This window comes from Coregonus clupeaformis, chromosome 21, assembly GCF_020615455.1.
Source record: "Coregonus clupeaformis isolate EN_2021a chromosome 21, ASM2061545v1, whole genome shotgun sequence".
NCBI lineage: Eukaryota > Metazoa > Chordata > Actinopteri > Salmoniformes > Salmonidae > Coregonus > Coregonus clupeaformis.
In genome coordinates this window covers 37911991-38055253 of record NC_059212.1, presented here as the reverse complement: position 1 = coordinate 38055253, position 143263 = coordinate 37911991, and the positions used below count along the sequence as shown (strand labels likewise).

General features: G+C 43.7%; 7 protein-coding genes across 16 annotated transcripts; 3 read left to right on the top strand and 4 right to left on the bottom strand.

Moving 5' to 3' along the window:
- Nucleotides 1-35249: 35249 nt before the first annotated feature.
- On the top strand, nucleotides 35250-38013 carry LOC121535535 (homeobox protein Dlx2b-like). The gene is made up of 3 exons (XM_041842705.1): nucleotides 35250-35827; nucleotides 37072-37256; nucleotides 37475-38013. Exons 1-3 carry the CDS (start codon nucleotides 35542-35544, stop codon nucleotides 37796-37798), a joined length of 795 nt encoding a protein of 264 aa, XP_041698639.1. The 5' UTR covers nucleotides 35250-35541; the 3' UTR covers nucleotides 37799-38013.
- An 882-nt stretch (nucleotides 38014-38895) lies between these two features.
- LOC121535536 (methionine aminopeptidase 1D, mitochondrial-like) lies at nucleotides 38896-40705 on the bottom strand. Its single transcript, XM_041842706.2, has 5 exons — nucleotides 40520-40705; nucleotides 40276-40439; nucleotides 40054-40161; nucleotides 39468-39525; nucleotides 38896-38976 (listed from the first exon to the last, which is right to left on the bottom strand). The coding sequence occupies exons 1-5, from the start codon at nucleotides 40703-40705 to the stop codon at nucleotides 38896-38898; spliced, it is 597 nt and encodes a 198-aa protein (XP_041698640.1).
- A 16584-nt stretch (nucleotides 40706-57289) lies between these two features.
- On the top strand, nucleotides 57290-71180 carry slc25a12 (solute carrier family 25 member 12). The gene is made up of 18 exons (XM_041842674.2): nucleotides 57290-57363; nucleotides 58166-58219; nucleotides 60875-61020; nucleotides 64416-64531; nucleotides 65060-65199; nucleotides 65279-65425; nucleotides 65601-65739; nucleotides 66466-66559; nucleotides 66708-66792; nucleotides 66890-66974; nucleotides 67673-67831; nucleotides 68572-68624; nucleotides 68758-68838; nucleotides 68991-69131; nucleotides 69235-69373; nucleotides 69481-69639; nucleotides 69719-69809; nucleotides 69897-71180. Exons 1-18 carry the CDS (start codon nucleotides 57352-57354, stop codon nucleotides 70114-70116), a joined length of 2061 nt encoding a protein of 686 aa, XP_041698608.1. The 5' UTR covers nucleotides 57290-57351; the 3' UTR covers nucleotides 70117-71180.
- LOC121535528 (dynein, cytoplasmic 1, intermediate chain 2a) lies at nucleotides 71126-93980 on the bottom strand. 9 transcript variants are annotated; one of them, XM_041842676.2, is made up of 17 exons: nucleotides 93910-93980; nucleotides 79535-79655; nucleotides 79218-79347; nucleotides 78708-78837; nucleotides 77102-77164; nucleotides 76719-76843; nucleotides 76486-76584; nucleotides 76226-76388; nucleotides 75092-75191; nucleotides 74372-74497; nucleotides 73982-74128; nucleotides 73571-73684; nucleotides 73107-73240; nucleotides 72883-73027; nucleotides 72672-72812; nucleotides 72304-72429; nucleotides 71126-72214 (listed from the first exon to the last, which is right to left on the bottom strand). In XM_041842676.2, exons 2-17 carry the CDS (start codon nucleotides 79652-79654, stop codon nucleotides 72101-72103), a joined length of 1977 nt encoding a protein of 658 aa, XP_041698610.2. In that variant the 5' UTR covers nucleotide 79655; nucleotides 93910-93980; the 3' UTR covers nucleotides 71126-72100. The 9 variants fall into 9 exon arrangements, with proteins under 9 accessions (XP_041698610.2, XP_041698611.2, XP_041698609.2 ...); XM_041842677.2 differs by lacking the exon at nucleotides 93910-93980 and adding an exon at nucleotides 84779-84865; XM_041842675.2 differs by lacking the exon at nucleotides 93910-93980 and adding an exon at nucleotides 84674-84772.
- Nucleotides 93981-94235: 255 nt separating this feature from the next.
- LOC121535526 (serine/threonine-protein kinase tousled-like 1-B) lies at nucleotides 94236-117200 on the top strand. Of its 2 annotated transcripts, XM_041842671.2 has the most exons (22): nucleotides 94236-94615; nucleotides 95819-95934; nucleotides 96109-96177; nucleotides 96492-96530; nucleotides 96654-96729; nucleotides 100965-101008; nucleotides 103507-103608; nucleotides 103704-103790; nucleotides 105753-105845; nucleotides 108864-108974; nucleotides 109067-109203; nucleotides 109644-109838; nucleotides 109933-109999; nucleotides 110105-110202; nucleotides 110551-110632; nucleotides 110742-110833; nucleotides 110956-111045; nucleotides 111206-111375; nucleotides 113288-113423; nucleotides 113515-113626; nucleotides 114515-114622; nucleotides 114814-117200. In XM_041842671.2, the coding sequence occupies exons 1-22, from the start codon at nucleotides 94489-94491 to the stop codon at nucleotides 114961-114963; spliced, it is 2301 nt and encodes a 766-aa protein (XP_041698605.1). In that variant the 5' UTR covers nucleotides 94236-94488; the 3' UTR covers nucleotides 114964-117200. The 2 variants fall into 2 exon arrangements, with proteins under 2 accessions (XP_041698605.1, XP_041698607.1); XM_041842673.2 differs by lacking the exon at nucleotides 96492-96530.
- A 480-nt stretch (nucleotides 117201-117680) lies between these two features.
- LOC121535533 lies at nucleotides 117681-129070 on the bottom strand. Its single transcript, XM_041842696.2, has 8 exons — nucleotides 128198-129070; nucleotides 127673-128009; nucleotides 127330-127561; nucleotides 127089-127162; nucleotides 126825-126997; nucleotides 126520-126671; nucleotides 118335-118426; nucleotides 117681-118176 (listed from the first exon to the last, which is right to left on the bottom strand). The coding sequence occupies exons 2-8, from the start codon at nucleotides 127961-127963 to the stop codon at nucleotides 117949-117951; spliced, it is 1242 nt and encodes a 413-aa protein (XP_041698630.1). The 5' UTR covers nucleotides 127964-128009; nucleotides 128198-129070; the 3' UTR covers nucleotides 117681-117948.
- A 93-nt stretch (nucleotides 129071-129163) lies between these two features.
- On the bottom strand, nucleotides 129164-135760 carry LOC121535532 (Golgi reassembly-stacking protein 2). Its single transcript, XM_041842695.2, has 10 exons — nucleotides 135558-135760; nucleotides 134678-134758; nucleotides 134310-134513; nucleotides 134131-134217; nucleotides 133856-133986; nucleotides 133629-133764; nucleotides 132553-132676; nucleotides 130580-130666; nucleotides 130369-130464; nucleotides 129164-130191 (listed from the first exon to the last, which is right to left on the bottom strand). The coding sequence occupies exons 1-10, from the start codon at nucleotides 135618-135620 to the stop codon at nucleotides 129941-129943; spliced, it is 1260 nt and encodes a 419-aa protein (XP_041698629.1). The 5' UTR covers nucleotides 135621-135760; the 3' UTR covers nucleotides 129164-129940.
- Nucleotides 135761-143263: the final 7503 nt, after the last annotated feature.

The window sequence follows — 143263 nt, the reverse complement described above, 5'->3', positions numbered from 1 at the left end:
GCCGGGCAACGTTGCTAGGCGGGAGCTCTCTTCGATTTCCGCACCTGCATCCCATCAGCAATCTGCACACCTGGTCCTGATCATCACCCTTCTTAGGCTCTGTCCTAACATCCATTCCCCTGCCGGATCGTTAGCCATGAACAGTATGTTTATCAGCGGATCAGTCTTAGAGCTTAGAGCATTAGTTTTGTTGTTTTGCACCTTGTTTGCTTGTTGTATGCTTACCTCCGTTTTGTTCTCCCTGCAGTCACTCGTCCGGAACCTTCACCCAACCTCTGCCTGATGGTCGGCGGCTGCCGAGCCATCATTGGACCAACTACTGCACCCTCAACAACTCATCCACGCCGCCCGCTCTGTTCCCTGGATTATTCAGCAGCACTCGTGGATCAGTTAAATAAACACTCACCTTTGACACCACTTACCTTGTCCTGGTCTGCTTCTGGGTTCTGGCTTAGTAAACCGTGACACACTCCTTCGTTGCCTGGGCGGTGTGTTTGGGATCATTGTCATGCTGAAAGACCCAGCCACGTTTCATCTTCAATGCCCTTGCTGATGGAAGGAGGTTTTCACTCAAAATCTCACGATACATGGCCCCATTCATTCTTTCCATTACACGGATCAGTCGTCCTGGTCCCTTTGCAGAAAAACAGCCCCAAAGCATGATGTTTCCACCCCCATGCTTCACAGTAGGTATGGTGTTCTTTGGATGCAACTCAGCATTCTTTGTCCTCCAAACACGACGAGTTGAGTTTTTACCAAAAAGTTCTATTTTGGTGTCATCTGACCATATGACATTCTCCCAATCCTCTTCTGGATCATCCAAATGCACTCTAGCAAACTTCAGACGGGCCTGGACATGTACTGGCTTAAGCAGGGGGACACGTCTGGCACTGCAGGATTTGAGTCCCTGGCGGCGTAGTGTGTTACTGATGGTAGGCTTTGTTACTTTGGTCCCAGCTTTCTGCAAGTCATTCACTAGGTCCCCCCGTGTGGTTCTGGGATTTTTGCTCACCGTTCTTGTGATCATTTTGACCCCACAGGGTGAGATCTTGCGTGGAGCCCCAGATCGAGGGAGATTATCAGTGGTCTTGTATGTTTTCCATTTCCTAATAATTGCTCCCACAGTTGATTTCTTCAAACCAAGCTGCTTACCTATTGCAGATTCAGTCTTCCCAGCCTGGTGCAGGTCTACAATTTGGTTTCTGGTGTCCTTTGACAGCTCTTTGGTCTTGGCCATAGTGGAGTTTGTAGTGTGACTGTTTGAGGTTGTGGACAGGTGTATTTTATACTGATAACAAGTTCAAACAGGTGCCATTAATACAGGTAACGAGTGGAGGACAGAGGAGCCTCTTAAAGAAGAAGTTACTTGTCTGTGAGAGCCAGAAATCTTGCTTGTTTGTAGGTGACCAAATACTTATTTTCCACCATAATTTGCAAATAAATTCATTAAAAATCCTACAATGTGATTTTCTGGATTTTTTTTCCTCAATTTGTCTGTCATAGTTGACGTGTACCTATGATGACAATTACAGGCCTCTCTCATCTTTTTAAGTGGGAGAACTTGCACAATTGGTGGCTGACTAAATACTTTTTTTCCCCACTGTATATGGGAGCAGGTCACACCACACACACACAAGTTAATAGAGTGATTGCTCTGCAATAATGAGGCTGGTCAACCCAACACTCTTGAGTGTTGGGCCGAGAGCTCTGACATACAGAGATAAACAGATGTCTTATATAGTGGACCTAAAAATGCTTAGTCATGGCTGGTTCCACCCCCTTCTCGTGGCTATGTGTATCGGTTCATAGCGCACAAACAAGTGATAACGTTAGTTCCGTTACTCCCCTCCATTCAAGCCAGCCTGTTCACCTCACATCCTTACACAGCTGTGGCCTTGAAAGATAACAGAATAACAGGATGAACTGAGACACTGTGGTCCCTTCTCAGAGGCCGTGTGACAAAGTTACTCAGAAGCAAAGATGATACAAAACAATAACAGGTTGTTCTGTCCCTCAGGTTTTATCTCTATCCCGAGTCGCAAGTTATCTCTGAGTCGCCCCATGTCCTTGACGATACGCACAGACCAGCTGCAGGGAGCAGAGATTGGAACCATCTCTTCTCAGAAGCACAGTATTGCAAGTTATCAAAATCGCTTTACCAAATTTAAGCACAATTGTTAACTATTAATATAAAACAAAAGAGGTAATTTTTACTCTCACATTACTCTCACAGTAGTCATGGCTCTATGTAGTACAGTGCGCCTCCCATAGTCTGTTCTGACAGCTCGGTGCTTTCAACATGTCAATACCTCTCACAAATACAAGTAGTGATGAAGTCAACCTCTGCTCTACTTTGAGCCAGGAGAGATTGACATGCATATTATTAATGTTTGCTCTCTGTGTACATCCAAGGGCCAGCTGTGCTGCCCTGTTCTGAGCCAAAACTAGAGCCTGTTTGATAGTGCCGTTAAGAAGGTAGAGCAGCACTTTATTATGGACAGACTTCTCCCCATCTTAGCTACTGTTGTATCAATATGTTTTGACCATGACAGTTTACAATCCAGGGTTACTCCAAGCAGTTTAGTCACCTCAACTTGCTCAATTTCCACATTATTTATTACAAGATTTAGTTGAGGTTTAGGGTTTAGTGAATGATTTGTCCCAAATACAATGCTTTTAGTTTTTGAAATGTTTAGGACTAACTTCTTTCTTGCCACCCATTCTGAAACTAACTGAAGCTTTTTGTTAAGTGTTGCAGTCATTTCAGTTGCTGTAGTAGCTGACGTGTATAGTGTTGAGTCATCCGCATGTCGTTAGTAAAGATTGAAAAAAGTAACAGCTGCCCTGGGGAACTCCTGATTCTACCTGGATTATGTTGGAGAGGCTTCCATTAAAGATCACCCTCTGTGTTCTGTTAGACAGGTAACTCTTTATCCACAATATAGCAGGGGGTGTAAAGCCATAACACATATGTTTTTCCAACAGCAGACTATGATCGATTATGTCAAAAGCTGCACTGAAGTCTAACAAAACAGCCCCCACAATCTTTTTATCATCAATTTCTCTCAGCCAATCAGTCATTTGTGTAAGTGCTGTGCTTGTTGAATGTCCTTCCCTATAAGTGTGCTGAAAGTCTGTTGTCAATTTGTTTACTGTAAAAAAAAGCATTGTATCTGGTCAAACACAATTTTTTCCAAAACTTTACTAAGGGTTGGTAAAAGGCTGATTGGTCTGCTATAGTAAAGCTAAGGGGGCTTTACTATTCTTAGGTAGTGGAATGACTTTTGCTTCCCTCCAGGCCTGAGGGCACACACTTTCTAGTAGGCTTAAATTGAAGATATGGCAAATAGGAGTGGCAGTATCGTCCACTATTATCCTCAGTAATTTTCCATCCAAGTTGTCAGACCCCGGCGGCTTGTCATTGTTGATAGACAACAATAATTTGTTCACCTCTTCCACACTCACTTTACAATTCTTGTCTCATAATTTGGTCAGATATACTTGGATGTGTAGTGTCAGCGTTTGTTGCTGGCATGTCATGCCTAAGTTTGCTAATCTTGCCAATGAAAAAATCATTAAAGTAGTTGGCAATATCAGTCGGTTTTGTACTGAATGAGCCATCTGATTCAATGAATGATTGAGCTGAGTTTGCCTTTTTTACCAACATTTTATTGAAGGTGCTCCAAAGCTTTTTTACTATCCTTCTTTATGTCATTTATCTTTGTTTCATAGTGTAATTTCTTCTTCTTTTTATTCAGTTTAGTCACATGATTTCTCAATTTGAAGTACGTTTGCCAATCGGTTGTGCAGCCAGACTTATCTGCAATTCCTTTTTCCTCATCCCTCTCAACCATAACATTTTTCAATTTAACAGTTTTTGCAGTCATTTTCTTAATGGGTGCATGCTTATTAGTAACTGGGATAAGCAATTTCATAAATGTGTCAAGTGCAACGTCTGTTTGCTCCTCATTACACACCACGGTCCAACAAATATTTTTTACATCAACAACATAGGAATCACTACACAACTTCTTGTATGACCTCTTATACACTATATTAGGCCAGCCTTCGGAACGTTGGTTTTCCTAGATATGGCTACTATATTGTGATCACTACATCCGATGGATCTGGATACTGCTTCCAAGCACATTTCTACAGCATTAGTAAAGATGTGATCAATACATGTTGATGATTTCATTCCCGTGCTGTTTGCAGGCACTCGTTATATATCTCCCGAGTGGTGCAGTGGTCTAAGGCACTGTATTGCAGTGCTAGCTGTGCCACTAGAGATCCTGGTTCGAATCCAGGCTCTGTCGTAGCCGGCCGCGACCGGGAGACCCATGGGGCGGCGCACAATTGGCCCAGCGTCGTCCAGGATAGGGGAGGGAATGGCCGGCAGGGATGTAGCTCAGTTGGTTGAGCATGGCGTTTGCAACGCCAGGGTTGTGGGTTCAATTCCCACGGGGGGCCAGTAAAAAAAATATATATATATATAAAAAAATAATAATAATAATGTATGCACTCACTAACTGTAAGTCGCTCTGGATAAGAGCGTCTGCTAAATGACTAAAATGTTACAGTTCAAAGCTTTTTCTTGAGTGAGCAGCTTGATAAAAGCCAGTCAATATTTAAATCACCCAAAAAATATACCTCTCTGTCGATATCACATTATCAAGCATTTCACACATGTTATCCAGATACTGACTGTTAGCACTTGGTGGTCTATAGCAGCTTCCCACAAGAATGGGCTTTAGGTGAGGCAGATGAACCTGTAGCCATATTACTTCAACAGTATTTAACATGAGATCCTCTCTAATCTTTACAGGAATGTGGTTCTGAATATTAAACAGCAACACATCCACGACTGGCATTTCTGTATTTTCTGTAAATGTTATAACCTTGTATTGCTACCACTGTATCAAAGGTATTGTCTAAGTGAGTTTCAGAGATGAATATGAATGTTATCTGTTACTAGCAAGTTATTAATTTCATGAACCTTGTTTCTTACAGTTTTTTACAATTGCTTACACACTAAAATTTAACTTTTCCCAACATTAGCAAAACCTTACACTCAAGGAGCAAAACACAAGGCTAGATTTGCACAACTGTAAGCACATTGTCAGCTTCACACTATTTGCAAAACATTACACAAAGTGATTTGCAAAACACTAAACACACTTGTATACATCAGACACAGAAGTATATCATGATGTCACTTCCTTGCAATTCCAAAGCACTGACTGTCAAATTACCACACCTATGAGCCAATCTGTTAAACACAGCCATCAGGTGCACAAACACATGATTGCTAAATTATAGACACACCAATAAGGTTTAAGCACTATAAAAATGCAGCAGGTAGGTTCACCTGCCTTCAGGGTGAGAGGAGGAGTACACAGAGGAGGAGAAGGAGGTAAAGGTAGAGGAAGAGGCAGAGGCCGAGCAAGACCTGAAGCAGGAGGAGAACGTGCACAAAGAAGAAGAGGACCAAACTTATGAAATGACATTCATGCAACACTAGTGGACCATGTTGTGAACCACGGATTGATGCTGAGGGAGGCTGGACTGAGAGTTCAGCCAAATCTTAGCAGATATACAGTGGCATCTGTCATAAGGACTTTTCGGCAGGAAAACAGGTAAAAGAAGATCTGTCTACAGTTACAGTAATCAGCCGCTTATTGTATGCACCATATCAGCACTTGTGATACCCCTTCCTGTGACATTGTACAGTAAGTTACATGTGTTATTCTCTACATAGGATTGAGGGTCAGGAACGACAAGGAGGAAGGGGGCCCATATTCACGCAAGAACAAGAGAGAGAGAGATAATAAACATGGTTTTGGACAATAATGCTATCAGGCTCAGAGAACTACAAGTCAACATTATCGGTGACCATGCCATTTTCAATAATGTCTATCAGGTCTCTCAGTCAACACTGGCACGCATCCTGAAAAGACATCAGGTTCAAATGAAACAACTTTATCGAGTGCCTTTTGAGCGGAATTCAGAGAGGGTCAAACGGCTGCGGCATGAGTATGTGGAGGTTTGTATTGTTCACTTTAGCACTGTGATGTTGCATACTGCACACATTACTTTTTTACATACTAGACCTATCCTGAACTACACAATCTTGTCTTTCACTGTATTTCAGAGAGTTTTGCAGATGGATGCTGAGGAAATCCTGCATGAATTCATATATATTGATGAGGCAGGGTTCAACCTCACAAAAGCAAGAAGGAGAGGCAGAAATATCATTGGCCACAGGGCTATAATCAATGTCCCAGGGCAACGTGGCGGTAACATCACCCTTTGCGCTGCCATTTCACAGCATGGGGTTCTCCTCCGTCATGCCAAAATGGGCCCTTACAACACACCTCACATTCTTGCATTTTTGGACCGATTGCACCACATCGTCACAGCAGGTAATGAAATGCACCAGATGCAATACACTGTCATCTGGGACAATGTGTCATTCCACCACTCTGCTTTGGTCCAGAACTGGTTTCAACACCATCCACAGTTGACAGTACTATACCTTCCACCATACTCTCCGTATCGAATAGTTTTTCTCTGCATGGCAGTGGAAGGTTTACGATCTCCAGCCCCAGGCTCAGGTACCCCTCATTCAGGCCATGGAGGACGCCTGTGACCAAATCGACGCCGCAGCTGTTCAAGGATGGATTCGACATTCAAGATGGTTCTTCCCGCGTTGTCTTGCTAATGAGGATATTGCTTGTGATGTTGATGAAATTATCTGGCAAGATCCAGCTAGGCGAAGAGATAATGTATAGTATGTTTACTGTAGTATTTTCTGTACAATAGTGTCAGTTTTTTGTTGTTGTTGTTATTTACTGTAACTGTAACCTGTACTGGATACAGTATTTTACGTTTGTCTGTTGTTTGCTGAGCTAACAGTGTTATGCACACTACTGTAGTAGCATGAAAACTGGGACATGTTTTGTTGTGATTCTCCATGTTGACTGATTTGGGTATATGGAGAGAAATAAATGATATTTTCCTCAGTCTGCAGCATTGGTCTTGTGTAGTGTTTGTATAGTTGCACTTTCTCTGTGTACTTCATTTACAGTACTCTAATCACTGAGAATTAGACTTGCTAAAAGTGTTTTAGGTTAGCAACAGCAGTGTGTAACTGGTTCAAAAATATTTAAGTCATATGAAATGTGTGTGTTTCGTATGGTAACAAAATATTGTTTTTATGAAGTCGTGTATAGTTTTGACAAAAGTGTTCCATTTAGCAAATGATCTGAAGTGTTGTGCTACTTTGGTGTAGGGTTGTGCTAATTGTGTGTAGTGTTTTGACAAACCGGGCCCTGTTTTCAAAATTGTGCTTAAACAACAACTGTAAACTACATATGTTAATGTGGGCTATTTTGAGCACTTTTCTGGGATGCTTGCTTGTTTCCATTGCTTTACTGGGACGCTTAGCAGAAGTAGATATTATCATGTTATTTATGTTAGTGCAGGGTGAGCTGCACACAGTGGACTTCCTACTAGGGCACACCGCCTCAGTGCTAACAGCATAAATCTGGTTCATAGACACATGATTGCTGCATACAATAGCTGTAGGATCAGCAGAGGCATTCAGGGCAGTTAGAGGGACATAAATTAGGTTACTTACATTGTGTCTACCAATGCCCCTGGAATAATGTACATTTTCTAAAGCATTATGATGACTCAGCGACACAATGGTAGGGATTAACTGAGCTGGACTTGGGTCATTGATACGTCATTGTCTCAACGCAGCCTGGATCCCTGGAACCCAAATTATTTGGGGGATCCCATCCTCCTTATAAAACGTGTTTTGGTTTCCAAAAGGTATCCAAATTGTCAACAAAAGTTACACCCATTGAGCTGCAATAATCATGTAGCCAGTTGTGAAGAGAAAGAATCCTGCTAAAGTGTTCAATGCCACGATTTAGAGAGGGCACAGCGCCAGATATGATGGGTATGTTATTAGTGTCTACCAGAGAGTCAATCAGCTCTTTGAAATCCAGTTTCAACTGTTCAGAGCTGCCCTTCATAATGTCATTAAAACCCACATGGACTACGATATAATCGATGTCCTGGCGTAGTACATTCGGGAGCAGCTTAGTAATGTAATTTACTCGAGCTCCGGGATAGGACATTCTTTTTGCACCAGGAGCAGTCACATTTCATACCATGGACCTTCACAAAATCACGGCTGGCGAGGAGGACAGGGAAATCCGCCCACTCCCACGCTTCACAGGATGGTGCAGGCCTCTGACAGATGGAGAAGCCCCGCTCAATCCAGAGCAGGGATGGAAGGTTGCCGACGTCGACTTCAAAATCGTAGGGGAAGGAGTAGGAGTAGGCACAGCGGCCGCAGACACAGGTACCCCCAGCGACGAAGGTGCAGGAAGATCAGGCTCCAGGGTGGCAAAACTATTCGTTGTTTGTATCCGCTCCAGGCCTCTCGTTGGAAGTGTAGACTGCTTTGTGGGAGGCCGCTGTCTTCAGCTTCCACGGCTCGTGACATGTGACCGTCTTTGATTGCCATGCTCCTCTTGCTGTGCTCCTTCGACTCTGCTATCAGAAGGGGGAGGAGAGGCAGGAGATGGCTTCCCTGGCGAACGAACTCTGGGCAACACCGGCCAGATGGATAATGACAAACGACAAGACGGAGATGCATTCAACATGCGCGAACGCAGTCCAGCTACCGGCGTAGAAAAGCTAAAACATTCCACTCTGCGTTTTCCCCAGTTTCTTACATAGGCTGGCTACCTGCGTGATCAAGGAAGTGATCCAGTTTGTTCCGAAACAAAGCGTAGTAGATACAGCTCCTACAGCGCTGGAACCGTTCATTTACCAGACAAAAAGGGCTCCATTGGGAAACTCATCAGGGACTAACTTCGTTAGCATGATGGCTAACATTAGCAACTCAAGCAGACTTTCACCTGTCAGTTAAGCAGGATTCCAGGACAAGAAATAGCGGCCATAGCTGTTAAAAGCTAACCTTCGGGAGGGGAGGGAGAGAGGGAGAGAGAAAGAGAGAATTAGAGGGAGCATACTTAAATTCACACAGGACACCAGATAAGACAGGAGAATTACACCAGATATAACAGACTGACCCTAGCCCTCCGGCCAGACTATTGCAGCATAGATACTGGAGGCTGAGACAAGGGGGTGTCAGGGGACACTGTGGTCCCATCCGACAATACCCCCGGATAGAGCCAACCAGGCAGGATATAACCCCACCTACTTTGCCAAAGCACAGCCGCCACACCACTAGAGGGATATCAACAGACCACCAATTTACTACCCTGAGACAAGGCTGAGTATAGCCCACGAAGATCTCCTCCACCGCAAGAGCCAGAGGGGGCGACAAACCGGACAGGAAGATCACGTCAGTGACGCACCCCTACTAGGGTCGGCATGGAAGAGCACTAGTAAGCCAGTGACTTAGCCCCCGTAATTGGGTCAGAGGCAGAGAATCCCAGTGGAGAGAGGGGAGCCGGTCAGGCAGAGACAGCAAGGGCGGTTCGTCCCACCAGTGCCTTGCCGTTCACCTTCACACCCCTGGGCCAGACTACACTCAATCATAGGACCTACTGAAGAGATTAGTCTTCAGTAAAGACTTAAAGGTCGAGACAGAGTCTGCGTCTCTCACATTGATAGGCAGAACATTCCATAAAAGTTGAGCCTCCAGCTGTTTTCTTCGAAATTCTAGGGACAATAAGGAGGTAGGTACGTACAGGACCAAATCATAGAGATAGGTAGGAGCAAGTCCATGTAATGCTTTGTAGGTTAGCAGTAAAACCTTGAAATCAGCTCTAGCCTTAACAGAAGGCTAGCACTGGAGTAATATGATCACATTTTTTGGTTCCAGTCAAGATTCTAGCAGCTGTGTTCAGCACTAACTGAAGTTTATTTAGTGCTTTATCTGGGTAACCAGAGAGTAGAGCATTGCAGTAGTCTAATCTAGAAGTGACAAAAGCATGGATTAGCTTTTCTGCTTCACGTTTGGACAAAACGTTTCAGATATTTGCAATGTTACGAAATTGGAAAGAAGCTGTCCTTGAAATATTCTTGATATGTTTGTTAAAAGAGAGATCAGGGTAACACCGAGGTCCTTTACAGTTTCATTTGAGACGACTGTACAACCATCAAGATTAATTGTCAGATCAAACAGCAGATCTCTTTGTTTCTTGGGACCTAGAACTAGCATATCTGTTTTGTCCGAGTTTAAAAGAAAAAAATACATCAATGCAAATGTAATCGAAAAATCTAATCAAACACTTCATTAGAGCCCATGAGCTCATGTTGCACAACATTTCTATAGGTTATGCAATTGTGTGAGAAAACAGAGTTTTGATGGCCTCTATTAAAAATCAGCTTTCTATAGGCTAGGCCTAATATATTTATTTATCAACTTTCCTAATATTAAGCACTGTGATGAGTGTGATACAAGGAGTCAGGCGCAGGAGGGTAAATCACAGAATACAGAGTTTATTCCTTTCCGTTACAGTTGCGCTGGATAGCGACATACAAACATAGGCACAGGGGAAACTCTCTACCCTGGCAATCACGGTACGGAAATACTCCAAACGATATACAAGCATAGGGGAAAATAAATCTACCCCGGCAATGCAATAAGAGAGTAGCTCAACCGAGCTACTATACTCTCACATAGAACAATCACCCACACAGACAAGGGAGCAGAGGGAAGACTTATACACAGACTAATGAGGGGATGAGAACCAGGTGTGTGTGATTAACAAGACAAGACAAGTGGAGTGATGATAATGGGAGCGGCAGTGGTTAGTAAGCCGATGACGACGAACGCCGAAGCCTGCCCGAACAAGGAGGGGAGGCAGCCTCGGTGGAAGTCGTGACAAGCACATTGCTTCGCTTTACAACAGGAGTATAGCCTACCTGGCTGGCATGAAAATTAACCACAGGAAAAGCGTCCTCCATTCGCTATTTAAGTGCATAGATGACATGTCTTTTTTTCCCCATGCCCCTGTTCCGATACAGGTGCATGATAATGGTCCATTCTAAATCAAAACTAATTTCACACATGTATAATTCAGTATATGTAAAGACAACATTAGAATAGTCTGATGGGTGACAATATTAGCCTATCACTTGTGAATGATGTATTATCACTTGTGAATTATGCCCAGCTTGTGCAGTAAGACAAGACACATCGCATGTCTTTTTTTAATGACTTTTTCAAATCATAGTTGCACACCTCATGTAGCTTAGCCCATAGGCCTATATGTTTTGATAAGGTTTGTATCACAACTAAAGTGGCCAAATAAGTTCTTAAAATTAAGCACATTAATCCACTTTATAACCAGTGTAGAGCCTAACTGGCATACATAGGCTGCGCGTTGAGTTTCAAGTTTGGGGAAGATAAGTTTCACCATAAAAATGCACCTTTATAATAAAGCATTACATGCATAATTGCATTTGCCTTCACTTTCGAGAACAGTGTTTTCCCGCTAATTGATTTCGTTTTGTAAAATTTGCTCTTATAGCCTACTGCCATGTGCGCATTGCTGTGCTTATAATGTGAAGAGATAGCCTAATAGTTTATCAACATTTTAAGCTAAACGTTCTGATCTATTGCATCAGCCTCATTGCTTTAAAAATGTTTTTTGATGCGAGTGGTTGTATTAATTTGGGCTCTATCGCATCCCACAACTGTCCCAGAGTATGTTTGGAATATTTATTTATTGCACAGAAGGACAAGTTGACCAATAGAATAGGTACATTTCTGTACTATGGGGGATAGTAGATTGACATAGGCTAGTGTTTTTGCTGTTCGTTAGGCCTACTCATCTTGTTGGTTAACGAAAAGTAGGCTAAATGGGGACAGTTCTAACCTCTTCAATATGCACCTCAGAATTCGATAAGAGGGATGGTGCGTCCCCGATGTGTCTGTCTTCATTGACTTGTAGCCTACTTCTCAGCTGAAATGCCTGTGAGAAGGACCCGATCATGTGACGGGCATTGGCTAATAAGAATTGAGATACACTATCTATACAAAAGTATGTGGACACGCTTTCAAATTTCTGGATTCGGTTATTTCAGCCACACCCGTAGCTGACAGGTGTATAAAATCGAGCACACAGCCATGCAATCGCCATAGACAAACATTGGCAGTAGAATGGCCTTACTGAAGAGCTCAGTGACTTTCAACGTGGCACCGTCAAAGGATGCTACCTTTCCAACAAGTCAGTTCTTCAAATTTCTGCCCTGCTAGAGTTGCCCCGGTCAACTGTAAGTGCTGTTATTGTGAAGTGGAAACGTCTAGGAGCAACTGCTCAGCCGCGAAGTGGTAGGCCACACAAGCTCACAGAACAGGACCGCCGAGTGCTGAAGCACATAGCACGTAAAAATCGTCTGTCCTCGGTTGCAACACTCACTACCGAGTTCAAAGGGCACAACGGCCACTTTGGCCGCAAAAGGCATGGATGTTTTAGGGGGCATTACGGCCACACAAAGGGGATGCCGCCGGGAAATTCAAGGCCTGGTGAGAATATTATCAAGTACTTGTCAAATTGTGAATGAGAGACTGATGAAGTGTGTGCAGCTTGAACAAGAAACAAATCAGAGCTAATGCCTTTCATGCAACTTTTTTCAAATCATCATTAGAGTCCCATCACACAGCCTTAGAATGTATTCAAAATCAAAACATATTGCCCAACGTTTGTATCACAACTAAAGTTGCATAAATAGCTCTAAATTAAGCATATAGGAGGACCAGTTTCTTTGTTAACCACTCAACACAGAATAGCCGCATGTGCGCACTTCCTTTGAAATTGTTTGGAGAAAATATCCTTTCTATTTTATGAAGATATGTTCAATTGTATTCTTCATACTATACAATAATACAAAATACTGCCACAGAATTCTAAGCAAATCTTGTCTGCTAAATGAACTAGTGTAGCCCACAGCCATATGGCATAGCCATATCAGGGCCTAACATATGGACAACTCACGGTATGCTATTCTTAACACGACTCAGGATATGACGCAGATGCAGACACAGGAGACGGAAGGTTCAATATACAGAGTAGTTTATTAAAACCACAGGAGGCAGGCAAAGGGCAGGTCGAGGACAGGCAGAGGTTTGTAACCAGGTCCGAGTCTGATAGGTACAGGACGGCAGGCAGGCTCTGGGTCAGGGCAGGCAGAATAGGTTGGAACCGGGAGAATTAGAAAACAGGGACTAGAGAGAACAGGAGTACGGGAAAAAACATGCTGGTAGGCTTGACGAGAAAAGACGAACTGGCAACAGACAAACAGAAAACACAGGTATAAATGCACAGGGAATAATGGGAAAAATGGGTGACACCTGGAGGGGTGTGGAAACAAGTACAGGACAGGTGAAACAGATCAGGGTGTGACAATTATGTTCTTCATATCATGTTTCTTTAGACCTGTCTAAAATAAATCATGGATTTATTGTGATGGTGTAGGCTATATTACATTGATTTATTAGACTTTTTCAAATGTACAGTGGCTTGCGAAAGTATTCACCCCCCTTGGCATTTTTCCTATTTTGTTGCCTTACAAACTGGAATTAAAATAGATTTTTGGGGGGGTTTGTATCATTTGATTTACACAACATGCCTACCACTTTGAAGATGCAAAATATTTTTTTATTGTGAACCAAACAAGAAATAAGACAAAAAAACAGAACTTGAGCAAGCATAACTATTCACCCCCCCAAAGTCAATACTTTGTAGAGCCACCTTTTGCAGCAATTACAGCTGCAAGTTTCTTGGGGTATGTCTCTATAAGCTTGGCACATCTAGCACTGGGATTTTTGCCCATTCGTCAAGGCAAAACTTCTCCAGCTACTTCAAGTTGGATGGGTTCCGCTGGTGTACAGCAATCTTTAAGTCATACCACAGATTCTCAATTGGATTGAGGTCTGGGCTTTGACTAGGCCATTCCAAGACATTTAAATGTTTCCCCTTAAACCAATTGAGTGTTGCTTTAGCAGTATGCTTAGTGTCATTGTCCTGCTGGAAGGTGAACCTCTGTCCCAGTCTCAAATCTCTGGAAGACTGAAACAGGTTTCCCTCAAGAATTTCCCTGTATTTAGCGCCATCCATCATTCCTTCAATTCTGACCAGTTTCCCAGTCCCTGCCGATTAAAAACATCCCCACAGCAAGATGCTGCCACCACCATGCTTCACTGTGGGGATGGTGTTCACGGGGTGATGAGAGGTGTTGGGTTTGCGCCAGACATAGCGTTTTCCTTGATGGCCAATAAGCTCAATTTTAGTCTCATCTGACCAGATTACCTTCTTCCATATGTTTGGGGAGTCTCCCACATGCCTTTTGGCGAGCACCAAACGTGTTTGCTTATTTTTTTCTTTAAGCAATGGCTTTTTTCTGGCCACACTTCCGTAAAGCCCTGCTCTGTGGAGTGTACGGCTTAAAGTGGTCCTATGGACAGATACTCCAATCTCCGCTGTGGATCTTTGCAGCTCCTTCAGGTTTATGTTTGGTTTCTTTGTTGACACTCTGATTAATGCCCTCCTTGCCTGGTCTGTGAGTTTTGGTGGGCGGCCCTCTCTTGGCAGTTTTCTTGGGGCGCCATATTCTTTCCATTTTTTTTATAATGGATTTAATGGTGCTCCGTGGGATGTTCAAAGTTTCTGATATTTTTTTATAACCCAACCCTGATCTGTACTTCTCCACAACTTTGTCCCTGACCTGTTTGGAGAGCTCCTTTGTCTTCATGTGCCGCTTGCTTGGTGGTGCCCCTTGCTTAGTGGTGTTGCAGACTCTGGGGCCTTTCAGAACAGGTGTATATATACTGAGATTATGTGACAGATCATGTGACACTTAGATTGCACACAGGTGGACCTTATTTAACTAATTATGTTCTGAAGGTAATTGGTTGCACCATATCTTATTTAGGAGCTTCATAGCAAAGGAGGTGAATATATATGCACTCACCACTTTTCCGTTATTTATTTTTTAGAATTCAAGTAATTTTTTTCATTTCACTTCACCAATTTTGACTATTTTGTGTATGTCCATTACCAAATAAAAATCCATTCAAATTACAGGTTGTAATGCAACAAAATAGGAAAAACGCAAAGGGGGATGAATACTTTTGCAAGGCACTGTAGATGTTCCAAAGGTCTACATCAGAGGCTTGTAAGCTATGCGTGGAAGCCAGGTGATGCTAAACATGTGTATGTTAATTAACGGTCAATTTTCATCATTCAGTAATATTTATTCCCACAGTCATTCTTTATGGATCCATCCAGTTGTGGTTAAGAAAATAATGCATATGGTGGGCTATGTGTAGAGATGGGTGAAGTGACATGCCTTGCAAAGTTTAGAACTGCCAGGAGGATAGTAGTAACGGGCGCTGCCTAGCAATCATCAAGAGTTTGTAAGTCGTTCTGGATAAGAGCGTCTGCTAAATGACGAAAATGTAAAATGTAAGAGTTTAGGAGCATAGTGCGTCCCAATGCCGCCTCGGCATTACGGCTACATTTCATACTAAGCCATAGGCAGAACTTTACCTCAATCATGACTATAGGTCGGTTGGCGGAAGTAAAACTAGAGGCTTTGTCGCCGGTAATACCTTTCATATATAAAGAAAAGTATGCAAAAAGTTGGCGGGATGCTAAAGTTGGCGGGAAAACGTGTTGGTTTGAAAGGTGTAGTTTGCATTTCATGCTTTGCAGGAAAATTCTCAGCAACAAAAACGTGAGTCATAATGCAGCTAGTGAGTCATAGTTTAATGTATTACAGTATTTTTATTGATGTATAATTGCACATTTGTATAATGTTAATATTTAGAACCTTCAATGATGGACATTTGTATAGAAAAACCCCCTGTTAGAATGACCCATTAGTTTAGCCTGTGTGACGTCATATCCCTGACATCATTGCTTAGCTCAGTAGGCAAGAAGAAATCTATGGAGCAGTACAGTTTTTGACCTGTTAAATTCATTGTCTTTGTAAACGTTGCATTACTATATAAAAGGTAAAACGGAGAAGCTTTTGAATGTTTTTATTAGTGTCAGACTCACTGCTTTTTACATAGACTACTATGGTTGCATTTTTTGAGAAGGCTGCACCCCTACATTTATATAAGAACCATATATAAGAATATATATTACACTCACGCGGTACTGTCCGCCATGTGAGTGTAAAAACAAAGTTAGTGTTAAAACAAAGTCCAGCACACTAGAGTGACCTATCACTAAGCGCTCACGCTGCTTCTTGTAGCCAGAGCTTAGTGATAGCTCGCTCTAGTGTGCTGAACTTTGTTTTTACACTCACATCGCAGACAGTACCGCTGGAGTCTGGCATCATCTTCATGATTCTTCCCGTCATCCAGGAATTCCGGCGTGCTTGATCGTCAAAGATGAGAACGATGTCTCCTTCCTCAAAGTTCCTGTTTGGTCTGGACCATTTTTGGCACTCCTGCAGGAGAGGTAAGTATTCACGGGTCCATCTTGTCCAGAATAGATCAGCGATGTATTGGACTTGTATCCATCTACGTCGCGCATACTGATCTTCTTTCTTGAATAAACAGATGATTTGGCGTCAAAGCTTCAAGGTCGTTGGGGTCATCCAAGGTCTTGGTGATTGGTTGATCGTTGATGATGTTCGACTTCACACAGGATGGTCTGAAGACCCTCATCATACAGTGTTTGTTGCCTAAGCGCAGAGCCAAGTATTTTCCTCACAGTGCGAATCTGTCTTTCCCAAACACCGCCGTGGTGGGAAGCAGCAGGTGGGTTGAAACTCCACTTGATTCCTTTTTCATCATGATATATTTTATCTTCGTCTGGTTCAGATCTTCGATAGCCTCACGCTGCTCTCTCTCTGCTCCGAACAAAATGTGTCCCATTGTCAGATCGCATGACAGTCCCCTGATCTCTTCTGCAGATGAAGTGACGCAGAGCGTTGATACAATAATCTATGTCTAGAGAGTGAGCAACTTCAATGTGAACTACTCTGATTATCAGACAGGTAAAGATCACACCATATCTTTTCACCAGGTTCCATCCACTCTTGACCTCGAAGGGTCCGAAGTAATCCACTCCGATGTTCGTGAAGGGGGGCTTGTCTGGTAACAAGCGGTTTTCTCGCAGGTCTGCCATTTTCTGCATACTGTGCATTCTGAGAGGATTCTTTTTACAGCAGTGTTAGCTTGCGGAATCCAATACCTCTGCCGTTGCTTCGCGAGCATCTGGTTCCGTCCACAGTGTCCAACTTCTCTGTAGATGTATTGAAGAATGAGAGTGGTAACTCGAAGGTCATTAGACAGAATAGCTGGGTGCTTAGCCTCCTCTGGAATAACAGATCTATTCAGCTGTCCACCTGCTCTCAGTACTCTATATTGTAGAACGGGATCCAACCTGTAGATGTGACTACTTCTCTTCACGTGTTAAATTCATTTTCTTTGTAAACTTTTCATTACTATATGAAAGGTCAAAAGGAGAAGCTTTTTAATGTTTTTATTCGCGTCAGACTCACTTTTTACTCAGTCTACTGTGGCTGCATTTTTTGAGAATGTATCACCTAGAGACTATACCTCAGTTAGCATAGAGTCTAGACACAGACAGTAGAGTATGCGTTAATACAGGGACAGACAAGGTTGGACCATATAGTCATTAGTGATGACCCAGTCCTTTATCCTAGACATCAGACTTAACACACTGACATCAGGCCACAGAATAGCCACAGCATATCATCAATATGTAGTGTGTGCATGCATGCACAGGGGTACCACCACAGAGACCGCAGGCTAAACGACACTCCAGTTAGGTAGATATCCTTCTTGATCAATGAATACATTTCCCATAACTCTGAGGGGCTTTAGTATAGCAGCGATATTGGCATCCCTGAAAGGGTTTTGCCTAGATGGGATACAGCTTTTGTCAAAATTGACTTTTCATAGTAGGTTAGGAGAACTTACACAGCAGGTTAGGAGAATTAACGTAGCAGGTTAAGATAATTAGGTTAAGGTTAGGAAAAGGGTTAGGGTTAGCTAAAATGCAAAAAAAAAAAAAAACTGTTGATGTCAATTTTACAAAAGCTGTATCCCATCTAGACATGACCCCTGAAAGGGAGTGGTGGAATAGAGAGCAATAGTAATGGCGTCTTTTTGTATGTACCAACAGAGGCTAACTCCGCCATGGCTTGTTGGACAAAGCCTATGGGGAAATCAGTGGGGTTTTTGGAGGGTTTTTGGATAAACGCCGAAAGTAAGGTCTCTGGTAAACACAGACTTAGGAGATCCTATATATTTTGTTCTATGTGATAATCTCATCAGCTAACATCACTTTCTGTGAATTTTGAAGCATTTATGTAATCAAACCAAGCGAAAAACTAACGATGAGCTAACATGTAAAAAATAAAACTACACCTCAGGTCGCGTGCCTTTGAGATCTAGCTAACAGGCTTAGCTTACCTCATCAGATGGACCCAAAGTCTCCTCTGGATAACATCGTTCGGGAACCGATAGAACGAGCACCTTCCCACTGAAGAGATATGGTTGCAGCCTGGAGCAAAACAATATACCGTCCTTAAATTTTCGTTCGAGTTGGGAAAGCTAACTCAATTAACCAGCATAGACTAGTTTGCGTAGTTGGCGTAGTGACGTGAAAGATGTTGCTAATGTGGTAGTTCCATTTCTCTGACAGTTAGCAACTCATTAGCAACTAACTTATTTTGAGCACATAAAGGCTTCATAATTCATAAAGGTCATGTTAACTGACTAATATTATCTCATAGAACAAAACGTAAAAGATCTCCTAAGCCTGTGTTAACCTCAGACCATATTTTCAGTGTACAGTGCATTCGGAAAGTATTCAGACCCTTTCACATTTTGTGAAATGTTTTTACTGAAATATTACATTTACATAAGTATTCAGACCCTGTACTCAGTACTTTGTTGAAGCACCTTTGGCAGCGATTACAGCCTCAAGTCTTCTTGGGTATGATGCTACAAGCTTAGTACACCTGTATTTGGGGAGTTTCTCCCATTCTTCTCTGCGGATTCCCTCAAGTTTTGTCAGGTTGGATGGGGAGCGTCGCTGCACAGCTATTTTCAGGTCTCTCCAGAGATGTTTAATCGGGTTCAAGTCCGGGATCTGGCTGGGCCACTCAAGGACATTCAGAGACTTGTCCCGAAGCCACTCCTGCGTTGTCTTGGCTGTGTGCTTTGGGTCGTTGTCCTGTTGGAAGGTGAACCTTCGCCCCAGTATGAGGTCCTGAGGTCCACTCTGGAGCAAGTTTTCATCAAGGACCTCTCTGTCCTTTGCTCCATTCATCTTTCCCTCGATCCTGACTAGTCTCCCAGTCCCTGCAGCTGAAAAACATACCCACAGCATGATGCTGCCACCACCATGCTTCACCGTAGGGATGGTAATGGCCAAGTGATGAGCGGTGCCTGGTTTCCTCTTGGCATTCAGGCCAAAGAGTTCAATCTTGGTTTCATCAGACCAGAGAATCTTGTTTCTCATGGTCTGAGAGTCCTTTATGTGCCTTTTGGCAAACTCCAAGAGGGCTGTCATGTGCATTTTACTGAGGAGTGGCTTCCGTCTGTCCACTCTACCATAAAGGCCTGATTGGTGGAGTGCTGCAGAGATGGTTGTCGTTCTGGAAGGTTCTTCCATATCCATAGAGGAACTCTGGAGCTCTGTCAGAGTGACCATCAGGTTCTTGGTCACCTCCCTGACCAAGGCCCTTCTCCCCAGATTGCGACATACATATACAAGCTCCTCCCGGAACCCTGCTGGGACTGTCAAGAACGCGGCATCAGATTGTAACTTCCTGTTAAACGCGGAACGAGGAAGAGCTTGGATTTGTTGTTTTGAAAAGTTTGTTGTTTTGAAAGTGTATTGGGAAGTTCTTTGTAGCTAGCAAACTCTTTAGTTTGGATCCCGCGACACAGCTGGCATCAGTTGCTGGGATTGCTAGTCTCTGTCCAGTGATCCTCCCGATCAAGGACAGGTCTGAGGAGTTATTTGGCATTGCAGCTAGCCTAGCTGCTAGCTAGCAGCATATCAAGCTAGCGGGATTTTCTTGAGGGCTTGAACGCAGCCCGCGATGCGGTTAGCCATTGTGGCTGGGTCCGCGGATTGTCCCGGGTTTGTGGATGTCTAGATCCCTGCTGTTTGTTCTTTTCAATCTTCCCTGTGACCTGCCTGTCTGGAACTGCGACGAGTAACAGCATAATGTACGTTGCTAGCTACCATGACAAAGACCAAAGCCGGCGGGAGTACCGTTGTCGAGGACAGTGGTGTCTCTCTATCACACGTGAAGGATCTTTTAAACGAACGAAAATAGTTCTACAAGCAGTTGTTACAACAACAAGAAAATAGCTTCAAGTGCTTTGTCCAAATACTGGTGGATTCGACTAATAAAAGAATGGACGACCTGAACAGAGAGGTCCAGGACCTAAAGAACAGTTTGCAGTTCTCCCAGGGTCAACTCGATTAGTTGAAATAGGAGGACGGCAAGATTACAGCAATCTGTAAGTCATTGAGAGAGGACATCAGTTCTGTCTGTGAATCCATGATAACAATGACGGATAAATCTCGAGGGACAATCAAGGCGTAACAACATGGTTGTGGACGGAATTACAGAATCCCCACATGAGACCTGGACGGAGTCTGAGGACAAAGTGAGGGAAATTATCTCTGAGAAATTGAAGATGGACCACAGGAAGATTGAGGTGGAACGTGCCCACAGGACTGGAAAACCCACCACCGACCCAGGTGACAGGCCCAGGCCGATAGTGGTCAAGTTCCTGAGGTTCAAGGACAAGGTAGCTGTATCCTGAAGCTGTGCGCCAGAAGAGGAAAGAACTTATCCCAGCCATGAAAGCTGCCAGAGTGCATGGGGACATTGCTTAAATCTGATATGACAGGCTCATTGTCCACCCTCCCTCCCAGAAGCCTGGAAGGGATGAGAGAGCCAAGCCTATTGGTTCGTAGCTTCAACCCCGCAGCATACACACACACACACACACACACACCAATTGATTAATGGACTGCTGAATGTACAGTTGAAGTCGGAAATTTACATACACTTAGGTTGGAGTCATTCAAACTCATTTTTCAACCACTCCACAAATTTCTTGTAAACAAACTATATTTTTGGCAAGTCAGTTAGGACATCTACTTTGTGCATGACACAAGTAAGTTTTCCAACAATTGTTTACAGACAGATTATTTCACTTATAATTCACCGTATCACAATACCAGTGGGTCAGAAGTTTACATACACTAAGTTGACGTTGCCTTTAAACAGCTTGAAAAATTCCAGAAAATGATGTCATGGCTTTAGAAGCTTCTGATAGGCTAATTGACATCATTTGAGTCAATTGGAGGTGTACCTGTGGATGTATTTCAAGGCCTACCTTCAAACTCAGTGCCTCTTTGCTTGACATCATGGGAAAATCAAAATAAATCAGCCAAGACCTCACAAAAAAAATTGTAGACCTCCACAAGTCTGGTTCATCCTTGGGAGCAATTTCCAAACGCATGAAGGTACCACGTTCATCTGTACGAACAATAGTACGCAAGTATAAACACCATGGGACCACACAGCCGTCATACCGCTCAGGAAGGAGACCTGTCTCCTAGAGATTGATGTGTATTTTTAATAGACTATGAGATAAACTGGGTTAATCACGAACATAGAGTTAGAATTATTTGTTACTGGGCCAGGAATTTAATTGGGTCATTTCACTGTGTGTGGGGGTAGAGAGGGAAGCTGACCCAGGGTCAAATTGCTTGCTCTTACTTAGATCCATGGCTGTCTACTCATATCAGAGACTGAAACTGGCTTGGGCCTTTTGTTTCTATCCTCAAACACAGTGAAAAGAGCCGGGGTTGAACAGAGTTGAAACTAAACATGAGTGTTTTTGCAAGATAAGGCTTGATGGATTGTAGTACTATGTGATTCTGAACTTAATGAAAGTCGAATTTAGCCGCCCTCAGAGACAAAGGAAGTGGGCGGAGTGATAAAGAGCGGGAAACTGAAGAGGGAGGGGTTTGAAACTAGGGTGGGGGAAGGAGACTATATAGGTAGGAGGGAGGGAGAGAGAGGGCGAATCTGCAGATTGGCCTGGCTTTGTTGACATTATAATTAAGTCATTATTGATCCCACATACACTCTGGAAGGACTGATTTGTAATAAAGTATAGTGGTTATTTTCCACAACAAGATGAACGTACTTTGGTGCGAAAAGTGCAAATCAATCCCAGAACAACAGCAAAGGACCTTGTGAAGATGCTGGAGGAAACAGGTACAAAAGTATCTATATCCACAGTAAAACGAGTCCTATATCGACATAACCTGAAAGGCCGCTCAGCAAGGAAGAAGCTAAGGCTCCAAAACCGCCATAAAAAAGCCAGACTACGGTTTGCAAATGCACATGGGGACAAAGATCGTACTTTTTGGAGAAATGTCCTCTGGTCTGATGAAACAAAAATATAACTGTTTGGCCATAATGACCATCGTTATGTTTGGACGAAAAAGGGGGACGCTTGCAAGCCGAAGAACACCATCCCAACCGTGAAGCACGGGGGTGGCAGCATCATGCTGTGCGGGTGCTTTTCTGCAGGAGGGACTGGTGCACTTCACAAAATAGATGGCATCATGAGGAAGGAACATTTTGTGGATATATTGAAGCAACATCTCAAGACATCAGTCAGGAAGTTAAAGCTTCCAAATGGACAATGACCCCAAGCATACTTCCAAAGTTGTGGCAAAATGGCTTAAGGACAACAAAGTCACGGTATTGGAGTGGCCATCACAAAGCCCTGACCTCAATCCTAGCATGTGCGAGCAAGGAGGCCTACAAACCTGACTCAGTTAAACCAGCTCTGTCAGGAGGAATGGGCCAAAATTCACCCAACTTATTGAGGGAAGCTTGTGGAAACTACCCGAAACATTTGACCCAAGTTAATCAATTTAAAGGCAATGCTACCAAATACTAATTGAGTGTATGTAAACTTCTGACACACTGGAAATGTGATGAAATAAATAAAAGCTGAAATAAATAATTCTCTCTACTATTATTCTGACATTTCACATTCTTAAATTAAAGTGGTGATCCTAACTGACCTAAGATAGTGCTTTTTTACTAGGATTGAATGTCAGGAATTGCGAAAAACTGAGTTTAAATGTATTTGGCTAAGGTGTATGTAAACTTCCGACTTCAACTGTATATTTTTTTTATCTTGCTTTGTTTGCTCTTTCCAGTATTATGTCTATCTCTGATAAGCTACCCAGGAAAGGGCTGAAAAAAGCCCATATTAATATATGTAGCCTTAGAAATAAGGTTCATGAAATCAATAACTTGCTAACATCAGATAACATTCATATATTAGCCATTTCTGAGACTCACTTAGATAATTCATTTGATGATACAGCAGTAGCAATACAAAAATATAACACCTATAGAAGAGACAGAAATGCTTATGGGGGAGGTGTTGCTGTATATTTCAGAGCCATGTCCCTGTAATGCTTAGAGAAGGTCTTATGTCAAGTGTTATTGAAGTGTTGTGGTTGCAGGTTCACTTGCCATATCTAAAGCCTTTTCTTTTGGGGTGTTGCTATTGGCCACCAAGTGTGAACAGTCAGTATCTAAATAATATGTGTGAAATGCTTGATAGTGTATTTGATGTAAACAGAGAGGTCTACTTCTTATGGACCTGAATATTGACTGGTTTTCATCAAGCTGTCCACTCAAGAGGAAGCTCTTACTGTAACCAGTGCCTGTAATCTGGTTCAGGTTATTAATCAACCTACCAGGGTGTTTACAAACACTACAGGAACAAGATCATCCACATGTATCAATAACATTTTTACTAATACTTCGTTCTAAAGATGTATCCGTACCCATTGGATGCAGTGATCACAATATAGTGGCTATATCCAGGAAAGCCAAAGTTCCAAAAGCTGGGCCTACAACTGTGTATAAGAGATCATATAAAATATTTTGCTGTGACTCATATGTGGATGATGTGATTAATAAGGAGCATCCAGATGCTGCACTTGATGAATTTATGAAATTGCTTCTTCCATTTATTGGTAAACATGCACCATTTTGGAAACTGACTGTTAGAACTGTTAAGGCTCCATGGGTTGATGAGGAATTGAAAAACTGTATGGTTGAAAGAGATGGGGCAAAAGGAGTGGCTAATAAGTTTGGCTGCACATCTGACTGGTTGAATTACTGCAAATTGAGAAAAGAATACGAAACTGTATTATGAAGCCAAGATCAATGATATAAAGAATGATGGAAAAAACAACTTTGGAGTACTTTAAATGAAATTATGGGTAGAAAGACAAATTCAACTCCATCTTTCATCGAATCAGATGGCTTATTCATCACAAAACCATTTGATGTTGCCAATTATTTTAATGATTGCTTCATTGGCAAAGTGGGCAAACGTAGGCAGGAAATGCCAACAACGAACAGTGAGCCATCGTACTCATACATAAAAAACAAATAATTAAAGAAAAGCATTGCAAGTTTGAATTTAGAAAAGTTAGTGTGGGAGAGGTGGAAAAATTATTGTTATCAATCAATAATGACAAACCTCCTGGCATTGACAACTTAGATGGAAAGCTACTGAGGATGGTAGCTGACTCTATAGCCACTCCTGTCTGTCATATCTTTAATCTGAGCCTAGAGGAAAGTCTTTGTCCTCAGGCCTGGAGGGAAGCTAAAGTAATTCCGCTACCCAAGAATGGTAAAGCGGCCTTTACTGGTTCTAACAGTAGACCTATAAGCTTGCTGCCAGCTCTTAGCAAACTGTTGGAAAAAATTGTGTTTGACCAAATACAATGCTATTTCTCTGTAAACAAATTAACAATAGACTTTCAACATGCTTATAGGGAAGGGCACTCAACATGTACTACACTGACACAAATGACTGATGATTGGTTGAAAGAAATTGATAATAAGAAGATTGTGGGAGCTGTACTGTTAGATTTCAGTGCAGCCTTTGATATTATTGACCATAACCTGTTTTTGAAAAAATGTATGTGTTAAGGCTTTTCAACCTCTGCTATATCGTGGATTCAGAGCTATTTATCTAATAGAACTCAACAAAAAATGTTTTATGGAAGCTTCTCTAATGTCAAACATGTAAAGTGTGGTGTACCACAGGGCAGCTCTCTAGGCCCTTTATTATTTTCTATTTTGACCAATGACCTGCCACTGGCATTAAACAAAGCATGTGTGTCCATGTATGCTGATGATTCAGCCATATACACATCAGCTACCAAAGCTAATGAAGTCACCGAAACCCTTAACAAAGAGTTGCAGTCTGTTTTGGAATGGGTGGCCACTAATAAACTGGTCCTGAACATCTCTAAAACTAAGAGCATTGTATTTGGTGCAAATCATTCCCTAAGTTATAGACCTCAGCTGAATCTGGTAATGAATGGTGTGGCTGTTGAACAAGTTGAGGAGACTACATTACTTGGTGTTACCTTAGATTGTAAACTATCATGGTCAAAACATATAGATTCAATGGTTGTAAAGATGGGGAGAGGTCCGTAATAAAGAGATGCTCTGCTTTTTTGACACCACACTCCAAAAAAGTTCTGCAGGCTCTAGTTTTGTCTAATCTTGATTATTGTTCAGTGCTGCAAGGAAATACCTAGTTAAGCTGCAACTGGCCCAAAACAGAGTGGCACGTCTTGCTCTTCATTGTAATCAGAGGGCTGATATAAATACTATGCATGCCAGTCTCTCTTGGCTAAGAGTTGAGGAGAGACTGACTGCATCACTTCTTATTTTTATAAGAAACATGAATGTGTTAAAAATCCCAAATTGTTTGCATAGTCAACTTACACACAGCTCTGACACACACACTTACCCCACCAGACATCCAACCAGGGGTCTTTTCACAGTCCCCAAATCCTGAACAAATTCAAGAAAGCGTACAGTATTATATAGTGCCATTATTGCATGGAACTCCATTCCATATCATATTGCTCAAATAAACAGCAAACCTGGTTTCAAAAAACAGATAGAGCAACACCTCACGGCACAACGTCTCTCCCCTATTTGACCTAGATAGTTTGTGCTGTGTACCGACCTGATACCGACGAACCTGCTGTTTCTACTTGTAGAATCGCAATGCTCGTCAGTGGCCGATAACTTGACTTTGAGCCAATCAGAGAGCACAAGCCTTCACGTGGAGGAGGCGACAGAAGTGACAAGAAAAAGGAAAAAAGAGGGCACTTTTCCCGGTGTGATCCGCCGCCTTTTCATCACAATTGTTCTAACTAAAACAATAAAGCTGCATAATACATATTTTTTTCTAGAGCAAGTCTTTCCATTTTTTACATCTTACTAAGGAGTTTTGCTTGAAGAAGGATTTTTTTTGTTAGGTCAAGTTTGATCATGTGCACCTGCTCCTTAAGCTAACGTTAGGTTGCTAACTGAGCCATGCAGTCACACACACTTCATATGAAACGAATGGGGTGGTAAGTGCAGCACAATGCACACAACACTAAATGCTTTACCAAGCTAGCTATCTAGCATTTTTTATTGATTCTCCATTTTCCCATACTGCCAGTGCAAGTTCACTTGCTAGCTAACGTTAGCTAAATGATAAACATCGCCATTTAGCACAACAGCTAGCTAGCTACTCCACTGACTCTGGACAGCTTACAGGCAGCCTCTTCATTCAAAAAAGAATCCATTGTGATTTAATTATAATGTTGCTAACTACGCTAGTTATCTAGTTGTGGCCATCTGGTTAGTATCAACAATGGCTTACTTCCAATTTTAGCTAGCAAGCAACAACATTAGTGCAGCTTGCTAGTTAGCTTACGTTAGCTACAGCAGGCACAAGCCAAACAAGCTACTTCCACCTTGTGGCCTGGAGTATTTAAACATAGCAAATCGGAGGTAGAACTGTTCTATGTGAACAACAAAAAGTTAACTGCCGACACTCTGGGCAGAGGTGCTAAGTAACTATCGGCAGTAAGATTTCTCGGTGTGTCTCAGTAAGAGTCTTTCATTCAGAGTAAGATCCTTTAATTCACAGTAAGTCAACCAAACTAAGGAAGCATTCAGAGATGACAGTTACTGTGCTTTAGGTCTCAAGGGCAGTCTCGTCACAGCAAAACAAGACTATGCTCGCTGCAAACTAGCCCCAAATACATCAGTGAAATCTAACCCCCCTGCCTGAGGGCTGAAATGTGACATGGTGTGTGTGTGTGTATGTGTGTGTGTGTGTGTTGGGGGAATGTCCAGGTGTGCTTCTGCTGATCACTCCATCTAAGAACAGAGAGAACATGCAACAGGTAATCTGAATGAGGGAGAGCAGGCAATATTAATTCCTCTACTGACAGATTCAGGTCATTGGTAGCTAGTGGCTACAGATGTTGGATCTTAATTTGATCACCCTGTCGCAGGAGTTGTAGTGTATTTGAGGTTTAAAAAGGCTTCTGAAGTTTGTAAAGTTTAAAAAGGCTTCTAAAACTTAATGTCATTTCAAAAAAATGTTTTCATATTTCCAGTTGCTGCAGGATTATTTTCCTGCTGTAGCAAACTGGCTCAAATTAAGATCCTACATATGTATGAGGGTGTGTGTGCATGTGTGTGCATGCATGATATGTGTTTCCTCATCCACATACTTGCTATATCCCCCCCTTACCCTAACCCTTCTTAAATCTATCACTATGACTTGTTTTGCCAGGCGTAAATCTTCTCTCAATCTCTAACCACACCCTGTAATAAACCTAGTCTCTTCTCTTCAGGGTTGCAAAAATCTGGGAACTTTCCCCAAATTCCCTGGTTTTCCAGAAAACCTGGTTGGAAGATTCCCAGAATCAGGAGGGAATAAGCAGGAAATCCTCCAACCAGGATATCTGGAAAACCTGGGAATTTCAGGAAAGTTACCGGATTTGTATTACTCTAACAGTAACTTACTTTCACTGAGTTTGTTTAGTTTACCAATGACAATGCTCTCACTTCAAATGATCCAATGACAAAGCATGTGGTCTGTACACACCCCTTAGAGACAGGCTCTTTGCAGGCTAAATGTTATGGGCAGCAACAGAAAACCTGATTCTTCTGGTCTCCTCTTCGTGTGGGTGTTCTGACAGAGGGATGAGTGAGTGTGTGTCTGGTGACTGTCAGATGCTTCCACCTGCCTCTACCTGCCCACAGGTTCTGTACTCTCACAATATAGTCAAATCAGGATGGTCATTATGGTATGTTCTGGCTGGAATGGAGAGATTATCCCATCTGCAGACACACCCTACCTACAGCCTGTCTACAGCGCTCTCGCTCTCTCACTCACACACACACACACACACACACACACACACACACACACACACACACACCACAGACAGGTTCACATGTTTTAAATCTGTACCTGCCCACACAAGTCCCTCGGAAGGTCCATTCACCACGACAACCAAGGATTCCATGGGTCACTATGGAGACCAAGGGAAGTCCCAGGTAGGTGTGATATCACAGGATGACTAACACACACTTCTGTCATGCACCATATGCACAACTGTACTGTGAATGTCTGATATATTTATTCATTATTTAATATTTGATTAATGGATAATTATCTTTCATTAGCGGTTTGAGATCATAGAGACGGACGGACGGGCAGACAGACAGACAGACAGACAGACAGACAGACAGACAGACAGACAGACAGACAGACAGACACCCCCTCTAGTTGGGCATGCTAATCCTCAGTGGACGGTCACTCATAATGTTCATATCATTGTGTCGAGGCACAGATCTGGGGAAGGGTACCAAAACATTTCTGCAGCATTGAAGGTCCCCAAGAACACAGTGGCCTCCATCATTCTTAAACGGAAGAAGTTTGGAACCACCAAGACTCTTCCTAGAGCTGGCCGCCCGGCCAAACTGAGCAATCGGAGAAGGGTCTTGGTCAGGGAGGTGACCAAGAACCCGATGGTCACTCTGACAGAGCTCCAGAGTTCCTCTGTGGAGATGGGAGAACCTTCCAGAAAGACAACCATTTCTGCAGCACTCCACCAATCAGGCCTTTATGGTAGAGTGGCCAGATGGAAACCACTCCTCAGTAAAGGGCACAAGACAGCCCGCTTGGAGTTTGCCAAAAGGCAAGACTGTCATGGAAATTCTTACACGTCGTGGAAATTACCACTAGGGACACTCTAAGTCAATCTTAAATGAATCGTTGTTTATTGTTAGCGCGCTGGAGAGGTTCCAACCAACTCAACTATGTACACATGTCGACCAGGAGCTCTGCTTGGGCAGTCCCAGCAGTTGTCTTATATACGGCTATACACAGACAAGTTATATTTGCATGATTTAGCATAATTAATGAATCATTACCATTTTGTTTCATTCATGTGACCGACCAATACCGGTTCTTAACATGTGACAGACCAATACCTCACGTGGCTTCTTCTCTCTAAGCTGAGACCTTGAAACTGAGATACAGTGCTATGAAAAAGTATTTGCCCCCTTTCTAATTTTCTCTACTTTTGCTTATTTGTGATACGGAATGTTATCAGATCTTCAACCAAAACCTAATATTAGATAAAGGGAACATAAGTGAACAAATAACACAACAATTACATATTTATTTCATTTATTTCATAAACAAAGTTATGCAACACCCAATTTCCCTGTGTGAAAAAGTAATTGCCCCCTTACACTCAATACCTGGTTGTGCCACCTTTAGCTGCAATGACTCCAACCAAATGCTTCCTGTAGTTGTTGATCAGTCTCACGTCGCTGTGGAGGAATCTTGGCCCACTCTTCCATGAAGAACTGCTTTAACTCAGTGACGTGTGGGTTTTCAAGCATGAACTGCTCGTTTCAAGTCCTGCCACAACATCTCAATTGGGATTAGGTCTGGACTTTGACTAGGCCATTCCAAAACTTCCAATTTGTTGCTTTTTAGCAATTTTCATGTAGACTTGATTGTGTTTTTGGATCATTGTCTTGTTGCATGACCCAGCTGCGCTTCAGCTTCAGCTCACAGACGGATGGTCTGACATTCTCCTGTAGAATTCTCTGATACAGAGCAGAATTCATGGTTCCCTCTACTAAGGCAAGTTGTCCAGGTCCTGAGGCAGCAAAGCATCCCTAAACCATCACACCACCACCACCATGCTTGAGCTTTGGTATGATGTTCTTACTGTGGAATGCAGAGTTTGGCTTTCGCCAGGCATTACTGGAACCATGTCGTCCAAAAAGTTATATTTTGAATCATCTGTCCATAGAACGTTTTTCCAAGAGTCTTGATGATCATCCAGGTGCTTTTTGGCAAACCTGAGTCAACTTTTTGGACGAGATGGGTCCCATTATGCCTTATCCCTTCCAGTACCCCAGGGCGCACTGGAAGGGAGTGAGCCCCGTGGAGGAGTGAACAAGGGAGTTCTGGACATATTCTGCCCAGGGTAGAAACCTCACCCACTCACCCTGCCGGTCCTGACAGTGGCAACGAAGAAACCTCCCCAGCTCCTGGTTCATGCACTCCACCTGCCCATTCGACTGAGGCCTATACCCGGAAGTGAGGCTGGCCGTCCACACTCGGGAGGTGAATTGGGGGCCACGGTCCGAGACGATGTGCTCCGGAAGTCCATAATGCTCTGGCTCCGGGACTTTGTATGTTGAGCCAGGGTGTGTTCGTTTCGTTGTGTTCTGTTTGGTTGGGTTGTTCTATGTGGTTGTATTTCTTTGTTTGGATGAGTGACTCCCAATCAGAGGTAACGAGTGTCAGCTGTTTGGCTCGTTGTCTCTGATTGGGAGCCATATTTATAATGTCTGTTTTCACCTTGTGTTTGTGGGTTTTTGTTCCTTGTCAGTCATTGTCTGAGGACGTTACGTATCGTTTATTGTTTTGTATTCGTGTTTGCACTTTACTATTAAAGTATGTTCGCTCAACACGCTGCGCCTTGGTCCTCTCTAACCAACGATCGTGACAGTCTGGTTTTCTCCAGAACTAGCGCTTTGCATTCAGGCCAAAGAGCTGCATTTTTGTCTCATCAGACCACATAATATTTTACCTTATGCTATGAGTCTTTCACGTGCATTTTTGCAAACGCATGATGTGCTTTATTGTGCATTTTTCTCAGGAGTGGCTTCCGTCTGGCCACTCTCCCATAAAGACCAGATTGGTGAAGTGCTGGTAGAGACCTTCTGGCAGGTTCTCCCATCTCAGCCAAGCAACTCTGTAGTTCTGTCAGAGTGGTCATTGGGTTCTTGGTCACCTCCCTGAACAAGGTCCTTCTTGCCCGGTTGCTCAGTTTGGTCGGACAGCCAGCTCTAGGCAGAGTCTGGGTAGTTCCATATTTTTTTCATTTCCCAATGATGGAGTCCACTGTGCTCTTGTAAACTTTCAACACTCTAGAAATTGTGTTATACCTTTCCCCAGATATATGCCTCAACACAATTATATCTTAGCGATCTAAGGACCGTTCCTTGGACTTCATGGTATAGTTTCTGCGCTAACATGCACTGCCAACTGTGGGACCTTATATAGACGATGTGTTTCTTTCTAAATCATGTCCAATCAAGTTGTAGTGACATCTCAAGGATGATCAAAGGAAATTGGATGCACCTGAGTTCAATTTGGAGTCTCATAGCAAATGGGGTGTGAATACTTATGTAAATAAGTATACATTTGCAAAAAATTCTAAAAACATATTTTCACTTTGTCATTATGGGGTATTGTGTGTAGATGGGTGAGAGAAAAAACATATTTAATCCATTTTTAATTCAGGCTGCAACACAACACAATGTGGAATAAGTCAAGAGGTATGAATACTTTCTGAAGGCACTGTAAAACCACACCCTGTTTCTTATCCAAACAAGATACAACACATTTCTGAGGAAACCAATTGCTCCAACCTGGTCTCAGTGATAGACATAACATAGTAAATGTAAATCTGGGATACTCCAATTAGTATAATATGTTACGATTTACAATTCATATATATGTTATGAATTGCAATTCATACAATATGTTAACATTTTGCAAAACGTATGATATGTTACAAATTCCAATTTGTTGTGGCTAACATTAGCTAGGTGGCTAACGCTAACATTAACTAGGTGGCTAACGTTAGCTAGGCTAGGGGTTAAGGTTAGGGTTAGGAGTTAGGTTAAAGGTTTAAGGTTAGGGTTAGGGGAAGGGTTAGCTAACATGCTAAGTATTGCAAAGTAGCTTAAAACAAGTAAGTAATTGCAAAGTTACTAATTAGCTAAAATGCTAAAGTTGTCAGTGATGGGATTTGAACATGCAATCGTTGTGTTGCTAGACATTTGCGTTATACGCCTAGCCATCCACCCCGTTTTACCACCCTACTTTTCAAACACACCAAGAAAGTCGTGAAGAGGGCACGACAATGCCTTTTCCCCTCAGGAGACTGAAAAGATTTGGCATGGGTCCCCCTAAAAAAGTTATACAGCTGCACCATCGAGAGCACCCTGACAGGTTGAATCACCGCCTGGTAAGGCAACTGTTCGGCATCAAACCATAATGCGATACAGAGGGTAGTGCGTACGGCCATCCAGGACCTATATACTAGGTGGTGTCAGAGGAAGGCCCTAAAAATTGTCAAAGACTCCAGTCACCCAAGTCATAGACTGTTCTCTCTGCTACCACACGGCAAGCGGTACCGGAGTGCCAAGTCTAGGTCCAAAAGGCTCCTTAACGGCTTCTACCCCCAAGCCATAAGACTGCTGAACAATTAATAAAATGGCCACCCAGACTATTTGCATTGACACTCCCCTCCTTTGTTTTTACACTGCTGCTACTCGCTGTTTATTATCTATGCATAGTCACTTTACCCCTACCTACATGTACAAATTACCTCGACTAACCTGTATATAGCCTCATTATTATTATTTTTTGTATTTTTTGTAACTTTCGTTTATTTAGTAAATATTTTCTTAACTCTATTTTCTTAAAACTGCATTGTTGGTTAAGGGCGTTTCACTGTAAGGTCTACACCTGTTGTATTCGGCGCATGTGACAAATAAAATGAACTATACCAAACATAACATATCATACTAATTTGAGTTCCCCGATTTACGTTTACTATGTTACATCTAGTCTATGTGACCAGGTTGATTTCACAGAAAAGATAACAAATATGAAAATGATGTCTTGTTGTGGTTCAGGAAGTTTGTTTTAAACTGTTTCAACGAGCATTGCAAAATCAGACACAGTTGGACTAAAGTTTCTGTTGAGACAGGCAATGATGAAACATCAGCAACATCTGATATGTATTAACAGTATCTACTCAATCATACACTTTACTACTTATTTGTGCATCCTGTCTTTTCAGCAGAAGGGAATTCTGCTTCTCCTTAGCAAGGTGCCACTTAGATAAATCTGATCATCTGATCTATAAATCACCTAATTTACAGTTAACTGAGCATGACCAGATCAATCAATCAAATGTATTTATATCAGCAGTTGTTGCAAGGTGCTTATACAGAAACCGAGCCTAAAACCCCAGAGAGCAAGCAATGCAGATGTAGAAGCACGGATCCCTACGATATTGCGATTAGTGATTCTGCACAGCGAGGACAAACGAGCAGTATATCTACTTTATTTGATCCTTTCATTCCCACAGGAAGAACACACCCTCATGACTGGCACTAGGTACAAACACACCCAGAGGGCAAGGAGTTCCTCTCAAATATTTAAGCCTGGTTGCAATAGCCTCAAACTGGAGTTATTTTACACAACACTGTACTATAGGGATACTGTAAATATACTGTATGGATTTTCTATACCAGGTCAAAGCAAAACTTTCACATCACACCAAGTTAGCTCTCCTTTGATCAAATATTGAATAGGTAATTCATTATCAAATACATAATTATCAAATACATACAGAAGGATGAAGAATGCACCCACTGCCTCTCAACTATTACAGGAATTTGCCCTGCAATAGATTATTGGTGTTTCTTGGTAACTAACTGTAAACCTTGATTTGAAACGTCATTTTATGATTGATGATTTTATTCGGATCCCCATTAGCTGTTGAAGAAGCAGCAGCTACTCTTCCTGGGGTCCACACAAAATATGAAACATGACATAATACAGAACACTAATAGACAAGAAATTGAAACTAAGAACACTAGGACTAAAGAATAATACGACTAAAGTCTCTTAGGTTTCATAGTAAGACATTCCCATTGAGGCATCAGTTTGGCTTACATTACTTTGCTTTGACAATATAATAGCAATACATGTTATGTTTGTGTTTATCTTCCTCCTAAACAACACACTGTAGCGACAGCCAGAGCTGGGTTTGAACCAGCGACCCTGCAGAAATATAGCTAGCACACTACCACAGGTGCCATAAAGCTCCTGACGTGTTGGTAAAGGTCCTTGGCTTATATGCATACAGGGATACTGTTAATACTAACGCTACAGGCTGTACATAAATAGCAGTGCAAGGCCATCTAGTGGCCATGTGGTTATCAAGTACAGTAAAACTCCCCCCATGACTCAACACTAATGTGAAGTAAATGAAATGGAGGGGTCCATATTGATAGTCTTGAACTGGACAGGTGATGATACATTCATGGTGGGCTTTCACCTAGCCTGTGTTTTCAGATTAAGGCAGATGAAGGAGAGGAAGCAACTTCAGACTATTGAGACGAAGCCTATGCCCCACTTGCAGCTGCTGCTGTGGTCTGAAGATCATGATTTATATTTACAGTGGAGTCCGTGGTAAGCCTTAATGCGTGGTGGGCACACATAGACAGCGTAAATATACCCTCAGTCATCTCAGTCAGCTGTAATGGTTGTTTTGCTCACCTGGGTGGGTGAGCACTGGCGCCGTCGGTAATTATGAAGTGTGTAGGGTGGAGTAGACTGTCAGACTCTGTCTGCCGGGTTGTAGCAACATCACATAAAGACCGTCAGATGGCGCCATCACCTCTCGCTGATCCGAAGGAGAGTGCGAGCAGAGAGCGCACTGAGGGCGCAACAAATATCCAAAGCTTCCAACATTCTTTGCAAGTGAAAAAGTTATTATTGCCCAAAAAATAAAAATAAACAACTACAAAATATATAAAACCTTTGTCATAATAATACACTGTATAAAAAAGGGTACTGAATCATGATAACATGAAATGGTATTAAGGTGCACAAGGTGTCACACAGTCAAGGTTTTTTTCTTTGGGTTCTTGCCCACCCATCAGTCTCCTGGTTCACGTCACACCAGACCGTCTCATCCAGAGGAGCAGACACCTGAAGCTTCAGACATTCTATGTCTTGGATACGAGAAGATGACACCACTCAACCATATCTAGGCTATGGAGTAGAAACAGATGAGCGGTTTATTTATTGGCAACTATCATAATAACAGTGGGCTATTTGATCATAATTTACCACGTAGAGGAAATCATTGGAGACTTGGACAGTGGATAATTACCTTGGAGAACAACTTTTAGAATACAATGGAATATAAAGTTATTTGCAGTTCTGTATAGAGTTATGGCGCTATAACTGGAGTTTTACAGACTGCTGACACAGCTATGCAATCATCTCAGACTACCTCGATTCACTACGCCATGCACGAATCACAGGAATCTCAAATCTTACCTTTTTCAAGGGCTACAGGAGGCAACTTCTTCCCTAACCAACCAACCGGACACTGCACGGATCCGCCGCACGGCCAGCTCAAGTTTGACTCTCATTCTTTTCTGGAATATAATGGGAATAACGGTCTCTACAGTCCCGGGATGTATGAGTTTGGGTTCCCCACCTCTTACGGTTGTTACGGATCTTATATGGGCTCTTCACCTCTCCCCACGGACACAGGTGGGTTGCATTATCACAGTATTTCACTATTTGTTGATTCGAGTGTGGCTGTGCCCTTTAATGCCATGATTTGTCTGCTCCTAAATGTGGACCGAGGTAAAAGTAGTTTCATATTGGATATTTGGTGGATATTCGGTTTAATCGCATCAATAGCTATTGAACGGCTTTAAAAAAAATTACAAGTGGATTTTTCTCCTTCCTCCCGATTCAGAATATATAATTTTCAGTCATGGCACGCTTTGTGTAATAGCTATTGAAGATTGAAATCCCCCTCCAAAAAAATCGAACTAAAGGAAAAGCTGTGGATTTTTGTCCATCCTCCCTGATTCAGAATACACTGAGTGTACAAAATATTAGGAACACCTGCTCTTTCCATGACTGACCAGGTGAATCCAGGTGAAAGCTATGATCCCTTATCGATGTAATCTGTTAAATCCACTTCACAGTGTAGATGAAGGGGAAGAGACAGGTTAAAAATGATTTTTAAGCATTGAGATAATGGAGACATGGATTGTGTATGTGTGCCCTTCAGAGGGTGAATAGGCAAGACAAAATATTTAAGTGCCTTTGAATGGGTATGGTAGTAGATGCTTTGTGTAAGAGCTATTGAAGATTGAAAGCCCCCCCCCCCCCACAAAATATTTTAGGACTAGCCCATACTGCCCCTTTTTTATTGTATTTTCTTTTTATTAACCCATTAACTCTTCAGAGGACACATCTTTTTTTGTTTTTTACAGCTTTTCTGCTACATATACGTACATTTTACGTATACATTTTACATACATGGTACTTTTATATAAAGCAATCACATCACAACAATATATTACCAAACATAAGCTCTATTAATCCAAGATGAAAACCTTTCCTACGAGTATTATTCTATTATTTATTGACTGACCATGGCTTTCCAAATCCCCAACACTGCTATTTGTAAGGTTAATTTTAAGTGAATGTTGGAATTTCTTTTACCATTCCTGAACCTGTGACCAGAAACAAGCTACATAGGGGAAATACCAGAATAAATGATCTAGTGATTCTGTCTCCTCGCAGCAAAATCTACAGAGCTGAGATTGTTGTATGCCACACATACTTTCCCTTTTAGTAGCCTATCATTTGGCAATTTCTGTGCTTTTCAGAAACATTGTGTTGGTTCTTTATGCCAGGTTTTCTTTTAATCATAGTACAGGCTACATTGTGTTAATCAATGATAGTCCTACTATTAATGGTCATACACATTTTCTCAGAGAAAGAGGAGAAGGAGCCAGAAGTCCGAATGGTAAAGGGAAAACAAAAGAAAGTCCGGAAGCCCAGAACCATCTACTCCAGCCTGCAGCTGTGCGCGCTCCAGTGCAGGTTCCGAATGAGGCAGTATCTGGCGCTACCTGAGCGCGCGGCGCTGGCCGCTTCACTAGGTCTCACGCAGACACAGGTGCGCTATGTTCATTTTCTGACCATGATTGACTTTAATGATAATCATTTATGATTTAAAATAGTATTATTTTCATTATATGCTAAATGTATTTCATATGTACAGTAAGTACATAAGTGCACTACGCTTTCTGCCAAAAGGTCTGGAGGTAGCAGTGTGCTTGTATGATAAGAATTTCAAACACCACCTATACTTCCGCATGTCTACTCCTCTCCCAGGTGAAGATTTGGTTCCAGAACCGTCGCTCAAAGTTGAAGAAGCTGTGTAGAAACGGGCAGATGCCACCGGAACAGCAGGAGATCCCGTGTGACTCCCCTAGGTCCAGCAGCTCTCCTCAGGCCACAACGGTGCACTGGGCCCCCCATGGGATTACCGAGACAGGAGGCTCAAGCAATGAGCAAGACTGTATCCCTCCAATCGCCCCATCCTTTTACAGTAACTACTCTTGGTACTCAGCAACAGACTCTGTGGCACTCTCCCAGCTGAGTCCAGTACTACATCAGCAACCTAATCCTACAGTTGATGTGGGGTCAATTGATTGATATACAGGATAATGAAAACCTGCTAAAGGGAAAAGCTATTTGTGTGGACTCTGCTTTCACCTGGCAGGAATATGAGCAATTTGGGCTTTTTATTTAGCAGATAAACTGTTTATGACCAGTTTATTTCAACGAATTCCTGTATGTTTGAGAATAACGTTGCTATCGAATATTGTGTAATAAATGTGCCATATTGTACATATGAAAATAATGTGGCCTAAGGAACTTAAAAGGCATCGTTTCAATATAATTAGTTGAAATACCTAGAGCACGGTATCTGATTGAACTAGAGGAAGAACAAAATAAAGTACTAACAATGTAGAGCTGGAGGTTGATGTCATTAGAGACTATTAGTAGAGCAGAATACATCATGCATGCAGCCAAACAACGTAGCATCAATAACATCACGTCATGACATAATCAGCCCAGTAGACGCACGATACTCTGCAAACCTTGCAGTCCTAACAACGTTAACACAAGATAATCTTATGATGCCGTCAGTCATAGAGAAGAATGTGCTCCTCTGATTGGAATTAATTTGATTTCCTGAAACATTAAGTCCAAATGTGTTTAGCAACATTGCAATGACCACATAGTTTCCAAATATTTTGTCAGACAAAAAAGTGAAAGGTAATATATGATATTTTGTAGAACTTCAAAATTAACGACATGCTTTAATGATTCAAAGACAGACACTGTTTTTAATTAAAAGTGAACTAAAGCTTTATTTAAATAATATCACATTTTCTACACACCAGACATACAAAATAATGCACTAGTGCAGTCTCATTTTAGTTATATCAATGCCCAGTTTCCTAGTCTCTCTGTGGTGCTAAACCCTGGGTCCGTTTGGTGTTTTACCTCTTCACAGATGTGGATGTGACTGGGATGTGAACAGCTAATCTGAAAACAGGGATTAGACTCCTATTGGTGATGGCTCGTCCTCCTCGGGTAGTTTGGTGAGAATATCCACACCGTCAGAGGTGATGATTACCGTGTGATCTGAACACACACACACACACACACAGGTTATGCCGGGGGCATCAGTGACACTTTGGGCTATAACCCTTTATGTCAGTCGTATGTAGGCTGTAAGTGGCCTACCTCTTGTCGTCTGCAGACACTGCTGTCCACTTGTCCTTCAGGATTCTGAACTCTGATGATCCTTCCATCAATATGGGCTCTGCATACACAGATTTAACTTTAAAGGGATACTTTGGGATTTTGGCACAATGACTGGAAGTCTATGGGTATCTGCTAGCATGCTAGTAGATACCCATAGACTTCCAGTCATTGCGCTAACACTAGTTAGCATTGGCTCGATAAACTACCTCTAGCTTCCTTCATACTGGACACAGAGACATAACAATGGTATCCACAAGTTCATCTGACTCTGGGGAAGTAGATAATGGGCATCATTGCCAAAATCCCGAATTATCCCTTTAACACACATGCAGCTAGATACACACACTCCTATTCATCAAATGATGCAAAATGCATCATAATGGCTGTATTTCTGTATTTTGAAAGTTATATATCTTGGAAACTTGACTGCTGACATGCAAAACATTTTGGGACTATATCAACATTGGACTAATGAAACAAATACCAAAAGATAGTTTTTGGGTTGAGTTTTCCTATAACATACACTGATAGACATAGGAAATGTAACTGACCTATCTATAGTGAAAGTCATCCCTTCGTCCATGGTCATATCATTGTCATTTGTCCTCCCGAGTGGCGCAGTGGTCTAAGGCACTGCATCGCAGTGCTAGCTGTGCCACTAGAGATCCTGGCCGCGACTGGGAGACCCATGGGGCGGCGCACAATTGGCCCAGCGTCGTCCAGGGTAGGGGAGGGAATGGCCGGCAGGGATGTAGCTCAGTTGGTAGAGCATGGCGTTTGCAACGCCAGGGTTGTGGGTTCGATTCCAGTATAAAAATAAAAAATGTATGCACTGAATAAGAGTGTCTGCTAAATGACTAAAATGTAAATGTCATTAGCTGTCAGATAAATGAGAAAGTTATATTTAGGTCCAATATACTGTAGGTAGGGTTGCAAAATTCCTGGAACTTTCAATACATTCCCTAGTTTTACAGAAATCCTGGTTGGAGGATTCCGGATTTCCTACCTATTCCTTCAACTGAGATTTCAGGAAAACCAGGAATGTATTGAAAGTTCCTGTAATTTTGCAACCCTAACTCTAGGTAATGGTGAATGAGTGGACCATATAAAACTGTAGGATTGCTGTGAGATACCAACTCTTACCATGGTGCCAGATCTCAGGATGGCAATGGAAGTAGTAGCCTATGCCATGTCCAATGAAGTAGGGACACACATGGAAACCATTGGAGTGGGCTATATCACTGTAGGAGGAAGAGAGGGACAGTAGCTTATACAAAACAACAGAGGTATCGTGTGTGTGTGTGTGTGTGTGTGTGTGTGTGTGTGTGTGTGTGTGTGTGTGTGTGTGTGTGTACCTGATAGTGTTACCTATAACACACAGTGGAGCCCCAGGTTTACAGGCAGCAATGGCCTCATCTCTACACTTCATGGCTGTCTTCACTAGCTTTCGCCCCACCTCATCCACACAGCCAATCAGGAATGTCTCTGAGGTGTCACCATGGTAACCCTCCAGATAGACCTGAAGAAGGGGTTAGGGGGGTAAGGAATGTGGAACAGTGGATTGTGCCGTGTGTGTGTGTGAAGGGGGGTAAAACTCACAGTCACATCAACGTTGATAATGTCTCCATCTTGCAGTTGCCGGGTGTCAGGTATTCCATGGCAGACCACATTATTGACAGAGGTGCAGACTGATTTGGGGAACCCCCCGTATCTCAGGGGGGAGGGGTATGCGTTGTGACGAATCGTCTCCTGGTGGACGATGAAATCTATCTCATCTGTCATCATGCCAATCTGGGAGTCAGAGGTGAAAGCTATGACGCTATTACAGTTTTTCTCAATTGCTAAAACACTAAAACCCATTGGCTGAACAAAGTTCTCAGTTGCCTGGACTAATTTAGCTAATTATGCAGTCTGTTGTCAATACCTTAAACCATTTCACATGGTAAAACACAATTTGCAGATCTCACTTAAGACTTTTCAGCAAAACTATAAACACATTCTCAAAACACATTCTGCACTCTAATGTACATGTCATCCATACTGGTAAACACAAGTGGCAACAATCAAATACAAATAGAGAACACATGTCATTGATTGAACACAACCACTCAACATTTATTTAACCTGTTTCAAATGATGTGACACAACCAATATAAGCCAGTTCAGAGAGCAAACAGGTTGTTGAAGGTGGGAAGGAGAAAGTCTGAGAATGGATAGAAGAAACAATGTGAGAGGACGAGGACGAGTGTGTATGCGAGGTGGGCGACGAGGAGGAAGAGGAGGAGGAGGGCAAGAAAGACGAAGAGGAGGACGAAGAGGAAGAGGAAGACAAAGAGTGGAAATATCTGATGAAATTCGAGCAACAGTCATAGACCATGTTCTTGTCCATGGACTGACAATGAGGGAAGCAGGACTTAGAGTGCAACTCAATTTGAGCCGATTTTCTGTGTCCCACCATAGTAAGGACATTCAGAGAAGAGAACAGGTACAGTATACTACTGTATTTTTGTAATTGCAAATTTACTGTACTACACTATATGCAGCTGTTTCAATAGACATTTGTAAAAAGTTAATCACTGTATGTATTGTACTGCATGAAGAATTGCAAGGCTGCCACATGCAGGTGGAAGGACAGTTATATTCACTCGGGAGCAAGAGGCCATTATAGTTGGCATGGTCCTTCAAGATAATGCAATACGACTCAGAGAAATCCAGGAACGAGTGATATAAGACAACACACACTTCCAGGGAATCGACAGTGTGAGCATTTCCACAATTGACCGTGTCCTCCATCGTAACAGGATGCGAATGAAACAAGTATACAGAGTACCCTTTGAGCGCAACTCACCAAGGGTGAAAGAACTGCGAGCTCAGTATGTGCAAGTAAGTGTACATTCAGAAACATTTACTGTAATCCAGATTGTCTATAGTACTAACACATACTATGTGAATGACATTACTCTTCAGTACATACAATGTATGTGAATCAGAAGTGCATACAGTAGGCCTAATTGTACTCTACAGGATAGCACTGTCTCTGTACGACTTACAAAATCTTACATACAGTATATTGTATTTCTACACAGACAATATTTGACTTGGAATCCTTGGACAGACCCCATGAGTTAATCTTTGTCGATGAAGCAGGCTTCAATCTAACAAAGAGGAGAAGGAGAGGCCGAAACATGGTTGGACAGCGGGCCATTGTTGAAGTCCCTGGTAAACGAGGTGGCAACGTCACAATCTGTGCTGCTATCAGCAACCATGGTGTTCTACATCTCCATGTTACACTCGGGCCATATAACACCCGGCACCTTCTAAGATTTATTGCCAATCTAAGAGATATTTTATTTGAGCAGCAGGTTCAAGAGCAGCAGGGTCAAGAGCTAAATGAGAATCCCATTCCCACCTATGTGATAGTGTGGGACAATGTCAGTTTCCACCGAGCTGCTCAGGTAAGGGAATGGTTTTACATCAATGGGCAGTTTATGAACTTGTACCTCCCTCCATACTCGCCTTTCCTGAATCCGATTGAGGAGTTTTTCTCCTCTTGGAGATGGAAAGTGTATGATAGACAACCCTACACCAGAGTAAATCTGCTGCAAGCCATGGATTTAGCCTGTGGTGATATAGGTGAGGAATCATGTCAGGGCTGGATACGGCACACAAGAGGCTTCTTCCCCCGTTGCCTCAGGAGGGACAATATTGCTTGTGATGTCGACGAAGTGCTCTGGCCTGACCCAGCCTAAAGACAAGAAGAAGCACATTGATCACATGTTTACTCCTTTGATTTTTGTCCCTTTTAGTATTGTATACTGTAGTACAGTGCATTGTAGGCTGTATACTGTACAATGGACAAATTGTATGGCCCTGAACATTGTGCTTTCCATTTGTTAACAGTACTGACTGCTCAATAGATTTTGACTGGTTGCAGGTTCATATCAACAAAGAACAAGAATTATAGTATCACAGAGACAAAGGACAAGTTTGTGAGATGCAGGGTACAGTACTATAAAAATAGGGGTACAAGAGGAGGAAGAACAACAAACAAAATTGCAAAGAGCAAAGCAGAGTAGTAATTTCTGATCAATTTTGAGCTACTATGATAGAACATGTTTTCGTTCATCAAAAGACAATGACGGAAAAATATTAAATTTGTTTTGAGATTTAAAATGTACTTCTCCCTGAGAACTGTATGTTTTGAACAATGTGTTTTCTATTTTTCGGTGTATTGTTTACTCACTGCTTGAGAGTGTACAGTGCTATGAAAAAGTATTTGCCCCCTTTCTAATTTTCTCTACTTTTGCATATTTGTGATACTGAATGTTATCAGATCTTCAACCAAAACCTAATATTAGATAAAGGGAACATAAGTGAAAAAATAACACAACAATTACATATTTTATTTCATTTATTCATAAACAAATTTATGTAACACCCAATTCCCCTGTGTGAAAAAGTAATTGCCCCCTTACACTCAATAACTGGTTGTGCCACCTTTAGCTGCAATGACTCCAACCAAATGCTTCCTGTGGTTGTTGATCAGTCTCTCACATCGCTGTGGAGGAATTTTGGGCCATTCTTCCATGCAGAACTGCTTTAACTCAGTGACGTGTGGGTTTTCAAGTCCTGCCACAACATCTCAATTGGGATTAGGTCTGGATTTTGACTAGGCCATTCTAAAACTTCCAATTTGTTGCTTTTTAGCAATTTTCATGTAGACTTGATTGTGTGTTTTGGATCATTGTCTTGCTGCATGACCCAGCTGCGCTTCAGCTTCAGCTGACAGACGGATGGTCTGACATTCTCCTGTAGAATTCTCTGATACAGAGCAGAATTCATGGTTCCCTCTACTAAGGCAAGTCGTCCAGGTCCTGAGGCAGCAAAGCATCCCCAAACCATCACACCACCACCACCATGCTTGAGCTTTGGTATGATGTTCTTACTGTGGAATGCAGAGTTTGGTTTTCGCCAGGCATTACTGGAACCATGTCGTCCAAAAAGTTATACTTTTGAATCATCTGTCCATAGAACATTCTTCCAAGAGTCTTGATTATCATCCAGGTGCTTTTTGGCAAACTTGAGTCCACTTTTTGGACGAGATGGGTCCCATTATGCCTGGCGAAAACCAAACACTGCATTCCACAGTAAGAACATCATACCAAAGGTCAAGCATGGTGGTGGTGGTGTTTATTTTTTGTCCTAAATTAACCAGTTAAGGATCGGACCCTTTATTTTAAATTTTCGCCTAAAATGACATACCCAAATCTAACTGCTTGTAGCTCAGGACCTGAAGCAAGGATATGCATATTCTTGATATCATTTGAAAGGAAACACTTTGAATTTGTGGAAATGTGAAATTCATGTAGGGGAATATAACACATTATATCTGGTAAAAGATAATAAAATCAAATAAACATCTGTTAAAAAAAATAAAACATTATATCTTTGAAATGCAGGAGAAAGGCCAGACAGTGATGGCCTCCCGAGTGGCGCAGTGGTCTAAGGCTACTAGAGATCCTGGTTCGAATCCAGGCTCTGTCGTAGCCGGCCGCAACCGGGAGACCCATGGGGTGGCGCACAATTGGCCCAGCGTCGTCCAGGGTAGGGGAGGGAATGGCCGGCAGGGATGTAGCTCAGTTGGTAGAGCATGGCGTTTGCAACGCCAGGGTTGTGGGTTCGATGGGGGGCCAGTATAATATTTTTTTTTAATGTATGCACTCACTAACTGTAAGTTGCTCTGGATAAGAGCGTCTGCTAAATGACTAAAATGTAAATATTGAGTACATACTGTACCTACCTTGGGCACTGAGTAGGCTGGTCTGATGACAGCCGGTCTGACTACACTGTGAGAGCTCTTCCACTTCCTCCAGAAGAACTGCCGGTGCTGCTGGGATTGGACACCCCAGGGTGAGCCACAACCCCACAGACCACACGAGGAAACCCCCCAACCCTGGAAAGAGACAGACACACATTCAGATAATCAGACTACAAAGGAAACAAAATACCTAAATTGCCCAATATGAAAATTGCTAAACAGTATATCACTTTTTATCTTTAAACCCACTCACACTCACAAAGTACACACACACATACATACACACACATAAACAAACACAGACACAGTGCTCTCCTCTAGTACATGATATCCTAATAGCACTGCTTGTGGGTCCCTGTGGAGTATTCCAGTGGTACACACGCACCAATTACAGAGCGAAGATAATGTTATAAGCCAATTAGGCGTAATGTAGTCAAAATAGAACTATGACACACCAGACATCTACAGTATATGGCTCTGGACTACAGACAGTCATTCCATTATAGACTCTCCAAGAGAGTTTCTAATAGAAAGTCATATCATTAAATATTAGCTCATCCACTCATGGTCTGCAGGCAGCTTAACTAATGGAACAGTCACGTGAAAATCAGGTGAATTTGACACTGATTGATTTGACTCAATATGAGGCCTGTATTAATCAACTCAATGCAAATTGAGACAGCATTTGCAAATGTCAGCCTTTCCCAGAAACTGATCTAAGGATAGTACATCTGGTTTCCACCCTAATGGCAAAGGTTAGGATAGGGGGAGAGTACTGATCCTAGATATTTCGTCAAGGGCCACTTCTACAAGGTACAGACAGGACAGGCGCCCCATGTTTGTTTACATCTGCCAAAGGCTGAACCCACCTGACAGGCCGTCAAGCCTGTCAATCCCATAGGTCTAAAGTCTATCCAAACGAGACATGTAGCTTTATTTCAAAACACAACTGTCAGTATAGATTACAGCTGTCAACCTCACGTTATGGAACATGCATCCTCTGATCAGTGTAATAGTGCTTCTCAGAGGTTGTCATCTTTTTATTTTAAGTTCTATGATCAAATGTATTTATAAATGTATTTATCATTTTTTCAGTCCATCTCCCTGTCTAATGTATTGATCAATCAAATATTGAATGTCATACGTGAGAAATACAATCTATTCCAGAGGCTCATCAGCTTTTTATAAAGTGCAAAAGCACGTTCCTTCGCTTACGGCCACACCAGCCTGAATACGCTTGATCTTGTCCGATGTCAGAAGCTGAAAAATGTATGCACTCAGCTTAACTGTAAGTCGCTCTGGATAAGAGCGTCTGCTAAATGACTAAAATGTAAATGAAAACATGGTCGGGCCAGGTAAATACTTGAATTGGAGACCGCCTGGGAACACCAGGTGCTGTAAGATTTTTGTCCAGTAGGGTGTACTGGTCTCATGTATTATAAAGGAGCAACCAATGAGCCTTTCATTCATAACAGTAATAATAATATGATGATGTTGGTCAGTCTTGCTGATGTCAAAACCAAAAATGGTTGGCAATTTAGGTTATAATTACCGTTGAGCATACCAATGTAGGGTTCAAACAGCAGGATCAACACCTCAGTATCAGGTCACCATGTGAGTGAACAGGTTGGTGACCACCGATAGTAGGCCTACGTGTTACATATTGCTTTATCCTCTTTAGTGAGATAGCAAAAGTCACCAACAAGCATTTTATTTTTAATTGTTGTTTGTTGGGATTATATAGCCTACAGATAAATCACTTTTTGCCCCAGCATTTGACAGATAAAAATGAAAACTGTTCAGTAAACAATCATGTTCACCCTCATCATTCAGAGCAATCCGATACATTAAACTGCCTCAAAAACATTTAACCCCAAAGGGCTTTCAACCACTATTATCCTACTACTACAAGGATCTTGACCATTATAGGCCTACAGAGGACAGCAGTCAGCACAAACATTAGTTACAGTTTGTAACACATAGACAAAACCAACTAAAAGTGTACAATGAGAATGTAGGTCAATTTATCAAAGACAACAACCCTGTTCTTATCACTGACAGACACCTCAACAAGGTCAGAAAGTTTCACTTACTTCCCCAGGCTTAGGAACTAATGGGAGAAACTTGGGTTTCTGAGGCTAGTCATTAAACTGCATGCTGTGTAGCAGAAAAACATACTTTGTAAAGTGATCAACCAAAGAAAAAGCATCTCAGCTGTGCTCTTTTTGGATGTGTGTGTGTGTTTGACTATTTGACCTTCCAAACATTGCCTGAAGACCATTATCAACAATACTCTGCATGTTTGTCAGCAGGTAACCTGCATAGCCTCCTATTCTAGAGTTTCTGCCAAGACGTCTAGAACTTTATGGCGAGAGAGAGAGAGAGAGAGAGAGAGAGAGAGAGAGAGAGAGAGAGAGAGGGGAAAGGGTCATAGCTACATATGAGGACACCGAGGTCCGAACCTCTGTAAAAAAAAAAAAACTTACTGTTGTGAGTTAGAATAGTAGAGTACACAAGGTGCAATTTCGAAACTTGGTTGTGCATCAGCAGCTTTCCTCTTATTATATGTCACTCACTGACAGTCACTCAGTTAGCCCATGTCAGTAGTTAGTCTAGCCAGCTATCTAAACTTATAGTAATCATGTTCGAATTACCGACCGGGCACGCATGGCATGTGGGAGGGCCCTGACCTCTAGTGGGCCGCCATTGATTTTGTTAGTCACTCTCACTCAGATATCATATTAACATGGTACATGTCATGGCAAAAGGTGCAGAATTGCAGGTGTGGTATCGCGTCGATGCTGGTACCTAATTGCTGTCAAACAAAGAGTCCGCTCATACTGAACTTTGATCATAAGGTTTATTCATATCACAAGATTTCAGCATGAGCTTACTCTTTGTTTGACAGCAATAGGTACCAGCATCGATGCGATACCACAAATGGGGGCTCGTCTGGGATCGGTCTGCATCGTTCTTTGTTCCATTTATGAGCCACGAGGTGACTACCGCTCAAGCCGGCTAAGGTGAGATTTCTCACAAATTTTTGGGCGTTGGCTGTTTCGTTGGCTTATGAGAGGGCATGGGAAGGGTGTACCGTGTAAAATTACTAGGGTGTGTGCTGATGTGTTTTTGTTGCTGTCGACAAAGGGTTTGTAATAATTATTCTAAATTTGGGTTACATTGGTGAACGGCGCAAAAGGGGAAGGAATAGGCTTCAATAGGAAGTCTAGAGCAATCTATGGTAGTGAATGAGGCAGATATTAAAGGCAGATATGGAATTTTAGAGCAATCGATGGTAGTAAAAAGGCAGATATACAAGGCAGATATTAAAGGCAGATATACGTATACAATTAGGGCATTGCAATCTTGTAAAGACCCCAGGGGGGCCATCCAGGATGGGCCGAAAAACCTTCTGTGCGTTAGATGTCTATTAGGTGGGTTCTAAGGGGTTCTGGGGACTCGGGTTGATGGAATTTATTTGATTGTGGTTACTGCTCATCTTTTATCCGACGGGATATCTGCTTGGGGGAACCTCTCGTTAGATATCCATTGAACTCACGGCATCATAAACGGTAGAGAATAAGAAGAAAAGGGCAATGCAGGTTACATTGTTATGTGTTGCAAGCCACAGGTTAGATACATGCTAATGCTAAATGCTAATGCTAAATGCTGATATGTTGCATGCTACATGCTAACAGGTGACCTTAGAGGGCCATTGTGATGGAATAAAGCCTCTTAAATTATGTGTGTGTGTGTAGAATTTAGGTTCTATGCTGTGTGAGCTCTGTTAAATGTTGTTTAACTATGAGGAAGAGAATGGAGTTACAGCAGGACTGTTAACTGTCTATTTGGGTTGGGGAGAGAGCTAAGAATCTCCCTTACACGGTGAAATCGTATGGTTAAATGTAATGCGCATGCGTGTGATTTTACTAAACTACAACACGTTTGATTTTACTACACTAGGTTACGACACGGGGGATTTTACGGCACTAGATTATGACACGTTTGATTTTACGGCACTACACTACAACACGAGGGATTTTACTAAAACTACAACAAGGGGGATTTCGGGTAAATGGGTCATACTTCTGTTACACTGCAGGGGGAGACAGAGACACAGACGAGGGAACAAAGAGGAGAGATTTTAACACGAATGGAATCTTCTAGTTGTTACATCGGCTGTTGGTTAAAGATGAAACTGTTTTTGTGACCTATTGAATTGATAAATGAGAGAGAGATGTTGACGGATTAAAAATAAAAATAATAAAATAAATAAATAAAATAAAAATGTTATTGAGCTATTTGAATGTGATTCCTGAGTTGATTCTTAGAGCGAATGTGACTGGAGGAATATTGAATGCTGGAAATAACTCAGGGAATGTATAAACTTTAAATTCTTGTCTGTTTCTATGCTCTTTTGTCATATGAGAGGAACGATAGGACGAGAGGAGAGAGAGAGAGAGAAAGAGAGGAGGGGCTGGCGTGTACGTGAGTGACAAGGATCGAGTCAAAAAGGTTTTGGTACTGTTCTGTTTACAAAATCTTCCCCTACAGGATATTTGATGTTATGACAATTTCACAGAGGCTTGGCAAATACTGATTCATAAAAAAATTGCATTTTGGAGTTTCTGTGCATCACTTGGGTTGATTGGAGTTGTGTTGGGAATTGAGTACTGACATTATTCTGTAAAATTAAGATAATTGGGTGCTTATAAAGCAAGGGGGTTTATCCACTAATTGATAAATTGGTAAAATAGGAATAATAGGAATATAGAAATAAAAAAATTGTTTTAATTATTCATAATTTTTTAATTGATTTTTTTTAATTGATTTTTTTTATTTTAATTAAATGTTTTTTTTTTATATTATTTTTTTATAGAATTTTTTAATATTCATATTTTTGTTGATTGATAAAAAAAAAAAAAAGTTTTTTTGTTTAGGTTATATTAATAATTAAAGGGGGGATGCCATAGGCTATATAGTCTAAAATAAAATAATTCACAATAAAGGAATATAAAAGAGTTGGTACAATGGGAAAAAGATATCAGGACTATGAAGGTAATTACACCTGCTGGTATAGTACAAAATAGTAATCCTTTAACTAAAGTATTGCAAGGTTATCTGGCAAATGAAACAAAAGTTGGCCTGACATTGAACAAACCATAGCTAGTAGAGGGAATCTTAACCCTGACGTCATCAACATAATGAAAGTGCTTCTGTCAATTCATAAAGCAGATCAAAAGAAGGGAAAAAAGTGAACAACGTAAAGAAAAGAGACAGAGAACTGGGTGTTCTTAAGTTGCCCTTCATTCTCAAGCAAAAACTGATAAAAGATTCCAGCGATAAGATAAACAAAGGTATAGAGAAAATGCTAAAGGAAGAGAAGGCAACAGAAAAACTAATGGCAGAAGTTAGTACACCTTTCTCACATACGGATTCAGCAAAAAGACCCCCACCTTATGAGAAGGAAGTAGAGCTTAGGGATGTTTATCCTCAGCTTCCAGTGATCATCCAGGAGGGTGATTATTGCATCAGAGATGAAGATGAACGAATAATAGAGAGAGGACAAGCAGAAACGACCAGAAAGATGAATCCAAAACTCCAGAAGTAAGGAAAACCGAGATGTCTGGAAACTAAGAGAAGAATGAGGTTCGGGAAGATGAAGATAAAGATGAAGATACAGAAGAGAAGAAAAACTGCTGAGAAAAGAATCCCAAGAATTGGAGGAGAAGAATACATTGAGGCCAAGGAAAAAGGCCAATAGTAAGAAGATGATGGAAGATGATATTTCGAGGACAGAACTTAGAATATAACCTTTTGAAGAATACTGATATGTCAACAACAAGAAAGAACAGGACCAAGAAACTCTCAGAAAACTCAATCAAATACAACTGGTGGAGGAGAAGAAGGAGAAGGAACAAGCTTTGGTTATGAAGAATCAGAGTGAACCAAATCAACAATCACTGCTACAGTTTCAACTGAACAAGGTCAAATGCAATTGTACCAGCCACCAAGGCCGGTACCAGTTGTTATCCATATCCACAGCCAGTTTCTGGACAGACACAGAATTGGAGAGGAAGAGGACGAGAAGGCTTAGAAAGAGGAGAAAGATTTCAGCCACACTTCCAGCAACTTTCAGAAGAGTGTTATAATTGTGGACAGATTGGTTACTTTACCTGTGATTGCAATGCGTCAGGAGGAAACAACAGAGGAAATTTCTGAGGAAGATAAAGGAGCAAGTGAAGATCACCTGTTCTCCAGGTGAACCCTTAAAGGAGCAAGGATTCTAGATTGCCTAGAAGATCCGAAGGGGGGTGTCAGCTGGTAGCACCAATTAGGAAGAAAAATATCTAACAATTGAAGTGAAAATAAAAAGGACTATGAGAAGTGATGGTGAATAGTGGAAAAGCTTTTATCTGTGTTGAGCCTAAAGAGGTTAAACATCTCACTATGTAAAATTAACTAATTAGGATAGGGATTTGAGGTAGTAAAACAGCTAATTACTCTTAAGGAACCAATTGAGCTCTGCTATAAAAATCAAAGAGAAATTAAAATAGACATACTAATATTAGAACATATACCTATTGCATTGTTGGGAAGAGAGGCATTGTGTAAATTGAACTGTACAATAAGATGTACACTAGACAGCTGTCTGGTAGAAGATTTTAAAAAAGTAGGGTTTTTGGGAATCATATTTGCTTAGGAAAATAATATCATAGGAAGGATGATAATCTATTAGACTGCCTATTAGACAATCTGTCTGGAAAATAAAGTTAAAAGGGGTGACTGTTATTCTTGGTTACATTCCTACACCAAGGGATTTCAGACTAGGCTAAAAGATGTTTAGTCGTTTGCCAAGTCTGTGTGTAAAGAAGTCAGAAGCAGGTGGGGACTTCCCGATCACATATTCTAAAAATTTGGTGGTAAAGGATTTTGTGAATAAATCAGTGGAAATGGTTTAAAGGTTAGGAGAAAAGATTAGATTAAAAAGTTAAGAAAAACTAGGAGAGTAAGCTAAGTTTCAATGTTAGTTAGTAGTAAGAGAGAGAGAACAGTGGTGAAGGACATTTGAGAGTTTAGTGGGAAGATAGATATGGTAGGAGTTTAGATCTGTTAGGAGCAGATGCATTGAGAAAGTATGCGTTGCTGAATGATAAGAGAAGATTGAGGGTGATTGAGTATCTATACTTACAATTCCCAGCAGGAAGATCAAGGTAATTGTGGGTGTATTTTTTTATAATCAAAAGTTTGAAAGTGAGGGATTAGAGGTAGGACTGAGAGTTTAAAAAAAAGTGACACTAGTGGTGATAGAGGGAAATACAAGTAAGGAGTTAAAAGTCTTAGGGAAAATAGATGAAGTAACAACAATGACATTAACACTTCAGTATATTAAAACAACAGTGAGAAGCAATTTAACTCTTTCAACATTGATAGTTATTAAAGCCATAAATATATCGCATTTGATTATAAGGGAACCAATAGCTCCAGCACCAATTTTAGGGGGAAAAAGACTGTTATTAGGGTTAGGATGGGAACGTTCCTCCCACATGGAGAGATAATTATGGAGAAGAAGTATTGTTATCAGGACCAGAAGTAGAAGCTGTTGCACCTAGTCAAAGGAAGTATAGTTTGTACAACGATATGAAGTGGAAGAGGGTTATGAGTGATTGTTCATTTAGTTTGCGTAATGTTACAGAGAAAGATCAGGGAGAATATATGTGTACTTATCTAGTGCAAGCATTAAAATTTGTTCCGGTTAAGAATTATTGGTTAAAAGGCTATGTAATTCGTAAAGTGACGCTTATAATGGAAGATTTGAAATCTGTTGAAGCTTCCACAGTCACCGAAGGAGTTCAGGAGAAGTATATTACAGTAGTCACTCCAACAGTAAATAATACACAGAGGATATCGGTAGCTTTCCCACTAGAAGTAGTTAAGGGTGTTAATACATCAACTAAATCAACTACTTTAATGGTAACTTTGAAAGGGATTAATGGTACGACGGCAGTAACAAATGTAGGAAGTATGACACAGACACAAACAACGACTTTTCTGAAATGATACGGATGGAGAGTGCTGTCAATGGTAGTAAGGATAGGGTTAAAATAGGAGAGCAGATAGTGGTAGAGAACAATATAGATTCATCTGAAATAGTGAAGGATACTATCATGGAGGTACAGGATGAGTTCTTTGATTTTAATGACAGACAAGGAGAGGTATCTGATCAGTACCGCTCGTTAGGGAAGAGAGAAACTGAATGGAAGGCGTATGGGTTTGATTCTTCTGTTGTGAAAATTAAAGATGGATGGGCAGGTAGGAATCTTTGGTTCCAGCAGCTAGCTCATTCTGTAAGATCAGTGAGGAATCTTGAGGGTCCATGTCTGTTGAGAATTCCAGAACAGATAAAATAATGTCATTGTCAAAACATTTGTTTAAGCCTAGGTTTAAGTGTTCTTGGTTAAATGAATTACCCTATGTGAATTTGTTAGATGGGAAGGAAAATCAGGTAACAGCGAACCCTGAAGCATTGGAGGTGAAACCAGTGAGGGCTAAAAGTTGTTTTTGTGCTAATGAAACATATGATGTAAGGGGTATGTTCATGGGAATATCAGATTGTGATGATTATATGATGACTTTGGGTAAGCATGAACATAAGGTTAGAGATGAGAAATATAATGTAACTTTTTATGTACCAGTTAGTAAGAAGAGCAGGACTTTGATGGTTAAAAGATTAGCTTTTGCCTGACAATGTGACTATTGGGAATTTTAGAGATATTTGGAAGGTTTGTGGTGATAAAGCGTATATATTCTTACCCTATGGATGGACAGGATGTTGTTACATGTCAACGTTGAAGCTTCCATATGATGTTTTTACCATTAAAAGAGGGGTAGCACCGGACACAGATAAATCTGAATCTAGTTTTGGAAATAGGGTGAAAAGAGACATGTCGACATTTCATAGTCTTGAAGCCTATCATTGGAGGATAAGTCTAAGAGAGAAGGGGGGACTTTTTCCATGGTATGGTGTAACATTTTTGGCAGATCATATTGATAATATTACCTATACTTTGATCCAGATAGTTATAAATGCGTTGAAGAATATAAGGGATGCGTTTGGTAGATCTGAAGGAGCTGGATGGTCAGCGAAGACTTGGTTGCAAGATCAGTTAGGCCCAGTAGGAGCAGTGATGGTTCAGATTTAATAGCAGTTTTGATAGCACTGTGTGTGATGTTTGTAATTTGTTACTGACCTTTGAGAAAGCTATGATATTGAGATAGGTTGGAGTTGTGATGCCTGGAGACAACACTCAGATGCCGTTGTTGACTGTTCCTGATCTGGATGAAGATGGACAAGTGGGACTGGATTGATGGATAAATATCCTTTTTGATTATTTGATCATTTTTTCAAATGTTTTCGATATTAGTGTGATTTTAGTATGATGTTATGAATCAAAGGGGGGAAATAGGATAATGTGATTCATACATCATTTATATATAATTTTTATATTCTTAGTTGATATTGATGTTTAATTTGAAAGTGTTGTTTTGCAAAAGATACTGTTTGGTCTTTTCTTTTCTTCCAGAAGCATTTGGGGGAATATGTAGAGATTGAAATACTCAAACAAGGACAATATGAAGGGACAATATGAAAGGAGAATGACTGGAGGAGATGGAACAGGGAAGGTGTGGAAATGTTCCCATTCCATCATCAACGATGCATTGGAAGAGGAGACTACGGGGGAGATGAAGTGTAGTGAACTACATTCCAGTGTCTGCAATGAAATATAGACATATTTGCATGTGTAATACATAATATGTGTCATATTCTTAGGTATTACTTTTTGTAGAATGATATTTGATGTTATTGGATACATGTGGGAATCTTAGATGTTTTTGTTTATTTCGTGAATGCTTAGGGACAGGGAGTCTAGGCAGGGATAGAGGTCCACTATAGGGTCCGATGGGTCGACCAGCCTGAGAGTGGACATTTTTTGGATAGTATTTTGTTTGCAGGGGCTTACATGTGTATTTAATTGCATCATAGTTTCAAATGCATTGATAAAGATTTATGAATTCATCGGGAGTACCTAGGTGGTTGCCTGGGGCAGAGGGACCGTGAGAGAATTTTACTGTCTTGATTGATGGATGGATATTTGGAACGAAGGTTGCCAGACAGTTTTTCGCTCTCACACTCCATAAAGATTTGTTCATATTTCATAGTAATGTATTCACACTTCATAAACATTTATTCATATTTCATGGAAAGGTATTTACACTCTAGAGAATAATGTTTTTTGGTTTAATGTTAAAGATACTCAATAAGATAAATTGTTACTTGTCATAATCCTATTCTGTTTGTTTTCGAGACTTTTAGTTCGTCTCGAAGGGGGATATGTAGTGTATTAAGATTATGACTTTCTTAATGGGTTTAAGTGGAACCTTTGAGGATGTTTATTTTAGTATCAAGAGGGAATGTTTTAGTGTAACGCCACATACAACAGACAGGAAGTGTGTGTTGTAGACAGGGGATTGGACAGTAGAGGGAGCCACCCACATCTTGGGAAGATTATATATACTGGGTAAAAAGCGAAGAAGAGGTTAGAGCGGCCATTGCAATTCGGGGGATGCCGTTCTCCGGGTGATCTTGACACCTGTAAGCTCATGCTGAAATCTTGTGATATGAATAAACCTTATGATCAAAGTTCAGTATGAGCGGACTCTTTGTTTGACAGCAATAGGTACCAGCATCGACGCGATACCACACAGGAATTGCAGGAAATTCGCTTTAAAACTACCCCACAAAAAATGTCTGCTAACAGATCACTAAACTCAGACCCTAGCTATGGCCCTGAGAGAGAGAGTGAGAGAGACAGAGAGAGAGACCTCCAGGACCTCTATGCCAGGCAGTGTCAGAGGAAGGCCCTAAAAGTTGTCAAAGACTTCAGCCACCCTAGTCTTAGACTGTTCTCTCTGCTACCGCACAGCAAGCGGTACCGGAGCGCCAAGTCTAGGTCCAAGAGGCTTCTAAACAGCTTCTACCCCCAAGCCATAAGACTCCTGAACATCTAATCAAATGGCTACCCCCCTCTTTTACGCTGCTGCTACTCTCTGTTTATTATCTATGCATAGTCACTTTAATAACTCTACCAGTATAATATATATTACCTCAATTACCTCGACTAACCGGTGCCCCCGCACATTGACTCGGTACCGGTACCCCCTGTATATAGCCTCGCAATTGTTATTTTTACTGCTGCTCTTTAATTATTTGTTACTTTTATTTAGTATTATTTTATATTGTATTTTTTTGTGATTTGTTTTGGTATTCTTTCTTAAAACTGCATTGTTGGTAAGGGCTTGTAAGTAAGCATTTCACTGTAAGGTCTACACCTGTTGTATTCGGCGCATGTGACAAACAAAATTCGATTTGATTTGATTGATTTGAGAGAGCGAGAGAGAGTGAGACAGAGAGAGAGAGAGAGGAAAACAGCAGAGAGCAGCTAGATAATCCCAGTTAGCTATTCTCCTCTTTCCTCCTTACACATGAGCCAGTTCCTAATGACTAAACCTCATTAAAGACCTCTGTACTTAACTGGATAACAGCAGAGTTAAGGCACACATACTCTGTGTTCTGGCCTGGGCTTGGCACAAGGGTGTCAGTTTTAAACTGATTTCAGATCAGCGGAAAGGGGGGAAGTTTACACACATTGCTTATAGGTTTGGTTTCCGATTTTTATTTCAACCTGGGGAACAATGGGATGGAAAAACTTGCCATTTGAATTTAGGCCCTATAGATAAACTAGTCAACAGAACCTTTAGTTGAAATGGCTTTCAGAAGGTAGACCTAACATAGCATTACAACATGTGTATTGTTGGATTAGGCTACTGCTTCACGTTTTTTTCCCCGGTCTACCAGGTTGAGTGAGTTTCAGTCTCGAGAGAGCCTACAGGTCATTACATTATTGAATGATGTATAGCATATTGGTCTATGCAACATAGGAAGTAGTTTGGGGGTGGGGTGCTGCGATTTTTTTTCTTCAAGGGGGGATCCGCTAATGCAGGACTATTAAAGGCCCAGTGCACTACTTTTGTGATTTTTATTTTATTTCAAATACACCTCTACTTCCCACGGTTATGCTATGCAATATTTGTTCTCCCCACAAATAGGCTACTGTATTTGTGTGGCCAGGTTAATTATTCGATTGGTCTGAATAGTTAGCAGTCTGTTTTCACTTTTCACTCAGGCTCAGATTTAAACACTGTGCAATAGAAACGTGTCCTTACATCACCCATCGAATGCTCGAACCACGACCGCTACAGCTGAGGAGACACCTCCCTACTTTTAGAACATAAAGTCAAAGGGACACGGGCTAGACTAGACTAGTGGGGTTGATGCAATCGTCTCAGATTAGACCGGAGCTTGTTGTTGTTTTTATCGCACTGCTTTGCTTTATCTTGGCCAGGTCGCAGTTGTAAATGAGAACTTGTTCTCAACTGGCTTACCTGGTTAAATAAAGGTGAAATAAAAAAATAAAAATAAAAATGTAATTTCTTTGGTATTCTTCAGTGAAAGCGCCTGCGCCAGCTAGCTGTACGTGACGTCAAAACCAACATGGCGGTCAAGGTGACTTCGGCATCGCTTGCTTTACGTTTCAGAAATCGCTTTTAATGTTGTCTGCATGTTTTATCTGTTTTGTTGTATTGGGGTTATGACTATATCGTTTAAGGGATCATTTGAGTCTGTATTTGGCGGGTGTAGGGCATTCATTGCTCCTAGCGTCACTGCGCTAACGCCCGGTCTCTGGCCTTGAATGAACATCCACAAACCAGAGTTAGCGATAAGGCTAGCACTAGCTACTACATCTGATTAACATTGCGATACTAGCTATCTACTAACTCGCAAGATTGTGCAATAATGACAACCGCATCACTCAACTACCATCATGTGTGTCTAAATTCACTATTATCAGCTCTGCTCTTTGCTGTTTTAAACCTAACGAGTCATTTGAAGAAGGGTTTGTGTCTTCATTTTTTTAGTAACGTTACTGTAGCTAACTAGCCAGTAGCTAGCTAGTTAGCAGTAGCAGTGTTTCCTGGTCAACTCGCCTGCAGTAACAGTTTGTGTGATACTTTGCATTAGCATTTGTTTTGACAAGCATTGTCTGTCTCGTAGGATAGCATTCTTTCAAGTCCTCTGTTTGCTTTTTGAATCTTTTCATGTCATTTCCAATTGCAAGGAGACACTCACTCAAAGCATTCCAGCTGATTTATCCCAGTGTCAGCTAGCTACGATTGATTACAAAACCAAACAGCCTTACTAGTTAACATTTTACATTATGTACATGTCAATAGTCGCTGTGTTTTCGTTTTTGCTGCAGAATGACTCATTACCTTACATGTTTTATCTTAATCATATTGCTTGGCAGGTGCAATCCACCAAACGGGCAGACCCGAGCGAGCTGAAGGTTATCTTTCAGAAGGTAAGAACAACTCTTTGTCCTTCAACTTTAGCCTGCCACAAATTATCACTGTGCACATGCAGTTTATATGCAAAGTGACTCACAATCACAGCTTAGAATCAGCTACCCTCCCTAAATCATAACCACCTCCATCAGGAAGATGATGTAAAACTGACTATAGTTCAGTTCCTCTGGGAAACATCTAGGGTCACTTTCCCCCCAGGGTGAACTGTAGAATCCGAGGCTAGAGGTCAGAAGTCACGATTTAACTTGAGGGTACCTTGTGGGGAGCTGTATCACTATGCTCTTTAAAGACTAACACACACGTTATGTAGTTTGGACCTTGAGCTGTTCTTGTCTGTTAATGTTCTGTATTATTTCATGTTTTGTGTGGACCCTAGGAAGAGTAGCTGCAGCTTTCGCAACAGCTAAAAGGAATCCTAATAAAATACCAAACTACTCAAAAACACACACAGTAATGGTGAAAGGTGTATCTCAATAGTGTTTCCTCTTCATCCGTTTTCCTCTTCATCTGTTCTACATGGAGGACAGGAGAAGAGGTTATAGACCAGAATGCACCCTATGCATTAAAGCACTGAGAAGGGCAGGTACAGGCATGGCATGAGGGCCTGGCTGGTAGGAAACATAAGTGGCAGTTACCCTTGACACAAGAAGTCCCTCTGACATAGCTTGAGTCATGTGACATTTGCCTGTGTTAGGTGTTTGAATGTGGCAGGCAGTGAGTGAGGGAGTAAGCAAGCATTGGCTGAATTCCAAAGCTGAATGCCTGGGGTGGGGGGGGGTCACACAGTATATGTAAAATGTGTATGTCATGTTAGAGGTCATATATCAGTGAAAACATTGTACAGCATTTAGTATTCAGTATTTCTAAGAACCCACTGAAGCTGTGAGGTCCACATTGAACATAAATAAGGGCTCTTCTACTGTGTATTCGCAGTTGCACACTGTTGTGCTTGAGTGACATCCTTCATCGCTCTGGACAAAACAGCAGCCAGTGCCTTGTATTGGTTAAAAGAGCTGCTGAAAACATAACATAAAGCCTAAGATGGCTTAGCTCACAAAGCATTGGAAAGCTGGGGCGGCAGGTAGTCTGAGCCGACTAGGTGAAAAATCGGTCAATGTGCCCTTGAGCTAGGCACTTAACTCTAATTGCTCCTGTAAGTCGCTCTGGATAAGATGGTAAAGAGATGTTACACAATACTTTCTGCAAAGTTCTTATTCCTCTAAGAAATGGGAATCTGAATCCTTGTAAATAGACTAGTTCACCATGAGCTGTCAGTAGGACATGTCAAGTCATACGCGGGAAGTAGGGGTGCTGAGTGTGTGGCAGCAACCCCTGAACAATAATAATTATGATGATGAATAAATACAATATTTAAAAAAAGAAGGGGGTTTTCCCACGTAAGTGGTGCATTGGGCATTTAGTGGTATTAGCGGACCGATAGACGTCTGTAGCGTGGGCAAAAGAAAATCATCTGCATCTCCGCTTTGGCAAAAAGGTAGTTGTGTAATAAAGAACAGTATGTTGCAGGATTCATTAGTTGGAATTGTAAGAGTTGTTGCCCTGTCCCTTTCTCTGCGATTCTGTCATTCTAATGGCATCCAGAAAGAACAAAACCCTGTCCTCAAACATTTACATCAAAAGGTGCAAAGTTATGGGCAAAGACACCCAACATCCACATCAAATTAAATGTTTTTCTTGATCAAATAACATGAAAAACATCCACTTCTTGTGCAGTATTAATTTACCATCCTTACAAACCACTTAATGTAAATGTATATTACTGTATTGTACATAGGCTGCTCATATAGGTTTGTACCTGTAGACTTTCCATCACCATGAAGGATAAACAATGCACAATACAGTAATTGAGTACAGTGAGACATCAAGTGGTTTGTGATGATGTGGCTCAGTTGGTAGAGCATGGCGCTTGCAATGCTAGGGTTATGGGTTCGATTCCAATGGGGGACCAGTACGAAAATGTATGTGCACTCTCAACTGTTAGTTGCACTGGATAAGAGCGTCTACTAATATGTAAAAGGAACGAATAGACCATTTCAGTTTTCACAGAGATAAGTTGCATTTGCAAAGTATTTCAAGAATCTGGAAAACATATCAAGCAAGTATTTTTTTATTCCACAAGTATTATCAGATTAACGTTTTTGTTCCTGATAATTATCAGACTCAAGTCACAAATGCTGGTAAATACTCACATAAATTTAGTTTAAATTATTTTCACAAAAGTAGTGCACTGGGCCTTTACTAGTCCTGTATTAGCAGACCGATAGACGGACCGAAATAGACGTCTAAAGTTTTTCTTTTGCATCTTTTTTTTTACATTTTAGTCATTTAGCAGACGCTCTTATCCAGAGCGACTTACAGGAGCAATTAGGGTTAAGTGCCTTGCTTAAGGGCACATCGACAGATTTTTCACCTAGTCGGCTCGGGGATTAGAACCAGCGACCTTTCGGTTACTGGCACAACGCTCTTACCCACTACGCTACCTGCATCTCCTACACCTTAGCAGGAAACTCAATGACTCGATGTCGGTTTCTGTCGTAACCGTCCTGATAATGGTCAGGGTTACGATTGTTATACCAGTACAGGGAAGGGACCCAATGTGACGTTATTTGTTTCTGTCGTAACCCCTCCAGCATGCCAGTGTGGTGGATGCGGATGGTGAGAAGTTGATGACCCCGGGGGACTTTGTGCAGAAGTACCTTGGCCTGCAAACACAGATCCACCACAACCCCAAAACTGTCCAGCTCATCGCAGGTGTAGCTGATACCACCAAGGACGGGTAAGGAGCTGTCTACATTCACCCTCTCTCTGTCCTCCCCCTCTTTCTCTTTGTCTATCTGTGTTTCGCACCCTCTCTTCACCAAAGATGGGTGAAGAGCTGCCTCCCTTCTCTCTCTCTTTCTGTGGACATGAGGAACAGTTGCTCAAGCTTCCTGCCTTTCTCTCTCTCTCTCTCTCTCTCTCTCTCTCTCTCTCTCTCTCTCTCTCTCTCTCTCTCTCTCTCAGGGCTTTATTGGCATGGGAAACGTATGTTAACATTGCCAAAGCAAGTGAAGTAGATAGTAAACAAAAGTGAAATAAACAATAAAAAGTGAACAGTAAACACTGTGAACAAATTACACTCAGAAGTTCCAAAAGAATAAAGACATTTCAAATGTCATATTATGTATATATACAGTGTTGTAACAATGTGCAAAAAAATAGATAAAGTACGAATGGGAAAATAAATAAACATAAAAATGGGTTGTATTTACAATGGGGTTTGTTCTTCACTGGTTGCCCTTTTCTTGTGGCAACAGCTCACAAATCTTGCAGCTGTGATTGCACACTGGTATTTCACCCAGTAGATAAGGGAGTTTATCAAAATTGGGTTTGTTTTGGAATTCTTTGTGGATCTGTGTAATCTGAGGGAAATATGTGTCTCTAATATGGTCATACATTTGGCAGGAGGTTAGAAAGTGCAGCTCAGTTTCCACCTCATTTTGTGGGTAGTGTGTCTTCTCTTGAGAGCCAGCTCTGCCTACGGCTGCCTTTCTCAATAGCAAGGCTATGCTCACTGAGTCTGTGCATAGTCAAAGCTCTCTTTAAGTTTGGGTCAGTCACAGTGGTCAGGTATTCTACCACTGTGAACTCTCTGTTTAGGGCCAAATAGCACTCTGTTTTTTTGTTAATTCTTTCCAATGTGTCAAGTAATTATTTTTGTGTTCTCATGATTTGGTTGGGTCTAAATGTGTTGTTGTCCTGGGGCTCTGTGGGGTCTGTTTGTGTTTGTGAACAGAGCCCCGGGATCAGCTTGCTTAGGGGACTCTTCTCCAGTGTCTTCCAATTTTCCCAGAAGTGGTTAGATTCTATGGATTTTTCACTTGCATTGAGCAGATTCTGACATGCTGTTCCTTCTTTTTCCGTAGTGTATTTCTGTATTGTTCTAGTGATTCACCATAGTGAATGTAGGCTCAGGTTTTCTGGGTCTCTATGTTTTTGGTTGGATAGGTTTCTAAAAAAAAATCTTAGGTTTTTGCATTCTTCATCAAACCATTTGCCATTGTTACATTTCTTAGGTTGTCTGCTTGACAGTTTTAGATTTGATAGGGAAGCTGAGAAGTCAAATATACTGTTTGGTTTTCTACTGCCAAGTTTACATCTTCACTATTACAGTGAAACGTTTTGTCCAGGAAGTTGTCTAAAAGGGATTGCATTTGTTGTTGCCTAATTGTTTTTTGGTAGGTTTCTACACTACTTTCCTTCCATCTATAGCATTTCTTAACATTATGCATTTTCCTTTTGGCTTTGATGCCTCATGATTTGAGTATTGCTCAGTTCAAGTAGACAGTGATTTTGCTGTGATCTGATAGGGGTGTCAGTGGGCTGACTGAACTCTCTGAGAGACTCTGGGTTGAGGTCAGTGATAAAGCAATCTACAGTACTACTGCCAAGGGATGAGCTGTAGGTGTACCTACCGTAAGAGTCCACTCGAAGCCTACCATTAACTATGTACAGACCAGTGGAGGCGGCTGAGGGTAGGACGGCTCAAAATAATGGTTTGATGTATTTGATACAATTCCATCTATTCCGCACCAGCCATTACCATGAGCCCGTCCTCCCCAATTAAGGTGCCACCAACCTCCTGTGGTACAGACCCAACATGCGGCAGAGCTGCAGGAGTTGTGACCCTTGTTTTTGTTTTGTTTTTTTGTCATAGTTGTGTCTAGGGTGGCATATGGGGGAGGGAATGCTGTCACCTCCAGGTAGGTGTTTGTCCCCCTGTGTGCTGAGAGTGTCAGGTTCTTGTCCAGTTCTTTTTTAGGTCGCCACAGACTAGTACATGTCCCTGGGCCTGGAAATGGTTGATCTCTCTGTCTCTCCACTCCTAACATCAACAATGTGAGATTGTTTTCATTGAGCAGAAGGCTCCTGCAACAGGGAATGATAGAGTGATCTGACACACACAGACAAGAATGGTGCTGCTCATCACAGTTAATTAGGATGTTATTGGGTCTGTAAGAACAGTAGCTTCCGTAATGGACCCTCATAGATAAGATTACACACACTAGAGGTGGGATGATAAACTGAATTATGGACACCAACCACTTGTCATGGACATTTAGCTTATCACGGTAGTAGGGCCCTACTAGAGAAATGTGAAGATTGAAATGAAAAAAGATGCAAATATAGGTAATTGTTAATGTGACAATTGATAGCTACAACATTCAAAATAGTGGTCGTTTTAAGGGTATTATAAAAATACAATAAATAACTGTGGTGTGCACATTGTTATAAACTTATCGTTCCGTTTTATTGTGATAATTCTGTCCATTTATTATGATATGGATTTTGGTCCAAATCTCCCAGCTCTAACACAGACACACACACAAGCAGTTACCATGTAGCCTAACGGCAGGTAGCCTAGTGGTTAGGGTTGGGCCAGTAACCGAAAGGTCGCAGGTTTGAATACCCAAGCCAACCAGGTGAAAGATCTGTCGACGTGCCCTTGAGCAAGTCACTTAACCCTAATTTGCTCCAGGGGGCGCTGTACTACTATGGCTGACCCTGTAAAACAACACATTTCACTGCACCTATCCGGTGTATGTCACAATACAACATCTATCTAGTGGACTATATGCACTCCTATGAGAGTTAGACGTAGGAGTTAATGATTCATGTGATTCTGAAAACATTTACTCCTTCAAGGTCAAATGTCTCAAAGAAACAATGAAAAATATCAACAAATAAAATAGAAGTCTCACTCATTGTTTGGCTACAAGGGTCAACTAGTCTTAACCTCAGTCAGTCAGGTAACGGATAAAATTATCAATAAAAGTGTTGTCTTGCAGGGTGCAGAACCACACATCTGTGTCATTCAGAGCTGTTTAAAAGTAATGACCTCTGACAAGCAGCGAATCCCCAATGAACCTTCTACTTTTAATTCAGTTTACAGAAATGAATTCAAATTCATTACAATTGGTTTACAGTATTTTAAATGCATGGGGTAATTTTAAGAAATACGGCATGGCCTAATCTCGCCCTAGATCATTGTTGACATTTTTATGATGTTTCAGTGAAAGCTGAGCCTTTCTCCTTCGGATTGGATGTTGTGTAACTGAAGCTTTGTCCTTCATGGCATCATCGTGTGTGTAATGTCACCCCTCTTTCTCTCTCTCCACAAAACACACCCAGGCTGATCTCGTTCCAGGAGTTCTTAGCGTTTGAGTCGGTGCTGTGTGTTCCGGATGCACTCTTCATCGTAGCCTTCCAGCTGTTTGACAAGACAGGCACTGGAGATATCTCTTTTGGTACGTTACTGTCTGTGTGTGTGTGGGGGGGGGGGTTTGGGGATTTGTACCTGCTTTTGTCAACTGTTCCCATCGTTTCAGCCCAGAAAATGTTGTAATCATTTCATTGTTAATAGGATTACGACTTAGCACGCTATTACGATCTCTCTAATACACTGACACTCTCACACACACTTTTTTAGTGCTTGAGAGGATGTGGGTGTGTGTGAGCGCGCGCTTGGCATGCCTAATAAAAGGGAACCAATTATGGTTTGTTAGTATACTCAATCAGCCTAAAGGTTACTGTAATTCAAATCTGATGAATGTGGGCTATTAATGGTCTGGCATAGAATTAGAATGAGTAGAACAGATTTGTCCCTGTGTTCACAGAAAGAAACAGAATTCTGAGATGATGTGAAGACATTTTAAAATGGTACACCCAAGATGGCCGCCGTTCCTCCCATCACATAACATTGCATTGAATGGCAATCTCCATTCTACTCATTCCAATTCTATGGTTCTCTCTCACGTTATCCTACCCTTTAACAGAGAATGTGCGGGACATCTTCAGCCAGACCACAGTGCACCACCACATCCCCTTTAATTGGGACTGTGAGTTCATCCGCCTGCACTTTGGACACGACCGCAAGAAACGCCTTAGCTACCTTGAGTTCACCCAGTTCCTACAGGTATTCACTCACTCTCCACTCACGCACTTATTCACTCACTCACACCACACAGTCAATCACACTCGTTCTCTGTCTACAGGAGTTGCAGTTGGAGCATGCCCGCCAGGCCTTTGCTCAGAAGGACAAGAACAAGAGTGGCACCATCTCTGCCATGGACTTCAGTGACATCATGGCCACCATCCGACACCACGTGCTCACACCGTTCGTGGAGGAAAACCTGGTTTCGGTAAGTGTGTGTGTACTGTGTATACGAGTGTGTGTGGGATAACAGAGAGAGAGTCGGTGTGTAAGAGAAGATGGAGAGAACTGGGGAGTAAAAGAAAGCGAGGGAGGGAGAGTACCCTGTTGATCACGGGGCGGCACGCCTGTTCTAACCCTCCTCTGTGTGATTGTCCTCCCAGGCTGCGGGGGGCAGCACCTCTCACATGGTCAGCTTCTCCTACTTCAACGCCTTTAACTCTCTCCTCAACAACATGGAGCTGATCCGCAAGATCTACAGCACACTGTCCGGGACCCGCAAGGACACACTGGTCACTAAAGGTAACACACTGGCCACTAAAGGTAACACACTGGCCACTAAAGGTAACACACTGGCCACTAAAGGTAACACACTGGCCACTAAAGGTAACACACTGGCCACTAAAGGTAACACACTGGCCACTAAAGGTAACACGCATGTTCCACATACACGCACTCATGTATACACACATCCATCCATACCCCTCGTATACCCTTCCACACACACGTACACTGTACTGACACACACCAGGGTTCTCCCCAAAGAATGGAAGAGAGGCACTGCGCCACCTTTGGACTGGCTGCTCCACTATGTAATAAAAAACTAAAAGTAAGTAAATGTTGTATTATTATTTGTTGCTTTATTTGTTCTCATATAAGGCCATTTGTTGCTCTAGATTACAGGAAATGGCAGTTACAGGTGTTAGAAAACACATAAGAGTCCAAAGGGGGGCACTAACACCCTCCGGATCTCCTCCCTGGTCGTACTCAGCAGCACCACCTGGGGAGAACCCTGCACACACACTTGTCAGAAGTGCTCAAGACATGTTAGAGTGAGCGGAGTAGTGGGATCACACCTTCCAGTCATCTGTTAGCTGCCAGCAGAGGAACTGTCATGTTGAAGAGGGACTTGGCGAGCTCTCTCAATCTATGTAGTACGTCTGTGTTATGCAGTCTATTAACCTTTTTCTCTCTCTAACACCCTCTCTCTTCCTCTCTTCCTCCCTGTCTCTCGATCTCCCTCTCTAGAGGAGTTTATCTTTGCTGCTAACAAGTTTGGCCAGATCTCTCCCATGGAGATCGACATCCTGTACCAGCTATCAGGCCTGCACTCCCACTCTGGGTAAACACACACACATGCATGAATATCGCTCTTCAGCCTTGTACTGTATGCATAATATATGCATGTGTCCCTTACACAATCATACCTGTTCAGAGTGCTGGGGCAAACCTATTGAATATTGTGTGGTAATGGTGCTGTGTTGTCTCAGACGTCTGAACTTTTCGGACATTGAGAGGATAGCCCCACTGGAGGAGGGAGCGCTACCCTATCACCTGGCTGAGATACAGAAACAGGTAAGAGACCTGTGTGTGCAAGTGAATGACTGTGTGTGTGACTGTGTGTGTGCGCGCGCAAGTAAATGAGCATGCATGTGTGACTGTCTCTCTGTAGCAGAGCCAGGGTGATGGTTCCAGGTCAGTGTTGCTGCAGGCTGCAGAGTCGGCCTACCGGTTCAGCTTGGGCTCTATTGCTGGAGGTAAGGGACTGGGGGGGGTTGATGAGATAAGGGACTGGGGGGGTTGATGAGATAAGGGACTGGGGGGTTGATGAGATAAGGGACTGGGGGGTTGATGAGATAAGGGACTGGGGGGTTGATGAGATAAGGGACTGGGGGGTTGATGAGATAAGGGACTGGGGGTTGATGAGATAAGGGACTGGGGGGTTGATGAGATGGGGGACTGGGGGGTTGATGAGATGGGGGACTGGGGGTTGATGAGGTAAGGGACTGGGGGTTGATGAGATGGGGGGACTGGGGGGTTGATGAGGTAAGGGACTGGGGGGTTGATGAGATAAGGGACTGGGGGGTTGATGAGATAAGGGACTGGGGGGGTTGATGAGATAAGGGACTGGGGGGGTTGATGAGATAAGGGACTGGGGGGTTGATGAGATAAGGGACTGGGGGGGTTGATGAGATAAGGGACTGGGGGGTTGATGAGATGGGGGACTGGGGGGTTGATGAGATGGGGGACTGGGGGGTTGATGAGATGGGGGACTGGGGGGGGGTTGATGAGATGGGGGACTGGGGGGGGGTTGATGAGATGGGGTAGGGGACTGGGGGTGGGGTGGTAAGGGACTGGGGGGTTAAGGTTAGGTTTTGGGGTTTGGGAAAATAGGATTTTGAATAGGAGTCAATTGCCCCCACAAGGTTAGTAAAACAAGACTGTGTGTGTGTAGCTACGGGAGCCACGGCGGTGTATCCTATAGACCTGGTGAAGACCAGGATGCAGAACCAGAGGAGTACAGGCTCGTTCGTAGGAGAACTTATGTACAAGAACAGCTTTGACTGTGCCAAGAAGGTGCTGCGCTACGAAGGCTTCTTCGGCTTCTACAGAGGTACGGACAGACACTTCTTGGCTGCTCTCCTGATCACTCTTCCTCTCTTAGCTGCTGTTTTCCTTTCTCTCGCCTCCTCTCTTAGCTGCTGTTTTCCTTTCTCTCGCCTCCTCTCTTAGCTGCTGTTTTCCTTTCTCTCGCCTCCTCTCTTAGCTGCTGTTTTCCTTTCTCTCGCCTCCTCTCTTAGCTGCTGTTTTCCTTTCTCTCGCCTCCTCTCTTAGCTGCTGTTTTCCTTTCTCTCGCCTCCTCTCTTAGCTGCTGTTTTCCTTTCTCTCGCCTCCTCTCTTAGCTGCTGTTTTCCTTTCTCTCGCCTCCTCTCTTAGCTGCTGTTTTCCTTTCTCTCGCCTCCTCTCTTAGCTGCTGTTTTCCTTTCTCTCGCCTCCTCTCTTAGCTGCTGTTTTCCTTTCTCTCGCCTCCTCTCTTTTCTCCTGGTCCACATATTTTTTTTATTACCTGCTCTTCTTTTACCTTTATGGGCTACTCTCCTCCTCCGCTCTCTCTTCTGTTAATGGACAAAGGACTGCAAGGCTGCCATCTAGTGTTGGCTCACCCACACTGCCACACTAAATCTGCATCCGTCCATTCACCCACTTCCTTTGTCCTTTTTAATTCTCACCTTTCCTTCATTCTCATCCCTGCACTCTTTTCTCCTCCCTTCTCTCCTTCTACACTGAGAAACTAGTCATCATGAGATGTGGTTCATGTCATATGTGGACTCAATCTCCCATGCTGCTCTCCAGGTCTTCTTCCCCAGCTCATAGGCGTGGCTCCAGAGAAGGCCATCAAACTCACAGTGAGTCAAACTCTTCCCCTTCCAGTCCACTCAGCCAATCACTATGGAGATGCAACTTAAGATAACACTTCATTCCCTCTGTAGTATCTTTCTGCTGATTCGCTCTCTCTCTGTCCCCCCTCTCTCCCTGTAGGTGAATGACTTTGTGAGAGACAAGTTCACCGGTAAAGGTGACACCATTCCCTTTGCTGCTGAGGTGCTGGCTGGAGCCTGTGTGAGTATGACTGGCCCTGTTCCATCTCACTCAAACTACCCAGCCCATTCTATTCCACCTAATCCTACCTAAATGGGAGGGTGTGGTAGCAACCCTCTCTTCCTCGTCCATCTCTTGCTAACTTATTTCCCCTTATGTCTCTCTCTCTGCAGGCAGGGGGTTCCCAGGTGGTCTTTACTAACCCGCTGGAGATAGTCAAGATCAGACTGCAGGTGGCAGGAGAGATCACCACAGGGCCCAGAATCAGCGCCCTCAGTGTCATTCGAGACCTCGGCTTGTTTGGCCTCTACAAGGTGTGTGTGTTTGACCATTACGTCTGGTGGCATTGTTCTTGTAATTTGGGAAACAGGCCTTTTTGATTGAAAATAATGTCACTTACTCTTTGTGTGTGTGTAGGGTGCTAAAGCATGTTTCTTGAGAGACATCCCTTTCTCAGCCATCTTCTTCCCGGTGTACGCCCACACCAAGGCTCAGTTCGCCGACGAGCAGGGAAGACTGGGCGCGTTACAGCTGTTAGCTGCTGGAGCCATCGGAGGTACACACACTACACAGACCTACCCAGAGTTGCAATTCAATTCCATTTTATTTGACTGTCAAACAGTCCTAGCCTCCGGTGATACCCTTTCTTACTCCATTTCCCAGGTATCCCTGCTGCCTCTCTGGTGACGCCTGCTGATGTCATCAAGACACGCCTGCAGGTAGCAGCGAGGGCGGGACAGACCACCTACACTGGAGTCACGGACTGCTTCAGGAAAATCATGCAGGAGGAGGGATTCAGAGCACTGTGGAAGGGAGCTGGAGGTGTGTGTGTGTGTGTGTATGTGTCTGTGCGTGCATGCAGAAATGGGAATTTGCTTACTTTCTCTCTTTCTCTCCCCAGCTCGTATGTGTCGATCCTCTCCTCAGTTTGGGGTGACTCTGGTGACCTATGAGCTTCTACAGAGGTGGTTAAATGTGGATTTCGGAGGACAGTAAGTACACACACTCTCCCCACTGTTATAACGCAAGTTAGCATTTTTAGGTAAGATACAATGTCTCACATTTCTTTCTCTCTCCAGTCGTCCATCAGGGTCTGAGCCCACTCCTAAGTCTCGTATCTCGGAGCTTCCTCCGGTCAGCGCTGACCACGTGGGCGGCTACCGTCTGGCTACGGCCACCTTCGCTGGTGTGGAGAACAAGTTTGGCCTCCACCTGCCCAAGTTCAAGTCCTCTGGAGTGGTCTCCATACACCATGACACCTCTTCTGCTCCCCCCCAAGAGGAGGCTACTGCCCCCTAAAGACTGCCCCTCTAGCTACCGGCCACCACTCCACTAGGGCTATACACTTAGACACACACACACACACACACACACACACACACACACACACACACACACACACACACTCCTAGGGGCCATGCACAAAAATACATACTAATACACACACACTCAGTTCGAAGGGCCATGTAACCAGAAATGCACACACACTCCCAGGGTCCATGTAACCAGACGTACACACAGGACGTACACACATACACACTGCCCCCCACCCCTCCCCTCCCAGGGACTACTTCAGTGCTCTCTCTCCCTGGTCCTGGAGAGCTGACTGTAGGTCAGTAGTTAAAGCTCAGTCAGTAACCTGAACACTGTACTGTACTGTGTTGTTTCTCCAGTGGCTGCATGCTCCTCTTCTCTTCTCTCCATCCCTCTTCATCTGAAACGTGTAGTTGAAAAGGAGCCTCGTCTCTCTCTGTCCCTCCCTCTACTCCTCTGCTCTCTTCCATTTCTCTCCCCATTCCCCTTTCTCTCTCCCCCATTCCCCTTTCTCTCTCCCCCATTCCCCTTTCTCTCTGCTGGCTCCTCTTCTCATTAATAACTGATTTTGATTTTCAAATTTTTCTTTGATGCACAGTGTGTGTAAGGCTACTATGATTGGACAGTGTGTAGGGGATATTTGATTGGACAGCGTGTGTAAGGCTTTACTCTGATTGGGCCTTGCACAAGAAGTTACTGTACATATTGTAGATCTGCTGTACAGAGACGTGACACTGCTGGAAAGAAAAAGTGTTACTGTAATGTTGGACAACAATCTTATGGTAATCTTAGAGCAACACCATGATGAGAGAAATGTTTTGGTGACAAGTGTTGCAGTAATGTTAGAAAGCAACATGACGGTAATGTTATGTTAGAATGACGTTGGGACTCCGTCTCTTGAATCACTCTTACTGATTGATGTACAGACAATTTCAACATGTGTTTGAGGAGAATCATGAGCAAAGGATTAGACCATAACTTAAATCCATTTCAATTCATTCTGTGTATTTTATTGAAATAAATAAATCATATGTATGGTTTTAAATTTAGAGGTTAGTGTTTATTTCAAGGGGAATAAACAGCAAAAAAGGACAAGCAAAACCTTTGGTGTAATACTAGACTTGGTCACTTCATGTTATACTGATTAAATGTTTCTATTAAATCAAATTCATTAGATAAGGAGCATATCTATACAGAGTTTGACAAACTCCTTCCAACAGAGAATTGTGTAATGGACAATGTTCCAACAACAAAAGTCTAGTTGAAATGCTAATTAGAATTTGGTGCTAACATGGAGGATAGTTGGCCAAACTCTGTATGCATCTATGGCTCTGCTTAGGTCCATATCTTCATATGAGGAAATACTTCATTAACATCCTTTCAGGAAGGAGAGAGAAACTGGGTTTCTATTAAGAGACCTACAGGTACAGTAAATTTTTTAACTCTGGTTTATTCAAAAACCACTAACATATTCAGTCAAGGCAAGTAAAGTTAATTTAAAAAGCACTTTTTGTCTTGTAGTGGTATGAGCTTAGGTGTAGCGCTAATGTTAAGGGATATACTAGTAAAGCTATCCACAGACATGTTTAAATATGTAATATGTTGAAAATATGTGCAAGAGCATGGATAAATACAATTGAAGCTAAAATGTGAGGGCATTGCTGCCGTAGTCTATAAAGGTTGGAATGGGCATAGCATGGGTCATCCTATTCCTGTTCCTGTTCTTCACCATTAAACACACATCAGCCTTTAGGGAATAAACAGACGTCTCAAACGTATAAATACAAAGTAGTAAAAAGGTACAAAGTTTTGCATATTTAGAAAAGCACTGAGTTGGAAGAGCTGTGGACAGAACACTCAACGTTCTGGATCGTTCTAGAACCTGAAAGGATAAACACCACACCTCATCCTGTTCCATTTGGAGGGAGGGAGGATTTGGAAGCGAGAGCAGGAGTGGTTACCATGGCGATCAGGCGACTAGGCGCTGCGCGGCCAGCTCGTCCCCTTCATCTCGGTTCTCGTTGATCTCCACGAGCGTGTGCACCAAACGGGTCCACTCATCTGCCTTGGGCACACAGATTTGCTGTGGAACACACACACGGGTTAAACAAATTCAGGTATGACACTGCAGCAGTATAAGGGTTTTACTTGATGAAGGAATAGATCTCTCACCTCTCCTACGTCATAGACCAGCACCTGTCCGTCTGAGTCTCCTGTAGCGATCTCTCTCCCTGAGTGAGCCCAACGCACACGGTTCAGAGCAGGAGACCCATCCACACACACACTCGCACTGGGCACCTAGGACACACACACACACACACTGTTTGTTGCATTGTTCATATGTATGTCTGTTGTTTGTACTGTGTGTGTGGGAGGAGCTATAGGAGGACGGGCTCATTCTAATGGCTGGAATGGTACATTTGGAACAGTCAGAAGTGGTTTCCATACGTTTGATACTGTTCCATTAATTCCATTCCAGCCATTACAATGAGCCCGTCCTATAGCTCCTACCACCAGCCGCCTCTGGTGTGTGTGTGTACCTCTGTGTCGTTGTTGAGGTTCCACAGGTCCAGGCGTCCAGATCCGTCCACACAGGCGAAGAGGGCGGGGTGTGTGGGAGACCACATGACATCATACACATAGTCACAGCTGTCCTCAAACGAATACAGAGGACGGGTACTCTACAGAGAGAGAGAAGGTACTGTTAAGTTAAAGAAAGAGGTAGGGTTAATGTGTGTGTGTGTGTGTTACCTTGGTGGTCCACAGCTTGACGGTCCAGTCGAAGGAGGCAGAGATGAAGAGATGGGAGAAATCCACGGGACCCCCGGCACTGTGACAGCTCAGCCCAGTGACTGGACCATGGTGCCCCTCAAACACATCACTGATGCCTGCCTTACTGTAACACACAGGATGTGCACAAAGCAATCGTTACTTCCCATCGCAAAATTAAATCACACACACACACACTCACGTACCTCCCGTGGCGGCAGGCGGTGTACACCGATCCATCTTCACTGCCGACCACAAAGTTGTTGACGTCACCCAGAGGAAAAGCCATGGAGGTCACTGCTACTGCCTTCGACTGCTTAAACACCAGCTCCAGACTGTCCTGTAACACATACAGCATTAAGACTGCCAAAACACTAGCTCTGCGATGTCCTGTAACACACACAGCATTAAGACTGCCAAAACACTAGCTCTGCGATGTCCTGTAACACACACAGCATTAAGACTGCCAAAACACTAGCTCTGCGATGTCCTGTAACACATACAGCATTAAGACTGCCAAAACACTAGCTCTGCGATGTCCTGTAACACACACAGCATTAAGACTGCCAAAACACTAGCTCTGCGATGTCCTGTAACACATACAGCATTAAGACTGCCAAAACACTAGCTCTGCGATGTCCTGTAACACATACACACGCTGCAGTAGTACCTGTGGTTGAGACAGCATGTCCAGGCTCCAGGAGCACATCTTTCCGTCAGTCGAGATGCTGATGAGGTTGTGAGCATTCTGGGTCCCCACCACGTTCACACAGTACACTGGGTGCTGAACATCACCGGACACAGACACAGTTCAGTCTCTATGGGCGGCAGGTAGCCTAGCGGTTGGGCCAGTAACCAAAAGGTTGCTGGTTCGAATCCCCGAGCCGCCTAGATGAAAAATCTACCGATGGGCCCTTGAGCAAGGCACTTAACCCTAATTGCTCCTTTAATTCTCTCTGGATAAGAGCGTCTGCTAAATGACAAATCTAAAATGTATGTGGCTAATATTAGGTTGTACCTGTATAATAAAATGTAAACAATTTCACAATTTGAAAGCTATTGAGCACTCTGTGTGTGTTACCGTGTGAGCGGATGCAGAAAGGGGAGTTCTCTGTACAGGTGTTCTCTTGTTGCTCCTGTTGTCCCATAGGACGATCTGGCCTGAGTAAGTCCCGCCCACAACCAGGTTAGGATGGAACCTGGCGAATGCTGCTGACATCACTGCAGACTGGAGGAGAGGCAGAAGAAAATGATTTTCGCAGAGCAGTGTGGATGTGTGTGTGTGTGTATCACAGGAGGTTGGTGGCACCTTTATTGGGGAGGACGGGCTTGTGGTAATGGCTGGAGCGGAATAACTGGAATGGTATCAATGCCATTCCATTCACTCCGTTCCAGCCATTATTATGAGCCGTCCTCCCCTCAGCAGCCTCCACTGGTGTGTATGCATGCTTGCGTTCATGAGTGTGCGTACCTGGCAGTGGAAGGTGTATTCGGGTGTTGTCTTCTTGTATTTCATGTTCCAGACCAGAGCCACTCCGTCAGGCTCATGAGGAGCATCCTCGTTGTTGTTGTAGGAGGCCACCAGCAGCTCAGGGTACTGAATCGAACAGGAGTCAAACACAAGAGATTAATATGAATCCAACAGTTACATACAGTATATACACTGAATCTACAAAACATTAGGAACACCTTCCTTTTGCCCTCGGAACAGCCTGAATTCGTCGGGGCATGGTCTCTACAAGGTGTCCAAAGTGTTCCACAGGGATGCTGGCCCATGTTGACTCCAATGCTTCCCAAAGTTGTGTGAAGTTGGCTGGATGTCCTTTGGGTGGTGGACCATTCTTGATACACACGGGAAACTGTTGAGCGTGAAAAACCCAGCAGCGTTGCAGTTCTTGACACACTAAAACAGGTGTGCCTGGCTCCTACTACCATACCCCATTTAAAGGCACTTATTTTGTCTTGCCCATTCACCCTCTGAATGGCACACATACACAATCCATGTCTCAAGGCTTGAAAATCCTTCTTTAACCTGTCTCCTCCTCTTCATCTACACTGATTGAAGTGGATTTAACAAGTGACATCAATAAGGGATCATAGCTTTCACCTGGATTCACCTGGTCAGTCTGTCATAGAAAGAGCAGGTTTTGTACACTCAGTGTATATTTAGAATCATTACACACTCTCTTACCTGAGGAGACCAGTCCAGACAGGTGACCACTCTGTTCTTGGACCAACGTTCGTCAGAGAACACCCTGTTCAGAGACATCTTTGCCCCCGCCTGCATCTCACTGGAAACAGAGAGCGAGAGAGAGAGAGGAGGAGGGGGTAGAGAGAGGAGGATGGGGAGAGTGGAGGAGGGGGTAGAGAGAGGAGGAGGGGGAGGGCAGTGGAGAAGAGGGAGAGAGAGGAGGAGGAGAGTGGAGGAGAGAGTGGAGGAGAGAGAGGAGGAGGAGGGGGAGAGTGGAGGAGAGGGAGAGAGAGGAGGAGGGGGAGAGTGGAGGAGAGGGAGAGAGAGGAGGAGGGGGAGAGTGGAGGAGAGAGAGGAGGAGGAGGGAGAGAGAGGAGGGAGGAGAGAGAGGAGGAGAGTAGAGGAGGAGGAGGGGGAGAGTAGAGGAGGAGGAGGGGGAGAGGGAGGAGGGGGAGAGAGGAGGCGGTGAGGGGGAGGAGAAGGTGAGGGGGAGGAGGAGGGGGGTGAGAGAGGAGGAGGGGGTGGGGGGTGAGAGAGGAGGAGGGGGTGAGAGAGGAGGAGGGGGTGGGTGAGAGAGGAGGAGGAGAGAGAGAGGAGGTGGAGAGAGGAGGGGGAGAGAGGAGGAGGAGGAGGTGGAGAGAGGGGGAGAGAGGAGGAGGAGGAGGGGGAGAGAGGAGGAGGAGGGGGAGAGAGGAGGAGGAGGGGGAGAGAGGAGAGGGAGAGTGAGGAGGAGGAGGGGGAGAGTGAGGAGGAGGAGGGGGAGAGTGGAGGAGGAGGGGGAGAGTGGAGGAGAGGGGGGAGGGGGAGAGTGGAGGAGAGGGGGAGAGTGGAGGAGGAGGGGGAGAGTGGAGGAGGAGGAGGAGAGGAGGAGGGGGAGAGTGGAGGAGGAGGAGGGGGAGAGTGGAGGAGGAGAGGAGGAGGGGGAGAGAGGAAGAGGGGGAGAGAGGGTGCAATAAAAACATACGCTCTCTATAGCTGTGAGTGTGTGTGTTTATTATTGATATTGATTATTGTACTACAATGTTGAGGGAGCTAACACACAAGCATTTTGCGGCACCTTTTATACCTGCTGTAAACTGTGTATGTGACAAATAATAATAATAATCATAATCGTAATTTTTTTTGGTGTCTCACCCCTCCTTGTCTTCCAGGTCTCGGCCGCTGTAGTCAAAGCAGACGTCCACTCGTTCAGACAGAGCCCGCTCCACGATCCTGCTCCCTCGATCGAAGAACGTCATGAACTCCTCTGAGTGGAGAAGGTGCATCTTCTCCTCTTCAGTCAGTTCCTTGGGAGGGACTACACACACACACCCATGAATATCAGCAGTGGTGTAGGCAGGGCTAGCCAACTTACAGGTCACAGGTTAGAGGTTGGAGGGTATAGTCAGTCTCACCTTCTTCCTGCTTCTCCTCCTGATCAGCTTTCTCCTCCTGGGACTCCTCTGCTGGCTTGGGCTCGGCCATCTCCTCCTCCTCCTCCTCCTCCTCCTCTGCTTCACACACACACACACACACACACACACACACACACACACACACACACACACACACACAGGTTCAATATCATGCTCACAACATACTTAAAAGTCTGTAAATTGCTGGTGACGCATTAAAACTCAAGGACTACCTGGTTTGTCCTGGGTGTGTGTTTGTGTATAGGTGGGGGTCTGTGTCTCCTTGGAGTAGGACACAGACTCTTTGGGTGGGAAATCCACCTGGGTCACCTTTGCCATGCCAAGCCTCAAACCTCGCCTGGTGACACATACATAGTCAGAGACACATACAAACCTAAAAAACACAGCCACAACATTATACAGACTCTCTCTCTCTCACGCACGCACACACAAGGTCAGAGACTCTTCCACATCCAAACACACCATTAGAAAGACAAACACTCTACATGTACACATGTCCACCAAGGAAAGGACCAGGAGGAACAGAAGAGAGGAGCAGTACTCCAGCCCAAGTAGGGGTATGTGTCTTAGAGAGTAAGAGAGAGCAGAGCAGTACCCCAGTAGTTCAGAGTCAGAGTGCAGCTGCAGAGTAGAGGGGTCAGGATCCCAGTGTAACGTCCTGATACAGCCACAACACACCACCAGGGGGCAGCAGTTAGTCAGAAAGAGAGAAAGAGAGAGAGAGATAAGGAGAGCGAGAAGGAGAGAGAGAGGAGTCAGAGCGGAGTGAAGAGAGGGGAGGGAGAATGATGGAGAGATATGGAGCGAGAGAAACAAAGACAAAACAACAGGGAGGGAGAGAGAGAGAGATGGAGAGAGAGAGAGCGATAGAGAGAAGGGTGGAGCGGGAAGTGAAAGAGAGAAAGCATGCAGGTCAGAATTTACACACGTGTTGTTAATAAATACTGAGCATGCAAGTACACTGAACAAAAATATAAACGCAACGTGCAACAATTTCAAAGATTTTCCTGAGTTACAGTTCATATAAGGAAATCAGTTAATTGAAATAAATAAATTAGGCCGTAATCGATGGATTTCACGTGACTGGGAATGCAGAAATACATCTGTTGGTCAGAGATACCTTTCAAAAAAAAGTTGGTGGTGTGGATCAGAAAACCAGTCAGTATCTGGTGTGACCACCATTTGCCTCATGCAGCGCGACACGTCTCCTTCGCATTGAGTTGATCAGGCTGTTGATTGTGGCCTGTGGAATGTTGTCCCACTCCTCTTCAATGGCTGTGCGAAGTTGCTGGATATTGGCGGAAACTGGAACACGCTGTAGTATGCGTCGAACCAGAGCATCCCAAACATGCTCAATGGGTGACATGCCACCATGGGGTACTCTGTTCACAACAGTGACATCAGCAAACCGCTCGCCCACACGACGCCATACACGCTGTCTGCCATCTGCCCGGTACAGTTGAAACCGGGATTCACCCGTGAAGAGCACACTTCTCCAACATGCCAGTAGCCATCGAAGGTGAGCATTTGCCCACTGAAGTCGGTTACGACGCCAAACTGCAGTCAGATCAAGACCCTGGTGAGGACGACGAGCACGCAGATGAGCTTCCCTGAGACGGTTTCTGACCGTTTGAGCAGAAATTCTTTGTTTGTGCAAATCCACAGTTTCAACAGCTGTGCGGGTGGCTGGTCTCAGACGATCCCGCAGGTGAAGAAGCCGGACATGGAGGTCCTGGGCTGGCGTGGTTACACGTGGTCTGCGGTTGTGAGGCCTGTTGGACATACTGCCAAATTCTCTAAAACGACGTTGAAGGCGGCTTATGGTATTGAAATGAACATTCAATTATCTGGCAACAGCTCTGGTGGACATTCTTGCAGTCAACATGCCAACTGCACGCTCCCTCAAAACTTGAGACTGTGGCATTGTGTTGTGTGACAAAACTGCACCTGTGTAATGATCATGCTGTTTAATCAGCTTCTTGATATGCCACACCTGTCAGGTGGATGGATTATCTTGGCAAAAGATAAATGTTCACTAACTAAGGGATGTAAACAAATTTGTGAAACGAAATAAGCTTTTTGTGTGTATGGAAAATGTTGGGGATCTTTTATTTCAGCCAGCTCATGAAACATGGGACCAACACTTCACATGTTGCGTTTCTATTGTTGTTCAGTGTAGTTAATCATATAGACACACGTACCTGGTGTTTCCATCTCCTGAGTCCTGGCTTCCTGTCTCGCTGCACATTGACTTGGCTGAGGGAGACATGGGGGCGGGGACTAGATAGTGGAACAAACACGTATCCTCTGTTATTACCCTCAGAGGCTGGGCTGTTGAGGGTGAGTGAGTGAGTGAGTGAGTGAGTGAGTGAGTGAGTGAGTGAGTGAGTGAGTGAGTGAGTGAGTGGTCAGTTGGTTAGTCGGAAAATAAAAAAGGGGGAAGATACAAAAAAGCAAAAGAAATAAAGGGAGAAGAGAGAGAAAAAGTAGGGTTAAGTGGCATGCTGAGGCTTCATGCAGAAAGGCTTGTTCAAAACCAGAAGAGAAAACAACAGTTAGAAAAGTTGTGAATAATTCTTTAACGATTCAACAAAACCAAGACAGGACAAAGAAATTAAATTGGTGTAACACTCAAATGTTAATCACAGACGGTGAACATTAAATTAGAATATAAAATGTGTGTTTGTGCGTGCGTGTGTGCGTGTCCTTACCATTGGGTATATCAGGGTTAATCCCCATGCTCTGCAGTAGAGCTTCAGCCTCTCTCCTCTTCTTCTCCAGGTCAGACGAGTCTGGTGCACAGGCTCCACCCCCCTCCCCTCCCCGCTTAGAGTCAGACCCCTACAGGGGGAGAGAGGGTAAGGGTAGCATGAGGGGATTTGTTGAATGGGAGGGACAGGGAGACAGTAATGTAATAAATACTGCATATGTAGGCTATAACATGATACTGTAATACTCCTATACTAAACGCCCCCACTCCTCTGCATCAAGCCATGTTCTACATATTTCTTCTCTTCTCTCTACTCACATCCTTCTTCTTGTTCTTCTCCTCCTCTTTTCTCTTCTTCTCCTCTCTGATTTGGGCCAGGCGTTGCTTCTTCCTCTCCAGCTCCGCCTTCAGCTCACTCTTATCCTGTTTATCTGCCATGCTACGAGAGGGAGCGAGAGAGAACAAGTCCAAATGAGTTTGTTCTAACTGCTAGTGTGTGTGTGTATGTGTGTGAGAGAGAGAGATGGTAGCTACTGGGGGTATCATACTGGAACCATGTGAACACAAGGGGATAACTATTCATGACAATGTGTCCTTTATCTGTATGTGACATGGAAAATAATAAATAAAGTACTTATCTATGCTATGCCTATGTTTAGCTGGGATTGTATTAGCTCTGGAAAGCTCTAGGTGTCATTCTGCCTTCTCCCTACAGTTCTCAGCCATTAGCTTCGTCCATGAATGCCTCATGTCAACTAAATCAAATAAAATTGTATGTCACATGCGTCGAATACAACAGGTGTAGACTTTACAGTGAAATGCTTACTTACAAGCCCTTAACCAACAATGCAGTTAAGAAAAATAAGTGTTAAGTAAATAATTAAAGAGCAGCAGTAAAATAAAATAACAGTAGCGAGGCTATATACATTTACATGTACATTTTAGTAATTTAGCAGACGCTCTTATCCAGAGCGACTTACAGTTAGTGAGTGCATACATTTTATTTTAATTTGTTTTCAACAGGGGGAACTGGTACAGAGTCAATGTGCGGGGGCACAGGTTAGTCGAGGTAATTGAGGTAATATGTACATGTAGGTAGAGTTAAAGTGACTATGCATAGATAATAAACAGAGAGTAGCAGCAGCGTAAAAGAGGGGGTGGGGGAACAATGCACATTTTACGGCCTTCCTCTGATACCACCTAGTATAGAGGTCCTGGATGGCAGGAAGCTTGGCCCTAGTGATGTACTGGGCCGTACGCACAACCCTCTGTGTTTTAACATTTAGAAACTTGAATAATCATCACTTGAAATACGGCTTTCTAAACATATGGTCTTTATCTTTCATCAGCGAGAAAGAATCCTTAAAATAAAAAAGGTAGACTTACTGTAGCAGTTACAGATCCATACAGCTATTGGTGACTCGATCCGTCGAAACTACACTTCCCGAGTTATGCTTACACAGATGTTCGCAGAAAGATAGCTAATGAGCACAGGTGGTCGCCTCTTGTCTTTCGTCTGTTTTTGGTAAACAACAAGCGCTGTAACATGGAGATATGGCCGTGTGGGAACACTAAGCATAACCCTATCAAGGTGTGTATCAATTTAACCTTTTTGTAAAAAAAGTATTATTATTATTTCTCACTGATATGAAAGGTCCTTATGCTTCCAAAACCGTATCGCAAGCAATGCATGTTAATGTTCAGACCCAGGGCCGCCTCCAGGCATAAGCGACATAAGCGGTCGCTTAGGGCCTCATGCTGCTAGGGGGGACCCAACCCTAACTGTATTTTCTTAATTTTTTTATTTATGTACAGTTGAAGTCGGAAGTTTACACACCCCTTAGCCAAATATATTTAAACTCAGTTTTTCACTATTCCTGACATTTAATCCTAGTAAAGATTCCCTGTCTTAGGTCAGTTAGGATCACCACTTTATTTTAAGAATGTGAAATGTCAGAATAATAGTAGAGAGAATTATTTATTTCAGATTTTATTTCTTTCATCACATTCCCAGTGGGTCAGAAGTTTACATACACTCAATTAGAATTTGGTAGCATTGCCTTTAAATTGTTTAACTTGGGTCAAATGTTCCGGGTAGCCTTCCACAAGCTTCCCACAATAAGTTGGTGAATTTTGGTCCATTCCTCCTGACAGAGCTGGTGTAACTGAGTCAGGTTTGTAGGCCTCCTTGCTCGCACATGCTTTTTCAGTTCTGCCCACACATTTTCTATAGGATTGAGGTCAAGGCTTTGTGATGGCCACTCCAATACCTTGACTTTGTTGTCCTTAAGCCATTTTGCCACAACTTTGGAAGTATGCTTGGGGTCATTGTCCATTTGGAAGAACCATTTGCGACTAAGCTTTAACATCCTAACTGATGTCTTGAGATGTTGCTTCAATATATCCACATAATTTTCCTTCCTCATGATGCCATCTATTTTGTGAAGTGCACCAGTCCCTCCTGCAGCAAAGCACCCCTACAGCATGATGCTGCCACCCCTGTGCTTCACGGTTGGGATGGTGTTCTTTGGCTTGCAAGCTCCTCCTTTTTCCTCCAAACATAACGATGGTCATTATGGCCAAACAGTTCTATTTTTGTTTCATCAGACCAGAGGACATTTCTCTGTCCCCATGTGCAGTTGCAAACCGTAGTCTGGCTTTTTTATGGCGGTTTTGGAGCAGTGGCTTCTTCCTTGCTGAGCGGCCTTTCAGGTTATGTCGATATAGGACTCATTTTACTATGGATATAGATACTTTTGTACCTGTTTCCTCCAGCATCTTCACAAGGTCCTTTGCTGTTGTTCTGGGATTGATTTGCACTTTTCGCACCAAAGTATGTTAATCTCTAGGAGACAGAACCCGTCTCCTTCCTGAGTGGTATGACGGCTGCGTGGTATCATGGTGTTTATACTTGCGTACTATTGTTTGTACATATGAACGTGGTACCTTCAGGCATTTGGAAATTGCTCCCAAGGATGAACCAGACTTGTGGAGGTTTACAATTTGTTTTCTGAGGTCTTGGCTGATTTATTTTGATTTTCCCATGATGTCAAGCAAAGAGGCACTGAGTTTGAAGGTAGGCCTTGAAATACATCCACAGGTACACCTCCAATTGACTCAAATGATGTCAATTAGCCTATCAGAAGCTTCTAAAGCCATGACATCATTTTCTGGAATTTTCCAAGCTGTTTAAAGGCACAGTCAACTTAGTGTATGTAAACTTCTGACCCACAGGAATTGTGATACAGTGAATTATAAGTGAAATAATCTGTCTGTAAACAATTGTTGGAAAGATTACTTGTGTCATGCACAAAACTATTGTTTGTTAACAAGAAATTTGTGGAGTTGTTGAAAAACGAGTTTTAATGACTCCAACCTAAGTGCATGTAAACTTCCGACTTCAACTGTAGATACTCAGTCGGGGTCTCAATTTACTGTTGAGAGTTAAAATAGTTGAATACACAAGGTGGAAGTTCGAAATTTGGTTGTGCATCAGCAATTTTTATCTTGTTATGTCAGTCACTGACAGTCACTCAATTAGCCAGATCTGCTAACAATTTATAGATTGGTAAATTAGTCTAGCCAGCTATCTAAACTTGTAGTTATCATGGCCGAATACTGATCGGTCATGCAGGGCACGTGCCCAAGGGGCCCCAATTTATTTTGTTAGTCACTCTCACTCAGATATCATTAACATGGCATAAGTCATGGCAAAATGGGTAGAATTGCAGGAAATTAGCTGTAAAACTGGGGAAAAAATGATATCTGCCCCATGGCAAGATGAGTAGAATTTAATGAAATGTGTTTAAAATGTTATTTCCGCCCTATGGCAGAATGTGTAGAATTGCAGAAAACTTTACAAAAACTGCAACATTTTAATAATTTTTGGGGGAACTCAGTCAGGGGTCCCAATTTATTTTTGAGAGTTAGAATAGTAGAATACACAAGGTGCAAGTTCGAAATTTGGTTGCACATCAGCAATTTTTATATTGTTATGTCAGTCACTGACAGTCACTCAATTAGCCATGTCAGATAAAACATTTTGATTGGTAAATTAACCAAATCTCGCTTTGGGCCCCTGTTCAGACCAAGCGTTGGGGATCTCAACAAAACTCCCCCTGTACAGAAGACACCTTCGTCCAATGACTCTTACGTGTAATGTAATAGAACTGAGAGTCCCGATCAAAAAGGTCTATGTTATTATATTTTGATCAAAACCAATTCGGATCAGATCTTATCATGGGCGGGACGAGATAGAAAACTTAGGCCTACTTTTTGTCCGTTGATTCATGCAGGAGATAAAATCATGAGATTACAACATTAACCAAAAGGTTTGTTATTAACACCAAATTAATTTGATGGTTGATTGGAAAGGTCAAACGGGTTGATTGGCAGTGGTGTAAAGTACTTAAGTAAAAATACTTTACAGTTCTACTTAAGTAGTTTTTTGGGGTATCTGTACTTTACTTTACTATTTATATTTTTCGACTACTTTTACTTTTACTTCACTACATTCCTAAAGAAAATATTGTACTTTTTACTCCATACATTTTCCCAGACAACCAAAACGACTCGTTACATTTTGAATGCTTAGCAGGACAGGAAAACTGTCAAATTCAAGCACTTATCAAGAGAAAACGTGGTCATCCCTTCTGGCCTGGCAGACTCACTAAACACAAATGCATCTTTTGTAAATAATGTTGGAGTGTGCCCCTGGCTATCCATATATTTTAAAAACAAGAAAATGGTGCCGTCTGCTTTGCTTAATATAAGGAATTTTAAATTATTTATACTTTTATTTTAGCAATTACATTTACTTTTGATACTTAAGTATATTTAAAACCAAATACTTTTAGACTTTTACACAAGTAGTATTTTACTGGCGGACTTTCACTTTTACTTGAGTGACTTTCTATTAAGGTATCTATACTTTTACTCAAGTATGACAATTGGGTACTCTTTCCACTGATTGGTCACATCCCAGTTTCATCTGATTCTGTGATGGACGCTCGCCCGCTGGCCAACAGTCAACGTCATCTGCGTCCTGGCAGTCAACGTCATCTGTGTCCTGCTCGATCTTCTTTTTAGAGACTATGTGCTTCTTTTTAGAGACTATGTGCTCGATGCCAAACTAGCCAGCAAACGGAGCACACGTTGACTGGAGAGAGAAAGCCGCAACCCTTCATTTAAACTCGCTTCATTGTACAATGGTAATCTAATTATCCACATGGTAGATTTAGTTTTGACAATAATCTCCTAGCTATTCTTGCAAGGCAAGGGCGTTAGCTAGCTAGCTAGCCAGCCGGCGATAAGCCTGACAGTGACAGCCAAAGTGCCAACAATACAAGTAGCTAGCTATCCTGTTAAGTACACGGTGACCGACTCAGACATGATCAAATCGCGTATCACGGTTTTAAACTACTAAAACATGAAAGTAGCTAGTATAATTACACTTACTTGATATAATGCTTTAAATGAACTCCAATTCGTATGGAGTTACAGTACTAGGTCGGTGATGGAACTGACAGCTCTACAAACAATGATCAGTGGATGATGTCATACCGAGTAAGGAATACCCCTCCTGGTTAAGGTTGGAATTCGGGGTGGATAATCTGATCCTAGGTCTGTGAATACGAGCAACTTCCAGACAGATTTTTCTACATGGATGGGACCTGAGGAAGGACAAAATTGTTAACGTGCATTTGAATCGCCTTCCTTCATGTCCTTGCGAGCATGTGGCTTTAGATGGCGCCATGGTTCATTCAAAGATATCAGCTTGACCATGGCTCAATCTCTTGCACTCATCAAGGAGTTGGGCTAGAGAGTCATCCCCTGTAAACCCTTGCTCTCATCAACATTAAAGTCTGGGCTAGACATGATACTCCAAGGTAGATCAGGTTTCAGGCATCTGTACTTTGGGGTCATTATGCCCCCTTTCTGATGTAACATGTCTTTAAGTTTGTAAACCTGTGTCTATAACACATGACTAATAGCTATGTGAAATAAGAAATTAGTGGATTCACATAAGACCTCAACTGTTGTTCAGTTCATTGCTTTGTGCATCTACTAGAAAGGATAAACTATTATATCAACAGAACTATTGAGCAAGTAGATTTGTTTAGGGTTAAGTGTAATGGGTTGGGGTAAAAGTTAATGGATGAAATTATGTTGGTTTGAATGCATTGTACTTTGATCTTCCTCTTTAGCATGGCCAGATACTGATGACCCCACGTTCCTTATCCACTGGCTCACTGTAACTGCTTTTCAAAATGTCTGCCACCTTTCACTCTCTGCCTTTCTTATAGACCGGCAGACATTTGATGCTCTTGGAATGCCCTGGCTCTGGCTCTCATTACATGGCAGTATGCAGTAGTCTATTCTCTCTCTCTCCCTCGCTCTCCATTAATGAACTCAATTTCTATAGGGAATGGGTTATTTAAGCAATAAGGCCCAAGGGGGTGTGGTATATGGCCAATATACCACGGCTAGGGGCTGTTCTAAAGCACGACGCAACGAGGAGTGCCTGTAGATATGTAGTGGTGTAATAATGTTATATGATGTACTGTTTTATATTTTGTTTTATGTGTGATTTAAATGCCTTAATGTATTTGGACCCCAGGAAGAGTAGCAGCTGCTTTGGCAGCAGCTAATGGGGATCCCTATTAAATACAAATATACCACAAATCCCTGAGGTGACTTATTGCTATTATAAACTGACTAAAAATAAATGTAATAAGTCAAATGTAATAAGTCACCTCTGGGGTTTGTGGTATATGGCCAATATAACACGGCAAAGGGCTGTATCCAGGCACTCCGCGTTGCGTCATGTATAAGAACAGCCCTTAGCAGTGGTATATTGGCCATATACCACAAACCCTTGAGGTGAGTTATTGCTATTATAAACTGGTTACCAACATAATTAGTAGAGTAAAAATAAATGTTTTGTCATACCCGTGGTATACGGGCTGATATACCACTGCTGTCAGCCAATCAGCATTTAGGGCTTGAACCACCCAGTTTATAATCCTGTTTATACAACATTAACTGTAATTTTCTTTCGGGCTCTTTGTGTGTGGATGGGAAGAGAAAAAGAGTGTGTGCATTTCTGTTCACTCTACTGTACTTATTCCATCTTCCTCTTCCTCTATAACAATGCCTGTAAAGGGCTATCGCTCTGTAACAATGCCTGTAAAGGGCTATCGCTCTGTAACAATGCCTGTAAAGGGCTATCGCTCTGTAACAATGCCTGTAAAGGGCTATCGCTCTGTAACAATGCCTGTAAAGGGCTATCGCTCTGTAAGAATGCCTGTAAAGGGCTATCGCTCTGTAAGAATGCCTGTAAAGGGCTATTGCTCTGTAACAATGCCTGTAAAGGGCTATCGCTCTGTAACAATGCCTGTAAAGGCTATCGCTCTGTAACAATGCCTGTAAAGGGCTATCGCTCTGTAACAATGCCTGTAAAGGGCTATCGCTCTGTAACAATGCCTGTAAAGGCTATCGCTCTGTAACAATGCCTGTAAAGGGCTATCGCTCTGTAACAATGCCTGTAAAGGGCTATCGCTCTGTAACAATGCCTGTAAAGGCTATCGCTCTGTAACAATGCCTGTAAAGGGCTATCGCTCTGTAACAATGCCTGTAAAGGGCTATCGCTCTGTAACAATGCCTGTAAAGGCTATCGCTCTGTAACAATGCCTGTAAAGGGCAATCGCTCTGTAACAATGCCTGTAAAGGCTATCGCTCTGTAACAATGCCTGTAAAGGCTATCGCTCTGTAACAATGCCTGTAAAGGGCTATCTGTCACGAGTTACAAAGCCAGAACCCAGAAGCAGACCAGGACAAGGTAAGTTGAAACGAAGGTGAGTGTTTATTTACAAATTCAAGAGTGATGCTGAATAATCCAGGGAACAGAGCGGGCGGCGTTGATTAGTTGTTGGGGGGCAGTGGTTGATCCAATCAATGGCTCGGCAGCCGCCGACCACCAGGCAGAGGTTGGATGAAGGTTCCGGACGAGTGACTGCAGATGGAACAAAACGGAGGTAAGTAAACAACAAACCAACAAGGTGCAAAACAACAAAACTAACGCTAGAAGCTCTAAGACTGATACTCTGGTAAACCTACTGTTCATGGCTAACGATCCGGCAGGGAATGGATGTTAGGCCAGAGCCTAAGAAGGGTGATGATCAGGACCAGGTGTGCAGATTGCTGATGGGATGCAGGTGCGGAAATCAAGAGAGCTCCCCGGAGCGTTCCAGAACCCTCGGGAAACTGGAGATCACGAACAGAAAAACTAGTCCACAGACAGGACCCGACTCAGACTGCCGGGATCGTTACAGTACCCCCCCTCCGACGAAACGCCACCGGGCGGACTCCCGGAGCGCCAGGATGGAGGCGGTGAAGTCACGGATGAGGTCAGCATCTAGGATCTGTCGCCGCGGAATCCAACTCCTCTCTTCCGGACCATGCCCCTCCCAGTCCACGAGATACTGGAAACCCCGCCCCGCCGTCTGGAATCCATAATGCGTCGCACCGTGTAGGGCAGGACCACCTCCGATCATCCGAGGAGGAGGAGGAGGAGGCGGAGGAGGCAACAGAGGACTGAGGAAAACAGGCTTGAGGCAGGAGACATGAAAGGTGGGATGGACTCTGAGCGTCCTCGGGAGTTTGAGTCGAACTGCCACCGGATTGATCACCTTCTCCACCACAAACGGACCAATGAACTTCGGCAACAACTTCCCTAGACTCAGTCCGTAAAGGAAGATCCCGTGTGGCCAACCAGACCCTATCTCCGATGGTATAGGTGGGAGCGGGGATCCGGCGACGATTCGCCTGGAGCTGATACCGGTCCGAAACTCTAAGGAGTGCCTTTCTGGCCCGATGCCAGGTCCGGTGGCAACGGCGAATATGGGCCTGAACAGAAGGCACTGAGAGCTCCTTCTCCTGAGAAGGGAACAAGGGAGGTTGGTAGCCATACAGGCACTGGAAGGGAGACATCCCAGTGGCAGATGTAGGGAGAGTATTGTGGGCATACTCAACCCAAGGCAACTGAGAGACCCAGGAGGTGGGGTTGGAAGAGGCCAGGCAGCGTAGCGTGGATTCCATCTTCTGGTTGGCTCTCTCCGCCTGACCATTAGATTGGGGGGTGAAAACCAGATGTGAGACTGACTGTAGCTCCAATGGCCAAACAGAAGGACTTCCAGACAGCAGAGGTAAACTGAGGGCCACGGTCGGAAACGATATCACTGGGCAACCCGTGGACCCTGAAAACCTCCCTAACCAGGATCTCGGACGTCTCCGAGGCAGAGGAAGCTTGGCAATTGGCACAAAGTGGGCGAACTTGCTGAATCTGTCCACGATAGTCAGAACGACCGTGTTTCCCTCAGAAGCGGGCAACCCAGTGACAAAGTCCAGGGCCAGATGCGACCATGGTCGCCGGGGAATAGGAAGGGGGTGAAGTAGTCCAGAGCTGGGCCGATTGGTACCCTTATTCTGCGCACACACTGGACAGGCAGCAACATAACCCCGAGTATCCTCGGCCATGGCAGGCCACCAAAAACGTCTGCGAAGAAACGCCATCGTCCGAGCCACGCCAGGGTGACAAGCCATCTTGCTGGCGTGGGACCATTTGAGGACCGCAGGACGAACCGACTCAGGCACAAACAACCGACCGGGTGGACCGTTACCGGGACCGGGCTGCGTCCGAAGAGCCGCCATCACCTCCTCCTCAATCTTCCACCTAACAGCTCCCACGACGCAGTTCCGGGGGAGAATAGTCTCGGTCTTGGACCCACCCTCCTCCGTCTTGGAGAACATCCGAGACAAGGCGTCCGCCTTGCCGTTCTTAGATCCAGGTCGGAACGTCAGGGAAAAAATTGAATCGTCCGAAAAACAACGACCACCTGGCCTGACGGGGAGTTGAGACGTCTAGCCGATTGCACGTAAGCAAGATTCTTGTGGTCAGTCCAGACAATAAACGGTTGCTCCGCCCCCTCCAACCAGTGGCGCCACTCCTCCAAGGCAAGTTTCACCGCGAGAAGCTCCCGGTTACCCACATCGTAATTCCTCTCCGCAGGCGAAAGGCGACAGAGTAGTAGGCGCAGGGATGGAGTTTACTGTCCGTGGAGCATCGCTGCGACAGGATGGCGCCAACTCCCACATCAGACGCGTCCACTTCAACGACGAACTGACGGGCCGTGTCCGGTTGAGAGAGAATCGGTGCGTTGGTGAATCGCCTCTTCAAATCCAGAAACGCTCGATCCGCCTCCGGGATTCCACTTGAAGCTCCTGATACTGGAAGTCAAGGCAGTTAACGGAGCGGCCACACGGCTGTAATCCCGGATGAATCTGCGGTAGAAATTCGCAAACCCCAAAAATCTCTGGAGCTGCAATCTCGTACCGGGCTGGGCCCATTCCAGAACCGCTCTAACCTTCTCCTGGTCCATCCTAATCTCTCCCCTGGAGATGATGTACCCGAGAAAGGATGTCGTGTGGGCGTGAAACTCGCACTTCTCGGCCTTCACGAACAGGCGATTCTCCAACAATCGCTGCAGAACCTGCCGGACATGCTGGACGTGGTCGGAAGGTTCCTTCGAGAAGATCAGAATGTCATCCAGGTAAACAAACACAAAGAGACCGATCATATCTCTCAGGACGTCGTTCACCATACTCTGGAATACCGCTGGAGCATTGGTCAGTCCAAACGGCATCACCTGATACTCGAAGTGACCCATCGGTGTATTGAAACCCGTCAACCACTCGTCTCCCTCTCTGATCCGGACCATGTGATACGCGTTGCGTAGGTCTAGCTTGGTGAACACCGTAGCACCCTGTAAGGAGTCGAAGGCAGAACTCATCAAGGGCAGGGGATACTTGTTCTTGACCGTGATGTCATTCAACCCCCGATAATCAATACACGGTCGAAGAGAGCCATCCTTCTTACCCACAAAGAAGAATCCTGCCCCCAGGGGTGATGACGAGGGACGAACGAGACCAGCAGCTAGGGACTCCTTGATGTAGGTCTCCAAAGCCTCACGTTCAGGGCGGAGATACTGTATAACCTTCCCTTGGGGTAGACAGCTCCAGGGAACAGGTTGATGGCACAATCATATGGTCGGTGGGGAGGGAGTGACAGAGCCTTCTGCTTACTGAACACTTCCCCCAAATCGTGATATGTCTCGGGAACCAGGGACAAATCTGGGGGTTTAGCCTCAATCACCTGACTGGGAACCGAATGGGGACAGGCAGTCTTGAGACAGTTAGCATGACAATCAAGGCTCCAACTCGTTACCTTGCCCGTCACCCAATCGAACGTGGGATTGTGTTCCTTCAGCCAGGGGTATCCAAGGACCAGAGGAACATGGGAAGACGGCAGAATGAAGAATGAAATCATCTCCGAATGATTCCCCCGACAACAGCATCTTAACCGGTTCAGTCCTCATCGTGATACGTGCCAGACTACTGCCGTTCAGAGTGGTCGCTTCAATGGCTTCCGGCAATTGCTCCTTGGAAAGCCCCAGCTGTTCCACCAACTCGGCATCAAGAAAGCTTCCATCGGCACCTGAATCGATAAAGCGTTAATCGCTAAGCTCTGATTCCTGTTCACAAGGGTAGCCGGGAAACGGGGTCTGACAGAGGTACTGAGAGGTTGAAACTGGCTCGCTAAAAGTCCTCCCAACTTTAGCGAGCCGGGCAGTTTGACGACCGCCGGGAACAAGTGGAGATGTAATGTCCCGAGCTACCACAGTAGAGGCAGCAGTTGGTCTTACGTCTATGTTGACGCTCCTCCTTGGTTAACCCGTGCCGCCCCCACTTGCATGGGTTCAGAATCGGGAGAGAGGACCTCTCCACTAATCCTTTGTGGTGGAGAATGATCGACGTGTTCTGGTCCACCACCCGACCCGACTGGGAACTGAGAAGCTGATCGACTGGACGGACCCCATTGCTTCTCCCTCCTTCGCTCTCGGACTCGATTATCCACCCGAATAGACAAGGCTACCAAGCTGTCCAGGTCACTAGGCTCCGGATAGGAGATCAGCTCATCCTTGAGCTGCTCCGACAGACCCTGGTAAAAGGCCGCTTGCAGAGACTCCTCATTCCACCCACTCTCCACAGCCAACGTCTTGAACTCGATCACGAAGTCGGCCACGCTGCGAGTTCCTTGGTGGAGCGAAAACAGGCGCCTAGCTGCGTCCCTCCCTCGGACAGAATGGTCGAAGAGCTTCCTCATCTCGGCCGTGAACCCCTGGTATGAAGCCATGCAGGGGTCTTGTCGTTCCCAAACGGCTGAAGCCCACTCCAGCGCTCGACCACGCAGCAACTCAATCACAAAGGCTATCCTAGCCTTGTCTGTGGCATAAGAGTAGGGCTGTAGATCGAACACTAACCCACACTGCATAAGGAAAGAACGGCATCTTCCCAGCTCCCCTCATATTTATCCGGCGTCGGAACCTTGGGCTCACGGAAGGACACCGCTTCAGACGCGGCAGGCGAGATGGGTGAAACCGGGAGTGGATCCTCCACCGGAAACTTGCGCTGGTTCTGGACCTCCGTCAGACCGGTAGAAAGGTTCCGAACTGCCAACGCGATCTCCTGTAGCTCCGTGCTATGATGGCCCAACATCTTCTCCTGATGGGTAATGGCATGGCGAACAGAGTCCAGGTCCGCTGGGTTCATTACTGGCCGGATCGTTCTGTCACGAGTTACAAAGCCAGAACCCAGAAGCAGACCAGGACAAGGTAAGTTGAAACGAAGGTGAGTGTTTATTTACAAATTCAAGAGTGATGCTGAATAATCCAGGGAACAGAGCGGGCGGCGTTGATTAGTTGTTGGGGGGCAGTGGTTGATCCAATCATGGCTCGGCAGCCGCCGACCACCAGGCAGAGGTTGGATGAAGGTTCCGGACGAGTGACTGCAGATGGAACAAAACGGAGGTAAGTAAACAACAAACCAACAAGGTGCAAAACAACAAAACTAACGCTAGAAGCTCTAAGACTGATACTCTGGTAAACCTACTGTTCATGGCTAACGATCCGGCAGGGAATGGATGTTAGGCCAGAGCCTAAGAAGGGTGATGATCAGGACCAGGTGTGCAGATTGCTGATGGGATGCAGGTGCGGAAATCAAGAGAGCTCCCCGGAGCGTTCCAGAACCCTCGGGAAACTGGAGATCACGAACAGAAAAACTAGTCCACAGACAGGACCCGACTCAGACTGCCGGGATCGTTACACTATCGCTCTGTAACAATGCCTGTAAAGGGCTATCGCTCTGTAACAATGCCTGTAAAGGGCTATCACTCTGTTACCGTTACCATGGAAACTCAGCTCATGACTTATAAATCAGGTTACCACATGAGCAGGTGCATATCGTGTGTGTGTGTATATGTGTACCTCACTCGCTTTCTTAACCAAATATAACCTATTTCCTGATGTAACTTAACTTACCTGGAACACACACACACTCGCCACCAAATATATCAAACCTTCCAACAAACAAGCTCTCGTTCAGAGAAAAATAAACATTAAATATGAAATATCCACACATTGTTTCATTCAAGCCTGCTGATATAATGTATTAATTGGCATAAAACAGTGAGTTTAGTGATTGTAAATAATCTCATGCTTATCCTCTACCCCCAGACCTACTGTAGGCGCTCACATACTCACACCACCACAAGAGTCAAATCAAATCACATTGTATTCGTCACATGCTTCGTAAACAACAGGTGTAGATTAACAGTGAAATGCTCACGGGCCCTTCCCAACAATGCAGAGAGAAAGAAAATAGAGAAATAATAGAAAAGTAATAATAAAAGTAATAATAAATACACAATAGTGAGTGTGTGTATTATGATCATCTTAAACACTCTATAACTTTGTGCTGTCAGAATCATATCGACTAATCTGTTGTTATTACAGAGAGAGCTCGTCAGCGGACAGAGAGAGCTCGTCAGCGGAACCCACTGTGAGTCTGTTGTTATTTTATTTTATTTAACCTTTATTTTATCAGGGAGTCATACTAAGACCAAGGTGTCTTTTACAGATGAGCCCTGAATTACAGAAAATACACACATGAACATTGTTCAGTCTGCCATTGACCTGCCTTCGCCTGGTTGGCTCCATTGGGGTGTAAAGGGTTAAGTCACCGAATGACCAACACAAACACATCCAAAGAAAGTGTGTGTGTGTGTGTGTGTGTGTGTGTGTGTGTGTGTGTGTGTGTGTGTGTGTGTGAATTCCACAGTGACGTCACAAAAGCTTCACCACAACAACATAACATACAGACCTAGCTGGCTGATGCATTGCACCAGATTTGGAACAAAGCATTTTCTCCATCTGTAGATCATAACATTGTCCTCCTGCATCAAGCATGTTCACTTATTTTTTATAAGATTCCTTTTATTATAGGCCAATACAACAATACGCATGTTTTCAACTTGCCAGTGTGTAGTGGAATTCAACCATGCACACATAGCACGAACACACACTAAGTGAACAGCCTTTCCAAACAAATCCTGACATCTGAAAATGGCTGTAGCCAGATGCATTTTTCAATGGATATGTAGGCCTATACCTAAAGGCATTAATATATTTATATGAATAAAAGTATAAAGAAAATAAATTGTAGTCATATGTAATTTTTCGATCTACCATTTAATTCAATATTTTGTTCATGCGAGGAGATGAACTTGTGTGACTTACGGCCATTTTTGGGGTGTCGCTTCATTGTTTTCGTATCATCTCATCCACAGCACTAGCGAGGTGCGCGCCAATCACAGATATAGGCTTAGTAGATCTTTTGACCCATGCATTTTTGTGTGGTACATTTCTGGTAGCTGATCTGTAAATTGGTACATCATCCAACATGGCTGAACAATATAACTTGTAATTTAAATACACGTTATTCACATGTGGCACAGAGTTTTGAGATGATAATGATTGACCATGCATTCTTCGAACGGTCTAACTGGATATCGGTTCTACTGATTATATTTCTATGGCGCTAACCTCGCGATAGCCTATTCTAGGATTGGAGCGCTGTTCGCGAACTGATGCTGACAGCGGCTCGATCGATGCAAAGGTTACATTTTATCCTAGCATGCTACTTCAAGACGCATATGTACTGCAGAGCTTACTGAAATATATCTGTTTACAACAAATGTGCAAAATTAGATTTATTGCCGTAGCTATGTAGCAGGTGCCTGTTTGTGGATGCACTTTTGGGATTTCGGATTTGCACGGACGCCCGTGTGTCTGCTCTCTCACTTGTAAAGTGGCTTCATGAGTGTCCAAAGTAACAGTGGAAGTGGTGGTGGAAGTTTGGAGGCGACGCCATCTTGGTCGCAGCTATCCTCGTCCCCAACGATTTCTCAACAACACATAACGGCGACCACCAAGACCAAGGAAGGTAAATTCAGCAACGATGTCATTCGTCGAAGTCTGTTCGATGGGAAATGGGTACTGTTTCCAGTTATATCGCCCCAATTCGACGGAAATATGGATGTCAATGGATGCCGCGAATTGATGGTCGAACCTTGTCAGCTATAGTCAGTACAGTAGCTAGCCAACGTTAGCTACTACCTCGCTAGATAGGTGTCAGCACTCAGCTACAGAAGAACAATAGCGATGGAATATTCAGACAGGAGCAGACAGATTGAGTGGAAAACAAGTAGGAACAGTCTAGACTGCTGGACAGACCGATGACCAAGCCCAAGGAGTTGTTGTTTATGTAGTTAGCTAGCGATGTTGCCGAGACCTCTTATAAACAGCTGTGGGTAGCTAACGTTAGTTGTCTTTAGCCTTCTGTCGAACAGCAATGCTACTGCAGGTCTATGCGAATCCATTGAGTTATGATGCATTCAAATGCCTTGTCCTTTGCCAAACAAAGAAGTTTAGGCCTATATTCTGATCACTTCAACATCAGAACAAGAATAGAATGTTGCTGCTGCTGTCATGCAACAGAGCTAAAGCCTGTGACTGATGCCATCGGAACGGAAGTTTGTCACAGTCTACTTTAGTAAATTAGTGTATCACATTTGTTACTGTTGCAAACTATTCCAATTGGGATTGTAATAACAATGTAACTATGGCTTTCTGTGGGGTCAAGATGAGGCCTGGATGTGGTATTCCTGTTGACATATTGAATGCTTGTCAGTTGTCAATGCTTTATAACTGCTGTCTGGTTTCACTTTACTTGCACCTCTGTCATAAGGCGGGGTGGGTGGGTGTGTGTGTCAGACATTCCATGTTGTGTGTGTTGGTGATTCATGAAGGCAAAGTTAACTCTTTGAGTTAAAGTTCAGGCCCATAGCTCAGCTGTTGAATTGGAGCCTCTGTGCTTGTCTAGTCCAGTACCCAATACTGACTGCTAGGTTGTATTGGTCATACAGTGTAACATACTGTTGACACCTGATACATACATGCTGTAGCTTGGTGCTGTCCATAATGTGGTCACTAAATGCAGATAGACTAAGTTGATGTGGGACTGGTGAAGTGCACTGCGTTCAAACCGTTTGCACTTATTAGAAGTGGATGGTAGTGTGAGATAGTCGGATGCAGTATGCTGTATCCTTACATAGCCATATGTAGCCTCATTCTATGTTGTGTTTAGGCCCCATGGAGGAGCTGCACAGCCTGGACCCTCGCAGGCAGGAGCTTCTGGAGGCCAGGTTCATGGGTGCGGTCAGCGGCAACACAGTAGGAAGCAGCGCTAGCGGGGGGGCCAAGGTGACAGACACATACGTTATTACGCAATTACTATCGCAGACATAAATACTATAACACACACATGCAAGCTTTTACTTATACCAGACACACCAAAACGTTTTTTAAAAGGCAAGCACATGAAAATCACACATTACACACACTAAACATTTATGTCTGACTTGTCTGTATGTCCAGGGTCTGGCCAACGAGTGCTCCAACCACAGCTATGGCAGTCTGGGCTCTTCCAGCGATAAAGAGTCAGAGGTGAGACACACACACACACACACTATGCAGAGACGATGTCAGTGAGGGACAGGGCTGGCCTAGTTTCAGTGATTAGATGTCACACCATATCACCGACACACAGGTGGCTTACGCGCTGTTTAAAGAAAAGACGCCATTTTGTTTGAGTGGAGACAAGGAAGGCAGGCATTTTGTCTATGTAGCCATTCTAATTTCTGGAACCATGGACAGTTAATCAGGAGACGGAATGATATCTTTGTTTGTCCTTGCATGACCCACCTCAATCTCTCTCTTTCCTCCCTCGCCCTCTTTCTAATGTATCTTTCTCTCGCTAGAACTCTGATATGAAGAGAGGGAGTTCTCCTGCATATTCTGTACGTACTCTTCCTTCCTATTGTCCTGCCCCCCCCACACCCCACACACACAAATTCATACACTCTCTTCCTAAGGGGACACGCGAGTGTCAGAAAAGTGATTTACTATTTGTTTATTCTCAGACCCCTGAGAAGAAGCACTCTGAGTCGCCCAGAGGAAGGAAGAGGAAAGCTGACATCCAATCGGAAAACAGCCAGGGTATGACACATACATACAGTGCCTTCAGAAAGTACAGTGGGGAAAAAAAGTATTTAGTCAGCCACCAATTGTGCAAGTTCTCCCACTTAAAAAGGTGAGAGAGGCCTGTAATTTTCATCATAGGTACACGTCAACTATGACAGACAAAATTAGAAAAAAAAATCAGAAAATCACATTGTAGGATTTTTAATGAATTTATTTGCAAATTATGGTGGAAAATAAGTATTTGGTCAATAACAAAAGTTTCTCAATACTTTGTTATATACCCTTTGTTGGCAATGACACAGGTCAAACGTTTTCTGTAAGTCTTCACAAGGTTTTTCACACACTGTTGCTGGTATTTTGGCCCATTCCTCCATGCAGATCTCCTCTAGAGCAGTGATGTTTTGGGGGCTGTCGCTGGGCAACACGGACTTTCAACTCCCTCCAAAGATTTTCTATGGGGTTGAGATCTGGAGACTGGCTAGGCCACTCCAGGACCTTGAAATGCTTTTTTACGAAGCCACTCCTTCGTTGCCCGGGCGGTGTGTTTGGGATCATTGTCATGCTGAAAGACCCAGCCACGTTTCATCTTCAATGCCCTTGCTGATGGAAGGAGGTTTTCACTCAAAATCTCACGATACATGGCCCCATTCATTCTTTCCTTTACACGGATCAGTCGTCCTGGTCCCTTTGCAGAAAAACTGCCCCAAAGCATGATGTTTCCACCCCCATGCTTCACAGTAGGTATGGTGTTCTTTGGATGCAACTCAGCATTCTTTGTCCTCCAAACACGACGAGTTGAGTTTTTACCAAAAAGTTATATTTTGGTTTCATCTGACCATATGACATTCTCCCAATCCTCTTCTGGATCATCCAAATGCACTCTAGCAAACTTCAGACGGGCCTGGACATATACTGGCTTAAGCAGGGGGGACACGTCTGGCACTGCAGGATTTGAGTCCCTGGCGGCTTAGTGTGTTACTGATGGTAGGCTTTGTTACTTTGGTCCCAGCTCTCTGCAGGTCATTCACTAGGTCCCCCCGTGTGGTTCTGGGATTTTTGCTCACCGTTCTTGTGATCATTTTGACCCCACGGGGTGAGATCTTGCGTGGAGCCCCAGATCGAGGGAGATTATCAGTGGTCTTGTATGTCTTCCATTTCCTAATAATTGCTCCCACAGTTGATTTCTTCAAACCAAGCTGCTTACCTATTGCAGATTCAGTCTTCCCAGCCTGGTGCAGGTCTACAATTTTGTTTCTGGTGTCCTTTGACAGCTCTTTGGTCTTGGCCATAGTGGAGTTTGGAGTGTGACTGTTTGAGGTTGTGGACAGGTGTCTTTTATACTGATAACAAGTTCAAACAGATGCCATTAATACAGGTAACGAGTGGAGGACAGAGGAGCCTCTTAAAGAAGAAGTTACAGGTCTGTGAGAGCCAGAAATCTTGCTTGTTTTTAGGTGACCAAATACTTATTTTCCACCATAATTTGCAAATAAATTCATTAAAAATCCTACAATGTGATTTTCAGGAATTTTTTCTCAATTTGTCTGTCATAGTTGACGTGTACCTATGATGAACATTACAGGCCTCTCTCATCTTTTTAAGTGGGAGAACTTGCACAATTGGTGGCTGACGAAATACTTTCCCCCCCCACTGTATTCACACCGCTTGCAATAAGGCATTAAAACTGCAAGAAACAAACTTTATGTCCTGAATACAAAGCGTTATGTTTAAGGCAAATACAACACATCACTGAGTAGCACTCTTCATATTTTTCAAGCATGTTGGTGGCTGCATCATGTTATGGGTATGCTTGTCATCGGCAAGGACTAAGGAACGGAATAGAGCTAAGCACAGGCAAAATCCTAGAGGAAAACCTGGTTCAGTCTGCTTTCCAACAGACACTGGGAGACAAATTCACCTTTCAGCAGGACAATAACCTAAAACACAAGACAACGTTGAATGTTCCTGAGTGGCCTAGTTACAGTTTACAGTTTTGACTAAATTTGCTTTAAAATCTATGGCAAGACTTGAAAATGGCTGTCTAGCAATGATCAACAACCAACTTGACAGAGCTTGAAGACTGTTAAAAAGAATAATGTGCAAATATTGTACAATCCAGGTGTGCAAAGCTCTTAGAGACTTACCCAGACAGACTCACAGCTGTAATCACTGCCAAAGATGATTCTAACATGTATTGACTCAGGGGTGTGAATACTTAAGTAAATAAGGTATTTCTGAATTTCATTTTCAATACATTTGCTAAAGTTTCTAAACATGTTTTCACTTTGTCATTATGGGGTATTGTGTCTAGATGGGTGAGGACAAAAATCTATTTTGTCCATTTTGAATTCAGGCTGTAACACAACACAATCTGAAATAAGTCAAGGGGTATGAATACCTTCTGAAGGCACTGTACCTGTTTTCTATGATTGTGTTTTGTATTTCTGTCTTGTATTTGATGGGTGTATCTTTGTAATTACAGGGCTCATTTGTAAAAGTGACCTTGGTCTCAACCTGACTAAATGTTTCAATGAAATAAGACATTATAAACAGGGGAGAAATTCTGGTCAGGACGTGAAAGGGTTTTGGATTCTCCTTGGTACTTGATATGTTCGTTTCAAAGTCACTCACTCGCAAGCTCCCTGTCCGTAGTCGGGCCCTTCCACTAGACAATGTTTATTCTGAATGTCACGTGGTATCACCCAGTTAAACAAGGTATATTCTGAATGTCACATGGTATCACACAGTTAAACAAGATATATTGAATGTCACATGGTATCACTCAGTTAAACAAGGTATATTCTGAATGTCACATGGTATCACTGTTAAACAAGGTATATTGAATGTCACATGGTATCACTCAGTTAAACAAGGTACACTATATATACAAAAGTATGTGGACACCCCTTCAAATTAATGGATTCGGCTATTTCAGCCACACCTGTTGCTGACAGGTGTATACAATTGAGCACACAGCCATGCAATCTCCATAGACAAACATTGGCAGTAGAATGGCCTTACTGAAGAGCTCAGTGACTTTCAACGTGGCACCGTCATAGGATGCCACCTTTCCAACAAGTCAGTTCGTCAAATTTCTGCCCTGCTAGAGCTGCCCCGGTCAACTGTAAGTGCTGTTATTGTGAAGTGGAAACGTCTAGGAGCAACAATGGTTCAGCCGCAAAGTGGTAGGCCACACAAGCTCACAGAACAGGACCGCCGAGTGCTGAAGCGCATAGCGCGTAAAAATTGTCTGTCCTCGGTTGCAACACTCACTACCGAGTTCCAAACTGCCTCTGGAAGCAACGTCAGCACAATAACTGTTCGTCGGGGGCTTCATGAAATGGGTTTCCATGGCCGAGCAGCTGCACACACACACAAGCCTAAGATTACCATGCGCAATGCGAAGCGTCGGCTGGAGTGGTGTAAAGCTCGCCGCCATTGGACTCTGGAGCAGTGGAAACGCGTTCTCTGGAGTGATGAATCACGCTTCCCCATCTGGCAGTCTGACAGAAGAATCTGGGTTTGGCGAATGCTACATGCCCCAATGCATAGTGCCAACTGTAAAGTTTGGTGGAGGATTAATAATGGTCTGGGGCTGTTTTCCATGGTTCGGGCTAGGCCCCTTAGTTCCAGTGAAGGGAAATCTTAACGCTACAGCATACAATGACATTGACAATTGTGTGCTTCTAACTTTGTGGCAACAGTTTGGGGAAGGCTCTTTCCTGTTTCAGCATGACAATACCCCAATGCACAAAGCGAGGTCCATACAGAAATGGTTTGTTGAGATCGGTGTGGAATAACTTTACTGTCCTGCACAGAGCCCTGAACTCAACCCCATCGAACACCTTTGGGATGAATTGGAACACCGACTGCGACCCAGGCCTAATCGTCCAACATCAGTGCCCGACCTCACTAATGCTCTTGTGGCTGAATGGAAGCAAGTCCCTGCAGCAATGTTCGAACATCTAGTGGAAAATGTTCCCAGAAGAGTGGAGGCTGTTATAGCAGCAAAGGGGGGACCATCTCCATATTAATGCCCATGATTTTGGAATGAGATGTTCGACGAGCAGGTGTCCACATAGTGTATATTCTGAATGTCACGTGGTATCACTCTCCGTTAAACAAGGTGACACAGTGCCATTGTTACATTCTTGTGTAAGGTCCCTGAGCTGTGCTAACCTCTGTGTCTGCTAGGCTGTGTCATGCGTTTCTAACCCACGGTATCTGCTCTGTGCTCTCCTCTACCACAGGGAAGACTTCCACACGGGGGCCCAAGATCAGTGACTACTTTGATGTGAGTGTCGTATTATGTAGTTGTTCTGTGTAAGTTAAACTAAATGTAAGTCCTCCATGGGTCAAGCTGGTTGGACTTGACTCGCAAGATGTCTAGTGAGATGTAGCCTATGCGGAGTCGCCAGAAAACGGTAACATCCAGGTTTCAGGGATACAGTATTTTCAATCTAACTTCCATTTCCTCTGAAAAACGGAAGTAGGGACTCTGCTCAGGCATCTTTCTACGCCTGCTATGTTAGGTTAAGTGAGATGTTAAGGTGATTGGGTCGTGGTGTGATGAGTGATTAAGCAGATTGTGATTGGTTGATATTGTGAATTTCCCATCTTGGGGCGCACTGCTATACGCTATGAAAGTCCCGCCTACTTCCTGGATCATGTCCCTTGCTGTTTTTGAATGGTATTCAAAAGTATGTCCTCAAATGTATGAAAAAGCAGTCATTTATGTATAATGATATTCATATTAGTGGATTAATTTACTTCTACCCAATGCCTTTAAGGTTTTCAATTATGAAAAAGAAAACGCAATGGAAAACTTTCATGAAAGCCATTAGGTAGGACTAAATTAATCCACAAATATAATTGTACATGGATCTTAAATGACCGCATTTTCATGAATTTGATGATGTACTCTTGAATCCCATTCAAAAACAGTATGGGAAATGATCCAGGAAGTAGTCGGGTCTTTCATAGTGTATTGCTGGGCTATATTTACAGTACCAGTCAAAAGTTTGGACACACCTACTCATTCCAGGGTTTTTCTTTATTTTTACTATTTTCTACATTGTAGAAATATAGTGAAGACATCAAAACTATGAATAACACATATGGAATCATGTAGTAACCAAAAAAGTGAGATTCTTCAAATAGCCACCCTTTGCCTTGATGACAGCTTTGCACACTCTTGGCATTCTCTCAACCAGCTTGATGAGGTTGTCACCTGGAATGCATTTCAATTAAAAGGTGTGCCTTCTTAAAAGTTAATTTGTGGAATTTCTTTCCTTAATGCGTTTGAGCCAATCAGTTGTGTTGTGACAAGGTAGGGGGGGTTATACAGAAGAGAGCCCTATTTGGTAAAAGACCAAGTCCATATTATGGCAAGAAAAGCTCAAATAAGCAAAGAGAAATGACAGTCCATTTGTACATTTTTGTCATTTAGCAGACACTCTTATCCAGAGCGACTTACAGGAGCAATTAGGGTTAAGTGCCTTGCTCAAGGGCACATCGACAGATTTTTCACCTAGTCGGCTCGGGGATTAGAACCAGCGACCTTTCGGTTTCTGGCACAACGCTCTTAACCACTAAGCTACCTGCCGCCCCATGTCTTATTACTTTAAGACATGACGGTCAGTCAATACAGAACATTTAAAGAACTTTGAAAGTTTCTTCAAGTGCTGTCGCAAAAACCATCAAGCGCAATAATGAAACTGGCTCTCATAAGGACCGCCACAGGAATGGAAGACCCAGAGTTACCTCTGCTGCAGAGGATAAGTTCATTAGAGTTACCAGCCTCAGAAATTGCAGCCCAAATAAATGCTTCACAGAGTTCAAGTAACAGACATATCTCAACATCAACTGTTCAGATGGGACTGTGTGAATCAGGCCTTCATGGTCGAATTGCTGCAAAGAAACCACTACTAAAGGACACTAATAAGATGAAACTTGCTTGGGCCAAGAAACACAAGCTATGGACATTAGACCGGTGGAAATGTGTCCTTTGATCTGGAGTCCAAATTGGAGATTTTTGGTTCCAACCGCTGTGGCTTTGTGAGACGCAGTGTGGGTGAACGGATTATCTCCACATGTGTATTTCCCACCGTAAAGCATGGAGGAGGTGGTGTTATGGTGTGGGGGTGCTTTGCTGGTGACACTTTCTGTGATTTATTTAGAATTCAAGGCACACTTAACCAGCATGGCTACCACAGTATTCTGCAGCGATACGCCATCCCAACTGGTTTGGGCTTAGTGGGACTATCATTTGTTTTTCAACAGGACAAAGACCCAAAACACACCTCCAGGCTGTGTAAGGGCTATTTGACCAAGAAGGAGAGTGATGGAGTGCTGCATCAGATGACCTGGCCTCCACAATCACCCGACCTCAACCCAATTGAGATGGTTTGGGATGAGTCGGACCGGAGAGTGAAGGAAAAGCAGCCAACAAGTTCTCAGCATATGTGGGAACTCCTTCAAGACTGTTGGAAAAGCATTCCAGGTGAAGATGGTTGAGAGAATGCCAAGAGTGTGCAAAGCTGTCATCAAGGCAAAGGGTGGCTATTTTAAGAATCTCAAATATAAAATATATTTTGATTTGTTTAACACGTTTTTGGTTACTACATAATTAATGTGTTATTTCATAGTTTTGATTTCTTCACTATTATTCTACAATGTAGAAATAGTACAAATAAAGAAAAACCCTTGAATGAGTAGGTGTGTCCAAACTTTTGACTGGTACTGTATGTGATGTCACTTCCTGTTCCTCACCCTGCTGTTTCCTGTGTGTAGTTCCAGGGGGGGAGTGGCTCCAGTCCGGTGAGGGCGCTACCCCAGGTCCTCCGCTCACCACAGAACTCCCACCACGGCGCTCACTCTGCATCAGGCTCTAACGTACGTATACACACAGAAGTGGTAGGACCTTTTTGGGCTTTGGTTTTTTATCACATTGTTTATAACAGTGTTGTATGTGTATTGTCTCTCTGTAGATCAGACAGAACAGCTCCTCTCCCACCAGTCTGTGTTTCGGAGATCACCTTATGAACCACAAAGCCTCCTCCAGCAAGTGTGTTCAGGTAAGACTTGCACACAAAACAAACAAAATAGAATTATTGTAGAATTGACTGTGTCCATAAAATGTATATAGTATGTATAAGCTGGAAGTAGAGGCCTAAGCATTGTTGTTCACTAGTTTACTCCAATTAGGGAAGTGGTGGTGGGGTTGGAAAGTAATAAAGGGAAATATATTTTTTTAAAGGATATGTATGTGTGTGTGTGTGTGTGTGTGTGTGTGTGTGTGTGTATATATATACAGTGGGGAGAACAAGTATTTGATACACTGCCGATTTTGCAGGTTTTCCTACTTACAAAGCATGTAGAGGTCTGTAATTTTTATCATAGGTACACTTCAACTGTGAGAGACGGAATCTAAAAATCAAAAATCCAGAAAATAACATTGTATGATTTTTAAGTAATTAATTTGCATTTTATTGCATGACATAAGTATTTGATCACCTACCAACCAGTAAGAATTCCGACTCTCACAGACCTGTTAGTTTTTCTTTAAGAAGCCCTCCTGTTCTCCACTCATTACCTGTATTAACTGCACCTGTTTGAACTCGTTACCTGTATAAAAGACACCTGTCCACACACTCAATCAAACAGACTCCAACCTCTCCACAATGGCCAAGACCAGAGAGCTGTGTAAGGACATCAGGGATAAAATTGTAGACCTGCACAAGGCTGGGATGGGCTACAGGACAATAGGCAAGCAGCTTGGTGAGAAGGCAACAACTGTTGGCGCAATTATTAGAAAATTGAAGAAGTTCAAGATGACGGTCAATCATCCTCGGTCTGAGGCTCCATGCAAGATCTCACCTTGTGGGGCTTCAATGATCATGAGGAAGGTGAGGGATCAGCCCAGAACTACACGGCAGGACCTGGTCAATGACCTGAAGAGAGCTGGGACCACAGTCTCAAAGAAAACCATTAGTAACACACTACGCCGTCATGGATTAAAATCCTGCAGCGCACGCAAGGTCCCCCTGCTCAAGCCAGCGCATGTCCAGGCCCGTCTGAAGTTTGCCAATGACCATCTGGATGATCCAGAGGAGGAATGGGAGAAGGTCATGTGGTCTGATGAGACCAAAATAGAGCTTTTTGGTCTAAACTCCACTCACCGTGTTTGGAGGAAGAAGAAGGTACAAAAGGTGGAAAAAAGGTGGAAGTGGAAACATCATTCTTTGGGGATGCTTTTCTGCAAAGGGGACAGGACGACTGCACCGTATTGAGGGGAGGATGGATGGGGCCATGTATCGCGAGATCTTGGCCAACAACCTCCTTCCCTCAGTAAGAGCATTGAAGATTGGTTGTGGCTGGGTCTTCCAGCATGACAACGACCCGAAACACACAGCCAGGGCAACTAAGGAGTGGCTCCGTAAGAAGCATCTCAAGGTCCTGGAGTGGCCTAGCCAGTCTCCAGACCTGAACCCAATAGAAAATCTTTGGAGGGAGCTGAAAGTCCGTATTTCCCAGCGACAGCCCCGAAACCTGAAGGATCTGGAGAAGGTCTGTATGGAGGAGTGGGCCAAAATCCCTGCTGCAGTGTGTGCAAACCTGGTCAAGACCTACAGGAAACGTATGATCTCTGTAATTGCAAACAAAGGTTTCTGTACCAAATATTAAGTTCTGCTTTTCTGATGTATCAAATACTTATGTCATGCAATAAAATGCAAATTAATTACTTAAAAATCATACAATGTGATTTGTAAGTAGGAAAACCTGCAAAATCGGCAGTGTATCAAATATTTGTTTTCCCCACTGTATATGCAAGAAAAAAACATGGTTGATTGGAAGTGATGCAGACAATTACATTGATGGAAGTTCCAATCTATCTGCAATATTAAAGCTGATCTACCCCCCAAAAAAAAGACTTGCACTCTCTCTTTCCTCACTCTTATCGCATCTCCTTCTCTTACGCACCTCACACCTGTCACACACTTCTTTCTCACCTACTCCTCTCACCTTTCTCTCCCCAGACGGAGTTGACAGGTCTGAAGCTGGCTGCTCTGGAGAGCAACAAGAGTCTGGACCTGGAGAAGAAAGAGGGACGCATTGATGACCTGCTTAGGGTGAGTTTACGTGTTAGTTAGGGTACTACAGGTGATAGGTAGAGGTTGTGCTAGTTAGGGTACCACAGATGATAGGTAGAGGTTCTACTAGTTAGGGTACTACAGGTAATGCTTGTGCTAAGGGTACTATAGGTAGAGGTAGTACTAGTTAGGGTACTAGGGTACTATAGGTAGAGGTTGTTCTAGTTAGGGTACTATAGGTAGAGGTTGTACTAGTTATGATACTATAGCTAGAGGTTGTGCTAGTTAGGGTACTAGGGTACTATAGGTAGAGGTTGTACTAGTTAGGGTACTATAGGTAGAGGTTGTGCTAGATAGGGTACTATAGGTAGAGGTTGTACTAGTTAGGGTACTATAGGTAGAGGTTGTGCTAGATAGGGTACTAGGGTACTATAGGTAGAGGTTGTACTAGGGTACTATAAGTAGAGTTTGTACTAGTTAGGGTACTATAGGTAGAGGTTGTACTAGTTAGGGTACTAGGGTTCTATAGGTAGAGCTTGTACTAGTTAGGGTACTATAGGTAATGGTTGTACTAGTTAGGGTACTAGGGTACTTTAGATAGAGCTTGTACTAATTAGGGTACTAGGGTACTATAGGTAGAAGTTGTACTAGTTAGGGTACTATAGGTAGAGCTTGTACTAGTTAGGGTACTAGGGTACTATAGGTAGAGGTTGTACTAGTTAGGGTACTATAGGTATATTTTGTACTAGTTAGGGTGCTATAGGTAGAGCTTGTACTAGTTAGGTTACTAGGGTACTATAGGTAGAGCTTGTACTAGTTAGGGTACTATAGGTAGAGCTTGTACTAGTTAGGGTACTATAGGTAGAGGTTGTACTAGTTAGGGTACTATAGGTAGATTTTGTACTAGTTAGGTTACTAGGGTACTATAGGTAGAGCTTGTACTAGTTAGGGTACTATAGGTAGAGGTTGTGCTAGTTAGGGTACTAATAAGTAGAGCTTGTACTAGTTAGGGTACTAGGGTACTTTAGGTAGAGCTTGTACTAGTTAGGGTACTATGGTACTATAGGTAGATGTTGTGCTAGTTAGGTTACTATGGTACTATAGGTAGAGGTTGTGCTAGTTAGGGTACTATAGGTAGATGTTGTACTAGTTAGGGTACTATAGGTAGAGGTTGTGCTAGTTAGGGTACTATAGGTAGAGTTTGTACTAGTTAGGGTACTAGGGTACTATAGGTTGAGCTTGTACTAGTTAGGTTACTAGGGTACTATAGGTAGAGGTTGTTCTAGTTAGGGTACTATAGGTAGAGGTTGTACTAGTTATGATACTATAGGTAGAGGTTGTGCTAGTTAGGGTACTAGGGTACTATAGGTAGAGGTTGTACTAGTTAGGGTACTATAGGTATATTTTGTACTAGTTAGGGTGCTATAGGTAGAGCTTGTACTAGTTAGGTTACTAGGGTACTATAGGTAGAGCTTGTACTAGTTAGGGTACTATAGGTAGAGCTTGTACTAGTTAGGGTACTATAGGTAGAGGTTGTACTAGTTAGGGTACTATAGGTAGATTTTGTACTAGTTAGGTTACTAGGGTACTATAGGTAGAGCTTGTACTAGTTAGGGTACTATAGGTAGAGGTTGTGCTAGTTAGGGTACTAGGGTACTATAAGTAGAGCTTGTACTAGTTAGGGTACTAGGGTACTTTAGGTAGAGCTTGTACTAGTTAGGGTACTATGGTACTATAGGTAGATGTTGTGCTAGTTAGGTTACTATGGTACTATAGGTAGAGGTTGTGCTAGTTAGGGTACTATAGGTAGATGTTGTACTAGTTAGGGTACTATAGGTAGAGGTTGTGCTAGTTAGGGTACTATAGGTAGAGTTTGTACTAGTTAGGGTACTAGGGTACTATAGGTTGAGCTTGTACTAGTTAGGTTACTAGGGTACTATAGGTAGAGGTTGTTCTAGTTAGGGTACTATAGGTAGAGGTTGTACTAGTTATGATACTATAGGTAGAGGTTGTGCTAGTTAGGGTACTAGGGTACTATAGGTAGAGGTTGTACTAGTTAGGGTACTATAGGTAGAGGTTGTGCTAGTTAGGGTACTATAGGTAGAGTTTGTACTAGGGTACTTTAGGTAGAGCTTGTACTAGTTAGGTTACTAAGGTATTATAGGTAGAGGTTGTGCTGGTTAGGGTACTATAGGTAGAGGTTTTACTAGTTAGGGTACTATAGGTAGAGGTTGTGCTAGTTAGGGTACTAGGGTACTATAGGTAGAGCGTGTACTAGTTAGGGTACTAGGTTACTATAGGTAATAGTTGTACTAGTTAGGGTACTATAGGTAGAGTTTGTACTAGTTAGGGTACTACAGGTGATAGGTAGGTTGTGCTAGTTAGGGTACTACAGGTGATAGGTAGAGGTTGTGCTAGTTAGGGTACTGCAGGTGATAGGTAGAGGTTGTGCTAGTTAGGGTACTACAGGTGATAGGTAGAGGTTGTGCTAGTTAGGGTACTACAGGTGATAGGTAGAGGTTGTGCTAGTTAGGGTACTACAGGTGATAGGTAGAGGTTGTGCTAGTTAGGGTACTACAGGTGATAGGTAGAGGTTGTGCTAGTTAGGGTACTACAGGTGATAGGTAGAGGTTGTACTAGTTAGGGTACTACAGGTGATAGGTAGAGGTTGTGCTAGTTAGGGTACTACAGGTGATAGGTAGAGGTTGTGCTAGTTAGGGTACTACAGGTGATAGGTAGAGGTTGTACTAGTTAGGGTACTACAGGTGATAGGTAGGTTGTGCTAGTTAGGGTACTACAGGTGATAGGTAGAGGTTGTGCTAGTTAGGGTACTGCAGGTGATAGGTAGAGGTTGTGCTAGTTAGGGTACTACAGGTGATAGGTAGAGGTTGTGCTAGTTAGGGTACTACAGGTGATAGGTAGAGGTTGTGCTAGTTAGGGCACTACAGGTAGAGGTTGTGATAGTTAGGGTAGTAGGGTACTACAGGTGTTATGTGGAGGTTGTGTATTGTTGTGCATTGATTGTATTATGCATTGATACATTTGTTTTCCCTCCAGGCTAACTGTGACCTGAGGAGACAGATTGATGAACAGCAGAAACTACTGGAGAAATACAAGGAGAGGCTGAACAAATGCATCACCATGAGCAAGAAATTACTGATAGAGAAGGTATTGTTTGTGTGTGTGTGTGTGGATGTCTGTTACTGACACAAGCCATGTGCGGTTGTGTCAGTAACTGGCGTCAATTTGTGTGTATGTAGAGCACCCAGGAGAAGCAGTCGTGCAGAGAGAAGAGCATGCAGGACCGTCTGAGACTGGGACACTTCACCACCGTACGACATGGAGCCTCCTACACGGAACAGTGGACCGACGGATACGCATTCCAGAACCTTGTCAAGTGAGAACACACACACTTCACAAACTGACATATAGTATACTGTATGTACATGGGTCTGCTCTCAAGAGCATAATGAAACTATAACATGTCTTATGACCTGCTATGTGTGATATGATGTTCTTATGACCTGTTATGTGTGATATGATGTTCTTATGACCTGTTATGTGTGATATGATGTTCTTTTATGTGTGATATGATGTTCTTATGACCTGTTATGTGTGATATGATGTTCTTATGACCTGTTATGTGTGATATGACTTTCTTATTTTACATTTTACATTTTAGTCATTTAGCAGACGCTCTTATCCAGGGCGACTTACAGTTAGTGAGTGCATATGTGTTATTTTGTTTTAGTTTTTTTCATGACATGTTATGTGTAATATTACTTTCTTATGACCTGCTATAATGCTTTATAACCCCCCCACTCTCTCTGTGTGTAGGCAGCAGGAGGGTATCAACCAGCAAAGAGAGGAGATCGAGCGTCAGAGGAAGCTGCTAGCCAAAAGGAAGCCCCCCAACCCCTCCTCCTCCCCCTCACTCTCCTTAGCAACCACCTCCGAACCCAAACAACGCAAAGCCAAGGTTGTCAACGGCAACGACCCCGACCCCTTCCTCAAACCCTCCCTGCCTCAGATGTGAGTACACATACTGAGGGACACACACACTTGTGCATACACACACTGTTGCGCTGTTGGTGCAGTGACATTTATCAACCTTTGTTTTTTTTAGGTTGACTCTGGCTGAGTATCATGAGCAGGAGGAGATCTTCAAGCTTCGCCTGGGACACCTGAAGAAGGTCGGTGTCACTATGAACACAAACAAGTTTGTAAAAAGCACTATTGTCCGAATCCCAAAAGGAATAGGATTGACTGTCTGAGTGATGTGGTTGACTGTCTCTCAGGAGGAGGCAGAGATCCAGGCAGAGCTGGAGAGGTTAGAGAGGGTGAGGAACCTCCACATCAGAGAGCTGAAGAGGATCAACAACGAGGACAGCTCATCGTAAGTACAGGACAGGAAGACACAATCACATAGGAAGTCCTGACCCCTGACCTCAGCACTGTCTCCCGGTTCAAAACCCATCCCTAGTGCCTACAATCCATAGGCCAGTAGCTGTAGTATGGATGGATGACTGCCCAGTTCATACTTTCTAGGTATTCAGAAGATAATAATATACAGTATGCCAGACACGTTTATCCAAAGTAACTTAGTCATGTGTCCATTCATTTTATATATGGGTGGCCCAAGCCCCGACCCTTGGCGTCCACCGACTGAGCCACAGCTCTTGTAAGTGTAATGTGGGTAAACTATCCCTTTATGCTGTTCAGTCTGTATCTGTCTGTCTGTCAGGTTTAAAGACCACCCCACTCTGAATGAGAGGTACCTGCTGCTGCATCTGCTGGGCAGAGGAGGCTTCAGTGAAGTCTATAAGGTACGGATTGACTACTGGTATGTGCTTGTGAATGATTATTAAGAGATTGTAGATCCATACTGTACCTGTGCTTGTGAGTGTTTGTCTGATGTGTGTTCTGTGTCTTCAGGCCTTTGACCTGTTTGAGCAGCGCTACGCAGCTGTTAAAATCCACCAACTCAACAAGAACTGGAGAGAGGAGAAGAAGGAGAACTACCACAAGTATGCCCCGTCTGCTCTGACCAGGCAGTGTTATGAGACGCAGAATTTATAACCCAGATCATCCAAGTTGTGAACGTTGTTTGACCAGACTTGCTCACACACAATATTGTTTCCTGTCCCAGGCATGCCTGTAGAGAGTACCGGATACACAAACAGCTGGACCATCCCAGAATAGTCAAACTCTACGACTACTTCTCCCTGGATACAGACACGTAAGTGACGTTTTACCCCAAACCTAATACAGTTCTTTCACATCATTGCCGATGAAGGAGAGGAAGCCATTTTAGACCGTTGAGATGCCTCTTAGGTTATAGTTAATGGAGTCCATTGTCTTCTCTGTTTCTCTCTGTCTCTCTTTCTCTCTGCCTTTAGGTTCTGTACGGTTCTAGAGTTCTGTGAGGGGAACGACTTAGACTTCTATCTGAAACAGAACAAGCTGATGTCAGAGAAGGAGGCGCGGTCTATCGTCATGCAGATAGTCAACGCCCTACGATACCTCAACGAGATCAAACCCCCCATCATACACTATGACCTCAAACCAGGTACACACACACACACGCCCACTACGACCTCAAACCAGGTACACACACACACACACCCACTACGACCTCAAACCAGGTACACACACACACACACACCACGACCTCAAACCAGGTACACACACACACACCCACTACGACCTCAAACCAGGTACACACACACACACCCACTACGACCTCAAACCAGGTACACACACACAACGGAGCAAATGGAATTGCATCAAACACATGGAAACCATGTTTGATGTATTTGATACCATTCCACATATTTCGCTCCAGTCATTACCACAAGCCTGCCCTCCCCAATTAAGGTGCCACCAACCTCCTGTGACACACACACACACACACAACAACCTCAAACTAGGTACACACATGTACACACTACAACCTCAAACCAGGTACACACACGTACACACACTGACTCATGTTTGTATAGGTGACATACAGTGGGGAAAAAAAGTATTTAGTCAGCCACCAATTGTGCACGTTCTCCCACTTAAAAAGATGAGAGAGGCCTGTAATTTTCATCATAGGTACACGTCAACTATGACAGACAAAATGAGAAAAGAAAATCCAGAAAATCACATTGTAGGATTTTTAATGAATTTATTTGCAAATTATGGTGGAAAATAAGTATTTGGTCAATAACAAAAGTTTCTCAATACTTTGTTATATACCCTTTGTTGGCAATGACACAGGTCAAACGTTTTCTGTAAGTCTTCACAAGGTTTTCACACACTGTTGCTGGTATTTTGGCCCATTCCTCCATGCAGATCTCCTCTAGAGCAGTGATGTTTTGGGGCTGTCGCTGGGCAACACGGACTTTCAACTCCCTCCAAAGATTTTCTATGGGGTTGAGATCTGGAGACTGGCTAGGCCACTCTAGGACCTTGAAATGCTTCTTACGAAGCCACTCCTTCGTTGCCCGGGCGGTGTGTTTGGGATCATTGTCATGCTGAAAGACCCAGCTACGTTTCATCTTCAATGCCTTTGCTGGTTTTTACTCAAAATCTCACGATACATGGCCCCATTCATTCTTTCCTTTACACGGATCAGTCGTCCTGGTCCCTTTGCAGAAAAACTGCCCCAAAGCATGATGTTTCCACCCCCATGCTTCACAGTAGGTATGGTGTTCTTTGGATGCAACTCAGCATTCTTTGTCCTCCAAACACGACGAGTTGAGTTTTTACCAAAAAGTTCTATTTTGGTTTCATCTGACCATATGACATTCTCCCAATCCTCTTCTGGATCATCCAAATGCACTCAAGCAAACTTCAGACGGGCCTGGACATGTACTGGCTTAAGCAGGGGGACACGTCTGGCACTGCAGGATTTTAGTCCCTGATTATCAGTGGTCTTGTATGTCTTCCATTTCCTAATAATTGCTCCCACAGTTGATTTCTTCAAACCAAGCTGCTTACCTATTGCAGATTCAGTCTTCCCAGCCTGGTGCAGGTCTACAATTTTGTTTCTGGTGTCCTTTGACAGCTCTTTGGTCTTGGCCATAGTGGAGTTTGGAGTGTGACTGTTTGAGGTTGTGGACAGGTGTCTTTTATACTGATAACAAGTTCAAACAGGTGCCATTAATACAGGTAACGAGTGGAGGACAGAGGAGCCTCTTAAAGAAGAAGTTACAGGTCTGTGAGAGCCAGAAATCTTGCTTGTTTGTAGGTGACCAAATACTTATTTTCCACCATAATTTGCAAATAAATTCATTAAAAAATCCTACAATGTGATTTTCTGGAAAAAAAATTCTCATTTTGTCTGTCATAGTTGGCGTGTACCTATGATTAAAATTACAGGCCTCTCCCATCTTTTTAAGTGGGAGAACTTGCACAATTGGTGGCTGACTAAATACTTTTTTTCCCCACTGTACACACATACTCAACTCACACTGCCTCTTGTGTCTGTGCAGGTAATATATTGCTGGTGGATGGGACTGCATGTGGAGAGATAAAGATCACAGACTTTGGGCTGTCTAAGATCATGGATGATGACAACTATGGAGTGGACGGCATGGACCTCACCTCACAGGGAGCTGGCACATACTGGTGAGACACAGACACACACACACGACACAGAATAGTTATATTAGGTGTTTTCTTGGGTATATTACTTTCTTCATGTTTTCCTCTTGTCCAGGTATCTTCCCCCAGAGTGTTTTGTGGTGGGCAAGGAGCCTCCTAAAATCTCTAACAAGGTGGACGTCTGGTCGGTCGGGGTTATCTTTTTCCAGTGCCTCTATGGACGGAAGGTAAGCACTCACACTCTTTAGGGCACCTCTGAAGTGTACTCATTTTATTTTTCTAAGTTATCAGTTATCAGGGCCTAAAATTAACACCTGCCAAATGCGTGTAGATTTTGGCATTGGCGGGTAAGATGTCTGTTTCACCAGCCACGTTGGCGGGTGGTCAGGGCTCCACAGTGTGAGCATTTCACTAGCATTTGGGAATAAAAATAGTCAAGTATGATCACATTTACAGTAAAATAAATGCTGCAGTAGCTGTTTTCAAAATATTTCTGCCGTTTTGTTTCATTGCTGGTAATTTAATCTCACAAAGTCAAAGAACTAGGAATCCTATAAAGCCTATCCCACCTCGCGCTGCAACACTGCCTGGCTGGGGGCTGTGAGCACGTGAAGATCTGAGTGAAAGATTCATTTTTAGAAGCACTGCACACAGGCATAAAAGTCTGTCTAATTTACTTGAAACTAAAGTCTACTGAAGTGATACTTTCTATGGCTATTTCCATTGTGTTGTTCACAAGCTAGGTTGTTTTTCTGTGTTTGAGTTTCAACTGCTAGGGAGAGAAGGCAACCCTTCTACTAGTCACACTCAATCTCACAGCCACAAACATGACTGAGTCACGCTACCACAGAAACCTCCTGCCCTGAAACATCTGTGATATTTTGGTTAAAAGACTCAGGTCACAAAAAATGAAATGAAATGAAACAATATACCACATTACTTCTTATTAGTAATACATTTGTTTTAGAAACATTACAAAGCATGCTCATCTGTAAAAAAAAGTATTAATAATAATAATAATATGCCACAGTGGTTGGTGGACCAAAAAGTGAATTTTAGGCCCTGTCAATGATACCTCAGTTTTGTCTTAACTCTGTGTGTGTGTGTTCCTGCAGCCGTTTGGCCATAACCAGTCTCAGCAGGACATCCTTCAGGAGAACACCATCCTCAAAGCCACCGAGGTCCAGTTCCCTGCCAAGCCCCAGGCCAGCACAGAGGCCAAGGTGACTCACAAACACTCACACACAGGCTAGCAGGCCAAGGTGACTCTGAATTGTACACTTGTCAGGACATGTCTGAATGTGACTAGTACAGACAAAGCATGAGAAGCTGATTCATATTCTATAGATTAACTAACATCTCTCGCTCCATCTTCCTCTCTCTCTTATTCTTTCTCTACCTCTCCCTGTGTCAGGCGTTTATCCGGCGCTGTCTGGCCTACCGTAAGGAGGCTCGTTTCGACGTTCACCAGCTGGGCACTGACACGTACCTCCTCCCTCACATGAGACGCACCAACTCCTCAGGCTCCCTTCAGCCCGCCTCCTCCTCAATCTCCTCCTACTGACTGGCTGATGGACATGACTGACAGGCCCACCGGCCAATCCTGGAGCAGAACTGAGCCTAATATGGGAAATGGAGTGGCATTGGGTATTCGGAATCCCCCGGCTGCTGTGAAAGGGACGTGAATTTGTTTGGCTGAATAGAATTAAATGGAATGGATGACACGTGAGATGGGGAAAGAGAAAGACAGAGAAAGAGGGGGGGAAGTGGAGGTGGAGACACTTTGCTAATATTTCCAAGTAACTTTGCAGAAATGTTGCACTGTGTTTTGATCTTGAAGGTGGACCTGGTTTAGAGAAGGAGAGAGAGAAAGAGAAGCTCTACCCATTGTGCATGCCATTGGACATGCTGTATCTGTTGCCATGGGGACTTAGTAGTGGGGCTAGGCCACACCCCTTGCTAGTGCTGGACTGGGCTGTTATTGGTGGAGAGGGAAACCGTAAACAAAAAGCAACACATTTTGTTTAGTTGTTTATTGGAATCCCCATCAGAAGCCCATTCCTAAATAGACCACTAGCCTCTACTAGAGAAGGCACTTCCTGTAGATCTGAAGGGATTGGATAGGCATTACCAACTATCTTCACCTTGTGCTCGGATAGGCTAGGTGGAATGTTCTCCATATTGCTTACACCTCTGCAGTCCGTTCAGATCTACACAAGTATGTTGGTGATAAAGGTCGATTTGGGATGGGGCTTGAATCCCCAGAGCAGAGCAGTAGATCAGTTGGTTTCCCAGACTAACATTAAACCTTGGACTAAATTGCATTTATAATCAAGATGATTTGGTTTCATGGACATGACTTCTTGAAATAGTCCTGGACTAAGGCTTAGCTTCAGTCCCAGACTGTCGGACAGAAGCTAATATTTCATGTGTTCATAAAGTCACGTTTTTAGATCTTGAATCAAGAATGAAATCTACTGGATGAATATAATCTGGCTGTGTGAAAGTTGGTTTTAGGCTGTTTGGATCCTCCATAGATCCATCCTTGTACAAGGTTTTGAGTGCTAGGCCTGTTCAGGCAATGAAGTCTGTTTAGCAGAACACAATGAAACCATACAAGGATCAACTTTATCGTAAAGATTAAGGTTTCAATATACAAATCACCTGGAGGAAATTCAATGTACATTTCATGTGTAGGAGTGACATATCTGCAATCTCAGTCTGTACAGAGGGTCAAACACACTCAGAATTTACTGAACTCTCACTAGGCAGTGCCCCGTTTGCACCTGTTTTCTCAAAGAAATAAAATACCGAAACCGCCTAGAAACATGAAATTATCTTACTTTGCTTTGAAATTGTACCCTTCCCTTACTCTTTGTTTTACCCTCTATTCAACCTTTTACGGTTTATATTCTATATTGTAAATAAGGGTTGGGTTAAATGCGGAAGACACATTTCAGTTGAATACATTCAGTTGTACAACTAACTAGGTATCCCCCCTTCCCCCGTGAAATGTTGAGCACATGCAAAGGTTTAGTAAGTCCAACCCTTGGTTTCTCATGTCTCCTTGTTCATTTGTGCTCCGAAATACATTTTTATTTTGCTGCTATATAGATGTGGCTTTTAGTTAAGATCTATCTGTATGAACTACCTCAGGTACAGATAGTGCAGGTCTGTGCGAAGAGGAACACTCTTGGGCCCTGAAGTGTAAAGCCTACTCTTTAGGGGCCCTTTGAAGTGTACACTCCACTGTGGTGAGAAGAATAATGCTTCTGTATGCCAGGAGACCCAATAACTTCAGTGTTTTACCACAGCAATGTTTATTAGTAGTCTGGAAACCATGTGTCATATATATATAAAGTTGTATAAAACTGTTCATGACATATATGAAGGAAAAGCCCAGTTTGATGAAGGCTCTCTTCTGTTCAGTAACACTTTATTTGAAGTCTGTCAAAGGCCTGCATAACACTGTCATAAGACTGACATAACAGGTGTCAGAGTTATTACAGCATATTGGTTGTGTACAGAATGTAAAAGGGTTTTAAGTCAAGTGTTACCCAATATGCTTTATATTGGAAGACTGTGGAGCTTTAAACAGACGACACTTGTGTTTCAGATTGGGCTACGTATGACCATCATAGCAGACCATAACGCAGGAGCCACAGTAGATCAACACCATGTAAACTGGCTTCACCACTATCTGATTCATACAGGACAGATACATGTCAAATATGAGAATGAATGGGAGGCAATGTCAGGTCCTGTCATTCATATGCAATAAAGATTGCCTTACAAGTCCTACCAAGGCCACCGCCTTTGGTTTGTGCGCATACGGTCTCCCACAGACAACACAACACACAGGTTTATGTATAATACGTTTTTCCTGATCCAACACTTGGATCGGTCAGATGCAGTAGTTGTCAGTGACACCCGATGAAAGCATGGCAGACAAGATGCCATTTGTCTAAAGGCTGGGAGGTCAGTTACAACCATAGACTTGGATAACATCACATCATTCTATCTGTCCCAGTATGGCGTCTGAGGGCACGGGCAGGGCCGTTGACACCATCTCCATTTTGAACTAGTCAACTTTCTTCTTCAAACAAAGGGTCCACACTGCCACCTCGAGTGTGTTGTTTGAACAGGTAAAAAGCCAAGGTTGGAGATGTATTGCCACTTGGAGTTTTGAACTGTTTCCTCAAGTATAATTCATTGGCTGATCCCTCCTGATGACCTGGATGGAATTATGTGATCCTTCCTTAACCCATAGGAAGTCCCACCCAGTTGACTGGTGAAAGTCCTCAATGGCGCTGCACATGCTAAAGCAGGCTTTTGGGCACTAGAGTCCTCTATCTATGGTTACACGCAGGAAGATTGAAGAGGGCTTGTTCAGCATGTTGCCTTGTGAGTCTACGCTCAGACAAAAGGGGAAACCCAGACACATCACAAGGGGTACTCAGGAGGGAAAGGAGAAAATGTAAGGCTGTGGATTGAGGGACTAGGAGAGGAGTGTCAGGCCAGTCCAGGGGTGTGTGTGATTGGGTATATGTCAGTCTGGTCCAGGGTTCTCCACTGTAGTCTTGTCTCTGGGTCCTCCTGGCTCTGAATGGACCTGTGCTCTAATGTCCATCTGGTTCCGGGTCCTTCTGAGCCCTTTTCCGCTCCTAATCCCAATGCCCCTGCTGCTCCTCCCCACTGCCACTGCAGAGCTCCCCGGCCCAGAGTCACTAGAGTCATCCTCCTCTGGAGGTTTGGAGGAGTGGGATGACCGAGAGAGCTGTGGTGGGGAGAAATGATACTGCATAATAACACTATTACTGTCACTTTTACTGTTAATGTAGGCCTGCTAGTAGTTTAGTCATTGATTAATTAATCAACTAATTAAGTACAAGCATTTCTACATACTGTGTGCCTGTGTGTGTGGTGAACACTCACCTTTCTGATCCCTGTGATGGTGGTGAATGTTCCATGGTTGGGCTCACACCTGAAGTACCTGTTACCATGGAGACTGCCTTCATTTTCTCCACCTAAAGATTAATAGGAACAGGTATTACCAGGGCCGGCTCCAGGAATAAGCAACATAAGTGGTCGCTTAGGGCCCCTGGCCGCTAGGGTGCCCCCCAACCCCCCAAAATAAATATATAATTATTATTTAAAAAATGAGGCGCTCAGTCCGGGTCTCAACGTACTGTTGAGAGTTAAAATAGTAGAATACACAAGGTGCAAGTTCGAAATTTGGTTGTGCATCAGCAATCTTTCTCTTATGTCAGTCACTGAAAGTCACTCAACTAGCCCTGTCAGCTAACAATCTTTAGGTTGGTAAATTAGTCTAGCCAGCTATCTAAACTTGTAGTAATCATGGCCGAATACAGACCAGGAACTCAGGGCACGTGCCCAGGGGCCCTGAACTCCAAGGGTCCCCCATTGATTTTGTTAGTCACTCTCACTCAGATACACTACATGACCAAAAGTATGTGGATACCTGCTCGTCGAACATCTCATTCAAAAATCATGGGCATTAATATGGAGTTGGTCCCCCCTTTGTTGCTATAACAGCCTCTACTCTTCTGGGAAGGTTTTCCACTACATGTTGGAACATTGCTGTGGGGACTTGCTTCCATTCAGCCACAAGCGCATTAGTGAGGTCAGGCACTGATGTTGCTGATTAGGCCTGGCTCACAGTCGGCATTCCAATTCATCCCAAAGGTGTTCAATGGGGTTGAGGTCAGGGCTCTGTGCAGGCCAGTAAAGTTATTCCACACCAATCTCGACAAACCATTTCTGTATGGACCTCGCTTTGTGCACAGGGGCATTGTCATGCTGAAACAGGAAAGGGCCTTCCCCAAACTGTTGCCACAAAGTTGGAAGCACAGAATCGTCTAGAATGTCGTTGTATGCTGTAGCGTTAAGATTTCCCTTCACTGGAACTAAGGGGCCTAGCCCAAACCATTATTCCTACTCCACCAAACTTTACAGTTGGCACTATGCATTGGGGCAGGTAGCGTTCTCCTGGCATCCGCCAAACCCAGATTTGTCCGCCAGACGGTGAAGCGTGATTCATCACTCCAGAGAACGAGTTTCCACTGCTCCAGAGTCCAATGGCGGCGAGTTTTACACCGCTCCAGCCAACACTTGGCGTTGCGCATGGTGATTTTAGGCGTGTTTGCGGCTGCTCAGCCATGGAAACCCATTTCATGAAGCTCCCGACGAACAGTTCTTGTGCTGACGTTGCTTCCAAAGGCAGTTCGGAACTCGGTAGTGAGTGTTGCAACCGAGAACAGACGATTTTTACATGCTTCATCCCTCGACGGTCCTGTTCTGTGAGCTTCTGTGGCCTACCACTTCATGGCTGAGACATTGTTGCTCCTAGACGTTTCCACTTCACAATAACAGCACTTACAGTTGACCGGGGAAGCTCTAGCAGGGCAGAAATTTGACAAACTGACTTGTTGGAAAGGTGGCATCTTATGACAGTGCCATGTTGAAAGTCACTGAGCTCTTCAGTAAGGCCATTCTACTGCCAATGTTTGTCTATGGAGATTGGTTGGCTGTGTGCTCGATTTTATACACCTGTCAGCAATGGGTGTGGCTGAAATAGCCAAGTGTGTCCACATACCTTTGTATATATAGTGTATCATTAACATGGCATAAGTCATGGCAAACTGTGTAGAATTGCAGGAAATTAGCTTTAAAACAGAACATATAATCTCTCCACCCCATGTCTAAATGGGTTGAATTGCAGGAAATTAGCTTTAAAACAGAAAATATAATCTCTCCACCCCATGTCTAAATGGGTTGAAATGCAGGAAATTAGCTTTAAAACAGAAAATATAATCTCTCCACCCCATGTCTAAATGGGTTGAATTGCAGGAAATTAGCTGTAAAACAGAAAATATAATCTCTCCACCCCATGTCTAAATGGGTTGAATTGCAGGAAATTAGCTTTAAAACAGAAAATATAATCTCTCCACCCCATGTCTAAATGGGTTGAATTGCAGGAAATTAGCTTTAAAACAGAAAATATAATCTCTCCACCCCATGTCTAAATGGGTTGAATTGCAGGAAATTAGCTTTAAAACAGAAAATATAATCTCTCCACCCCATGTCTAAATGGGTTTAAATGCAGGAAATTAGCTTTAAAACAGAAAATATAATCTCTCCACCCCATGTCTAAATGGGTTGAATTGCAGGAAATTAGCTTTAAAACAGAAAATATAATCTCTCCACCCCATGTCTAAATGGGTTGAAATGCAGGAAATTAGCTTTAAAACAGAAAATATAATCTCTCCACCCCATGTCTAAATGGGTTGAATTGCAGGAAATTAGCTGTAAAAATGCACCTTTTTTCCCTCAGCCCCATGGCAAAATGAATGAATTAACTTTAAAAGGTACATTTCTCTCCACTGTCAAGAGGGGAGCGCCACTAAAATGTTTTGCCCGCACGGTGGTGGGGGGCTACCAAATCTCGCTTAGGGCCCCCAAAAGGCTAGAGCCAGCCCTGGGTGCTACCCCAGACAAAAGGGGAAACCCAGACACATCACAAGGGGTATACATCTGAAGCATATGTTTACAACCTCCACTCACCACCAAATATTGTGATGAGAGGAAGTCCAGTGGCGGGAAGTGGGAGGAGATGGAGCTAGATGAAACTTGGCCGACGTGCACATTTTATCATCGATGAAACATTCCATCTCAATAAAGTTTTCTGTTTCCAAAACTAGAATCTGTTACAAACTGAGTGCACTAAGTTTTGTAGACTTTGCCAAAGTTTCTGAAAAGTGTGCTGTTTAGGAGTGCAAGGGTGAATTTAGTTATTGCACACCCGCACTTCAAAGTAGGCGTTCCCTAATGGAAATATGCAAATACATGCTAAAATACGCCAATAGGATCTCGCTCATACTTGGCTCTGCCCACCTCCTTGCTTGTTCTGCCCACTATGCTTCATTTGCTCCCATTGGAAACGGCGCCGATGATAAATATTTGGTTAGGGCTAGGTTAAATCAGATTGACATCCACATAGCGTTGTTTTGGCGGTGTCGGAGGTGGAACTGTGTTAGAGCTGTCAAATCCACAAGCGGCTCGTTGCGGTACCTTATCACGGACACTGCCGTTGGAATGCCACGAAAACCACAGATTATAATCCGACAAATCCCATACAGCCACGTTAGAAGTTCATGAAGTTCAAACACTCAAATTTGACTGATAGCCATAAATCCCCCCATCCAAATGAACATCAAATCCAATGTTATTGGTCGCATGCACATATTTAGCAGATGTTATTGCGGGTGTAGCGAATTGCTTGTGTTCCAAGCTCCAACAGTGCAGTAATATCTAACAATACACACAAATCTAAAAGTAAAAAATGTAATTAAGAAATATTACGACGAGCAATGTCAGAGTCCAGAGTATGTATTAATATATATTCACAGTAGCAGTCAAAAGTTTGGACACACCTACTCATTCAAGGGGTTTTCTTTATTTTCTACTAATTTCTACAAAAGTGTTAAAGAAATCAAAATACATTTTATATTTGAGATTCTTCAAAGTAGCCACCCTTTGCCTTGATGACAGCTTTGCACACGCTTGGTATTCTCTTAACCAGCTTCACCTGGAATGCTTGTCCAACAGTCTTGAAGGAGTTCCCACATTTGCAGAGCACTTGTTGGCTGCTTTTCCTTCACTCTGCGGTCCAACTCATCCCAAATCATCTCAATTGGGTTGAGGTCAGGTGATTGTGGAGGCCAGGTCATCTGATGCAGCACTCCATCACTCTCCTTTTTGGTCAAATAGCCCTTACACAGCCTGGAGGTGTGTTGGGTCATTGTCCTGTTGAAAAACAAATGATAGTCCCACTAAGCCCAAACCAGATGGGATGGCGTATCACTGCAGAATGCTGTGGTAGCCATGCTGGTTAAGTGTGTCTTGAATTCTAAATAAATCACTGATAGTGTCACCAGCAAAGAACCCCCACACCATCACACCTCCTCCTCCATGCTTCACGGTGGGAACCACACATGCGGAGATCATCTTTTCACCTACTCTGCGTCTCACAATGAAACTGCGGTTGGAACCAAAAATCTCAAATTTGGACTCATCAGACCAAAGGACAGATTTCCACCGGTCTAATGTCCATTGCTCGTGTTTCTTGGCCCAAGCAAGTCTCTTCTTCTTATTGGTGTCCTTTAGTAGTGGTTTCTTTGCAGCAATTCTACCATGAAGGCCTGATTCACGCAGTCTCCTCTAAACAGTTGATGTTGAGATGTGTCTGTTACTTGAACTCTGTGAAGCATTTATTTGGGCTGCAATCTGAGGTGCAGTAAACTCTAATGAACTTATCCTCTGCAGCAGAGTTAACTCTGGGTCTTCTTTTCTTGTGGCGGTCCTCATGAGAGCCAGTTTCATCATAGCACTTGATGGTTTTTGCGACTGCACTTGAAGAAACTGAAAGTTGACATTTTCCAAATTGACTGACCTTCATGTCTTAAAGTAATGATGGAGTGTAATTTCTCTTTGCTTATTTGAGCTATTCTTGCCATAATATGGACTTGGTCTTTTACCAAATAGGGCTATCTTCTGTATACCACCCCTACCTTGTCGCAACACAACCTGTTAATTGAAATGCATTCCAGGTGACTACCTCGTGAAGCTGGTTGAGAGAATGCCAAGAGTGTGCAAAGCTGTCATCATGGCAAAGGGTGGCTACTTTGAAGAATCTCAAATATTAAATATATTTTGATTTGTTTAACACTTTTTTGGTTACTATATGATTCCATACGTGTTATTTCATTGTTTTGATATCTTCACTATTATTCTACAATGTAAAAAATAAAGAAAAACCCTTGAATGAGTAGGTGTGTCCAAACTTTTGACTGTGTGTGTGTGTGTGGTGTGTGTATAGACATTACGGACAGTATGTGGATAGAATATGTAGTATATTTGAAGAATACATGGATAGAATAGTATATGTACAGCAATAGTTGAATAGGATGGCCTTGACTAGAATACAGTATATACACTACCATTCAAAAGTTTGGGGTCACTTAGAAATGTCATTTTTTACGAAAGAAAAGCACTTTTTTTTGTCCATTAAAATAACATCAAATTGATCAGAAATACAGTGTAGACATTGTTAATGTTGTAAATGGCTATTGTAGCTGGAAACTGCTGATTTTTAATGGAATATCTACATAGGCGTACAGAGGCCCATTATCAGCAACCATCAGTCCTGTGTTCCAATGGCACGTTGCATTTGCTAATCCAAGTTGATCATTTTAAAAGGCTAATTGATCATTAGAAAACCCTTTTGCAATTATGTTCGCACAGCTGAAAACTGTTGTGCTGATTAAAGAACCAATAAAACCTTCTTGAGACTAGTTGAGTATCTGAAGCATCAGCAATTGTGGGTTTGATTACAGGCTCAAAATGGCCAGAAACAAAGAACTTTCATCTCAAACTCGTCAGTCTATTCTTGTTCTGAGAAATTAAGGCTATTCCATGCGAGAAACTGCCAAGAAACTGAAGAGCTCGTACAACGCTGTGTACTACTCCCTTCACAGAACAGCGCAAACTGGCTCTAACCAGAATAGAAAGAGGAGTGGGAGGCCCCGGTGCACAACTGAGCAAGAGGACAAATACATTAGAGTGTCTAGTTTGAGAAACAGACGCCTCACAGGTCCTCAACTGGCAGCTTCATTAAATAGTACCCGCAAAACACCAGTCAACGTCAACAGTGAAGAAGCGACTCCGGGATGTTGACCTTCTAGGCAGAGTTGCAAAGAAAAAGCCATATCTCAGACAGGCCAATAAAAATAAAATATTAAGATGGGCAAAAGAATACAGACACTGGACAGAGGAATATATGGACAGACAAATCGAAGTTTGAGGTGTTCGGATCACAAAGAAAAACATTTGTGAGACGCAGACCAAATGAAAAGATGCTGTAGGAGTGCTTGATGCCATCTGTCAAGCATGGTGGGGGCAATGTGATGGTCTGGGGGTGCTTTGGTGGTGATAAAGTGGGAGTTTTGTACAGGGTAAAAGGGATCTTGAAGAAGGAAGGCTATCACTCCATTTTGCAACGCCATGCCATACCCTGTGGACGGCGCTTCATTGGAGCCAATTTCCTCCTACAACAGGACAATGACCCAAAGCACAGCTCCAAACTGTGCAATAACTATTTAGGGAAGAAGCAGTCAGCTGGTATTCTGTCTATAATGGAGTGGCCAGCACAGTCACCGGATCTCAACCCTATTGAGCTGTTGTGGGAGCAGCTTGCCCATAAAGCCAATCCAACTTGTGGGAGGTGCTTCAGGAAGCATGGGGAGAAATCTCATCAGATTACCTCAACAAATTGACAACTAGAATGCCAAAGGTCTGCAAGGCTGTAATTGCTGCAAATGGAGGATTCTTTGACGAAAAGCAAAGTTTGAAGGACACAATTATTATTTCAATTAAAAATCATTATTTCTGACCTTGTCAATGACTACATTTCCTATTAATTTTGCTATACTTCCTATTCAAACTCATTTCATGTATGTTTTCATGGACCCCAAACTTTTGAACGGTAGTGTACATATGAAATGGGTAAAACAGTTTGTAAACATTATTAAAGTGACCAGTGTTCCATTATTAAAGTGACCAGTGTTCCATGTCTATGTATACTGGGTAGCATTCTCTAAGGTGCAGGGTTGAGTAAGCGGGTGGAAGCCGGCTAGTGACAGTGACTAACTTCAGGGCAGGGTACAGGGTGGAGGCCGGCTAGTGATAACGATTTAACAGTATGATGGCCTTGAGATAAAAGCTGTTTTTCAATCTCTTGGTACCAGCTTTGATGCACATGTACTGACCTCGCCTTCTGGGTGGTAGCGGGGCAAACAGGCTATGGCTCAGGTCCTTGATTATCTTTTTGACCTTCCTGTGACACCGGGTGCTGTAGATGTCCTGGAGGGCAGGCAGTGTGCCCCCCGGTGATGCATTGGGCAGACCGAACCATCCTCTGGAGAGCCCTGCGGTTCAGCACGGTGCAGTTGCCGTACCAGGCGGTGATACAGCCCGACAGGATGCTCTCAATGGTGCATCTGTAAAAGTTTGTGATGGTCTTAGGGGCCAAGCCGAATTTCTTCAGCCTCCTTGCGCCTCCTTCACCACACTGTCTGTGTGAAGGGACCATTTCAGATTGTCAGTGATGTGTACGCCGAGGAACTTGAAGCTTTTCACCTTCTCCACTGCGGTCTCATCAATATGGATGGGGGCGCGCTCCCTCTGCTGTCTCCTGAAGTCCACAATCAGCTCCTTTGTTTTGTTGACGTTGAGGGAGAGGTGATATTCCTGGCACCACTCCGCCAGGGCCCTCACCTCCTCTCTGTAGGCCATCTCGTTGTTGTTGGTAATCAGGCCTACCACTGTCGTCTGCAAACTTGATGATTGAGTTGGAGGCCTGTGTAGCCACACAGTCATTGGTGAACAGAAGGTACAGGAGGGGGCCCCTGTGTTGAGGATCTGTATACTGGAGGTGTTGTTTCCTACCTTCACCACCTGGGGTCGGCACGTCAGGAAGTCCAGGACCCTGTTGCACAGGTGGGTTTCAGACCCAGGGCCCTGAGGTTAATGATGACCTTGGAGGGTACTATGGTGTTGAAGGCTGAGCTATAGTCAATGAACAGCATTCTTACATAGGTATTCCTCTTGTCCAAATGGGATATGGCAGTGTACAGTGCAATGGCTATTACATCATCCGTGGATCTATTGGGGCGGTATGCAAATTGCAGTAGGTCTAGGGTGCATGAAAACATGCATTAGCCTAACATACATTTGCTCATAATTATTTATAACATGGATAGAGATTACACTTTCTAGCACCGTTTTGAACTGATGCAGTAGGGACAATAAAAAAGGTAGTGATTTGTGACACAAGAGCAGCCGCTCACCGATATGTCAGCTCATACCACAGTTAGACCTCCAACGCCAATGCTGGTTAATGCTGGTTAACGCTCGATCTGATTGAATCCAGGCCTTATTTACCAGTATCTTTGGTGTTACTGTCACGGTTGAGAATGACAGACATTCACACACATCATAACCACACACGGTCACACGCACACACACACACACACAAACTCACTGGCTGTGTCCAATTCCACTCCGATATAGATGTCTGTAGCGTCAGTGTTATCCAGTGGTCCGATAAACCTCACAGCTCCTCTTCTCCTCTCCTCTCCTCTCCTCCTTCTCTCCAGCACTACACGGTCATTCACACACAGACGGTGCTTCTTCCTAATATGCACATGCATGCACAAACACACATACGCACACACAGTTATCAAGTTCTATAAATCACAATTATTGTGAAATGAGTCAAATACAGTATAATACAGTAATAAACAGGTAATAAACAGAATAGAAACTAAAGCCAGAATAGAAGTGTACCTGGTGGTTAATGCCCTAGGGTCCAGCCCTCCTCCTGCTGATGGGACTGTGGACGAGGAGTCAGGACAGTTTGAGGCTAGACACCTCTCCTCCTCCTCCTCCTCTTTCGTCTCCCCCATCTCTCCCCTCAGAGGTCCACATGAGGCACTTCTCCTTAGGACTTTCTCTCTTTTCTGCTCACAAACAACAACCACAATAACAGCTCATCATAAAGGCTGTGACATCCTCATGTGTCCATTGTGAAGTATGATAATGAGGTCCAACCTTCAGCGTGTGTTTTCGGTCCGAAGTCTGTCCACACTGCTCAGACGGCAGGTTGCCCTTCTCTCTCCTCCTGACTGAAACACACACACACACACACACACACACACAAACATTGTCCTGACATGGTGAGCACACAGCAAAGACAGACTGTAGCTTCACATTCTCCTTTGTCACAATTACATGAATAAAACAGACATTCCAATTCAAAGCACTGCTTCATTATGTCAAATGATTGACTCACATCTTTCTCTGGCTGTGCGGTCACGCTGGGGGGAGTGAGGCATGATGGGGAGGGGTTGTGACCCCAGAGCCTCTTCCACACAGGGCAGAATAAGACTGTTGTTCTCTTCTTGTCTCCTTCCTCCCCCTCTCTTTCTCCCCCTCTCTTCTCCTCTCCTGCCTTCCTTTCCTCTCCACTCATCTTCTCCTGGATCCTCCCTCTCATACTCTTCCACACAGGGCAGAGCTGGTGTCTGACACACAGAGAGAGAGAGGGGTTGTTTGTGTGTATACGTTTACGTGAGTGTTGACTTGTGACAGAGAGAGAGAATGTGTGTGTGTGTGTGTGTGTGTTTCATACATACCTGTCTCCTCTGAGGGGTGAGGGTGTGAAGGGGGACCAGAGGGGGGAGGCACGGGGGTGTGACACTAGAGCACAGGCTGCCCCTCCCAGAGCTGTAGAAGGAGGACACACTGGGGGAGACACTGGCTGGGGTAGAGGGGAGGTAGGGGGAGGGGGAGGCGAGAGAGATGGAGGGAAGGCAGGAGAGGGGAGAGGAGGGGCTGGTGTCTGGGAGTGAGGTGGAGCTGGTCTGGGATCTGTTGGAATCTGAGGGACCCACGGGTGCAGCTGGAGCAGTGGACAGCGAGCACATCAGCTCCTCTATTCGGACTCTCTGGACCTCTACGGTCCTGTGCAGACTGTAAGATAAGAGATGAGGCGCGCACACACACACAGCAGAGTTAAGCAAAGGTCAGACAAACTCAACCGAAACAGTGAATGGTTAACTTTCACAGAGAGGGGGCAGCTGAAAATTGGTGTGAATCAAGCATGTGACAGTGGGAATTTGTTTGATACAACAGGCCTATGGTCCTCTTTTGGGTCTCACCGTTGATTCTCGCGCAGTATCTCGGCTATCCTCGAGCATAGGTGCACTGCACCTCTCCTCGAGCCGTTGATGAAGAACAGGACAGCCTGCGAGGCGACCTCCTTGTCCTCCTCAAGACCCCCTGCCGAACTGCCCTCTTGGTTTAGGAAGAAGGCAGAAATACTACAGTAGTAGAAAACTGTCTAGCACTTTATTACCTTTATTCAGTGGTTTTGTGGCAGTTATTTCAGCACAGCAAACGTGTACGACAACACACAAATAGCCTACAAATGAATAGCCTACACAAATTGCCCTATCACAGGTGTCACTGTAAAAACATTTAAAAAACTAGATATATAATGCAGGCTACTTTACCAGTTTGACATGGTTTTAGTGAACTTAACTTTAATCACAGCTTTCTTATTCAAATAAAATCTTCCAAAGCTGTATCCTAGGTACCCGTGCGAGTCCCACCACAGCAGAGTGAGCTCCAAATCAATGTTTTCAAACCTGTTTGGGACGCACGCGACTCAAGGTCCGAATCCAACGACCTGGTTCGGTTTCTGCTGCGCTCGCGACCACTCATCTCCCAGTTCTCTCTCAATAACAAATGTCTATTGATGTGCTATTGTACTACTCTACTGTAAGCCATGTTGTGTTGCGTTTTTTCCTGTTTTTCACTAACCCTAGCCGACGTAACTCCCCTTGCGGTGCGTAACACCCAACCGAACGCACAGGTGAATTGGTGCGCTAGGTTGGCTCGCAATAGTACAGATAGCTTCTTGCTTTCTTGGTGAGGGTTTTAGGCTATAATTATTCTAATACGCTTGCTCTGTCTGGACATCCTTACATTTTAAGCAGGATAATGAAATATGCAAGGTAAAAACTTAAAACAAGTAGGCTATTCTATTAACAACCTATACCTTTTTGAAGGCAACGAAAGTGCATATATTTTTAAATAATATAAAAACACGCAGGACTAAAAAGTAGTTTAAAATTCCATCGCCTTTATTGCTCGAGTATGTATACAAGGTGTTTTCATAAAGTTGTAACAGCGCCCTCGTGTAGTTGAAAAGCCTCACTGCGCCTTTCATTTCCCACGTCTTCATCCGACCATGCCAGAAGATGGCACTACAGGCAGCGCTGTCTAACCCCCAATACGATATTTACCACAAACCCTATCCCAGCCACAAATAGTTAATAGTTCTGACGATATCCCTCCCCATTTTGGTCCCCTCTGGCGTGGCCATCTAGTGACTACTGCCCTCACACAGCGTTTAAGGGTAGGCTATAGAGTTCTGTTATAAACAAACGGTGCATGGAGAGACACAGTACATAGGGACAAACATGCCTAATCATTTCTAAACACAAAATGTGGTGCAAAATAATGCAAATGTCATTCTTTAACAGAAACAACCATAAAGCAATTGAACAAAAAATTATATATAAAGGAATATCTAGCTAAGAGATGTCTGTGTTTACTAAAGGGTGCGGAAGATCATTTGAATTTTGAATGAAACTAAGGCAGTGTGGGACAGACAGGCTGGCAGGGCTACACTGCTTCTAGCCACTCAGCCACTGCTTTATTCCTTCAACTGATCTGTCCATCGTTTATTCCTCTGCTCCATGTTTCCAACTGACTGCACCAGCCTCACCGCTGAAAATTATTCTGTCCCTCCTGGCTAAATAAATATGAGAGAGAAAGAGAATGAGAGAGAGGGAGAGAAACCGGCAGGTTTGATTCTGGGTATGAGACTTCCTGTGTTACGACGACGTCTCCGTGGCAGCCTTTGATTCCGTGGTCTCTGAGGCGACAGCTGGTTCTGTGGTGGCAGAAGAGGGAGCTGTGGCATCAGGGAGGGTCTGCTGCTCTGGGGTGGGGGTGACTGTGGGAAGGGTGAGGGGGGTGAAGGAGGAGACGTTGACAGGGGGAAGGGACAGCATGGCGGGCAGGGGGGGGAGGGGGGCTAGACCTGGCAGGTTCAGAGGAGGGAAGGGTGCGAGTGGAGGGAATCCTGCAATGGAGGGGGAGGAGGGGGCAGGTGAGAGAGAAGAAGAGAGAGATCTGTAGTTGATCACAGGAATAATCACACTGGTACATAATACATCATGCCTGGGGGTGGAAACCCACTGTTAGCATTAGCTGCTAGCTGTATAAACCTGCTATTCCAGGTGGCGGTAGCCCGCTTTACCTGCTAGCGATACAGCACTGAGGTCTGGCAGCGCAGTGAGGTTGAGATTAGGGAGGTTTGGGAATGGGGGCAGGCCACCCGGGAGAGGCAACAGACCTACAACAGCACACAAATAAAAGTATACTTATTCAGTGTAGAAAAGGTATTGTGTAAGATTTGGTAGTTTCAATTCGATCTTCAAATATCATTCTGAAGAGAGGCGTGTGCTGACCTGGTAGCGTGGTGGCAGGGTTGAAGGTCGTGGAGGCTGGGTTTAGGGGGCTAAGGGAGGTGGGAATCAGGGGAACAGTGGGGAGACCTGGAAAAGAAAGAAAGAGAGAGAGTATGATCTTTTAGACCAGGGATGGGCAAACTACGTCCCGTGGGCGCCCACAGGAGGTTTGAGTAGATACATTCATAAATAAATACATTATTATTTTGGGTTTTAAACAATACTCCAGGCCACACTGTCTAAAACTAGATAGAAAGTATGAAGAAATTATAATGGACCTACAGTGCATTCGAAAAGTATTCAGACCCCTTAACCTTCTCCACTTTGTTACGTTACAGCCTTATTCTAAAATGGATCAAATTAATTTCTTTACTCATCAATCTACAAACAGTACCCCATAATTACAAAGCGAAAACAGGTTGAGAATATTTAGCAAATGTATTACAAATTAAAAACAGAAATACCTTATTTACATAAGTATTCAGACCCTTTGCTATGAAACTCGAAATTGAGCTCAGGTGCATCCTGTTTCCATTGATCATCCTTGAGATGTTTCAACAACTTGATTGGAGTCTACCTGTGGCAAATTCAATTGATTGGACATGATTTGGAAAGGCACACACCTGTCTATATAAGGTCCCACAGTTGACAGTGCATGTCAGAGCAAAAACCAAGCCATGAGGTTGAAGGAAATTGTCCGTAGAGCTCAGAGACAGGATTGTGTCGAGGCACAGATCTGGGGAAGGGTACCAAAACATTTCTGCAGCATTGAAGGTCCCCAGGAACACAGTGGCCTCCATCATTCTTAAACGGAAGAGTTTGTAACCACCAAGACTCTTCCTAGAGCTGGCCGCCCGGCCAAACTGAGCAATCGCGGGAGAAGGGCCTTGGTCAGGGAGGTGACCAATAACCCGATGGTCATTCTGAAAGAGCTCCAGAGTTCCTCTGTGGAGATGCGAGAACCATCCAGAAGGACAACCATCTCTGCAGCACTCCACCAATCAGGCCTTTATGGTAGAGTGGCCAGACGGAAGCCACTCCTCAGTAAAAGGCACATGACAACCCCCTTGGAGTTTGCCAAAAGGCACCTAAAGGACTCTCAGACCATGAGAAACCAGATTCTCTGGTCTGATGAAACCAAGATTGAACTCTTTGGCCTGAATGCCAAGCGTCACGTCTGGAGTAAACCTGGCACTATCCCTACGGTGAAGCATGGTGGTGGCAGCATCATGCTGTGGGGATGTTTTTTAGCTGCAGGGACTGGGAGACTAGTCAGGATTGAGGGAAAGATGAACACAGCAAAGTACAGAGAGATCCTTGATGAAAACTTGTTCCAGAGCGCTCAGGACCTCAGACTGGGGCGAAGGTTCACCTTCCAACAGGACAACGACCCTAAGCACACAGCCAAGACAACGCAGGAGTGGCTTCGGGACAAGTCTCGGAATGTCCTTGAGTGGCCCAGCCAGAGCCCAGACTTGAACATCTCTGGAGAGACCTAAAAATAGCTGTGCAGCGACGCTCCACATCCAACCTGACAGAGCTTGAGAGGATCTGCAGAGAAGAATGGGAGAAACTCCCAAAATACAGGTGTGCCAAGCTTGTAGCATCATACCCAAGAAGACTTGAGGCTGTAATTGCTGCCAAAGGTGCTTCAACAAAGTACTGAGTAAAGGGTCTGAATACTTATGTAAATGTGATATTTACATCGTTATGGGGTATTGTGTGTAGATTGATGAGGGAAAAATATGTAGCCCTCAAGCAAATAAAGTCTGTGCATCCCTCTTTTAGACCATCTGTAGCATTTCAACTGCGATCATTCATTTCCAGTGGGAGTTTAATGGGGGCGGGGAGGCCATCTGGACCATGTTAAAAATGATTGGTCTAACCCTGGTGCCACATTCCATTCCAGACATTTCATAACACTTTGAAACCATTTTATGTTGAGAGCGAGAAGACAAAGAGAGATTCAATACCTGTCTGAAGCTCACTCGTGGTGGTGGGCGGGGTTGAGTTGATTGACAGGCTGGACAGCGAATGTTCTAACCCCGTGGGGACGGAAGGCACAGCAGGGGGTGGGGTTACAGCAGAGAGCTGAACCTGAGTGGGAGGGAGAAATAAGGCAGAAAAAGAGAGATGGAGAGGGAGTGAGGAATAGAGAAAGATGAGAGGGGTGGCTGATGAACTGGTAAGGTCAAGTGCATTTAAACGAGTAATTCACAATTCTAATGAACACCTTTCATCTCTGTCTCGCCTGTCTGCACTGGGAGGGACAGTCATACATACATAATGAGCCTCTCATAGCTCATAACCTTGCCCTGACGACAGGGTGGAGGGGAGGCATTGAACCAAGAGTGGGGAAAAACACGCAAATAAGTAGAGGACACTTTAAAAATCGGTGGACTACTATTATGAGTCTGAGACTAAAGCTATACATACTGCCCAATAAATACTGAGAGGACAAAACATTAAGAACACCTTCGTAATATTGAGTGGCACCACCTCCTCCTCCTTTTGCCCTCAGAACAGCCTAAATTCGTCAGGGCATGGACTCTACAAGGTGTCGAAAGCGTTCCACAGGGATGCTCTGCCCATGTTGACGCCAATGCTTCCCACAGTTGTGTCAAGTTGGCGTGAAAAACCCAGTAGCATTGCAGTTCTTGACACTAATCGGTGCACCTGGCACCTACTACCATAACCCGTTCAAAGGCACTTAAATATTTTGTCTTGCCCAGTCCCCCTCTGAATGGCACACATACACAATATATGTCTCAAGGCTTAAAAATCCTTCTATAACCTGTCTCCTCCCCTTCATCTGCACTGATTGAAGTGGATTTAACAAGTGGCATCAATAAAGGACCATAGCTTTCACCTGGATTCACCTGGTCTGTCTATGTCATGGAAAGAGTTCTTAATGTTTTGTACACTCATTGTATGTCATTGTAGAAGGATTACAAAAGAGCATAAAGTGACAGTGTCCACTGACTGTCCATGCAGTTATAGCCGTTGTGATTCTGGCTCTGTTTTGGTCGAGTTCTGGGTCAATACTAACCTCAGTAAATCCATCCTTGAGCGGGCTGATGGGCTCACCACTGGGAATGTGACCCGGAAAACTAATCTTCTTCCCTTCTTCAAATGGCCGGGTGGGAATTCTGTGCAGGTATCCGTATCCGATCCCACATCCCAGACTAGAACAGGGGAACAGGAGATAGCATTAGTGTGATGTCACTCGTCAGACTGAGATGTGTGTGTGTGGCGTGTGTATTGTATGTTGGTTACCTGCCATCCCCTCCCCAGGAACTGTTGGGGGTGATGACCACCTCTCTGCAGTTGTCTGTGTCTGTGTTATAGACATATAGCTTCAATCCCTTCCCCTCATGGGTCTCTATCAGTGAAAACAGGTCCTCCGACTGAGGGGGAGGAAGAGAGGTGGAAGAGATAGCGATCAACTTCAATGACTCGTATCCAAATGCTTTGATTGGCTATTTTGTGAAGCTCCCAGTCTTAACTCCTAGAGTAGAATGCATGGTGTAGTAGTGTCAGTATGTGCGCACCTCGTTCATAACGGTGTCGGCTCCTATGATGTAATCAGTGTGGGGCCGCAAGCCAGCCAGGGCTGCCGGAGAGTTAGGCTCCACCTCCTGAGAAAGAGAGAGACCCTTGGTTAATCACCTTATATCAGTACACTGGGGCGAGCTAAATTGGGCACACCCATTGGCTACTGGCTACTCACCAGCACATGCCAGATGTTCTCATTGGCTCCCTCGAAGCTGCAGAAGCGTATGGAGACACCCAGCAGGCCCTGGCCACCCCAGAGGTTGCTAGGGGTGACTGTGGACTCCCTGAGCTCCAGGGTCTTAGAGGAGTAGACCAGCATTCTAACCGGCTTCTCCACACTGGCCTTCAACAGGTCCTTCAGAGTGTCATTGTCCTTGTTCTGAAACACAGACAGGGTAAATTATATAATTAGAATAAGTAGAATGGACATTCATTAGAGCTATACAATATAAGCCAGCATCCTCACTGTCAGTGGGGGTTTGTGTATGTGCATGTAGTAAGTGTGTGTTGAACATACCGATTCAACAGCATGTCTTTGCTTACCAGTCTTTCGTTGTTGATGGAGACAATGAAGTCAAAGAAAGGCTCCAGTCCTGCCCGGTGTCCTGGAGAATTCTCCTGAACCTGAGCAGAAGAGAGAGGAGACATGACTTGTAACAACTGTATTTTGTGATTGAAGGGGAGCAGCTGGAGCAAGGCTTGAACAAGGACCATGGAAGTTACAGGGTATTCACACTACTGCCTGTGCCATGAGATCCAGCCAAGATCCAGTCTTCTTGACAAAGGTTATGGCGTTGCACATAATCTTTGACATTTTAGCAGTAGCCTTTGAATGAAACAGGTATTACAAGCTACGCCTGTAATACCAGAAGGTTGGCTACCTGTCTGTCTCAAGATCCTTGTCACATCAACATATTTAAGATGGAGGTCTATACATTTAGGGAGCAATGAGACATTCAGGTGGTGGGACAAATGTGTAGAACAAAGACATGACTCTGTGATGTTGAGGATTCTGTCAGTAACGCGGCAATATTTTGACAACTAGCTAGCATTGAGCTGGCTAACTCATTTAAACGACATTAACGCTAACTGCCTGGTTGTTTTGACAGTTAACCGTGCTTGCCAAACAATACATGCAACCAATAAAACGCATATACCTTTCAAAGCTGCATGTAAAATGATACATGCAAACGTTTAACTTGGACAATTCCACAATGGAACTGTAGCAAATGCTGGGGAAAGTAGCGTTAACACTGCTTATTAGCATTAGCTACATGTAGGCCGGAATGTGATCCCCAGCCTCTATTTGACCGTGAGGCCACAATTAGGTCCTGCTGAGGGACCACTCCTGCGGATGCTAACGTTAGCTAGCCAGATAGCTAACATTATTTTGCGGACGTCAAAAAGAAAAACAAACACATACCCGAAGAACATGGTAACCTTCGGATCCTCCTCCCGGTATCTCGACACTCTGCGATCCCCCCATGACACGGCTGGTTTATATCGTAGTTAGGATTTAATGCTAGATATTTTTCTACTCCGGTAATTTTGCTAGCTGGCTAGCTCCAACTCCACTACGGTAGCCTGCAGTACCAGCTGAGCGCTTGTGTTGTTACGTGGCAGTCCACCAGGAAACAGGGCTGATGGGAGTTTTCCCATAGCCGCAGATCTGGAATCAGTTTATCCACCCAAAACCTCTCCATATTAATTAGTGGGAAAATTGCAAAACTGACCGAAGACCAGTGTCTAGGGCCAGGTGTAGGCTGGTGACATGCGCAGGTGTAGTGTTTCAGGTGCTGCTTTTGAATTGTGATATACAGTATACTCAGACAGTAGTACTAGTATTGGCATGTTGTACCATTATATCACAATACACTGTAAAACCTACCATACGTTTGTCACCTTTAAAAAAAAGAAGGGGAAACAGATTGATAAAGTGTCACTGGTAAGTGAATATGAATCTAAACTGTCACTGATAATATACACTTACGACAGTTTAAACCTTTGTAAATCTGTGTAAACCTTTCAATCGTAAGGTATTTAATAATGTATGTTTTTATGGTTTGTGGGGATCTATTTTCTTATAACTGGATGTGATGCCTAGCTTAGAAAGAATGCATTAATGATTAAACATAATAGGTTTGTACTGTACTGATATAAATTGTTTAACATAACAAGCTGTGATTCATGTGAGGAATGTTAGGGAGTAGGGTGAGACAGACTTGTGATTCTCACAGACACATACACACTGCCTCTGTTAAACTGCGCTCAAGGACATGTGTTCTGCTACAGTGGAGAGGAACAGACTATGTCTGAAGTTGCAAAACAACTAGACACCTGGCAACAGTGAAGCGCCAAGGGACTGGGACCAGCCTGTGCGCCAACGATAGGCTGAGTAAGTCTAAACCACGCTCAGACTCTACTCTGATTGGCCAGCAGGGAGCGGGAACTATCTCTGTCAGAGTATTTGGAGAAGAACTTAGAACAATTGATCAGTTCTCTGAGTGCCCTGTGTGGTATTTCAGTGGACCCGTATATACGAACATAATATTTACCATTGAAGTGTTTGCATTAATTAAAATACTAGTATATCTTAGAAGTCGTGTTGACCTCTTTTGTTCCCAATACCAGATTTGAATTGACGCAACTTAACAGGTTCTACTACTACCACTAGCCTACCAGTATAATCTTCCACCTAGCTGCCTTCTAGGGTGTTAAAAACTCACTTAACATGTGTGTGAATGTGTACATGTACACTGAGTGGACAGAACATTAAGAACACCTGCTCTTTCCATGACAGACTGACCAGGTGAAAGCTATGATCCCTTATTGATGTCACTTTTGAAATCCACTTCAATCAGTGTAGATGTAGGGGAGGAGATAGGTTAAATAATAATTTTTAAGCCTTGAGACAATTGAGAAATGGATTTTGTGTGCGTGCTATTCAGGAAGGTGCACTTCATATTTTGTACCCTCACTGTATATATCGCTGCACCTGCGACAAAATCTGCAAATCTGTGTAAGCCAGTGCTTGACTTGGACTGAAATAGGTGCCGGTACTCATTTTGGGTGCCAGTACTGACCATAATTCTATCCTCCTGATTCCTGCTTCCAAGCAAAAACTAAAGCAGGAGGTACCAGTGACTCGCTCAATACGGAAGTGGTCAGATGACGCGGATGCTACGCTACAGAACTGTTTTGCTTCGAGGCAAGCAACACTGAAGAATGCATGAGATCACCAGCTGTTCCGGACAACTGTGTGATCACGCTCTCCGTAGCCGATGTGAGCAAGACCTTTAAACAGGTCAACATTCACAAAGCCGCGGGGCCAGACGGATTACCAGGATGTGTACTCAAAGCATGCGCGGACCAACTGGCAAGTGTCTTCACTGACAATTTCAACCTCTCCCTGACCAAGTCTGTAATACCTACATGTTTCAAGCAGACTACCATAGTCCCAGTGCCCAAGGAAGCGAAGGTAACCTGCCTAAATGATTACCACCCCGTAGCACTCACGTTGGTAGCCATGAAGTGCTTTGGAAGGCTGGTCATGACTCACATCAACACCATCATCCAGGAATCCCTAGACCCACTCCAATTCGCATACCGCCCCAACAGATCCACAGATGACGCAATCTCAATCGCACTCCACGTTGCTCTTTCCCACCTGGACAAAAGGAACACCTATGTGAGAATGCTGTTCATTGACTACAGCTCAGCGTTCAACACCATAGTGCCCACAAAGCTCATCACTAAGCTAAGGACAACAACCTCTCCCTCAATGTGAGCAAGACAAAGGAGCTAATCGTGGACTACAGGAAAAGGTGAGCCGAACAGGCCCACATTCTCATCGACGGGGCTGTAGTGGAGCAGGTTGAGAATTTCAAGTTCCTTGGTGTCCTTATCACCAACGAACTGTCATGGTCCAAACACACCAATGCAGTTGTGAAGAGGGCACGACAACACCTTTTCCCCCTCAGGAGACTGAAAATATTTGGCATGGGTCCCCAGATCCTCAAAAAGTCTCCAGTCACCCAAGTCATAGACTGTTCTCTCTGCTACCACACGGCAAGCGATACCGGAGCGCCAAGTCTAGGACCAAAAGGCTCCTTAATAGCTTCTACCCCCAAGCCATAAGACTGCTGAACAATTAATCAAATGGCCACCCGGACTATTTACATTGGCACCCCACCCCTCCCTTTGTTTTTACACTGCTGCTATTCACTGTTTATAATCGATGCCTAGTCACTTTACCCCTACCTACATGTACAAATTACCATGACTAACCTGTACCCCCACACATTGACTCAGTACCGTACCCCCTGTATGTAGCCTAGTTATTGTTATTTTATTGTGTTATTTATTTGTATTTGTATTTTTTAAAACTTTAGTTTATTTTGTAAATATTTCTTGAACTGCATTGTTGGTTAAGGGCTTGTAAGTAAGCATTTAACGGTAAGGTCTACACCTGTTGTATTCGGCGCACGTGACAAATACGATTTGATTTGATTTGAGTTTATGTTTAGGTGCAGGAGCTCCACAATACTTTTGAGCTAATATTCTATAAGAGAAGCAGGAGCTCAGGCAGTAGAACATTTGAGGTGCCGGTACTCCCAAGTCAAGAACTGGTGTACGCGACCAATACACTTTGATTGATATGTGTGTTATCGGGGTCAGATAATGACAGCTTTCCTCTTGACACATACAGTTGAAGTCGGAAGTTTACATACACCTTAGCCAAATACATTTAAACTCAGTTTTTCACAATTCCTGACATTTAATCCTAGTAAAAATTCCCTGTCTTAGGTCAGTTAGGATGACCACTTTATTTTAAGAATGTGAAATGTCAGAATAATAGTAGAGAGAATTATTTATTTCAGCTTTTATTTCTTTCATCACATTCCCAGTGGGTCAGAAGTTTACATACACTCAATTAGTATTTGGTAGCATTGCCTTTAAATTGTTTAACTTGGGTCAAACGTTTCGGGGAGCCTTCCACAAGCTTCCCACAATAAGTTGGGTGAATTTTGGCCCATTCCTCCTGACAGAGCTGGTGTAACTGAGTCAGGTTTGTAGGCCTCCTTGCTTGCACACGCTTTTTCAGTTCTGCCCACACATTTTCTATAGGATTGAGGTCAGGGCTTTGTGATGGCCACTCCAATACCTTGACTTTGTTGTCCTTAAGCCATTTTGCTACCACTTTGGAAGTATGCTTGGGGTCATTGTCCATTTGGAAGACCCATTTGCGACCAAGCTTTAACTTCCTGACTGATGTCTTGAGATGTTGCTTCAATATATCCACAACATTTTTCTTCCTCATTATGCCATCTATTTTGTGAAGTGCACCAGTCCCTCCTGCAGCAAAGCACCGCCACAGCATGATGCTGCCACCCCCGTGCTTCACAATTGGGATGGTGTTCTTCGGCTTGCAAGCAACCCTCTTTTTCCTCCAAACATAACGATGGTCATTATGGCCAAACAGTTATATTCTTGTTTCATCAGACCAGAGGACATTTCTCCAAAAAGTAAGATCTTTGTCCCCATGTGCAGTTGCAAACCGTAGTCTGGCTTTTTTATGGCGGTTTTGGAGCAGTGGCTTCTTCCTTGCTGAGCGGCCTTTCAGGTTATGTCGATATAGGACTCGTTTTACTGTGGATATAGATACTTTTGCACCTGCTTCCTCCAGCATCTTCACAAGGTCCTTTGCTGTTGTTCTGGGATTGATTTTCACTTTTCGCACCAAAGTACATTCATCTCTAGGAGACAGAACGCATCTCCTTCCTGAGCGGTATGACAGCTGCGTGGTCCCATGGTGTTTATACTTGCGTACTATTGTTTGTACAGATGAACGTGGTACCTTCAGGCGTTTGGAAATTGCTCCGAAGGATGAACCAGACTTGTGGAGATCTACAATATTTTTCTGAGTTCTTGGCTGATTTCTTTTGATTTTCCCATAATGTCAAGCAAAGAGGCACTGAGTTTGAAGGTAGGCCTTGAAATACATCCACAGGTACACCTCCAATTGACTCAAATGATGTCAATTAGCCTATCGGAATCTTCTAAAGCCATGACATCATTTTCTGGAATTTTCCAAGCTGTTTAAAGGCACAGTCAACTTAGTGTATGTAAACTTCTGACCCACTGGAATTGTGATAGAGTGAATTATTAGTAATATCATATGCCATTTAGCAGACGCTTTTATCCAAAGCAACTTACAGTCATGCGTGCATACATACATACATTTTTGTGTTTGGGTGGTCCCGGGGATCGAACCCACTACCCTGGCGTTACAAGCGCCGTGCTCTACCAGCTGAGCTACAGAGGATCGTAAGTGAAATAATCTGTCTGTTAACAATTGTTGGAAAAATTACTTGTGTCATGCACAAAGTAGATGTTCTAACCGACTTGCCAAAACTATAGTTTGTTAACAGGACATTTGTGGAGTGGTTGAAAAACAAGTTTTAATGACTCCAACCTAAGTGTATGTAAATTTCCGACTTCAACTGTACAAATTGAGTGTATTCATCTGTATTACCTAAAATGAAAACTATACGAATGAGTAACTATGGGCAATGCATTGTTTCAATCTCTGGGAATAGAAAAAAACTTGAGTTTAACTTCCGGATTCAAAGAGGAAAAAGTCCTCTTCTGGGACCAATAATGTTGAATTTGGCTTACTAATATACAGTCTTACTAATATACAGTCTTACTAATATACAGTCTTACTAATATACAGTCTCATCAGCAAAAGTATGTAATGATTAACAGAAAATATATATTTGTGCAGCCCCATGATCAAAAACACGTGATAGAACCAGTTTATATCCACTAACGGTTTATTTTGTGTGTTCATGTGGACACCACCTGCATTAATTCAATCTCTGTGAATTAAATACAAAATAAATAAACAAAAATCACTTTAGTCAGACAAAAATGAATGACAGCAATATAGCTCCAAGTATTAGATTATTTCTGATGAGTTTTAAATGTATTCTCATATTGGACTTTTGAGTAAAACCCTTCCCACACTTGAAGCAAAGATAGGGCTTCTCATCATTATGAACAAACCTGTGTCTCTGAAGGCCAGTTCCGGAGCCGAACCGCATTGGGCACACAGAGAAGGCGAACGGGTGCTCACCTGTGTGCCATCGCTCATGTACTTTGACAGCCATGGACGTGATGAAAGCTTTTCCACAGTGTGTACAAATGAAAGGTCATTTCCCTGTCTGATAACGCTTGTGCCTGTGCAGCTCCCCGGACACTAGAAAAGCCTTTCCACATACGCTACACAGGAACGACTTCTCCCCTTTGTGCATCATGAGGTGTCGAACCAATGGATTCTTCTAAATGAACCTCTTCCCACAGACAGAGCACCTGTAAGGTCGTTCCCCACTGTGAATGCGCAGGTGTATTTTTAAGACCTGTGCAGCAGTGTAACCCTTGCCACACTGTGGACATACATGTGGCCTTTTCCCCGCATGATGTCGTTGGTGCAATCTTAGACCGTCTTTTGATTTAAATCACTTATCACACTGTTCACAGTGGAAGGGCTGCACAACTGTGTGAACGCTCTGAAGTCGCTTCAGGTGTGCTGGGCCTTTGAAAGCCTTCCCACATACGCTACACAGAAATGACTGCCCCGCGTGATGTCGTTGGTGCACTCTTAGACCGCCTTTTGATTTAGCATTTTTATTACACTGGTCACAGTGGAAGGACCATGCTACTGTGTGAATGCTCTGATGTCGCTTCAGGTGTGCTGGGCCTTTGAAAACCTTCCCACATTTAAAGCAGGTGTACTTCTTGGCTGAGGAGCTCTTCCTCTGTGGGTGTTTCTTCCAGAAGTGCTTGTTGAGCTCCACCATGTCTCCATGGGAGAATGGGCACTGGGGCCAGGAGAAGACCTGAGAGGACAAGACCCTAGTCTGTCCTCCTGAGTCCTCGTGTTCACTCAGAGAGGAGGTCACTGATGGTGAGGAAGTCACTCTTTGTTGCTGTTGACCTGTGTGTTCGTGCCGTGGGAGGAGTTTTTTTTATTTGTTGGCAGAAAGCAATGGCTAGCTAGTATGCTAACTATTCTAGCTAACTAACTGGCTGAATAAGTTGACGACGGACTCGCTCAAGCTGTCGGGACTAACCCACAACGTTAGACACGGACATGAATGATCTGCTTGGCGTGTTGACACACTGGTGGTTTGTTGTGGCCGAGTATTGGTGCTAAACCGTGTTGTTGGAGGCTGGCATGCTAGTTGGCTGTGGCGTCATAGGATTCGGTGCCCTGGACGGTTTTCACGGAAGAACACTGTACCAAGTTAGCTAGCTGAATAAACTAAGTTAGTCTATTCCTAGAAAACATTGAACCGCTGAAGTTTACAACAATTATAGTTTCTGAGGTGGAAGTTGGGAGAGTTATATTTGGGTGTTTCAGTGAAACGTAAGTGAGGGAGGCCCCGCTCTCTCGCTTTCCCAGATGTTTAGTTCATTTCAATCCGATCTCCTTTGCATTATTGTAGCCATTTTCTGTAGCCTGTCAACTATGCGTCTGTCTATCCCTGTTCTCTCCTCTCCGCACAGGCTATACAAACGCCTCACACCGTGTGGGTGCTGCCACTCTAACCTGGTGGTCCCTGCGCGCACGACCCACGTGGAGTTCCAGGTCTCCGGCAGCCTCTGGAACTGCCGTTCTGCGGCCAACAAGGCAGAGTTCATCTCAGCCTATGCTATCCTCCAGTCCCTCCACTTCTTGGCGCTGACGGAAACATGGATTACCACTGAAAACACTGCTACTCCTACTGCTCTCTCCTCGTCTGACCATGTGTTCTCGCATACCCCGAGAGCATCTGGTCAGCGGGGAGGTGGCACAGGAATCCTCATCTCTACCAAGTGGACATTCTCTCTTTTTCCCCTGACCCATCTGTCTATCTCCTCATTTGAATTCCATGCTGTCACATTTACATTACATTTACATTTTAGTCATTTAGCAGACGCTCTTATCCAGAGCGACTTACAGGAGCAATTAGGGTTAAGTGCCTTGCTCAAGGGCACAACGACAGATTTTTCGCCTAGTCGGCTCGGGGATTAGAACCAGCGACCTTTCGGTTACTGGCACAACACTCTTAACCACTAAGCTAC

Excerpts from the sequence above, each read along its gene's own strand:
- LOC121535535 (XM_041842705.1), top strand. The coding sequence starts at position 35,542 with ATGCAATCATCTCAGACTACCTCGATTCACTACGCCATGCACGAATCA. Across the intron at positions 35,828-37,071 it reads ACCTCTCCCCACGGACACAG|AGAAAGAGGAGAAGGAGCCA; the intron begins GTGGGTTGCATT and ends ACATTTTCTCAG. Across the intron at positions 37,257-37,474 it reads TAGGTCTCACGCAGACACAG|GTGAAGATTTGGTTCCAGAA; the intron begins GTGCGCTATGTT and ends CTCCTCTCCCAG.
- LOC121535536 (XM_041842706.2), bottom strand. The coding sequence starts at position 40,705 with ATGATGACAGATGAGATAGATTTCATCGTCCACCAGGAGACGATTCGT. Across the intron at positions 40,440-40,519 it reads TTATCAACGTTGATGTGACT|GTCTATCTGGAGGGTTACCA; the intron begins GTGAGTTTTACC and ends CCCCTTCTTCAG. Across the intron at positions 38,977-39,467 it reads CTTTCACTATAGATAGGTCA|CCCATATTGATGGAAGGATC; the intron begins GTTACATTTCCT and ends GTGTATGCAGAG.
- slc25a12 (XM_041842674.2), top strand. Across the intron at positions 61,021-64,415 it reads GCTGATACCACCAAGGACGG|GCTGATCTCGTTCCAGGAGT; the intron begins GTAAGGAGCTGT and ends AAACACACCCAG. Across the intron at positions 69,132-69,234 it reads GCTTGTTTGGCCTCTACAAG|GGTGCTAAAGCATGTTTCTT; the intron begins GTGTGTGTGTTT and ends GTGTGTGTGTAG.
- LOC121535528 (XM_041842676.2), bottom strand. The coding sequence starts at position 79,654 with ATGGCAGATAAACAGGATAAGAGTGAGCTGAAGGCGGAGCTGGAGAGG. Across the intron at positions 77,165-78,707 it reads TCAGGAGATGGAAACACCAG|GACGTTACACTGGGATCCTG; the intron begins GTACGTGTGTCT and ends TGGCTGTATCAG. Across the intron at positions 74,129-74,371 it reads AATACACCTTCCACTGCCAG|TCTGCAGTGATGTCAGCAGC; the intron begins GTACGCACACTC and ends CCTCTCCTCCAG.
- LOC121535526 (XM_041842671.2), top strand. The coding sequence starts at position 94,489 with ATGAGTGTCCAAAGTAACAGTGGAAGTGGTGGTGGAAGTTTGGAGGCG. Across the intron at positions 111,046-111,205 it reads TTCTCCCTGGATACAGACAC|GTTCTGTACGGTTCTAGAGT; the intron begins GTAAGTGACGTT and ends CTCTGCCTTTAG. Across the intron at positions 111,376-113,287 it reads ACACTATGACCTCAAACCAG|GTAATATATTGCTGGTGGAT; the intron begins GTACACACACAC and ends GTGTCTGTGCAG.
- LOC121535533 (XM_041842696.2), bottom strand. The coding sequence starts at position 127,963 with ATGTGCTCGCTGTCCACTGCTCCAGCTGCACCCGTGGGTCCCTCAGAT. Across the intron at positions 127,562-127,672 it reads TCACCCCTCAGAGGAGACAG|ACACCAGCTCTGCCCTGTGT; the intron begins GTATGTATGAAA and ends TCTGTGTGTCAG. Across the intron at positions 126,998-127,088 it reads ACCGAAAACACACGCTGAAG|AAAAGAGAGAAAGTCCTAAG; the intron begins GTTGGACCTCAT and ends GTTTGTGAGCAG.
- LOC121535532 (XM_041842695.2), bottom strand. The coding sequence starts at position 135,620 with ATGGGGGGATCGCAGAGTGTCGAGATACCGGGAGGAGGATCCGAAGGT. Across the intron at positions 134,759-135,557 it reads AAGGTTACCATGTTCTTCGG|GTTCAGGAGAATTCTCCAGG; the intron begins GTATGTGTTTGT and ends TCTTCTGCTCAG. Across the intron at positions 130,667-132,552 it reads CACGAGTGAGCTTCAGACAG|GTCTCCCCACTGTTCCCCTG; the intron begins GTATTGAATCTC and ends TTTCTTTTCCAG.